General features: G+C 37.5%; 8 protein-coding genes, 1 long non-coding RNA gene and 3 pseudogenes across 11 annotated transcripts; 5 read left to right on the forward strand and 7 right to left on the reverse strand.

Annotated features, from left to right (window-relative positions):
* The first annotated feature begins 16619 nt into the window (after positions 1 to 16619).
* LOC143553745 (cytokinin hydroxylase-like) lies at positions 16620 to 19363 on the forward strand. Its single transcript, XM_077043664.1, has 4 exons — positions 16620 to 16896; positions 17135 to 17364; positions 17599 to 18219; positions 18840 to 19363. The coding sequence occupies exons 1-4, from the start codon at positions 16620 to 16622 to the stop codon at positions 19266 to 19268; spliced, it is 1557 nt and encodes a 518-aa protein (XP_076899779.1). The 3' UTR covers positions 19269 to 19363.
* Positions 19364 to 22710: 3347 nt separating this feature from the next.
* LOC143553772 (uncharacterized) lies at positions 22711 to 23430 on the reverse strand. The gene has a single exon (XM_077043682.1). The coding sequence runs from the start codon at positions 23428 to 23430 to the stop codon at positions 22711 to 22713; it is 720 nt and encodes a 239-aa protein (XP_076899797.1).
* Positions 23431 to 27181: 3751 nt separating this feature from the next.
* Positions 27182 to 29884, reverse strand: LOC143553774 (U-box domain-containing protein 32-like; annotated as a pseudogene). Its single transcript, XR_013138896.1, has 3 exons — positions 29414 to 29884; positions 28023 to 28680; positions 27182 to 27391 (listed from the first exon to the last, which is right to left on the reverse strand). The product of XR_013138896.1 is annotated as a U-box domain-containing protein 32-like (transcript).
* Positions 29885 to 37260: 7376 nt separating this feature from the next.
* Positions 37261 to 38626, forward strand: LOC143553746 (gibberellin 20-oxidase-like protein). Its single transcript, XM_077043665.1, has 2 exons — positions 37261 to 37700; positions 37961 to 38626. The coding sequence occupies exons 1-2, from the start codon at positions 37345 to 37347 to the stop codon at positions 38574 to 38576; spliced, it is 972 nt and encodes a 323-aa protein (XP_076899780.1). The 5' UTR covers positions 37261 to 37344; the 3' UTR covers positions 38577 to 38626.
* Positions 38627 to 40373: 1747 nt separating this feature from the next.
* LOC143553747 (uncharacterized) lies at positions 40374 to 42591 on the reverse strand (annotated as a pseudogene). The gene is made up of 5 exons (XR_013138892.1): positions 41836 to 42591; positions 41688 to 41746; positions 41489 to 41617; positions 40783 to 40918; positions 40374 to 40701 (listed from the first exon to the last, which is right to left on the reverse strand). The product of XR_013138892.1 is annotated as an uncharacterized LOC143553747 (transcript).
* An 8610-nt stretch (positions 42592 to 51201) lies between these two features.
* On the forward strand, positions 51202 to 52850 carry LOC143553750 (uncharacterized). Its single transcript, XR_013138893.1, has 4 exons — positions 51202 to 51271; positions 52256 to 52360; positions 52446 to 52645; positions 52754 to 52850. It is a non-coding gene; the product is annotated as an uncharacterized LOC143553750 (long non-coding RNA).
* Positions 52851 to 56131: 3281 nt separating this feature from the next.
* LOC143553762 (uncharacterized) lies at positions 56132 to 62486 on the reverse strand. The gene is made up of 10 exons (XM_077043675.1): positions 62175 to 62486; positions 61357 to 61440; positions 60369 to 61180; positions 59641 to 59729; positions 59471 to 59574; positions 59306 to 59402; positions 59130 to 59205; positions 58931 to 59045; positions 57756 to 58287; positions 56132 to 56718 (listed from the first exon to the last, which is right to left on the reverse strand). Exons 1-10 carry the CDS (start codon positions 62455 to 62457, stop codon positions 56226 to 56228), a joined length of 2685 nt encoding a protein of 894 aa, XP_076899790.1. The 5' UTR covers positions 62458 to 62486; the 3' UTR covers positions 56132 to 56225.
* Positions 62487 to 67284: 4798 nt separating this feature from the next.
* Positions 67285 to 70042, reverse strand: LOC143553751 (signal peptide peptidase-like 1). Its single transcript, XM_077043667.1, has 3 exons — positions 69143 to 70042; positions 68859 to 69059; positions 67285 to 67493 (listed from the first exon to the last, which is right to left on the reverse strand). The coding sequence occupies exons 1-3, from the start codon at positions 69938 to 69940 to the stop codon at positions 67377 to 67379; spliced, it is 1116 nt and encodes a 371-aa protein (XP_076899782.1). The 5' UTR covers positions 69941 to 70042; the 3' UTR covers positions 67285 to 67376.
* A 3537-nt stretch (positions 70043 to 73579) lies between these two features.
* Positions 73580 to 78384, reverse strand: LOC143553752 (uncharacterized). Its single transcript, XM_077043668.1, has 2 exons — positions 78216 to 78384; positions 73580 to 75109 (listed from the first exon to the last, which is right to left on the reverse strand). Exons 1-2 carry the CDS (start codon positions 78309 to 78311, stop codon positions 73940 to 73942), a joined length of 1266 nt encoding a protein of 421 aa, XP_076899783.1. The 5' UTR covers positions 78312 to 78384; the 3' UTR covers positions 73580 to 73939.
* A 42218-nt stretch (positions 78385 to 120602) lies between these two features.
* On the forward strand, positions 120603 to 124368 carry LOC143553753 (uncharacterized). Its single transcript, XM_077043669.1, has 5 exons — positions 120603 to 120819; positions 122976 to 123097; positions 123242 to 123301; positions 123396 to 123801; positions 124226 to 124368. Exons 1-5 carry the CDS (start codon positions 120603 to 120605, stop codon positions 124348 to 124350), a joined length of 930 nt encoding a protein of 309 aa, XP_076899784.1. The 3' UTR covers positions 124351 to 124368.
* Positions 124369 to 129928: 5560 nt separating this feature from the next.
* Positions 129929 to 131994, forward strand: LOC143553754 (uncharacterized). The gene is made up of 5 exons (XM_077043671.1): positions 129929 to 130001; positions 130426 to 130514; positions 131101 to 131517; positions 131601 to 131653; positions 131766 to 131994. The coding sequence occupies exons 2-5, from the start codon at positions 130457 to 130459 to the stop codon at positions 131946 to 131948; spliced, it is 711 nt and encodes a 236-aa protein (XP_076899786.1). The 5' UTR covers positions 129929 to 130001; positions 130426 to 130456; the 3' UTR covers positions 131949 to 131994.
* A 7585-nt stretch (positions 131995 to 139579) lies between these two features.
* On the reverse strand, positions 139580 to 140988 carry LOC143553755 (UDP-glycosyltransferase 88B1 pseudogene; annotated as a pseudogene).
* Between the last annotated feature and the right edge of the window lie 3191 nt (positions 140989 to 144179).

The following is a 144179-nucleotide window of genomic DNA, read 5'->3' on the forward strand; positions in this document are numbered from 1 at the left end:
TATGTATATATAAGAAATAAACAAACCAGATGGTTCAATAAGCTTCTATGGAGCACAAGGCGGCTTAATTGTTTTCATTCCAAGGGGTGTAGGGTTCGATTCTATTCTTTTTTTTTTCTTTTATATATATATTTCTTCACAGTATGCATCCAATTACTTGAAAATTAGGCACATACACACAATAAACAAGTTATTTATTTGTGGTTTGTTTACATTATAAAATATTAAACATACTTTCTAGTATTTAAGTAGGTGAACATGATTAATTTGTATTTTGAATATTATAATTTATTTTGAGCAACGGATTTTTATTTTTGATATTATTATTAATAGTCCTATCTACAATTCATATTTTTTAAGAATGAATATTTTGTATATCATGTATTATAATATTTTATTTGATATTTAATTTTATTCAATAACTTGTACTCGTTAGCTTTAGAAAAAGCGAAACACAAACTGTTTTTTCTTCTGAACATTTCAACGTAGACTTTAGCGAAAAACCAAGTAGTTTTTTTTTCAAAGTTAAATAATCTTTTGGTCTCGTGAACGTTTTTTTACAATATTATTATTTATTACTGAAGATTTGATCAATAACATTGTTTTCAAAATGTTAGGAGAACTTCTCAACAGAAAAAATTATTTCAAAAATAAAGTTGTTGAAGTCTTTACTGACGATGCACGGGGTCATGAGAAAAACTTAACGGATTGACAATTGTAGTTATTAAGAGCGATGTATTAGAAAAATATGGATTATAAAAAGTTGATCAAGAACTTTGCTTTCAAAAATGCTAGGAGAGCCTAACAATTCGTTAAGTGTTTAAACTATATCATTTTGCTACAAACACCTTTTGTTTTGTTTATTGTTATTGAGCTTGTGTTTAAGGGCCTATTTTTTTTCTCGCACAAGACCCCAAAATTATTAAGGTTTCTCGAGGACGGCCATGCCCATAATAAAGATGAGTGATTTATTAGGGTTGGGTCGGTGATAATTGCAACATGCTTGAAATTCAAGACACAAAAGGGCGCTCCTGTTGGTTACATTAAAAGTAATAACAATATTATTTACGAAATTTAATTAAATTAAATTTCTGATATGACATTAATCAACCTCAGTCAGGGGTGCCGGCCCTGGGACCCTGCTGCCAGGGGCGCTGCCCCCGAACCCTCGCGAAGTTAACTTATTTAGATTTATATTACAATTAAGTTAATCAACAATCCTCAATTACACTAAAATCACTAGCACTGATATCACATTAGTTTTGCTATCCAAAAAAGTCTAGCGATAGTGCAGCTTAATGTTGCTCATTTACTTTCTATTTTGATGTATACACTAATTTTTAATGAATGAAAAACAATATTATTAGTTACCAAGTGTGGTATATTTATTGTGATTTGCATGTTTTTCTTATTAAGTTTTTCTTATTTACGATCACTTTATAAAAGATTTAGGAACGAACATTCAACGGGAAAATTCGTCGCTGATTACTGATGTATCAAACAAATTTTAAAAAGAAAAGAGAAAATATAATTTTAACCTTTGCCCTTGATTATTGAAAACTCAAAGAAAATCATAAAAGTAAAAGAAAAGAATATTTACAATGTCAAACATGAAGAATAAGTCAAAAGGTAAATTAAACAATTACTAGGGGCATACTTTTTAAGTTTGATACTAAAAACTAAGGTCGTGTTCGTTTCAAGGATTTGAAAGGAATTCTAAGAAATGAGATTTTAAATCCCACGAATTGATATGTTTGTTTCATTAAATGAAAGAATGTGAATGGAAACTAAATCCCATCAAATCCCACATTTCATGGGATTTTAAAATCCCACCTATTTTATAAGGATTGTTATGGAAAATAAAAACCCCTAGAAAAAAAATTCAAAAAAATTAATAAAAAATCATAACTCAAAATATAAATAAAAAACGAAAAATGTAAAAAAATTAAAACGTTTCCGTCGTTTCCCTCGTTCTTCAAAAAAAAAAAAACCCCGAGAATGAAGAAGATTCCAATTCCAATACATATTAATCAACCAAACACATGATAGAGATTTTCAAACATTCTATTCCATTGCAATTCTAAATCCTCTAAAAAATTTTGTGAAACGAGCGCGTCCTAACTATACACTTTTTTGTTTCACATTATTGTGTGAAACATGGAATGCTAACATCCAAATTAAGTAAGCCGACATTTATGATAAAATTAAACTCAAACTTTTTGTTTCATGGAAGCGAAAATTTTTAAAAAGTTGTTGTCTATCACTATATACTTCAAAAAGGTTCTGCATGATTCGAGTTTGGTCTGGTAAAAAGTAATCAAATAATAATAGGATAAAAGTTAGGAATTTTTTTTCTTCTTAAATACATGTATGACTGAATTAAGGATTTAAAGGAGTTTAACAGGGCTGGTTCTGAGAAAATAAAATTTTTTTTGGGTCTTAAATAAAAAAAATATTTTATTAGGTTTAAACAGTTTGACTTTTATATGAGCTTATTTGGTTATAATTTGGGTTGTGTAAAAAACCTTTGTATAAAAAAGAATTAAATATGCCTTAAGTGAGGCTAGAATCTTTTGGTTGTGAGTAAAATACCCATTTGCCACCAGACCAAGCTAGTGGTTATGCAACTATGTTTAAACATTAAATATATATATTGTTTTTAACAGAAATACATATATTTTTTTCAAAAAAAAAATCGAGTCTAGCGGAGTATCGGGCCTGTGGCCATCGACCACCCTGCCACCCCCAAAGACCGGCCCTGATGTTAATAATATATCTGTGAGAATGGAGAGGTGGCAGTTGGGTCCAAATTAACTTTTTAATTGGACTGAAATTATACAAATTAATTGTTTGAAATGAAAAATTTTGCCATTCCAAAAAATTGTTTATAATTTTTTTGAATGACCAAGTGCAACTAGTTGTCAGGAGACTCCGAAAGGTTTACCGCTTGCGTACAACCCACTTTACTCAAATTCGAATGCCTTTTACAGTAGCGTTGCCCATATTTCAAAGCGTGCACATGACTACATGAGCCACGATTAGAACTTGAACACCACCCAAAAGGAAACCTTAATAACTCGAATTGTCTACATTAATTGTTTAATGTGGCGGCATATAAATTTTATGGATGCGGTCGTGATAAAAATAGTATTATATACGATTAAAACTGAAATAAAATCTAGCTACCTAGTGTGCTGCATGCATGCCATCTCTCCGATGTAGGTCCGTCGTGTGAAACACGAATTTTCAAACCGTAAACTAAACCGGTTAACTCGGTCAAACTATTTAAACACCCGTATCATTCGATGTGGTATAAAAAGAAATCGTTTGAAACAACTTTTAAAGAATTAATGTAAAGTCAATACTATACTTTAGGAAGATAGTCCTTTGATTGTTATTAATCGCTAAAAAGTTGACAAGTATGCCCGACAACATTGAAGTATTGTCGTGAAAAGTTGATGAAAAAGTAATATAAAATATTATAGCAATGTAAATAAATAATTAATTGATAGAATTAAAATGTAATATTTAAATTGATAAAACTAAACCAACTCGTAAATTTTTATCGTTAATTAAAAAAGATTAATTTCAAGATAGTTAACATTAGTTAATCATACTTTATTGATTAGTTTTGTGTTAGTGAGTTTTATCTAAATTTTCTGGGTGATAAGCCGTTAGAAACACCCATTTTTACGTAGTATTTTGTTTTATTCAAGTAGCCATAAGAATACCATTAACTTTTTTATTAGGAGTGTGCATTTGTCAGATTTACGCTTAAACAAAAAATTTCGTTATTGGGTTTTTGAAACCCATTCGATTTTTGTTTTTAGTTTTAGTATTTTCAATTTTACCATTTAAACTTAAAAATTTTGAGCTAAAAATATAGTTGCAAAAGTTATGAAGTTGAACTTTATTTGAGTCTAAGATTTTTTTATTAAATTAATAACTAGTTAATTATTGCGTATTTAAATTAAAAAATTTTTGAGCTACACAATTTAATAATTTTTATAAATTATTTAAAGTTGGTTTTTGGCTGACTGCAAAAACTAGAACCGAAACAAAATTTTTCGTTTATTGAAAAAACATATAACCAAATTTGTTGGGTTTTTTTTTATTTTTTATTGTGTTTGGTTTTGGTTCGCTTATGTTTATTGCTCTAGTTACGGTTCGATTATTTTGGTTACTACGTTATTGACCCGTGTACGACACGGGTGGAAATATAGAAATCGTTTAACAAACACATATAATTTTATATGACAAGATAATTTGTAGTATATATTTTTTTGGATGACAACATAATATTTATCACGTACATAATTTAAATACACAAATAAATATAATGTAAAATCATATAAACATGAAAAAATCTATAAAAACATATATATTTCACAAATAAATGTTGTAATAAATACTATAAATACATAATATAGAACTTAAGGACTTAACAAAAGAAATTATATTGTCAAAAAGATAACTAAAACTTATCATATTGGTCGTCCTTACGAAGGATCATGCCAAAAAATACGTACACACTACATAAAAATTATAATGTAATTGTATTTAGGCGAATTAGCTAAGTATTTAAAATGAACCCAAAAAATATTATCAATTGTACTGAGGAAAGTAAAATAATGTGTTAATATCTGTAGAAATTAATATATTTTTAAAAATTCATAATTTCAATAGGACTATCTAAACAATATACTTTAAAATTTTAATAGTTAGTAAACTAATGCGGTATTTTATTTTTTATTAAATTTTAATATAATTAACACTTTTTTATATTTTTTAAATTTAAATACATATATTGTGAATTCCGACCCCCATATCTTATCCTTCATTTCTTTCTTGACGCACAAAAAAACCGGTGAGACTCGATTTGAAGATTTGGTGACCCAATTTAAGGGAAAATTACAAAAGTGACTTAATTGGAACACTTTTGAAACTTGGTTACTATTCTATAAGATATCCCTTTATTATTTATTACACGCTAACAAAAACAACCAAAGTTGAATTTTGACATTAAGTGTTAAAATGCATTTAAAATATGTTGTCAATCAGCATTGAAAAGGTTGGTTACAACATATCTTATTATGTTAGTTTACTTATTTTTGACAAATTATGTTTGTTACATTTTGTATAATTGATAGTACATAAAAATCAATTGTTATTTGACAATACATACATATATATATATATATTAAAAACCATTATTTTCTACACTCACATGTTTACTATTTATATAATTTTCAAATCTTCCTACATAATGTACAACTAATAATTGCACGAGTATTATACATGCACGAGTATTATATATGCATTTAAAACGTGATAGCCTTCGAACATGTTGTGACATCTGCCCCGATCCGACCCGACCCAGGTACCCGTTTCCCTTATCCGATCTCTTTCTTTTATGATTTAATAATTATTTATACTTATATTTTACTTTTAATAATAATAATATATTTTCCTTCCCGCCTCTTTCTCTCTCTTTCTTTCCGCCGTCCCGTCCCTCTTCTCTCTTTCCGCCTTGTTTCCCTCTTTTTCTTCTAACTCTATGCTTGTCCTTTGTTCCTTCCCGCCTAAGGTTGTCTGCGCAGCTCCACGCGCCAGACCCCTTACAAGGAATCCTGCGTGAAGACCACCTGTTTCAGCGATACGCGAGACGAACTCTTCTCGCAGCGCGCTAAGAATTGTAATTCTTCTCGCAGCGCGCTAAGAACGGTAGTTCTTCCCGCGACGCGCTAAGGATTGTAGTTCTTCTCGCAGCGCGCTAAGAATCGTAGTTCATCCCTCGACGTGCGAAGAATTATAGTTCTTCCCGCGGCGCGCTAGGAATTTTAGTTCCTCCCGCAGCGCGCTAAGAAATGTAGTTCTTCCCGCGACGCGTTAAGGTTGGTTCCGTCTGCCTTCGCGCTCGCGCTCTCTTGACCTTCTGTGTCTGCCTTCGCGCTCGAGCCTTCTCGCGCTGAACCCTTTGAGTTTTTTTTCTGTTTAATCTAGCCGTTTGCTTTTGTGTTGTCTTATCTTTTGAGCTGTTAACCTAATCTGCTTTATGTCTGAAAAGTTACTTTCGGCGCAGCATGCGCACCAACCCCATTGGTTGGCAGATAAAGTGACTGACATAATCTTTTGAGATCTGCTTTTGCCATGCTTGACCAGTACCTTTTTCTGAACCGCCCATGCCTTTTTACTGTTAACCTGTCAGCTTTTTTTCTCTTTTTCCCTGCTGCCATATCTTTTGATATCTTTTGCTTTTGGAATCTTTTGCTTTTTGAGATCTTTTTCCCCTTTTCTAGGGATTGTGTCTCCTAGGGTTTCTCTATAAATAATAATAATATTTTCATAACACTACACACACAAACACTTAATCTCTCCTGTTCTCTTGCTCCTTGCTCTCTCTGCCGCCTCCTCTCTGCCTCCGTCTTCCTCCCTGTTCTGCCCTGCTTTTCCGGTAATATATATATTATATATAATAATTTACTCATTAATTATGCTAACTTATAATCAAGACTTAAAACAGATCATTAAAACAATAATCTTTAATTATAGGTTAACTTGTGCTAGTTTAAAGTTGGTTCTTGCTTTATCTTACACCGCATCGTTTATCAAGTGAGTAATCTCGTACCTAATCCCTTTTTGCTTTTAATGTTTTGGGATGATCATGTGTTCATACAAACTTAGAGTCTTAAACTTGTTTATGAACTTTAGTCGCGCAGTATCCCATGTGTTGAGGACGTTTACTTGGCTGTTTATTTGTATGTGTGTATCATTAACCGCTTTGTTCGGCCTATTCCGAAGTTTTCATGGATCCATTAGATGAACACGGGAGACCTATCGTTTACGGTTTTCTTTGTTTACACTTGCACAGATGTTTTCTCGTTTTTGTGCTCAATTGGGAGCACGGATTGAACTATGAACTATGAGCTATGATCTATTTAGGCTTGATCACAATCTGATTGCACCCTTGTTAAACACCAGACATACACGTGTTGCGCGCAGATTTATTGTTACCTATGTATTGTATTAAACTTGATTTCTCACCAACACGCAAGTGTTTGACGTTTATTTTAACACATGTTCAGGTTTGCAGTAGCTGTTTTGGAGCTTGTGGACACATAGGAAGTTTTCTTTATTTTGGACCTAGATTAAAATGTATCAAGACAAGTTTTTGCTGTTCGAATATTATGATTTATAATATATTGATTTATGATGATTTATGTTATCTTATGTATACCTTGCGCGTGCGCGAATGAATGTATTTATTAAATATTGACACCCAATAGTGTCACGAGTAATGAAACAATATGTGGCGCCCCGATGTATAATCCGCCTTTGGTCGGGGTGTTACAGATTGGTATCAGAGCTCGTTGACTTTAGGATAAGTGGTTAGACGTAACGGCCTAGAATACCTAAGAGTCCCTTCTCGCGCATGAGAGAAATCTCATGTTTGCGCGCTTATTGTTAATTACTCGTTATTTATGAATATGCTCGCGCTTGCGCAGTATATGATTTTATGATTTATTTCGCGATATTTCGACTTTTGCTGAATTTCGATTTTTATTGATTTTTCTTACATATTCGTTTGTTGGGTTTGAAAATCCGAAAAGTCATGGTGATACATGAATAGTTGATTTTCAATTTCCATTTACGATTATGTTCTGAGGTTGGAGACTTGAAAAGTCATGGTGATACATGAATTGTCAACCTCCAATACTCATTTTCTTGTATATTTTATATTGAAGATTGAAAAGTCATGGTGATACATGAATCGTCAATCTCCAATACTCGTTTGCTCGTATATTTTAAATTGGGAATTCGGAAAGTCATGGTGATACATGAATTGTCGATTCTTGATTCGAATTTGTTACCTTTATTAAGTCTGCATTTAGGGTCATTTATTTTACTTTAACTTTTGACAGTAACTGACTCCGTGAAACCAAGCTTTTCGAGGTTATACTTTGCGATAAAACTAAGATATTAACTAAAATTAAAATTTTTATAGAATGCCTCCGCTATCTCGCCGCCATCTCAAGAAGAAAGAAGCCGCGCGCAGACGCTCGCAGCAACGTTCCCAGGAAATGGCCGCCGCGATAGCCCAAGCCTTGAGCCAAAACAATACCTCCAGTTATAACATTAAGTCCTTTAACGCGGGTAACCCTCCAAAGTTCACAGGTCTTGAAGGAGCCACCGTGATGCTCCAGTGGCTTGAGAAAATAGAAAACACTTTCCTCCACACCCAATGCCCCTCAGACAGACGAACCCTATATGCTTCCAGTGTCCTGGAATCTAGAGCGCTTACATGGTGGAATGGAGTAGCTCATGCGCGTGGCGCAGAAGCTGCTTCCAGCATGCTCTGGGAGGAATTTAAGGAAATTCTGACGCGAGAATTCTGCCCTCCCAACGAAGTTAAGCGCCTGGAGGAGGAATTTTGGAATCTTAAGCAGTACAGTGGCGAAGCGCGCGAGTACGCGACGCGCTTCCATGAACTAAGCCTGCTTGTCCCTCACCTTGTTACCCCTTCCCGCCGAGCCATAGAGAAATTCCTTGGGGGTCTCCCCATGGAAATTCAAGATTCTGTATGGGCCAGAAACCCAGTAACCCTCTCTGACGCCATCGAGTTGGCCGCTGTGCTCAGCGACAACCATGTCAGAGCAGGAACCCTGTTCCTGCGGGGAACAGAAAAGACCAAACTCACCAAGACTGCCCCTGAACCAACAGAAACCAAACCTGAGCCCTCAAACCGTAACAACCTCAAGCGCAGGCGCAAGGCCTATGCGCTTACCAACCCACCCATAGTCCAGCAACCCGCATACCAACCTCCAGTTTACGCGCCTAACCCACTGTCAACCTACCCAACACCTCCTGTAATCCACAACTATGCCTTAACCAATCCCGCACTCCCTGCCCCGCCACCTAAGAAACCTTATACAGGAAATCAACCCTTCTGCCCAACCTGTAGACTTCACCACCCACCTCAAGTCCCGTGTCGACAATGTAACCGATGTGGCCGTGTTGGTCACTCTGCTGAGTTCTGTAGAGTCCTTCCCGCCAATCCAATTGCGCCAATACCACCAGTCTACCCGCAGAACCCACAACCAACCTACCAAAACCCACGACCCAGATCGTGCTTTAACTGCGGTGATCCCAGTCATTTCCGGAACGCGTGCCCGAGACTACAAGTGCAAATCACACAAGCGAATCCGGTGAACCAGATTTCAAACCAAGTGACGCGTGAACGAGCTTTTAACATAACCGCGCACCAAGCGCAAGCGAATAATGACGTAGTTAATGGTACATTTTTGCTTAACGGATTTTATGCTTCTGTACTTTTTGATACTGGCGCCGATCGAAGTTTTATCTCTCGCGCCTTCGAGCAGAAGCTTGCGCGACCGCGCAACGATTTAAAAGAAGATTTTTCAGTTGAATTGGCTAACGGTGAAACTGTTTTAATTAACTCTGTGATTAAAGATTGCACGCTTAACCTTAACGAAAACGATTTCCTGATTGACCTCATCCCCATGCCTCTTGGAAGCTTTGATGTTATTATTGGTATGGACTGGCTTTCGAAGAATCGCGCCGAAGTTATTTGCGCCAAGAAGATGATTCGCATACCTCGAGAAAATGGTGATCTTCATATTTACGGCGAGAAACCCTCCAGCGGTCTTAAGCTTATGTCTTGCGCCGAAGCCCGAAGACTCATGCGGAAAAGGTGTATTGCATTCTTAGCCCATGTGGTCAAACCTGCTGAAGAAAAGAAGAAGCTTCGCGATATCCCTGTTGTGCGTGATTTCCCTGAAGTTTTTCCTGATGATCTTCCTGGTATCCCTCCCGCTCGTGAAGTCGAGTTCCGTATTGATCTTGTCCCTGGTGCTTCCCCCGTAGCTAAATCTCCTTACCGTCTTGCACCCGCTGAGATGCAAGAATTGGCAAGCCAACTTCAAGAGTTGACTGCTAAAGGATTCATTCGCCCTAGCTCTTCGCCCTGGGGTGCTCCGGTGTTGTTCGTTAAAAAGAAAGATGGATCGTTTCGCATGTGTATTGATTACCGCGAGTTGAACAAACTCACTATTAAGAACCGGTATCCCTTACCACGTATTGACGACCTCTTTGATCAACTCCAAGGTGCCTCTTGTTTCTCGAAGATTGATCTCCGCTTTGGTTATCACCAGTTGCGCATCCGCGATGAAGATGTTCCGAAGACTGCTTTTCGAACTCGCTATGGCCATTTTGAATTCTTGGTCATGTCCTTCGGTCTAACCAACGCACCCGCCGTTTTCATGGATCTAATGAATCGGGTGTGTAGGCCTTTCTTGGATAAATTCGTGATTGTGTTTATCGATGATGTTCTGGTGTATTCTAAGACCAAGGCCGAGCATGAGCAACATCTCCGATTGGTATTGCAAAAGCTTAGAGCTGAGCAACTCTATGCTAAGCTTTCCAAGTGTGAATTCTGGTCTGATGAAGTACAGTTTCTTGGTCATGTTGTCAACAAGATGGGTATTCATGTCGACCCATCCAAAATTGAAGCAATCAAGAACTGGATTACGCCATCCTCTCCTTCTGAGATCCGTTCCTTTCTGGGCTTAGCTGGTTATTACCGGCGTTTCATTTCGAACTTCTCAAAGATCGCTTTGCCTTTAACAGCTCTAACGCACAAAGGTAAACCGTATATTTGGGGCTCGAAGCAAGAAGAAGCCTTTCTAACGCTCAAGCGTCTGTTGTGTGAAGCTCCTGTTCTTGCGCTACCTGAGGGTAATGATGATTTTGTCGTGTACTGCGATGCCTCCAACCAAGGTCTCGGTTGTGTTCTTATGCAACGAGGCAAGGTTATCGCTTACGCATCAAGGCAACTTAAGGTTCATGAAAAGAATTATACAACTCACGACCTCGAACTTGGTGCAGTTGTTTTTGCCTTGAAGATCTGGAGACACTACCTTTATGGTACTAAGTGTATCCTTTACACTGACCATAAAAGCCTTCAGCATATCTTTGATCAAAAGGAACTCAACATGAGGCAACGCCGATGGAACGAACTCATCAGCGATTACGATTGTGAGATCCGGTATCATCCTGGTAAGGCTAATGTGGTAGCCGATGCGCTCAGCCGAAAACCCTGCCAGCTTAACTGTATTTTGCCGCGCACGCAGCTTCACTTCGCGCCGATCCAAAGCAACCTTGAATCGCGCATTCGTGACGCGCAGCGCGCATCCATCAGTAATGGTAGCCTTCGCGCCGAGTTAGCGTGTGGCGCGGAAGCGCACTTTGTTCCTAATCTGAGTGGAATTCTCTGCTATCTTAATCGCATCTGGATTCCCTGTGGTGAGAATCTTCGCTCTGTCATCCTGTGTGAAGCACACAAATCTCGGTATTCTGTTCATCCCGGCGCTGATAAGATGTACAAGGATTTGCGCCTTTCTTATTGGTGGCCTGGTATGAAAAAGGATATTGCTGTGTTCGTAGCTAAATGCCTGACTTGTTCTAAAGTAAAAGCTGAACACCAACTCCCATCTGGTTTGCTCGAACAACCAGAAATTCCTACGTGGAAATGGGAATGTGTAGCGATGGACTTTATTACCAAGTTACCTTTGACAGCAAGCAAACATGATAGCATTTGGGTAATAGTGGACCGTTTGACTAAGTCTGCTCACTTTCTGCCCATTCGTGAAAACTACCGTGTCGAGCAACTCGCGCAGCTTTATGTCAAGGAAATTGTCTGCCGCCATGGTACTCCTTTGAGCATCATATCCGATCGCGATGGCCGTTTTATATCTCGCTTTTGGAAATCTCTCCAATCTGCGATAGGAACTCGCTTGGACATGAGTACGGCATATCATCCTCAGACTGACGGTCAGTCTGAGCGAACTATTCAAACTCTTGAGGATATGCTCCGATCTAGTGTTCTTGATTTTGGAGGTAATTGGGATTCGCACCTGCCTTTGATCGAGTTCTCTTATAATAACAGCTATCATTCCAGTATCGGTATGGCCCCATTTGAAGCACTTTACGGTCGTAAGTGCCGCTCCCCGATTTGTTGGAGCGAAGTGGGTGAAACTCAAATCACAGGACCCGAACTTGTTCAAGAGACAACCGATAAAATCGCCAAGATCCGTGATCATCTGCTGACTGCCAGAAGCCGACAGAAGAGTTACGCAGATCGTAGGCGGAAGCCTCTCGAATTTCAAGTTGGTGATCTTGTTCTCCTCAAAGTGTCGCCCTGGAAGGGTGTTGTCCGCTTTGGGAAGAAGGGTAAGCTTGCTCCTCGTTATGTTGGTCCATTTAAGATTCTCGCGCGTGTAGGAAAAAGTTGCCTACAGACTTGACCTGCCGCCCGCGCTCAGCAATGTGCATCCAACGTTCCATGTATCCAATCTTAAGAAGTGTTTAGCTGACGAGAACCTTCACATTCCACTTGATGAAGTTCAAGTTGATGAAACTATGCATTTCGTTGAGAAGCCTGTTGAGATTATGGATCGCGAGGTAAAGCAAACCAAGCGCAGTCGTATCCCTATCGTGAAAGTTCGCTGGGAGTCCAAGCGCGGAGCCGAGTTTACATGGGAAATGGAAGATCAAATGAAGATCAAGTACCCGCACCTGTTCTCTGCGCAACCTACTTCGAGATAAATTTCGGGACGAAATTTCTTAAAGTAGGGGAGACTGTGACATCTGCCCCGATCCGACCCGACCCAGGTACCCGTTTCCCTTATCCGATCTCTTTCTTTTATGATTTAATAATTATTTATACTTATATTTTACTTTTAATAATAATAATATATTTTCCTTCCCGCCTCTTTCTCTCTCTTTCTTTCCGCCGTCCCGTCCCTCTTCTCTCTTTCCGCCTTGTTTCCCTCTTTTTCTTCTAACTCTCTGCTTGTCCTTTGTTCCTTCCCGCCTAAGGTTGTCTGCGCAGCTCCACGCGCCAGACCCCTTACAAGGAATCCTGCGTGAAGACCACCTGTTTCAGCGATACGCGAGACGAACTCTTCTCGCAGCGCGCTAAGAATTGTAATTCTTCTCGCAGCGCGCTAAGAACGGTAGTTCTTCCCGCGACGCGCTAAGGATTGTAGTTCTTCTCGCAGCGCGCTAAGAATCGTAGTTCATCCCTCGACGTGCGAAGAATTATAGTTCTTCCCGCGGCGCGCTAGGAATTTTAGTTCCTCCCGCAGCGCGCTAAGAAATGTAGTTCTTCCCGCGACGCGTTAAGGTTGGTTCCGTCTGCCTTCGCGCTCGCGCTCTCTTGACCTTCTGTGTCTGCCTTCGCGCTCGAGCCTTCTCGCGCTGAACCCTTTGAGTTTTTTTTCTGTTTAATCTAGCCGTTTGCTTTTGTGTTGTCTTATCTTTTGAGCTGTTAACCTAATCTGCTTTATGTCTGAAAAGTTACTTTCGGCGCAGCATGCGCACCAACCCCATTGGTTGGCAGATAAAGTGACTGACATAATCTTTTGAGATCTGCTTTTGCCATGCTTGACCAGTACCTTTTTCTGAACCGCCCATGCCTTTTTACTGTTAACCTGTCAGCTTTTTTCTCTTTTTCCCTGCTGCCATATCTTTTGATATCTTTTGCTTTTGGAATCTTTTGCTTTTTGAGATCTTTTTCCCCTTTTCTAGGGATTGTGTCTCCTAGGGTTTCTCTATAAATAATAATAATATTTTCATAACACTACACACACAAACACTTAATCTCTCCTGTTCTCTTGCTCCTTGCTCTCTCTGCCGCCTCCTCTCTGCCTCCGTCTTCCTCCCTGTTCTGCCCTGCTTTTCCGGTAATATATATATTATATATAATAATTTACTCATTAATTATGCTAACTTATAATCAAGACTTAAAACAGATCATTAAAACAATAATCTTTAATTATAGGTTAACTTGTGCTAGTTTAAAGTTGGTTCTTGCTTTATCTTACACCGCATCGTTTATCAAGTGAGTAATCTCGTACCTAATCCCTTTTTGCTTTTAATGTTTTGGGATGATCATGTGTTCATACAAACTTAGAGTCTTAAACTTGTTTATGAACTTTAGTCGCGCAGTATCCCATGTGTTGAGGACGTTTACTTGGCTGTTTATTTGTATGTGTGTATCATTAACCGCTTTGTTCGGCCTATTCCGAAGTTTTCATGGATCCATTAGATGAACACGGGAGACCTATCGTTTACGGTTTTCTTTGTTTACACTTGCACAGATGTTTTCTCGTTTTTGTGCTCAATTGGGAGCACGGATTGAACTATGAACTATGAGCTATGATCTATTTAGGCTTGATCACAATCTGATTGCACCCTTGTTAAACACCAGACATACACGTGTTGCGCGCAGATTTATTGTTACCTATGTATTGTATTAAACTTGATTTCTCACCAACACGCAAGTGTTTGACGTTTATTTTAACACATGTTCAGGTTTGCAGTAGCTGTTTTGGAGCTTGTGGACACATAGGAAGTTTTCTTTATTTTGGACCTAGATTAAAATGTATCAAGACAAGTTTTTGCTGTTCGAATATTATGATTTATAATATATTGATTTATGATGATTTATGTTATCTTATGTATACCTTGCGCGTGCGCGAATGAATGTATTTATTAAATATTGACACCCAATAGTGTCACGAGTAATGAAACAATATGTGGCGCCCCGATGTATAATCCGCCTTTGGTCGGGGTGTTACACATGTAATGCATTTAACCTGCATCGTCGCAGCGCGCGGTGTAGAAATACTTATTCATGTTTATATTATATTGTATCCTTTGATGTAAGCTTTAACTTGAAGCTAATAACTTAAAAAAATGAATTTAAATATATGCTATTGTATTAAAGCGTTATAAATAATTTGTTGCCGTTCAATGCTACTCGGTGGTTCTCTTGGTGTCGACACTGCACTTTTATATAAAAAAAGCATTATTATATAACATTTGAAGGGTAAATAAAGAATATTAAAAATGACTAACCGTTTGAATTACTCCTTTATTGGAAGAGGTTGATTGAACAAAATTGCGCTTCTTTGATTTTAAAGACATTTGTAATATAATATAACTAAGTTATTATATAAAAATGAGGAACACCATAAATGTTGACAGAAAAAAACGTATATAGCGTGCTATTTAGTTTTGCTGTTTAAAAGATTGGGTTTTGCAATTTGAAAAGGGGTAGCGGCGCAGTTTGTTGCCCGCTTGCCTTCTGCTTCAATGTAATTAAAAAAACTTTTAATTATGAAGGATTTTAATACACAAAACGTAACAATTAGAAAAACGGGATAACAGAGAGTATTAAATTAAGTCACAATTGTGGTTTTTTTATTGTATGTTCGTAATATAATTGTAAAAACATAGAAGTTATAAACATTAATCGAAAAACGGAAATAACATTCCTTAGTCTACTTGACATGAAGAATAACGGTTAACTTCAAACGGCATAAAGTATTATAAAATCATTAATGTAAAAGTGTCTAACCCACCAACATTATGTGTTGAATATATATGACCAAAATGTGTAAAGTTAAATAGTATTTAACTTTACATATGTAAATTAGGAGTTACTATTTTATTTAATATCATAATCATTAGCATTAATATATGAATTGAATTGTTACTTTTGAATAATATTATTTATTTTTGAATTATTTAATTACCAATAAAACTTGAGAAACCTTAGTACGTATGAAAACTATAGTAATAAACCAATAGGAATTAGCCCAAATGAATTTTTTTAATAGAATATATAGATGTGTACACCCATAAATTTATTATATACCTTTTATTTTATATTATCACATGGGTTTTTAATGTAAATTAAATTACTTATAAATTTTCTAAAAAAAAATTCCTCAAACTTTTCAATTTACCAAGTTACCAATCAAATCAAAAGATTGTACATTTGATCAAACCGTTATGAAAATGTCGATCTCAAGTTTTTATTGTTGGAAGCCGTATTTTTTTCAGATTATATCACGTCACGTGTCACATAAATCGTTGACAACTATATTTGTTGTCAGACGCCATAATTATCTTTTGAGGTCCAACAACGTTAATTGTGTATCGACAATAATACTTGTGAAATCTGACGGTATTATCTATAAAATCCAAAGGTATTACATGCTATATCCGATGAAATTTCCAACAATGTTTAGTGAGATATGGCAGAATTTTAGATTTTAATGAAAACTGACTGTATTTGATTAGATACGATGTCACGATGAAAATAACTGGTTTAAAAAACCATCGTTTATCATATTTAAACCGTTAGATCCGACGGATTTAGAATAGAAACTTCAAAAACTTCATAGTTTGGCAATGCCTTTTGAGTGTAATGGCATTTAGGGTATGTCTTTTTGCCCTTTTTAAATTTAAACCGTGTAAAGAAAACTTATTGGACGGAAGGAAAAAGTGCAAAAGAATTTTATATTTAGTGTGACCACCGTCTATATTTTCGCATATTCAAATTCTTCATTCAATATTCCATATATTTCAGGTGGCCATTTGAGATTTTCAGTCAAACTTTATACGTTCCATTCATATTTGCCTATAAATATCCAACACCATTCGCCATCTTTCGACATTATCAAACAACATATTCATTCCCATACTAAATATTAATCTACCTAGCTATCTTACTAGCTTACAACAGATCAATGGAGAATATTATTCAAGCTCTTATCTTTGCAATGGCTGCATGTTTTTCGTTTATGTTATGGAGGGTCTTGTATTCTTGTTGGGTTTTGCCCATTAGAGCTTACAGAAAGCTCGCCAGTAATGGCTTTTCGGGTCCACCTCCCAGCTTCCCGCTAGGTAACATCGTCGAGATGAAGAAGACGATGAAGATCAGATCGTGTTCATCGTCTTCCACTGTGTCGAATGATATTCATTCCAGTGTTTTCCCATTTTTCTCTCAATGGCAAAAATCATATGGTAATTAATCTTTGATTATTATTATAAGTTTAAAATTCTTTTGTCGAAATTTTGATTAAATTTATTATACACAATGTAATTAGTTGAAGTTAAAGGTGGCGTTTTGTATGTAATCACTACCTTGTCAATTTTAATTAACAACAATTTCAAATTATAATTTTATCAATACAATTTACACGTTAAGCGCGCACACTCAAGAGTTTAACTGAATTAGGGTTTATCGTTCTTGATTTTGCAGGGAAGGTGTTTATGTACTGGTTAGGAACCAAGCCTTTTTTGTACATTGCTGATCCGGAGTTCTTGAAGACGATTTCGTCTGGGGTTATGGGGAAAAGCTGGGGAAAACCAAACGTATTCAAGAACGATAGGAAACCCATGTTTGGTGATGGTTTAGTAATGGTTGAAGGTGATGATTGGGTTCGCCATCGTCATGTTATCACTCCTGCATTCTCCCCTTCTAACCTAAAGGTGCAGTATGATATCTTGCTTTCACTGGTTTCCTGCGTAATCTTTTGAATGTTTGTGATTTAACTGATCTTGTTAGTTAGCAGATATTGGTAAATTACGTCCAATGAGTTTTTTAGATAATGGGTTTTCATGTTTACCAGAAAAAAATAATTAATAGGGTTACATAGATTTTAGTACTTGTTATTACTATCTCTAATAATCATACTAATATTATTGCACATGTTTAATTAGCAGGCAATGTCAAGCATGATGGTGGAGACAACAAGAAGCATGCTTGACCGATGGGCGGATTTAATCAACAACGGGAAACCAGAGATCGAAATAGAACGAGAAATCATAAGCACGGCAGGCGAAATTATCGCGAAAACAAGCTTTGGAATGAATTACGAAAACGGTAGAACTGTTTTCAAGAAACTAAGAGCAATGCAAGAGACACTATTCAAGTCCAGCCGTTATGTAGGCGTACCTTTCGGCAAGTACATGTGTTTGGGGCAAAATCTCGAAGCCGAAAGACTTGGGAAAGAGATAGATGCCCTACTTATGTCGATCATCGTTGATCGAAAGAGATCGATGGCTGAAAATGGTGGTGTACAAGAACAGCAAAATCTTTTAGGGGTTTTGTTGGCAGAAAACCATGTGGATGGAAAGAAAGGGAGGAAATTGAGTACAAGGGAGCTTGTGGATGAATGTAAAACATTCTTTTTTGGTGGGCATGAGACCACAGCTTTGGCAATCACTTGGAGCTTATTACTATTAGCAGAACACCCCATGTGGCAAGATGAGCTTAGAGAAGAAATCATCCAAGTGATTGGAGATGGTGACATTGATGCAACCACAGTTGCTCGTCTAAAGAAGGTAACATGTTTTATTCACTTATTAGTTGGTACATAGTAACATGCTAGGGCTTCTTGTTTGTTTTTGTTATGTTTTTTTTAACCATCGTTTGGATCACTGACAGACCACTGACCCACCCGATTATTTTTGTTATCTATAAATATATTTTAAGCTATCTATACTGCAATCATAAATACTAAGAATATTTCTAAATAATAATAAATCTCTCTTTGTTGATTAACAAGAATCTTAAGACACTTAAGAAACATCCTCGTTGATAATCATTATTAGAAATTAGTTTGTTCCATTTGTTTTCTTTATTGTATTATTGTTAGGCTAGATGTTAGGTTTGATAAAATCACCTGTGGATAGTGATAAGTACAACATGAATATTAAATATTTTGCTATATATGGTATAATTACGATAAAATCTTGCCAAACAAAGGAATTCAATTGAATAATATCAAGTGTCCATTTAAAACAAGTCGCGTTAATAGATATATCATGTTAGTTAAGTTATAGATCACGTTAAGTAAGCAAACAGAATCTTATCATAACATTTTAATTCTTTTTTCTTTTCATGTTACAACTATCAAATGAAGATATTGATTTGTTTTTATCATTATATTTTATGACAACAGATGGGATGGGTGATGAATGAAGTTTTGAGATTATATCCGACGGCGCCAAACGTACAAAGACAAGTACGAGGTGGCATTAGAGTAGACCAAGATTCTGTAATCCCTGATGGCACCAACATATGGATTGATGTGGTCGCAATGCACCATGATCGTGAGTTTTGGGGTGAAGATGTCAATGAATTTAATCCCGGGCGGTTCAAGGATGACTTGTATGGTGGGTGCCAAAACAAAATGGGGTATTTGCCTTTTGGGTTTGGAGGTCGAATGTGTGTGGGTCGAAATTTAAGCGCAATGGAGTACAAAATTGTTTTGAGCTTAATCCTAACTAGGTTTTCGTTTTCCTTATCACCAAATTACACCCATTTACCCGCGGTTATGCTTTCCCTTCGGCCTATGCAAGGTTTACCCCTGATTATGAAACCGTTGTAGGTTTATACATGTACTTACTGATAACCAGAGAGGTTTTTTATTATTATAGTTCTTACTATGGATATGAGTACATGTAACTTTATCATCCGCCCATATGTTGTTAGGTCAATAAAACAGGTCATATGGTAGTGTTTGTACAAGGAAGCAACTGAATTCCATGTATAATGTTTGTTTCTTATTTCTTTAACTTATACTATTTGAATACAAAAGCATTCACAATAAGTCCTTATTAAGATTGGCTTTTCTTATTTTTACCGAACACTTTTTACTTACTGTATGGCTTCTGGTTTTGACAATTTTTTTGGTGGCCGGTTTTGGACAACAACGCCTAAATTTGGATAACGGTGAGGCCATTTAAATATTTATGTGTGTCTGTAGAGAGAGAGATGAGTGGTTAAAATGAAAACAAGAGGTGGTTAATATTGACATTCGAGGAATGAAGAAATTTTTGGAAGAGTAAGCCTCAACATTCTTTATTGGATTATGTTAAGTTTGCTTCGTTTTTTGGGTCTTTTTAGTCATAATACTTAATGCAATTAAGTTTGACGGGATTGAGCGGGTAAAAAGATCCCTCATTGTCCGTAATTCTTAATGGTTTAGCCACGAGTTAGCTATTTGTTAGTTGGGAGTGTGACATTTTTATACGTGTGACATATGTTACATTTCTGGGTATATTTTTTTGTTTTCTTATTGTGAATGGTCTTAACACATACACTGTTGAATATCAAGATGGTAATCTGCACCAATCGGACACTTGTACACAAGGGTTTGAACAAATTGCTCGAATCTCTGTTTTTATTAAACTGGAAACCAACTACTACTACTTGAAACAAAGAACTAATGTGTTTATATATAAGCACTCTTACATTTATTCTCCTACTCAAACTCAAACTAGAAATTAGAATATAACTCAAATTTAAAAACAAGATACTGGATAAACAAAACAATTAAAAAAAAATAATCTGATACTGATAATAATTAATTTAATTATTATCTTGATCTCCACCAAGCCGCCCCACGAGATCGTAGCCGAGCCACCCTATATTATCGAGTGTTGTTTACGTTTCACATACACTATATCTAAAAGTGGTAAAGAAGCAAAAATGTCAAGTTTAATGTAAGGAATGCTTTAAGATTTTATTGTCATGTTGCTGGGCTATGAGGTTAAATAGAAAAAGGATTAGCTAGCCCACAAAGTTTAAAACCTTAAGGAAAGCCTAATGTTAGAAACTAATTGCTAAGAAGGGTCCATTTAAAGAAACAAAAAATCACAAAGCTCAAATATGATTTGATAGCTAATACACCACACCATTGCCGTCACGAAACACCATCTCATGTGCCAGAGTCTCAGTGACCACTATCACAATCAAAATAGAAAAATGGAGACGTTGGGCAATGGCCTTAATTTTAACCTTTGAAAAGAAATATTTTTTTACTCTATATAAAAAATCAAACTCAGCAATATATTTTTTAAACACATTTATTCTCCTACTCTTCAACATTCTTTCATAAAAAATTAATAAATAAATAAAAATAGAATATTGTTCAAGCAAATAAAGTTTGGGTCCAAAGAAAGCCATTTAGGCTGAAGGTTCATGTTAGCTAAGGCAACACGAATAAATTTATTTGTAACTTTTAGTGTTTTTTTTTATTTTTATTTTAGTTCTTTTTAACTGATGAAAAGTTGTTTTTTTTTTGTTTAATTTGGTTTTATATTTAATTTAAAAAATATAGATTTGGTTCAACTGGTAAGGTGATCACGCACCTCATATGAAATTTAGATCTAGTGTTCAAGTGATGAAATGACTTATTGGCTAACTATGATTAGTGGGCCTCAAGTGATCACCACATCTTCCACTTTCTTTAGGTAAAAAATAAATTGAATAAGATTTACTCTGCCGACGGATGGTAAAAGTTTTAGAGCATCTCCACCCATAAACCAATTCAAGCATCCACCTTATCGTCATATCATACTTTAAACTTTTCACCTAAAAACTTTACTTTTCCTTCACCCATAAACCAATCTAAACCTCATTAAAATATAATAAATATGTATATATATGTATGTATTATATATATGATTTGTGTGTAATGGTTGTGGTGGTGCCACTACAAACCCACCTCCCAAACGTTTGAGAATGCAAACGAAACCTAATACAAACGTTTGTCTTCACCTGCCTCCTTTCGTTTGCCCCATGCCTTGTCACCAAAAACCAATTATTTCCCTACCGGTGGAGATGCTCTTAGCTCTACGAGCTAAGCTGCTAGCAAACTGCATTAATTTAATCATAAAATGGTTATTATTTATAAAAAAGTTCTTATTTTCATGACATTTTACCTAAACAGAGTAAACACCATTAAATATAGTTTTGACTCTTTCCTGTTTATAAAGTTTTTTTTTTTAATTAAAGCAAATTATAAAAGTCACATGTAACACACTTTAAATCCTACATAGCACTATATCATTGTGACACATTATTAGTAGCCCCATACTCTTTTTAGGGAAATGATTGCCTCTCCTATCATGTTATGTTTATAGACTGCACTTGATCCTTTATAGTGGAAATAATGCCAACTCTTTTATGCTTATATTTTCTCATATTATAAATAGTGCAAAGGTCTAGTAGGAAATATGAAAAATGTGTAAAGCGTATGAAATGATCATGCGTCATTGGTACGTCGCTATCTATATACAAATACAAAGAATGCATACAAGAAAACTAAACGAGATAACATAAAACATGTTAGGGCGTAAACAGACTACACATTTCATAAAATTATGTTGGGTGTGTGATTATAAAAGTAACTTGAGGGCAGTCGAAGAAGTGAAAATTTTGGAATATGATGCGACAACTCTGATTTAATGGTTTGTAAATGTCCAAGTGAATCTCTAATTAAGTTCTCTATCAAAATTTAATCTAGCAAGTGTGAAGTGGTTTCATTGGTATCACAACTTATGTCTCTAAGCAACTCTTAGATACCAATGGGTTTTGCAAAAGACAGTGATACGTCATCCGAACGTGCAACTATCAGCTCAGGACTCTCGGAAGTCGCTGGTGGCTTGTTGCAACAACCGTATGCCAAGGGTAAAGCTGAGACACATACATATAGGATTCCGTTATATTAGTTATATATGCCTGTCACTTTATTGTAATTAGATTTTTTTAACTTTCAATGAAAAATCTTTAAGAAAAAAAAAGTATTCACTCTATACAAATCATAAAACTTATATTAATCAACGTTTCATTTTAATTGCATCATCTTTGATAAATCATCTTACCAAATGGCAATATCAACTTGACTAGCGGGGAAACATGGCCGAGGCTGACAGCACCACACCAGAGCAGCCTCGGCCATATTTCCTCTCGCCCCTAATTATATACACATTCTAAATTATCCAAACCAAAAAAACTCTCAATTTGACAATATTTTCATCATTATATCAATCTTTCTTTTCATCTGAATAATATCTCTTAAAAGCTAAAGGAACATAAAACGGCAACAAAACACCAAACAAATTAACACTCCAATAAACCATATTAATCACCGCTAATATCCTCCCCATAACCAATCTTCTACTACTCCCATGACACTCTTGTTCCACCTTCAATATCTCACTCCTCACCCACTCCATCAGCGTAAACACCCGCGTCGAATTATACACAACCGGCACCAACACCCTCATTGGCAAGGAAAACCGATCCGAATACGCCACACCCTCCAAAAACAACTGACTAGCTAACAAAAACACATGTGGAGTGGCCGCTTTAATCCCCTCTTTATCCCCTTCAATAATACCTTCAAAGATATACGCTACGGGAAGAAACAACCCGAAAACCGCACCTGCAAAGGAGTAGAGGTTGAGGAGGCGATTAATATTATTACTAATGTTACCAAAGACTAAGTGGTTATGGGATGGTGAGAGTGTGAGGGTGGGAAATGAGACTTTTGAGAGGAAGTACATGTAGAAGAAGGAGAATGTGACAAAAGCAAACGCTTCGATGGAGACCATGCCCGAGGCCGAGAGGACGAGGTCGATGGCGAGGGCGTTGAGTTGTTGGAATGAGAGGATGCCGCGGTGGAGTTGGGATTTTGGTTGGTGGGCATGTTTGGATTCTTTTTCGAGGGCGATTTCGTCTTTCGGGACCGCCCTACCGGACATTTTTACAACGATTTTGTTCTTAAATTTATTGTTGAAATGGTGGATATGTTGGTTTTAGAGAGAGGAAATTAGGGTTTGTGAGGATGAGAGAGAAAGAAGGAGTGTTACATGCACGTGCATGGAGAAAGTGAAAAGTATGACACGTGGGTTTGACCGGGTCAACGACCGAGTACGATGAAATCAGTCTACGGTTCTACGTAGTACGCGGTCGCCCACCTGGTTGTACTTGCATGAAATAAAGAATTAAAATTAATATTGTATGTATTATATATTTTATATATGTCACAAATAATACGTTAGGCGCAATGTCACTTTAATGGGATTACTAATTTTGACCTCAAAATAACGGATATAGGGACTAGCTAGCATACAAGCTGTGAAGTCAAACTGCAAATTATTATTACTTATTAATTATTATATTTTTTATACGTTAAATATATTATAATATCGTTTTTCAATCTACTTCACAAGTTTTAAAACGCCTACCAATTATGATATGAAGCCACACATATGTCGTTTAAAAAAAGAGAAAATTCTCAAAAATAGATATGTTTAAAAGCAAGTTTTAGTTTAGGTATTATTTGTAAATAATTCCAAAAATATGTATTTTAAACCAGTCATGACGACTAAATTTTTAGTATCAACGAGTGGTTTATAAAATTAGTCGCGACGACTATTTTTTAAGATAAGAAATTTCATAGACGAGTATATTGATGCCCTAAATAGGTAAAAAAAAATAGTCTTGACGAATTTTTATCAATTTTTTATACTTTTCTTAATATTACTCGTGTTCAACGGGTCATGCATAGTAATATTATGACTCCAAGATCAGCAAATGTAGTTTTTAAAAAATTGGGGATTCAAAAAGGAGTAGCGGCGTAACTTGTTGTCCACTTGCCTTCTGTTTCGATGTAATTTAATTTTTAAAACTTGAAAGTAAAGTATTACATTATATTATTATATTTAATTTTACTCATAATTAGTTTTTTTTATAACTTTTAAAATATAAAGTTTTACTAAAATCCAAATACACCATTGAGACGTGCTTTTTTATCTACGCGCGAACATAAATTTTATTCAAAACTGAGCAGATCAAATTTATATCGAGGTTTTTTTTACCCGCTCGGTTTTGAATAAATCTTATGTCGGCACATAGATAAAAAAAAACGCGTCTCAATGGTGTATTTAGATTTTAGTAAAACTTTATATTGTAAAAGTTGTAAAAGAAAAACTAATTATGAGTAAATTAAATATAATAATATAATATTAAGAAAAGTACAAAAATATTCATAAAAACTCGTCTAGACTATTTTTTTACCCAAACTAGTCGTCCCAACAAGTTTAGGGCGCCAAAATACACGTCCCTGAAATTTTCTTAGCCTAAAATAGTCATCGCGACTAGTTTTGTAAACTACTCGTTGACACCAAGAATCTAGACATCACGACTAGACTTGTTTTTGAAATTCTTTTACAAATAATACTTAAAACTTGAAACTTGTTTTTAAATATACCTATTTAAAGAATTTTCCTCTTAAAAAAATTCTTTCGCTCATTGAAACACTGTACAATTTTGTTACTGTTTAACGATGGTTAGTGATAACGATGATATTTGATGATTGCCTTCTTTTTTTTTTTCTCATAGTTACTAGTAAGGCAAATATGTTTTCTTCCCTTAAGAGTATTAGTATAAGTATAAAATAACCTTTATAGTTTTAAACCCTAACTTTTATAAATTTATTTACCTACTACTGCTATTATTTATTATTATTACTATTATAATTATTATATACTATAGTAAAGCAAACTCAATTGAATTTCGAGTTGTCACGCTACAACGTGTGTGGTTCAAAGTTTACATCTAAATTTTTATTCAACTAACAGTCTCATCGCAATGTGCTTTACTTTTTACATAAGTTTTCAGGTATCATTAACGTTTTTGCTTTAACGCTTGAGCTTACATAAAAGATATTATTTTTTTATATAAACTTTTGAAGTCATTTAACTTTTCTGTGTTTTAAGCATGAAATTTGTATTTATTTTTTAACGGTGCTGCAACACGTAGGTCATAGATACTAGATTTTAAGAAAATAAAAGGTCAAATTTTGTTTTATCAACTTAACTCTATTTATACATATAATACACTATTAATGGGTAAATCAAGACACTTACTTTTTAAATAGTTTACAACTTGTAATGCATAAGATACACCTTATATAGCATGTATTATATGAGCAAAATTGTCCATTAGAAAATATACCTACAAATAGTTACAATATTGTCTCCACAACTTTACTCAAATTTTGTAAATTTAAAAAATAGTTACAAATTTAGACCTTCATCTTTACCCATATATTCATGTTAATTTTAATTGGAAACCAACTCCCACCAACGATTTTCCAACGACCGTAGCTTTTTCATAAGCTAAAAAAATTAATTGCACCACAAAAGTGAGCTTTATATAGTCTTTAATGGGGTATAGTATTTCTATAACTTTTTCTAAGTTAAAAAAAATAGCATGTTACATATGGGTATTCACAATTCGGTTTTAACGGGTTTATAAGTTAAACCGTGAGCCAAACCATTGGTTCGATTTTTTTTCATTGAAAACTAAAACTGAATAATATGTTTACCGTCCGGTCCGGTTTGATATGGCCGATTTTCAGTATAAACCGTAAATCAAACCGTTTGCTGTGGTTTGAACATTCAAAAACCGGTTGACCAACAGTGATGATTGGTTTAAATGTATTCAAGGTTTCAAACGAATCTTGAACATCCATAATTGTTACATGATTACTAGGATTTTTGTTCCCCACCGTATCGCACAGGCACCCGTCTCATATTTATTAAATATAGCAAGCCCAGAAATCTTTCATACAATTAAAGGCCCAGTTTACCAATTTTCCATTCACATTTATTCAAAAAGTCTAAGCAGTTTAACCCGGCCCAAGGTAATTCACATTCACATTTATTTTTATAAATTAAAAGTTGAAACTTTGAAAGTTGGGTGTTTATATGTATTCATATTTGATATGCTTATTTATTTGACTAAGTTAAGTCTTGGATTGAAATTTAAATTGTTAGAAGTTTGAACTTGAATATTCAGTTTAAGGTGATTTGAAGTTGTTTAAAACTTGTTAGGTAAAATAGAGAGACCTCAAAAGAAAGTATCAAACTTTGAATCTTCATCTTCAAAGAACGCTACCGAAAAAAACTAAATGAAATAATTTTCCATGAGATTTTTCCGAACGAAAACCAATTGATTCTTGACGCTATAGTCAAAAATATGAAACCAAGCAAGCAAATTTAATTAGAGGTCCATACGTCATGAAATAATGAATGGAAACATACTCCCGACCCAACCAAAATTTGAACGTCAAGTTGAGAGAAATCCAAGACCAAGAAACATTGACGCTAGGAAAAAATTAAGAAATCCAAGACCAAGAAACATTGACGCTAGAAAAAAATTCACGAGCATGCCACTGGCAGCCTCTGATTAACTACTGACTAATTCTTGCCCAATCAGAATGTTGTAAATTGCTTTGAAAGAGAGTTAGGGGTATACGAAATTACTTTTCCGCTAGAATGAGATTGCACATGGTAAAGAAAGCAAAAGTTAGTCATGTCATCCGTTACATTACCGGTATGGATTTATTTTCGGCTAACTATTCATAGTTTGAAGTACCAATATCCAATTTGCACAAATGCTTCAAGAACATAATGAGTACTATACTTGAGTGTATGTTTATGATATACAGTCAAAGTCAAACTTAGGGGTATTTTAGGAATGTTGTTGCCATTTTTGAATTGCATCAAAAAGAGCATGATTAGGTAACAAGTCACAGTGATCAAGCTCAAGGTTTGTCATAGGTGAAGTCTTGTGGCCTATGTTCAACCAACCTTTTATGGCATCTTCTTCATATGTATAACCATCTGATGCTATGTATGGATCTTTCATCACTTCCTGCAAATGCTCATATACATTCATTTCTATGCACCATAAAAATAATGTCAAAAAAGTGAAAAAAAAAACTATATTACAATTAATTATCAAACAATTTCAAGAGTGAAGATGCATTATTAAATCATTTCATACATCCTTTATCTTGTTTTTGTTATCTTTGCATTCATTAGGTGCCAATTTCCGCTCGTTGTGTCAATTTATTAATTTATTTTTCTCCAACGGGTCAAACAGGTAAAATAAACAAAAGAGTAAACTGCGGTTTTAGTCCCTGTGGTTTAGACGAAATAACCATTTTAGTCCAATAGTTATAATTTGACTTTTTTCGGTCACTGTGGTTTCAGTTTCTGCTCAACTAACTCCAATAAATTTTCTACTAAATAGAAGGGCATTTTAGTCTTTTTACACATGCAGACTATATATAAGAAAAAGTTTATGCAAATGCATAATAATTAATACCTCTTGAATCATTTAGTAGTTGCATTAATATTGAAATTATATCTTTTGTAATCATATTTGACAACCATAAATTAGAAACAAAAAATGTTTAATTAACCCTTTTGGCACGATCCCGTCAGCCGCCCAATTTTGCATCTTTACATCAAATATTATTGTTTATTACTGAAAAATGTACCTGAAAAATGGGGCAGACGAAATAAGGCGGAATCTTGCGACGATTCTCAGACTCAACCGAAGCTACCTTTACAAGATTCCTCATTGTCTCCAACTTTGTCAATACATCATCCACAAAATCGGGGGCGGTTCATCGGTTTCTCTTCACAACATCTTAAACCCAAATACGCCAGCTCCTTCGCATGCTCAACGGGCCAATCGCCAGCTGTCAAATCCAAAATATTACCAAAATACCCTTCTTTTAACGCGTGTTTTGTATCATCTACAACACTTGAACCCGGTCTCCCTGTTAATATTCTTAACAATACAACTCCAAATGAATACACGTCTGAAGAAACTGAAACCTCGAGTTCATTGTTTATATTAGGGACCAAATGGTTGATTCCTAAGTTGCTTAATTTGGATGTTCGGTTTGAGTCAAGTAGAATGTTGGAAAGTTTTAAGTTTCCGTGGATGATTTGAGGCTTGCTGCGGTGGAGGAAGATTAGTGCAGAACATATTTCTGATCAGATTATTATTCGGTTATGCCATTGAAGAGAAGCAAGTTGATCTTCAACGTTGCCATTTTCAAGATATTCGTATATTAAACATCTTGTTTCGGGACAAACACCGATTAGTGTCACGAGATTTGGATGCCTTATTCTGTTCAAAATCTCCACCTGCGTGAAATTAATATAATGACTAGAGTCAGTAAACAAAACTGCCCTGGAAAAATGTGCGGGTCGAGTAACGGGTTGGGTGAATAACTCTTTTTACAGGTCACATGATTTAAAGTATTTTATGTGGGCGACTTTCGATCAGTAAACGAACCAACGAACACGGAAGGAGCAAGTTCATGTTCGTTGTTTAACTAACGAACAAACGATCGAACACGAACAATAATACAAACAGGGTTTTCTTGTTCATGTTTACTCGTTAAGAAAATGATTGTGTATGTGTCCGTTTATGTTCGTTCGTTAATAACAAAATGTAGAACATAACTGAGCTAACAACAATTAAAAGCAAATGTGTTAGGCCTAAAAGGTCAAGAAAAACTAAAACTAGAATAAATTCTCATTGGTAATATTTTAATTTCTAAAACTAGACTAAAGTGTAATGGGCCTAAAAACTTAAATGAATATATTGATGCACGTAAACGAATAAACTTAGACCGATGTAACCAAACCATAATTGAATATAATCGAGTGAACATAAATGAACACAAACGAATTTAAATGAAACCGGTTAAATGAGGCAAAGCTTCAAATGTGTTACAGGGTTCTAAATTCTAATTCCTAAGCGTTCGTAGAAATAAAATTATACTATAATTAAGAAAATGCAAACGTGAACATATAATGAGTTGACGAAGAGGCCGGGCCCATTAGCCACCTTTAATATTTAGCAACAATTTACCTCATGTTCAAATTCTGCATCACTCTGAGAACCAACAGAAGGAAGCATCTTTATCACAACCTTAAAATGGCGAAGAATCCCTTTATAAACGCTACCTTGTTTTCCATCACCAATCTTCAAAGATTGATTAAAATCTTGAGTCGCCTCCATAATTTCCATAAAAGACGGTTTATAAAATTCTGCATGCGACAAATTCGCGCTCTCGTCATATACATTTCTTGCAAGCCTATTAATTTGTCTCCTTGCATTATCAACTTTGTCTTGCAAGTTATCTCGACTTTCTCTAAAAGTAATCAACAGATTCACCGCTTGAACAATCCTCTTCTCCAATTCTTCTTTTGTGCGTTGGTTTTCTGAAATCTGGTCAGCAAGTCCCAGGTTTCGGACTTTGACCATCTGAAGCTCGTTTATGACCTGATCTCGTTGACTTTTCATTATTTTCATTTCTTCAGTTTTTAATATTATAGACATAGTAATAATTTAATTCGCGTCTTCCAAGATATCTCCGTGAAAAACCGTGAAAACACGTAAAAGAAAACATTGAAATCGGTGAAAAGCAGCGAAAATCCGGCTTGACCGAGTTTGACCGGTCGAGTAATGTTGGCCGAGTTAAAGATACTTCCCTCGGCACCCTCCTGAGTAGAAGCGAGCATAAACCAGCTAAAACCCGCAAGACCCGAACCGATCATGCATACCTGGTTGTATTACAATTGGGTCGGTTCCCGGATCCTGAGAATATCACTAACCGGGTTCGGGTCGGGTAAGACCAATTTGCTCCTATAGAGGTGAGCATAAACCCGAACTAATCAGACCCGGTTATTTACAATCCAGAGAACACCTGTTTACACCGATTTTGACAACACAGACCGACTGACTGACTGACGATTGATGGACTTACAGAGTGAGATAAAGTGATTAAGAGGTTGTTGATGATGAAGATGAATATGAAGCAAACAAATGTTCATGTTGGGAAAGTGATTTAAAGTCCATAATATCATCGATTTACTTTCCGTAACGTTCTTCCCGACCGCAACAAACACCGTGTTCTTGACGTCGTCAAAGTCAATCCCCTGCTCACTCCCCATCGATGATCTGTTTGATTTCCACAAACCCTAGAATTATTGAAATTGAAGATATATGGGTTTATCGTTATTATTATTATACGGAGGATTGTGAATAAGTGAGTGTGAACAGATTAAAAGAATGTATGTATGCATGTATGTAATTAGGTTCAGTAAAACTAAAACTAAAAGCCCTTTTGTTGGTCGAGGTCAAGAGTATCGGTCGGGTAGGTGTCCAAAAGACTTTGATTGTTTGGAAGCTTCCGAATCATCAAATGGATTTAACGGATTTTTAATCATATTTTAATAAGGCTACTTGTATTTTTCATGTTTTTTACTTTTTTTTTTTTTGAACTAAAAACAAAATTTTTATTTATCAAACTAGCAAGACGTGAGAAACACCATTACAACCAGAACACTATTAGAAAAATAAGCACGCCACCAAAAGAACAAGAAAATCACGAGTATTGAATGTTTTCAAATATGGGTTAGACCGGTTCAGTCAGATTTTTTATTTACAAAAACAAAAAAGAAAAAGAAATAATAATATAAAAGTATCGTCTTCTTACCTCTACTAAAATTTATAAGGGGAATGGTATAGGTTGAACGGGGAACATGGTGTTTGTTCTCTTTTTTGAGTTTGTATTGTAATTAGATGTATTTATATTGCAGTGATGAAGCTTGAATAAGTTTGTCGGGGGAATCAATATATATTAAAAAATTCATAAATGCGGGGGCGGGCTCAAATTTTAAGTCGAAAACAGATAAATTTACACTATGTAAAAAAGATTTCGGACGAAAACATGTAAATTTACACAACTGCGCAAAAAAACTGGGCGACCAGGCCACCCCGGGCCCTCACTAACCTTCGCCCATGTATATTCGGGTGTATATGTACTTTGGTGTGTTTGTCAATTGTTATAGTCTAGCATCTTGCTTGTCAGGTTCTTTGTTGATTTCTAATGAAATCGGCCGTTTAAGAAAAAAACTACTAAGATTTAAATCAAATAATTTATTTTGAAGTCTAAAAATAGTTTCTTTACTAGTTTATTATTGTTAATTTTTTATTTTAAGAAAAAGAATGTGTTTCTCTTGTACGACTAATATTGCAAAATACTTATATTGAGCTTCTTAATATATGTATTAATATATGTAGACTTTATGTTTTATGTAATAAAGGAATGTTTTTTTTTTAATTAATTATCCCGAGATCTAGTTCTTGTATCTGGTCCGGTTAGTGAGTAGGTAAGAATCAGGAAGAGTGGTACGCTATCTAGTTTGGTCCTAAAAAAAGTTCATTAAAATCATGAAAAGTTTCATACTAAATAATAGCAACCATTCATAGTTTTATTCGGTGGCGGAGCTACACCTAAGGCGTAGGTGTCGGTCGACCCCTATAAAAAAATAATTTTAAAGGTATATTTATGTTAAAATCCCGGTCGACCATATGAAATTTGGACACTGCGCCTCTTCCAGCCCCTGTGAATTTTTTTCCTGGATCCGCCACTAGTTTTATTATTGTACCATTGTTATGAACTGTTTTTCTTTATTTTTTTTCCGGATGTTAAATATCACAATAGTAGCCTTGAAAGTTAAAATCTTATCATGTGCTTCTAAAGCCACGGCGCCACCACCATCCACGTCTAACCATAGGTCCCCTCCCGCATCAACAACCCCCCCCCCCCACTACAAATAGTCAATAAATTTGTGATGTCTTTGGCTTAAAAACCTGCAAAGGTGGTGATGAGTTGGATGGGGACACCACCCCACTAGTAATAGTCAATAAAAGGGTGGTGTTGAAACCTCAAAACTTTTGTTAACAGCTAGCACATAACATTGTATTACATAGTTAAATGACAATCACCTATGTTATATTTTCACACAAAAAATTACGTATTATATCCTTATATGCGAAGTGTACATATATAGCAGGCGTTCCTGCAGTATAGGTTAGTTTGTTAAAGGGACGTAAGACTTGAAACAAAAAAACATACATAGCAGACATCATAGTCATGCCTGGTCTGTCTCGTAGCATTGACATATGCGTTGAATACTACAAAAATGTTAAAGTCGAATTACCAATTACCAATCCAAGACAATATAGTATTGCAGTTGTAATCAATTAAGTGCCCAATTTTCTTTATGTTGACTCTATTGGAGGTATGTGTGTTAAAAACTTAAATATTCAAAAGCTAACTTCATGGAAATTGATCCTCCAACTTTACTTCATCGTTTCTTTCGATATGGCCAATTCTTTCCTTTCACTTTTCATTTCTAGTTTATATATTTTAGTCATTTTTGGATTAGTATAATTATAATAATAACAGCAATAATAATAATAATAATAATAATAATAGTGATAATATCAAATGCTATATAGAAAAATGATAAACTTGCTTTAGATCGACCCTTAAGAATTTAAAGTTATGTTTTTTCAACGTAATGTTTGGTTAACGTATTATTTATGATTATAGTGTTATCTTAAAGTTATTTACCTGAATAACTATCATCTGATGCCATTTAACTCGCCTTTCCTTTACCGTTGCTACTAAAAAGAGTCGAGCACTTCTGAAACACATGCTAAATTGGTCATCTTACATTTGTGAGTAATAATGTTTTTCATTTCAAACACATCTCTTTGCAAATAGCAAGGCATTAAAATATTAAAATCTACTTATATATTAAAGCAACACGACTTTTCACATGTCATTCAATTAATAATAAAATAAAAAATATGTTGTTGGTGGAAATCAAACTCATTACCTTGCATTTAAAATGTTTTTGGCTTACCAACTGAACTAGGATAAATTGATGTTAGCATTCTCTTTTTCTTAATTGATATAGTTTCACAACCTTGCATTTTGTTTTATCACCCGTTTATCACACGGGCTCTATCCTAGTACCATATTAAAGTAGTAACGCAATTGAAGAGACGTGGATCGACTCACTGGTAGACGATCTACTTTCCTCGGGTATGATTATGCTATTTCACCGATGGTTTCTCTTGGATCTGGGTTCTTCCACCTACAAAATGAACAGCACCGTCAACTTACCCCTCAGAAAGGGACAGAGGGGTCCTCTTTGGGGTAAACCTCCGGTGTGAGAATAAGTATTTGTGGAGAAGATAATAATATGAGAGTAAGGAAATCTGGAGAGTATTGCTTGATAGCTGAATACTCTGTGATTGAATATGATTGTGTATGTTACTGGCTGTAACTGTCTGTGATTGAATGTAATTGAATATGATTGAATGTCAATGAATGTGTCCTCCTCCTTGTGGAGTTGATGCTGTATTTATAGTGCTAGGGTTTCTACTGATTGGGCTCAGCCTTGTTGGCCTCCTCCAATTGCTCTGCGCCCCGTGTCCTCTGGGACACCTGGCGCTTTCTCATTGGTTGTAATCACGTGGTAGCACATGTGTCATGCTGAGTTGTCGACCTTTCATTTGGCAGCTGTCAACATCAGCATATTCTTATTCCTTAAAAAGATACCTTCTGGAAGGTTGTCTGACGTGCACAATCAGGGTTGCCCTAATCCTGATTTGGATAAGGATGAGGTTGATTATGTGCATGTGTGATACGCGCCAATCCTGAGGATGCGCGAGGTCTTCTCTTTATTCTCACGCGCAGATGTGATATGCGCCGCGCGCTGATGCGCCGCGCGCATATGTGACGCCTGGGCATATGATGCCTGAGCATATGTGGTGCCTGGGCATATGATGCCTGAGCATGTGTGGTGCCTAGGCATATGATGCCTGAGCATGTGTGGTATGCGCCATGCGCATAGGTTTTGGCTTAGTGCCTTCATAATGTCTTGATTTCAAGCTTCTTGTCTTTATCTTGTGGGTTGACCCGCCTCGTTCGTTGTTGAGGCGGGTACATACCTCTTCAGCAATGACTTACTAGAACGCTTGAGGTTGCATGAGGTCCAATATCACATTTAAGGTTGCACGAAGGTTCTAATTGCCAAATATGATTTCCTGGAGATTGGTGTCCCTTGTCTTGTTAGTGTCGATCTAAGGATGATATGATGTACTTATATTTACTTGTATCTCATTTCATTTCATAACTCACCTAAACTTGGACAAAAGCTTGTCATCGCTACAAACACTATGAAGATTGGTACTCCACGTCTTGTTACTATCTCTTTTGCAAATCTACATGCTAACATAATAACAGAGTAGTCCATGGTCACTTTATTTTATTTTTACGTACACTAGTATTTCCGTCAGTTGTAGATTAAGGTTTGACTGGTATAGAATTTAGACATTAATTGCACTTCAACTATTGTCGGTGAAGTTTCACCAGTGGCAGTCGTTCAAGAAACAAACAACTCAAGTACTAAATGTTAGGATACAAAGAGAGTCACAAGTCACAACACCTTAGACAGAGAAACAAGATTTATTCTATTTACAACAATTAATTAGTGTCTCGTATACATCATAATATCGGTTCTCAAGCCCCTAGATTACACATTATCAGCTCAGGGTCTCAAACTATTACAAGCATGCAACAATACATGCTCGAATCTCCAAAATTATTCAAGCTTTCAGCGATTCGATCATCAAAACTTCTTTTAAGCACCACCCGTCAATTTTTATTCCGAACCCGAGTAAACAACAAATGATCAACTCCAACCCTCCAAATATAACCCTAACAGCAAACAAACCTAACATTTTCATATCAAAATGGACCAAGACACCAGCGATCGAACCGGCGTGAAGAAGATAGCTTCAGCATGCGATGTTGAAGCTCTGAAGAAGTGTTTAGAACAACACAAAGGCGATTACATCAAGTGCCAATCTCAAATCGAAGCTTTTAAGTCTTCGTGTTCTATTAAGAAACCTTCTGATTCGTCACAGTAATCAATTGATTGTTTGATTCACATGTTGCAGACTGGATTACGTATTGTTAATTTCAATTTGGTTGAGTTTTGCCCTAATTTTGATGAATTTTGTAATTGTTATTGAGATTACAGTGCTTAATTTCTAGGGTTTTGTGTTAGGGGTTGCACGCGCACCAAACCCCTAGAATTGTTCGTGAATTGTTTGACGGGAAGTTCGTTTATTTGACATAAACTTAAATTTGTGTTCATTAATTAAACAAACAAACAAAAACGCGTGTTTCGGTCGTTCATCGTTCACTTATTTATGCTCGTTTACATAGTGATAAAAATAATTAAATGTTATTTGTATTTTATAAATTATATCATCCTAATATCTAATTAAATATTGTTTGTTTGTGTCCGTTTACGTTTATTTGTGTTTGTTTACGTTTGTTCACATACGTTCTTTTGTGTTTGTTCAAATATTTCCATTTATGTTTGTCAACAGTTTGTTAAGATTTTAAACGAACAAACAAAAACGTGTGTTTCGGTCGTTCACTGAATCACTTATTTATGCTTGTTTACATATTTATAAAAATAATTAAATGTTATTTGTATTTTACAAATTATATCACCCTAATGCCTAATGTCTAATTAAATATTGTTTGTTTGTTTGTGTCTGTTTACGTTTATTTATATATGTTCCTTTGTGTTTGTTCAAATATTTTCATTTATGTCAACAGTTCGTTAAGATTTTAAACGAACAAATATAAACGAACGCGAACATGTTCATTTTTTTAAACGAACGAGCATGAACACGTATATTTGTCCGGTTAACTGTTCGTGTTGGTGTTTGCTTAAAGTTAAATGAACAGACACAAACAAATGAACATGCCCTTGTATGCGTTCGTTCGGTTCGTTTACAGGCCTACGCATGAAGGCTAATAAATGAACACTAGCATTGTAGTTCCGTCTGGTCACAGGTTGTAGCTAGGATATTCTTATTATGAGGTGTTAGAACATTACAAGTGCATATGATCATTATATAGACAAATATTAGGTGCATGGTTGTAAAAATCGATTCTAGAAGGCACCAATTTATCGCTAACCGATGGGCTTCCGTTGCGATTTCAACTAATCAGCCCTTAATATCAGGTATTTTAACCTGTCAGAATATGATAGTATCAGGTCAGTTTCACTGAAATATATGTGACTACTGTCTTCTATCTTTAATATTCATTATACTGTATGTGTAATGTGTATCATGATTCATGTGTCAGCTTTCCATGTTTTCTTATATCATTCCAGCTATTTTAGTTCTCAAAACTGCACATGGGAATTATTGTTCTTGTTTGACTAGCTGCACAACTTGTATTACAAGCCACTGAAATTGACAACTAATATTGGTACACTAGTTTAGAAGGCACCATCATATTAATAACTATATGATGAATTTTTAAAGTTTTATGTTCTTTAGTCTCTGCATTGACCATAATTACTAATTAGGGGAGTTCATGTCTCACATGCCTGTTTTTTAATCAAAGTTGATAGTTTTTCGCTTATTCTAAGTAACTTATGCCTTGTTAAAGGCGGTTTGCTTGATACTTAAGTTTCATCTTGTTTCTTTGCTCGTAAAGCAGACATATTTGCACTTGTTTCTTTTACGATAAAACACCATTTTTTACGATAAAAATATGTTACATTCGGTTACCTGATTATAGTTATTAAGAATCATATAATCATTTCCGAACAAACATAAAAGCATCCCTTAGTTCCAACGGGCCTGTTCGTTGTCTGCATAAGATCCAATGGAAAAAGAATCTACTTCCAACCTGTGAGTCAACTCTTTTAACATAGATTGCGGCTTTCTAATGTTTGCGCTTACAACTAGACTCTTATCTCGACAAATATAGCAACTTTCCAATATTAAATTCGCATACGTTTATTAATATAATATATACTTTGTCTTCTGCAAACTGGTTTATAAGCTTTCTGCAGTGTCACACTTTTTAAGCAGCTTCCATTAATCATTATTCATCCTTCACCATGCCTGCATCCCAAATTTCAACGCAGCTTCCGGTTTTCGATTTATCAAAACCGATAAGCCTGTCTTCTCTCTCTACTCTCTCTCTAGCCTGCAAAGAATGGGGCTTTTTCCACATTATTAACCATGGAATCTCCAAAGATCTTTACAGCAAGCTTCGGTTTATGTCGTGTCAGCTTTTTAGTCTCCCGTGTGAGCTCAAACTCAAAGCGGGTCCCACCTCGAATACGAAAACTTACACGCCTCATTTCATTGCTTCCCCGTTTTTTGAATCACTTCGTGTTTCTGGACCTGACTTCGGTGCCTCTGCTCAGAGCTCTGTTGAAGCAGTTTTGAGCGACCCGGATTCAGAATTCTGGTAAAGTGATGATACATTGTTTGATTATTTGGTTGACTAGTCAAAACGGGTTCGGGTCGAAATAGACAGTTTTTAAAAATATTATCTTGTCTTTTCGTGCTTTTTTTATAAAATGTCTAACACGTCGAATATGATTACAAAAACTTACCCGTTTCACGTTTTGAAATTTTTTAATAGTTTGACCCGTTAGATAAGTAAACGGGCCAAAACTGCCACCTCATTCTGTTACTTACCATAACTTTTTTTTTATATCTTGACAGTGAGGTAGTAAGAGAATATGGAGATAAAATGAGGATATTATCCAAGAAAATCACCCAAATAATATTAATGTGTTTGGGTAAAGATTTCGATACGAAATTCAAATCCGAATTTTCCACTTGTGAAGGGTATTTAAGGATAAATAACTACTCATTACCTGAAAAGCGGGTCCCAGGAAAAGACGTTGAAGGGCTCGGTATGCACACGGATATGAGTTGTTTAACCATAATTTACCAGGACGATATTGGCGGGCTGCAAGTAAGATCCAAAGATGGAAAGTGGTTAAATATCGACCCGTTTGAAGGGTCATTAGTTGTGAATATCGGTGACTTGTTGCACGCGTGGAGTAATGGAAAGTTAAGGTCATCCAAGCATCGGGTTGTGTTAAAAGAATGCATAAACCAAAACCAAAACCGAAGCCGAAGCCGGGTTTCACTTGCATTTTTTTGGTGTTTTGAGGACAAAAAGGTAATTTCAGCACCTGATGAAGTTGTGGGTGATGAGTTAAGATGTTATAAGGCTTTTAAATGTGGTGAGTATTTGAAGTTTAGAGAGAATAGTGAAAGAGGTAAGTTTGAGAAAGTTGGGTTCACTGTGAAAGATTTTGCTGGCATTTGATTATTTGAAGATGATTTTGATTTTTTATTATTTGGACAGTCTGATCATTTATTGTTCCATGTGCATATTCTTGAGATTTAGTGCCTCATTTGGCTTTGAATTCGTTATGGTAACATGTGTAGTTTGACATAATGATATATAATAAAAGTTCTATTTTTGTTTTGTTTTGCCTCGAAATAATAAAATATTTATGAAGGTTCGGTCGAAACCACCTATGTTTTGAAAACCTTGAGGCGCCCCAGTATTCGTGACGCAATGAGGAAAATGGTAGCCGGAGTTAAGGTGATGCGTGCGTATGTATCGCGTATGCAAGGCATACTTGTTTTGTAAGAAAAAGTTATAAATTATTTATCAAAACATCCCGCACAATATACATTAGCATTCATTTAACAATTATAACTGAATATTATATACAGGGATGAGTTCATGTACAAATGGAATTTTTTTTTTCTGAAAGGCCAGGTTTAATAAAATAAAAAACAAAAGAAACCTTACATGAAGCAAGCCCCGAACATACAACGAAAGGAATATACGTCCAAACCAATAACATGAAATGAAAACTATAATAGAAAATTGAACATACACCACTTTTCTCAATGTACAAAGGGGAATTAACATTCGAAAGATACAAAGCCACTAGAATGCAACACATGATGTGTGGACGAGATTATATGCATATGCGCAACCGATGTTTATAGTTACGCATATACATACGCATCTTGTATATTAGGCACAACACATTAATTCTTTTTAGGCCGATATAAAAAAGGGGTATACAAGACTATACTCAAATTAAAAAGAATAAATTGTTTGATTTTGTAGCTTAATAAAAGAAAAAAGTAGTGTCGTATAAAATGGTAATCAATGTTTAAAAGAATAGGAAAACTTAGAAAAATTATACCAAATTTGCCCTTCCAACCTTTCTTTACTTGAGAAAGTAATGACGTGAACCATTTGGTAGCAATTTTGATAAATTTATGAATACACATTTCTGTTTTTGTTTTGTTTGATCTCAAAATGAATAAATATTTATAAAGATTCAACCAACACCATCTGTGTTTTGAAAACCATGAGGCGCCTCATAATTTATAGGGCGCACTGATGTGGGAAGATTCTTCGGAGTTAAGGTGATGTATACGTATGTATCATTAATTCATTATATATATACGTCGACGTTCTCTTTTAAAAGTCGATATTTAAAAAATAAAATTTAACAAAACTATATTAAAGAGATTAAAAATATTCTATTTTATGGCGTATTTTTTTTAATAAATAATGTCGTATAAAACGTCACAAGGCTTAAAAAAAGTTAGATAAAACTTGAGAAAGAACAACAATTAAGGCAGTTCCAATTTTACCCCCCCAGACCCAATCCATTCTGTCAAAATTAAAACTTTTATGCTTAAAAATTGCTTTCTTTAATCTCTGTATTTATTCATTCATTTTCCTATATGCATGTATAAAAGTCAATAACAAAATACAAATAAAAATACATTATACATAAATTGATAAATTTAATTACAAATATTATTAAATGCACACACTTCATAATCAAATTAAATTTGAAAAAAAAATACTAAAATAAATGTACGAATACAACAAATATAGCCGCTGCTACTATCGTCTCCACCATCCATCAACGCAAAAAAAATATACCATGTGAATCCATATTAACACTTTCTCTACTAAAATGACCTTTTTTGACCCGAACCAAATATGACCAGAACCGAATCTTCACCTCAAAACGATTCACACGGTACCTTTATATCTTCATGTTTATCTCTTCTTTGCACCAAAATACTTGTAACAAAATCTTGTAGAATCAACCAGCAGAATTTGATTTTTTTAACACCATATAACCAGATTCATCTTTATCAAACAAACTCTCGATTAACTCGTCCCAATGGGTATGCTTCCTGGACGACTCCCTACTGGATCCCTCCCCGTCTTCGGAATCTTGAAATGTACCATACTGAGATGGTAAAACCGCATGTGGGACCACTAATGTCACGGCCCGTTGCAGTGCAGCAGCATACTCCTCACCGTGTTCTTTGGCTAATGTTTGCTGTCGTTCCATTTTTTGTTTTGCAGGAATTTCCATTATTGGATCTTTCTCCAACATCAACTGTCACACACGAATATTAAATCATGATTATCTAGATTCAACTGAGAGTCGAATGATAAAAGATCAGAAAGGGATACTTACATCCAAAGCCCGTTTGGCTTCCCGTTCAATCCAAATGATAGCATGGTCGGAAGTAGCATTGCAAGAAAGAACTATGTGCTCAAATCTCCCGTCTACAGGGACAGCTGTTTTTACAACCGGTGGAAACCTACCACATCTGCATACATAATGTTTTACAACGAGCTTGGTTAAAATGTAGTCAGCTACTTTTACAGTTTTAAAAAGCGTGTGATGCTCTGATGCGTTTTGATCCAAAAACTGATGAGCGAAGTGTGCGCATCGCGTATGCAAGGCGTTTGTTATTTGAATAATACTAAAAGAAATATTTATAGATAATAGTTTAGATTGTTAACTTTTAAACACTAACATAAGAAATTTTCTCATGCTCTGGTGAGATTTGTTCAATCGATAAACTAATTTGTTCAAATACTCAAGCCCATTGGTCAATCAATGGCTAGATTTGTTCAATCAGATTTGAAAAACTTAACCATTGCAAGACAGTCTATTTTTTTCAATTACCGGTTAACTGCATAAGGCATCACATGATCGTCATGTGATGCGCGCATCAACTGCAGCGATGCGGTCTCGACACTGCAACACTGCATTGTACTAGACAAATAAATCCTAATAATAAACTAGTGATAATAAGCCTAAATTATAATTAATAGCTCACAAAATCATCTAAAATTTGAAGCTGAAAAGTGGTATAAGCAGCAAGCAATATTACCTGAAAGGTTTTCTCTCTACAATGTGATAAAGGCGACCGGGCGCATAAAGCCTCCTTGGATCTTTAATCTTTCTCTCATCAGATGTGAATGTGTCTGTTATGCATTTAAAGCACAACAAGCATGGCAAACTGTTTAAACAATATATCACAATCACTATTAAAAACCGATAACAAATACTTAAATACCATGAAATATTACCAGAAAACCGATTTGAATATGTCTTCCAAAGGTGTAGCTGTCCGAGGCAAGAAATCATCCTGCTTTAATAAACATAATAATTAAATTATTAAAACCTAATCAACCAAAATCATATCTTTCTTAAGCCATCGAAAACAAGACAACTTGCCTGAAGAACAACAGAGTTAATAACATCCGCATACTTCACAGCCAAATTCAACGACATGCACCGTGCAGGTGCAATAGCATAACACCGAACCCGTTTTCTATCAATATTCCCCAACTTACGCCGGTTCTGCACCACCACAATTGCCATCAAAGCCGCCACACCGGACCCGAGTGAGTGACCAGTAAACGTCAAAGTATAATTAGAATAATCTTCCAACAACTTCTTCAACGTGTCGGATTCCGCAATTAACACGATTTCAGCTGCTTTTAACAACCCGTTATGCACATACCCGCCTTCAAATTTCCTTTGACCCAACTTATTATCCAACAAAACCGCATAATCTTTCTGGTTCGCTAAATTAAGACCCCTAATAGCGAAAACTATATCAGCATGATCATGATCAAGGTACAACAAATACGGCGGGGCCCGACGGTGAGTATCATCATAAGTACTTTTACATATTAACCAATCCGGATTAATCCCATATCCCCCGGAGGCTCCCAAAGAGGACATCTGAGATCATCTTCATACACTGCAAGTATATACCTGCAAAGCCTCGGGACCGGCTCGAATTCTTCAGCTGTTGCAACACCCCACGTCTCGCTGTCGTGGCCTGCAGAATAAAGGCATCGTTTCCACGCCCACCGAGCACATCCGATGCAGTACACACATTCAAGCAAAGGGATGCCACATAAGATTGACATTACAAGTTTATAGATGCAAGATTGTTAATATATGATCAATAACTATTGACAAACATCAATTGGTACAAAGGTACAAATCATTCATGTAAAACAGTAAATCAATGAAATTTGTCGACCGAAATTAGTCAGCCATGAGTTTTCGAGTCTCTTAGGCATTTCGTCGAACGGGTGGTGTGCAAAATCAAAATATTATAAACCCAATTTATCAAGTCGCAGAGGCATTTCGTCGAACAAGTGGAGTGCAGAATACCATAAACATGAGTTATAGAGTTATTATATAGTTGTAATAGAATTATAAAGCCTCTGAGGCATTTGATCGAACAGGTGGTGTGCAGAATACTACAAACATGGGTTTTTGAGTCTCTGAGGCATTTGATCGAACAGGTGGAGTGCAGGTCAACTGGGTACCCCCAAAAGTTCAAAACTTGGGGTTTAGTTGGTGGAATTGAATGATATACAGATGACAGATGCAAATCTTGAAGCAGAATAAAGAACCTAAGACATGTGATTCAACTGAAAGTAAATTGTAAAAAGGGTGTTTGGAATAACTTTACGAATCAAATCAGTAGGTTCCAGCAGCTGCTGCTGGTTGAAAGAATAAGAACGACTGGTGGTGTATGAAGGTTTGTTTGCTAACAGGCTACCGGGCATCGGCCATTGATTGATTATTATGGTGGATTTCTCTTTCAGTCTTTGTCGATTCCATGACAATGTCATTTTCGTTTCATTTTTATAAGACCATATATAATGGGTTAGTTACCGGGTATTGTTAATTCGGTACTTATATCCATATCGGGTTGTAAAATTAAGTCATATATCTGGTTATTTGTCGGGTATCGGATACACTCATTAGTTTGGTTGTAAAATTAAGTCATATATCTGGTTATTTGTCATATATCTGGTTGTAAAATTAAGTCATATATCTGGTTATTTGTCGGGTATCGGATACACTCGTTAGTTTGTTAAAAAATTATAACATTTTACAAAACTCTGAAAAGCTGAGTGGACGTCACGTGACGCAAAACGACACTATGTACAGAGTTTTGACTACGCGTGGTCTGAACAGGTTTGTTTTCAGAAAATTAGATTGATTAATTTGTTTCAAATATAAGGAGGTGGGGTGGGTTCAGGTACATCGTAGCGGGTATTCCAGGAGCACTGCCGCCACCCCCTCTTTCTTCCGTTTCCGGGTTCGTTTAGAGCACATGTAATGGAGTGCCGGTGGTTGCATGTTCTGGCTGGTTCAAGGAAAAGTGGTGTGTTGTAGCTGGTGATTGGTTTTTCGACGGGTGGCTACGGGTTGCGCCCCGACCTTCTTAAGTAGTTGACTGAGTTATAACAAGAAGACAACATATACTAATAATAAAAATGATCATGTTCTTTAAGAGGGTCAAGTGCATATCATATTGTCACACCCCAACCTAAGGCGGAAATGCCGAGGCGTGATCCGATTGCTCACAGCTCGAAGATACTATCATAAATAAAATGTTACAATGTCTAATTAATTATTTTAATTCAAATGTACACACAATAATCAAATACAACAAAACAATTCAATTAAATAAATACAATCAATTAAATTTAAGTTTGTCTTCAATATAACCTATGGTCTTGACTACATATCCATACTTCAATCTAAGCAACCTGCATATGCGTAGAAAAAAAATTTGTCAACAACACATGTTGAGTGAGATGATCACCAATTTTGAAACATTAAATAATAGCATATATATATATAGTTGATAAATAATGAATGCGTAAACCAACCATGTGATAATAATCAATTGAATTGTAACAAACATGCATATAACCAAATCGTGTGTGCCAATGAAATCGTTGTCAGGCGAATCGGGCATTGATTACAATGACTAAGGTTGTCGTTTTACCTTTGCCAAGCAAATCGGGCTCCGGTTACTAAGACGGTCGTATGATCATACTAATGAGAACCCTCTACAAGGGGATATGTTGGACCTCTCCGAAACGTTATCAAGTAAACAATTAAACATGTAGCAACTAGCAAATAGCATTCAACTGATATTCACACAATGATTATATTTGCGATTTTGCGTGTATATATAGATAGAAAATATGAATAAGTACGCATATGTCCCCAAAACGTTTGAAAACAGTAGATAAAAAGGGGAATGATCAAACTCACCTTAGACGGAAGGCAAGTGATTAATAAATTCGACAAACGAACTAATGATTTAAGCGAGTCGTCCAATACACGTCCAACGAGATTAATGATCAGAATCTGAAACTTTGTGATATGAAACTATAAAGAAAAACGAACTTAATGCCGCTGGAATTAATCCAAAACTCTAGTTATGTTGATTTTAATGTTTAAACGAGTCGAGTCTGACCAGAATCCGAACTTCGAATCGGGAGTCGGGTTTTGGTCAGAACCCTTAAAATTTAATTACGAGAAGAAAAGTCTTCTGGATCGAACATTAAATCCGACCAGAAGTATGAGAAAACGAGAAGTCAAAGTTGTTGACTATTTTACCCTTTATCAGGTTTTAAAGCAATTGACCAGTCAATACCCTTCAATCTCATAAATTGATTGAAGGTTATTGACTAGGGAATATGTATGAACAATTTTGCAGTTTACAACTTACCCGGAAAGTGAAAGGATCAAGAGATATAACGAGTCAAAGATCAACGTATAAGCAAAGTCAAACGTCAAGGCTTGTGTCTTTAACGAATATGCAAAAACCGAAGGGTTTGAGAATGAGCAGAGGTAGGTGACGGCTGGAGGAGATGTAGTAGGGTTAGGTTAAGGTTTACATCAGGGAATTATAATGTGTTTATATAAGAATAGCTAAAACGAACCAAATATGGGCTTTTTGGCCCGTTTAAGCAGGTATATGCGATTTAAGGAAAGAATCTTCGGTTTATTCACAAAGATCTGATCTTAGACAAGGGAAAACGAATTAGGAATGGTATTTTAGTTGTTTGATGTTTACTTGGACCTTAATTCACTCTAACATGCCTAAAATAAATGATTTTATACCTTAAACGAACTAGAAAACGAACTAAGGTTTAAACGATCTGTTCAGGCACCCCGTCGCGCCGTGCGGCCACCTAGGGTGGTCCCGTCGCGCAGCGCCCCAGGCCACAATGGGAAAAGTTTCATTTTTTTGCATTTTTAGTCCCTATAGTTTGATATTTGGTCAATTATTGAACTTTTTATGTTTTAAATAAGGATTTAAACCTTATTTAGTATGAGGGGGTATAAATTGAACATTAGAAACTTAAATATATTATTTTTGTTTAATAATGAAAATCTAAATTATTCCCGGTCGGTTTAAACTTAAACGAAAAATCCAAGATGTTACACATATCATGCTTGATCTGCTCATCTTTTTTCAACTTGTGTCTACCTTTGCCGTTCCTCCACTCCAATAAACCCATTGTAGAGACCGGGGTTACGTATGTCTTATCTTCACATGTCAAATCATCTCAATCGACTATCCATTATTTTATCTGGAAAGATGGTTATGGGGCCACCGATTTAATATATATAATTTTTAGTATTGATTTTAAAAGTGTGTACTTTATAATTTTAAATTTTAACGTGTATGTGTGGTTTGATCATTTCACGCACATTTAACATAAAATATTAACGCCTATCCATTTAAGATTCAAACTTATAACGTTTAAACAAACTATTTGTCTGAATGTGTAATTGTTGAAATTTAATGACTGAAACGTAATATGACCATGTCATGATACAATATGAACCATCAATTTGATGTTTAACTTTTTTAAGACCATAATGTTATTCTTCAAATAAACTAAATAAAAGCTATTATATACTCTTTTTGTTAGTACCAAAAGTTCTATAATAGTCAAGATTCAAATGTAATTTCAAAACATGAAGAAAAATTTTTTGAATGTAATTAATTTGACTACTCCCATATCTAACTTTCAATAGCACTCCTTGCGTTTCTTTTGATCGGCTGTCGTGGCCTGCAGAATAAAGGCATTGTTTCCACGCCCACCGAGCACATCCGATGCAGTACACACATTCAAGCAAAGGGATGCCACATAAGATTGACATTACAAGTTTATAGATGCAAGAATGTTAATATATGATCAATAACTATTGACAAACATCAATCGGTACAAAGGTACAAATCATTCATGTAAAACAGTAAATCAATGAAATTTGTCGACCGAAATTAGTCAGCCATGAGTTTTCGAGTCTCTTAGGCATTTCGTCGAACGGGTGGTGTGCAAAATAAAAATATTATAAACCCAGAGTTATCGAGTCGCATAGGCATTTCGTCGAACAAGTGGAGTGCAGAATACCATAAACAAGAGTTACAGAGTTGTAATAGAATTATAAAGCCTCTGAGGCATTTGATCGAACAGGTGGTGTGCGGAATACTACAAACATGGGTTTTTGAGTCTCTGAGGCATTTGATCGAACAGGTGGAGTGCAGGTCAACTGGGTACCCCCAAAAGTTCAAAACTTGGGGTTTAGTTGGTGGAATTGAATGATATACGGACGACAGATGCAAATCTTGAACCAGAATAAAGAGCCTAAGATATGTGATTCAACAAAAGGGTATTTGGAATAACTTTATGAAACAAATCAGTAGGTTCGAGCAGCTGCTGCTGGATGGAGTGAAAAAAATTGATGATTTGGTTGAAAGAACAAGAATGACTGGTGGTGTATGATGGTTTGTTTGTTCAAGATTATATAATTTATTTAGTTTCGGCAACGTGGCACCTAACAGGCTACCGGCCATTAATTGATTATTATGGGGTTTCTCTTTTAATTCTTTGTCCATTCCAAGACAATGTCATTTTCGTTTCATTTTTATAAGACCATATGCGGTGGGTAAGGTATCGGGTATTGTTAATTCTGTATTCATATCCATGCTCGGTTGTAAAATTAAGTTATATGTCTGGTTATTTGTCGGGTATCAAGTATACCCGATAGTTTGTTAAAAAGAACATTCTATAATATTCTGAAAAGCTGACTGGACGCCACGTGGCGCAAAACGACACTATGTGCAAAGTTTTGACTGCGCATGGTGTAAACAGGTTTGTTTTCAGAAAATTAGATCGATTAAATTATAACAAACATAAGGGAGGTTGGGTGGGTTCGGGTACATCGCAATGGGTATTCTGAGAGCATCGCTGCCACACCTCCACCACCTCTTCCTTCCGTTTCCGGGTTCGTTTAGAGCACATGTAATGGAGCGTCGGTGGTAGCAGGTTCAAGGAAAACTGGTGTGTTGTCGAAGCTGCTTGGTTTTCTGACGGGTGGCTACGGCCTACTGGTTGCACCCGACCCTTCCTAAGTAGCTTTAACTGGATAAAGGAGATTATATTAAGTGTAGTTAAGTGAGTTATAACAACAAGACTCCATATACTAATAATAAAAATGATACCATATCAGTAACTGATGCTAAAAATGTGAACTCCATAGCATTTATTCACTGTTTTCATAAATTTTTATGTGCGATTATGTCTTTTAGGAGGTGCAAGTCTATCATGTCATGCTTGATCCGCTCATCTCTTTTCAACTCGTGTATGCCTTTGCCTTTCCTCCGCTCCAATGTACCCATTGTAGAGACCGGAGTTACATCTGTTTTATCCTTCACATGTTAAATCATCTCAATCTACTATCCATTATCTTATATGATAAGATGGTTGTGGGGCCACCAATTTAAAATATATAATTTTTAGTCTCGATTGTGAATTTGTATTTTATAATTTTAAAATTTAACGTGTATGTGTTGTTTTATCATTTCACTCACGTTTAAGATAAAATATTAACGCATGTCTATTTAAGATTCAAACTTGAAAAGTTCAAACAAACTATTTGTCTGAATGTATAATTGTTGAAATTTAATGGCTAAAACTTTAATATGACCATGTCATGATACCACATGAATCATCAATTTGATGTTTAACTATTTTTTAAGAACATAATATGACTATACATGACTCCCTTTCATGCTCTTGCAACCATCAAAAAAGAAGAAAAAGAAAAAAAACCTTTCTTAATATTTCTTACCAAATGTTCGTTTATAAAAGTGTTGTAAACCAACCACCAAGGTTTTCATTTACATGCTTTAACCACATGCTTAGGTAGGAACATTTTCGAAATATTTAATTTTATAAATGGCATAAATTTAAAAGTTTGATGGCCCATTTTAACAGTTAGCAGTCTTTTCACACTTTTGTGATACAGTAGAAACTCTATAAAATAATACACTTGGGATCATCAAAATTTATTAATTAAAAGAGTTATTAATTAATCGATAAATTAATAATTATTAATTTATATATTAATTAATATTTTATTAATTTATAGTAGAATACTTAGTTTACAAACACCTTTCAAGCTTCCACTAAATTATTGTATACAATGCATGTATATCAAATGAACGGCTCAATTTGAAAGAAACCTTCAATCTCCCACCTTATTATGCTTCTTGTGTTCAATGTATCACTTTATGGACATTAAAAATATTTTCTATATAAATACAAGATCAAAATAGGTTAACACAAACAAAACGTTATTGGAATTAATAAAGATGATATCGATGAAGAAGATGATGAAAGTTCTACAATGGAGCCCCCTTCGCGAAACGAAGCTATTAAAGCGACAATCACATTGAACAATTTCTTGTTGAGCTATGAGAAAACAACACCAGAAGTTCTTACCATGCTAAGGGAAATTAGAGACGAGATTCAAGGGGAAATTGATTTCAACAAAAAAAGAAGACAATTGAGTCATTTTTCAAGAAACCTTCATAAATCATTCATGTAATATGCTATATATAAGGAATTATTAATTTATATTTTATATGGGGTCTAAAGAAATTATCAAAAATGTATTATCTTATAATTTTAGCGAATTATTAATTTAGCACCCTATCCTCGAGTCGGGACCCACAAAAAATATTATCTTAGAGAGTTTATTAAATAATCGAGTATTAATTTATCGAGTTTCTACTGTACTTATTTGTGTCCTACATATATAATTATTTATGATCTGTTTCCTAAAGATTTTTTATTTAAACGTTTGGAATTTTTTGTATGTTCCATAAAACACATGTGAGTCGAGTCAAGTTGTGTAAAAACGAGAAAAATAACAAATTCTAGCAAAAGGTTTGGTCATAGCGGATTAATCATTTTTTATTTTGCTTTCAATAAATACCAAGATACATAAACGGGTTAATCGTTTTGAAAAGGTAATGTTAGGGTGAGATGACATCAACTTTAAGTTTGGTTTTATTTATTTTATTATAACAATTTAAATTATATATAATAAATAAGAAATTTGGTGCTGCTAGACCACGATTGGTCCACTTGGCAGGCTCTGATTGGACCATATAATTTATATTTTTTGTTTTAAAATAAAATAAAAAGAAGAAAAAGAAAAAAAAAACCTTTCTTAATGTTTCTTACCAATTGCTCATTTATAGAAGTGTTATAAAAGACTAACCACCAAGGTTTATCTATATGCTTTAACCACATGTTTAGGTAGGAACATTTTCATTAATGTTAACATTTAGTTTTATAAATGGCATAAATTTAAAAGTTTGATGGCCCGTTTTAATAGTGAACCGTCTTTTTAAACTTTTGTGATATATATATATATATATATATATATATAATTATTTATGATGTGTTTTCTAAAAGTTTTTTATTTAAACGTTTGAAATTTTTTTATGAGCCACAAAACAAATGTGAGTCGGGTCAAGTTGTGTAAAAACGAGAAAAATAACAAATTTCAGCAAAACGGTTTGGTCATAGCGGATTAATCGTTTTTTATTTTGCTTTCAATAAATACCAAACGGGTTAATCGTTTTGAAAAGGTGATGTTGGGGTGAGGTGAAAACAATTTTAAGTTTGGTTTTATTTCTTTTATTATAACTATTTAAATTATTATTATTATATATAATAAATAAGAAGTTTGGTGTCGCTGGACCACAATTGGTCCACCGTCCACTTGACATGCTCTGATTGGACCATATAATTTATATTGTTTTGTTTTTAATTTGATAATTAAATTGTTATTTGCATTGTCTCACTATCCGGGGCGACCTTAGCGACTGGGGCGACAAAGCTCCGGTTTTACCATCAACCATATTTTACTGGCATTTTTGCTTTAGCTCCGGTAACGTAATGAACTTAACTAAAACCAACCGAATTCTTGTCGACTCATCGCCGCAACGCCCACCACCGACAACACTCGGTTTTATCAACATCTATGCTTCACCGATTCACCGCCCCAACATCCGACACCGACAACGCTCGGATTTTACCAACGTCCGGGTTTTACCGACCGAATAAACGTCGTTTTAAATATTTTATTTATTTATAAGTTAATTCGATGAACTTATTTCCTAGGATTTAACGCTTGAGTTTTACCAACATTGCTTATACCGTAACTGACATAATTGATATCAATTTGGCCGAATTCGCATCGACTCACTGTCGTAACGCAACTAGTACATAAACAGATGTTACAGATCCGACTTGGCCCGGCGCAACCGTGCGTGGGGTACTAGTTACTTAATAATAGTAACTATTTGAAACCAGGTTTTAACCGGATAATATAATGGGCCGAGTTGCGTAGCCCATAATATTGAAAACCCAATTATGAATAACTAACTGATCCTCAGTATAAAAGAAAGAGAGCCCAAACCTAAACCCTAATTGTCTTGTCTTCTTCACGTCCGCCGATCCAGATTTGCACCAAGGTAATTTTGATTCGCAAATTTTAGCTTGTGTATTTTGGTTTCAGATGCTTTGTACATTTAATGCCTTTTGTATATTCATATGCATATGCATATGCATATTATATATAAAATGCTCTAATTTAGAGTTTTTATAAGTCAAAACGAGTTGATTCTGGGCCTTAAGTGGAAGGGTTTTTTTTGTTGGGTTTAAACGATTCATTTTTTACTTGGTTATGATTTTGGTTGTGTAAATTTATTCATTTTTTTTAATGGAAATGAGCTTAAAAGAGTTAAGTAATTGGGTATAAACATTAAAATTACTCTCTTTTGCATAAAATTTATGTAAACACTGATACTTGCTATAGTGTAATTGTCTGAACTGTTATTGAAACCATAGTTATTAAATGCGATAGGCGCACTGAAAAGGGCCTGAGGAAAAAAAGGGCACCTAAATAAAAAGATTTAAAATATATTATGTTAATGAAAATAATATTATTCTTTAAATAAAAGCTGTTATATACCGTTTTATCATTTTTTTTAGTACCAAAAGTTCTAAAATAGTCAAGATTCAAATGTAATTTCAAAACTTGAAGAATGAAATGTTGAATGTAATTCCTTTGACTATTCCTAGATCTAGGTTTCAATAGCACTCCTTGCGTTTCATTTGCTCGGCTTTTCTTCTCATGTTTCTAGCCTAGACAATGCCGAAGCGCTTACCTAGGAACTAGAAGCGCATTTATTGAGCATCGCCTGAAAAATGGGACTAGGCGTAAGAAGCGAGGGCTTTTGATAACTATGATTGAAACTACTCGTTTTCAACTATAAGGTTTTTTTTTACCGAAAGCATTTGTGTATCTTAGATGTGTAGTATGTGAGTGACTCATTCTTCTTTTGTGCAAGTTCTAGACCAAGCGGATAAATCAAATTGCTTAAACTTTGTATATATATATGTATAACTAATGTATGGTTTAGAAACTCACAAACATAATGCTGTATGTGTTGCAGGTGATGGCACCCAAGCAGCCTAACACAGGCCTTTTTGTTTGATTAAACAAGGGCCATGTCGTGACCAAGAAGGAGTTGGCACCTCGTCCATCAGAAAGAAAGGGCGTAAGTTCTATATTATTGGTGCTTTCTATTAATTTAATGATTTAAGTGACATGAATGAAGACATAAAGATTGTTGCTTTTGATAGAAAACAAGCAAAAGGGTTCATTTCGTGCGGAATTTGATCCGGGAAGTAGCTGGATTCGCACCATACGAGAAGAGGATTACCGAGCTGTTGAAAGTTGGAAAGGACAAACATGCGTTGAAGGTTGCTAAGCGAAAGTTGGGTACACACAAGAGGGCAAAGAAGAAGAGAGAGGAGATGTCGAGTGTTCTTCGCAAGATGAGGTGCGTTTTCTTTATATTGTGTACATTGTTTTGAACATAGTTTTTCTTTAGTTGGATATATATTATTAAACTATAATTTGTTTTTAACTTTTGTGAAATGATTTATAGGTCTGGTGGAGGTGCAGAAAAGAAGTGAGGCCTGTGTTTTTTTAAATTTTGGTGACATTTGTAGAACTCCTTTTATCATGGATTGAAGTTAAGCTAGTTGTATTTGGGATTCATGTATTTCTTTTGAAACAAGTTATCTTTTTTATATGAATTTTGCGTTGTTGATTATCGGTTCATGCAACGTGCGTTTGATCTATTTTGCGTTGTTTATACTTTATTCGTGTTTGCAAATTGTAATAACAATATGGAATATGGCTTGTAGATGTCAGGTATTTGCTTGCTAGTTTTGATTTTCAGAAGTGTTAACAAAATGGTTTAACATATGTTTAACTATTTAAATATAACGAAACGAATCAAGAAATAGTAAAGACTATTTATAGAAATAGTAAGACTATTTATTATTGTTCCAAGTCTTACGTCCTCTTAACCAACTGAGCTACCATTTCATATTAGAAACACAGATTTATACACTAAAAACTCTCTAAATTGATTTTCGTATAAGGTTTGACGGTTTGAGTCTCATTGTACTAAAGAGGTACCTGAAGAATCATGTTAAATAAATCAACTCGAACATGACCTATTTACTTGAAGGATGATGCTAGCATCCAAAACCCGAGGAGCAACTTGTAAGGCCCCGAACCCGGTAGCCCTACTTTAGCGTCGGATTTACTCATAAACACAGTTCTTCAAATCAGAGTTTATTAAAACTTTTCGCGGAATATAAAACATCAATCATTTGTTACAAAACGTTAAACCTTTTCTTTGATACCATAACACAAAACTTTATATTTAAAACATCTTTACTTCTTTCTTCAGATGCCAGCCGTTCAATCCATGCCGTGTGTCATCCTCATGCTAACTCTGTAATCAGCTCACCTGCGTGCATACTAAAAGTCAGCTACGCTGAGTGAGTTCTAGTTAATCGAACGCCATACAATACATACACATACATACATATCCGTAGATACATATCCATACTTCACTAGTTACCCTTCTGTTCTACTTACATACTTGCTACCATACATACATACATATCTACAATCACTAACCTCAGTCTACCGAGAGTACGTTCATAGTTCACCGTCTATACCTGTACTCAAGGTCGTGAACACGTACAAAGGTCCGCAGTCCTTACCTATGTTCACCCTTTATGGTACGTGCAAGGTCCGCAGTCCTTCCCTATACCATCCTACATCCACAACACGTACAAGGTCCACAGTCCTTCCCTATGTTGCAACCTAAACCATAGCACGTACGAGGTCCGCGGTCCTCCCCTATGCTACCACAATACAACTACAGCACGTATAAGGTCCACAGTCCTTTCCTATGCTGATGCCTATCTATAATACGTATAAGGTCCGCAGTCCTTAACTACGTTGTCGTCTATTATCTGTAACACGTATAAGGCCCACCGTCCCTATCTACGTTTACATCTATCATCTACTTTACGTATAAGGCCCGCAGTCCTTAACTACGTTTACATCTATCATCTACTTTACGTATAAGGCCCGCAGTCCTTAACTACGCCATCACCAGCCGAGTCTATGTCCGACAAAAGCTAGAGGGATTTGCCATCCTAACTTACTATGTCGAACGTAGAACTCACATACCATTCGTGTACCTGTATACACCTACTTCACATATACAATAATTACATCATAGCATAAGAACACCCTAGGCGTTCTTTACATCATTCATTTAACAACCATACCTCTTGTCGGTACGTGCAATATCCGAAGATCGTTCACGCCCCGACAAGCATTCATTTGTAATGTTCATACATCTTCGATGTATAATATTCGTACCTTTATTTTTTGACCTGACAGTACGCGCAATATCCGAAGATCGTTCGCGTACCGACAAGCAACCATTCATATCCATCACATATATCACATATGGCATACACTTATCACTTAGGATAAATGTATTAACAACACATCGAGTATGCACACAGCCCCGAAAACATAACACATAAATGGGGCTAGAAACTCACCTGAATACTGTTACGCTCTCCGTTAATAGTTATTCCCCTCTTGAGCTGTGCACGGCTAACTGTATAATATTTACACGCATCAATTAGCTACTACTACTTATGTTGCGTTTCTATCTTTATATGACCCACAACGAACGGGGGTCCGGGGGCAGCGCCCCTGGTAGCGGGGTTCTAGGGGCGGCAGCCCCTAGCGGGGTCCAAGGGGCAGAGCCCCTGGCTGGGGTTAAGCTGCCAGGTCAGATTGGAAAAATTTTATTTTCGATAACTGCCTTAACACATTCTCCATTAGGTTTTTAATTTATTTTCTAAACGAACCTCACCTCAGGCGAAGTTAAACCTTAGGCGAACTTGGCTTCAGGCGAAGTTAAACCTTAGGCGAACTTGGCTTCAGGCGAAGTTAAACCTTAGGCGAACTTGGCTTCAGGCGAAGTTAAACCTTAGGCGAACTTGGCTTCAGGCGAAGTTAAACCTTAGGCGAACTTGGCTTCAGGCGAAGTTATCCTTAGGCGAACTTGACCGTAGGCGAAGTTATCCTTAGGCGAAGTTACGCTTGAAGGCGAAGTTACGCTTGAAGGCGAAGTTCATCAGGCGAACTTAATCTTGCAGGCGAAGTTGTCGCGCTGCAGATCTGTTTGCCCATAACTCCTTCGTTTCTTAGCCAAATAACTCGATTTTGGTACCCACGGAACCGTATGATCGGCGCCTACAAACCCCAACCATCAAATCGGCCTAAAATCGACGTTTTAGGGGTCCGATTTGGGCAGTTGGGTTTCGGGTCCGGTTAACCCATCCAATCCTAACCATTTTCAGTAATAATAGCTTTGTTAGATTAGTTCTTACCTTACCAACTCAGATCTATCAACAAATCTCGGGTCTCGGCTTCGAATCTAGATCGGTTAGAATGTGTGTGTTTTGAGGGTGTAAGGAGTGTGTGTTAGGGAGTTTGGTGAGAAATGAGATATTTTGGGATTTTGGGGGTATTTATATCCCTGAAATCCCATTCTCATTTAACCTATCTCAATTAACCCAAGTCCATAACCCACTTCCATTACCCGACACTAGCCCGACCCATACCAACTCCTATTCTTTTATTTATTTCCTGATAACCCGAGTAAACTTCCCATCTATTTCAAAGGTAATATACTTTCATGTCATGTTTTGGAGTCTCTCATGAAAAAGTAGAAGTTCCTGATACTAAGATTTGACCATTTAAATAAAAATATAAACTCATCCATTCAAAGTTTCAAACAAAACATTTTTCTCAACATGACACAGGAATAAGATTCTTCACTATAAATGAAGTGTTAGCTTCAACTCTTAATGCTGTAGTTTATTTCAACAATTTTGTACCAACAGCTAGTACTCAATAATACAATTTTCAACCATCTCCAAACCCATTATTAGTATTATTCAAGCTCAAAAACGGGCGAGTCTAAAGCAGAGTATACAAAATTACAAAGAAAAAAAAAACAACCCCCCTCATGTCTTAAACTTCTGAGACAGTTTCTCAACGCCTTCCCTACAATCACCGACAACTCGCTTCACACCATCTTTAACTGCCAAACTCAAGCTGCCGGTACTCTGCTGCAAATCTTGCATTGACCCGTTGACTTTCACCACAACGCCATCTTTGACCGAACCCGCATGGTTCACAGTCTTTGAAACCAGTTCTTTCAATTGAGATATAAAAAATAATACCTTTTCTATCACCATATTTATAATCTCTTTGGATTTTCCGGTGACATTGGCTGCCATTGACTTTAGTTGGTCAACAAGGGTTTCGGCTCGGGTCTCGGTTTCTTCAACTGAAAAGTTCTTCTGAGCATTGACCCATGTAGATTCTGTCATTGACTCATCTTGAAGATCTTTGTCGACTATTACCTTAATGCCCTTACTCTCCCACTGGCTTCTAGCATCTTCTAGAACTTTTGCTTGTTCTCTTGCTCTTTTCACCTCATCTTCGGCCCATGATCTTTATAAAATGTCAAGAAACATTATGTCATTTATCAAATAACAGATCAATCAGGTCAATCGAATTTTGAGTCAAAATTTTTCTAGGGAAATCGTGCATTTTTTGTTGAAAAATTCTAATACGTACCTAAACGTGTAAATTTTCTACAAATAATTTTTTTTATTAAAAACAATTCAAGAGGTTTTATCATAAAAAAATACACTTTGAGTGACTTTCAACCTGTTTCCTTTTTAACCTATTTCTCCATGCACATTAATTTAGGTTTAATAGCAAATACCATTATACTTTCTTACTTTCACAAAAATCCCTCAAACTAATTTTGTTACATTAAAGTTCCTAAACTTGTCTACATTGCATTTGAATATATATATATATATAATATAGGATTAGTATAATTTGAGAACTCTTAAATTATTTAAGAACTTGAAGGAACTCTTAATAACTAACGTTTTTTATAAAAAATTTTGTATGTTAATGTTATTTAAGTGTAGTTTTATCACTTTTGACATCTATATTTACGATTACAATTATGAAAATTAGTTTTTTTACGCATATCTATGTTTTTTTTACACATATGTAAATTTTTATCACTTAAATTTTACACATGTGTAACTTGTGATTTATATATATAATCAAATTTTTTTTTATAAATATGATAAAGCAAGTCTCAAATAATGTTAATATATAAAAAAAAGTTAAAAAAATATTTGGTTTTTAAGAGTTCCTAAAAGTTCTTAACTTTTTTTGAGTTCTCAAATGAAACTAACCCATATATATATATATATATATATATATATATATATATTAATAATGACTTGTTAACTCTTAACTTGTAAAATTTTGTTAAATTGACACTCACAAATACAAAAAAAATTATACGCTCATACAATCTATGGGTAACAAGTCATTATTTATTTTTTGTTTTGCAGGTGCCACCATGTACATTTTTGCCTAAAAATTCTGATATTTTTATTTGACTAGTGTGACAAATATGATTGAAAAAATTTTATTTTTGTGGATAATCGAATGGAGCATACCTGGCCATTGCTAGAGCTTTCCTCTCAACTTCTAACTCATATTGTAACCGAACAATCTCCTGATTTTCAAATTCTGCATCTGCCCTAAGTTTATTTATTCTTTCTTTTTCATATTGTATTTCAACTTTATTACTCAAAATTCCCTGCAATTCTTCTTCGGTTTCTCGCCTCAACTTTGAAAGCATTTCCATTTGTGAATCAACTGCCGCTCGCTCTTTCATTATTTTAACGTTTTGTTCCTCTTGTTCGGCTTTTAACCGCTCCAGCTCTTGTCTTGTTTCTTCCGTTAACTTTTCTAAAGCGGTTATTTTTTCGCGTTCTAGTAAAAGGTCGTTTTCGTAATATGCGTTGATGTCCTTTTGGACTTGGTCAACAAGAGCAGTATGTGCAGCAACAGCCTTTTCAGCCATTGATTCGGCTTCAATGCGTGCAAGTTCTTCACTGACTATATCAGAGGACTCGCCTGTTGCAAGAGCAATTGCAGCTTGGGCCTTTGTCACGGGCTTATCGGGCTGGAATAGCCTCGTGTAACCTATGGAATTACAAGATGAGTCAGGCGGGTTGGGTCACAGGTACTGTTGATTATGGTCATTCAGTAAATCCAAACGGGCAAAGTTGGATTGACACGCAAAGAATTTTTGTTCATTTCTAACTTTTATAAGAGTTAATTACGATACTAGTCACTGTGATTTGGCCCAAATAACCTGTTTACTCTATTAGTTTCAGGGCTACATTTTCTTCTTAATTAAGACTATTTGTTAATTTTTTATTATTTTGAGTAAATTGCACAAATAGTCCTCCGACTATTATATTATTTAGTAAGTTATATAACTAGTCCCTATGTGTAAATAGACTAAAGTGTCCTTCAATTTAACAGAGCTAGACATGTAGAGTTGAGAAGAAAATGAAACCATGGCAACTGAAAATGCCAAAGTGATATTAATGGGCTAAAAAGGTTGTTTTGGTCAAACCACAGGAACTAAAACCATAACTTTCTTTAATAAATAATTGACTTGTTGACAAAACAATACTACTAGTTTACTACAATAGTAATCCAAATCATTAAATGTAGAAGATTGGAAGTAGTGCGCACAAAATGTAGTTGAGATAAAACACAACCAGTTGGACCTTGTCATAGGTAACTTATAAGTAAAGAGGCCGAAACGAAAACTCACCAAAAGCAAGGCTTACTATTCCATTTTCTCCTGCTGATAAATCTGCAATGACTGCGGGCCAAGCGTCTGGATTGATCTTGTCAATGTCTATGAAACCAGAAAGTTGCTGAAGAATCTGTGTGTTGCTATATATTTTTAGCCTAAAAAGTTTATAATATAAAGGAAAGGCAAACTTAATTCATTTTCAAAGTCATATCACCGTTCTGTCAGCTACAGGAAGCAGTCTTTTTTCCAAGGACATTTTCCAGCTCACAAGATCCTGACGAGACAAAGGGCTGCAGAAGAAATTTGTTAAAAAATAAACATTTAAGTTTAAGAAAAGGGCCCAAGAAATGAAACATGGTAATATAATTGTGAAATTATGAAAGTATGTACCTTTCAGGACAAAAATGCAGAGAGCTATCATCTTGATTTGAAATATTCATGTCCCGTTGAGAGAGCTTACTGGCAATGAGTCCTGCTTCCGCCAAGCCTAAATATCCAAATATTTCATTAATTTAATATCATACAATGATACAACTCTATAACTATTGTATTTACCTTGAATGGAAGAGAAATCAGGATCCTCAGGTGTAATATCATCAAATGCAAGTTCAGTAACATTCTCAATATACATTGCAGGGTACACTTTAGACAGACTATTTCTATACATATTAAAAATATTAGCTTTAATGCATATTTATACAATCAAATAATGAAATAAAATTTACCTAGAAAGAGCACTGCTGGCAGAAACCAACCATCGAGCATATTCACGGAGAGTACATAAATCACCGGGTTGAACATCACCTTCAATAACCTAACATCAACCATACTTGATTATATTATTATTAAATACTTCCATACTTGAATATTTTTATTAAAATAAGAGTCAATTACATAGATAGTCCCTGTGATGGTTTGAGCAAAGTAACCAGTTGGGTACTAACATTGAAAAGTTGCATGTTCGGGATTCGTGGTTTTAATTCTGTAACAAGTTTGGGGGGGTATTAACACCTTTTCTGTTAAAGTCTAAATAAGACAGCCAAGATACCCATGAACATTAAAGAACAAAAAATACCCGTTCGGGGCACCGGAAGCAGCCTCTCTATTCCTACGGAGTAGAGGTAAGGTGGTCTACATCTTACCCTCCTCAGACCCTACCATAGCTTTGCTATTGGTGGGATATACTGAGTACGATAATGATGATGATGTATATTATTCTTTTATGGATTTTACATAATCAGTCCCTTTTGTTATTTAGTTATTGGTTTTTTTTAAGCCAAGGGGTCTTTTGGTCAATTTACCCAAATTTAACAGAAAAACTAACAGAAGTTAGTCTGAATTCTGAAACCCCAAGTTGGTTACAAAATCAGAACCACAAAACTCAAATTTGCAATTTTTAGAGCTTAGTACCAAAATGTGTGACTTTCACCAAAATATAATATGCCAAACAAACCTTTAATACTTGCAAAGCTGCCAATGCCTGCCCCTGAACTTGATCAACAACTGCAGGAACCAACACTTTCCCGGGGCCCACTTGCAGAGCTGGCGAAAGTACAGATGGAGCTGGAATGCTTGCAGAAGAAGATATCTTTCCAAGATCCACCGACTCAAAAATTGTTCCTTTAATATTATTATCAAAACTAATATCATTTTTTTCACTTTCAAATGTGTAAGGTAACGACTCCCCTGTAAACACTTGTGTTTCTTTATTGTCAAAGTCTTCAACTTTTGAGCTAATTGGCTCCAGGATCACAGTTACCTCCTCACTTTGTGTGCCAAGAACGGAAATCACGGGTGCTGCTGAGCTGGACTGATCTGAACCGTTTATCACAGTATCTGCCTTGTCAGAATCCGTATCAGGTTTTATCAAGTTTTCATCTGTGACCGAGGAATCTGTAACCTTCACATCTGTCGTCTCATCTTCTAGATTATTATTGCTTTGTTCAATATTCTCAGTAACAAGATTGTTATCTACATTCTCAACCAATTCATCATCAACATTGGGTTTGTGTAACTCAGGTAACTCTTCCTGTAACTCTTCTTGGACGGAAACATTGTTAATCACGTCCCCGTCGTCTATGTTGGTACTTTGGTCTTCATCTTTAACATTATCATTATCAGCTGCAGTTTCATTTTCCTTTTCATCAGGAATATAGTTATCAGTTTTTGTCTCGGCTCCTTTGTCTTCAACATTATCGGTCTGGTCAACAGAAGTCAATGACTCTTCTTGTTGTGTTGTCAAAGTTTCCATGTTTTTTTTCGGCCCTAAAAATCATTTTAATTTAGACTGTTATAAAACTTGACTTGTGAATATAAAAAAGCTTAAATCCTTAATTACAGAAAATATATATTACAAAAAAGCTTAAACTTTGTGACGCGTGAAAATATAAAATCTTAACTTCTTTTGTTTTTTAAGTTAAGGGGTCTTCAAATGTTTTTACCAGATGAACGTCTATTTATAGATATAGTTGCAAATGTGAGTCCACCAACAAGAACAACTCCTGCTACTGCAGCTCCCACAATGCCTGAAAGTAAGCTACAAAAGCATTATTAATGAACAAGAATACCATCTTCAGCAGCAAATGATCATACAAAAAGGTTGCATTTGATCACTAAAATCAAAATTTAGTAGCTTTCCCTGTTGGATGTCGTTACAAATTCAATTTGGGTGAGAAACTTTAAACTAAAAACGTAATTTGTGTCACAAAATAAGATACAATTTCAAGCTTTGAACTTAATTAATCCTCATATAAACAACACTAAAACAAAAGTGCATACTGGAATATAGAGGTGCAAATACCATATTGGTCAAGCGCTAAAACTGGTTACGTTTCCTAACAGGTTTTCGAGTGGAAAATCCCGAACCTAAGTATCCGTTTCCGTTTGGTTATTAACCAGTTAACCAATAATAATCTATGACAATCAACCTTTTTAACACTAACTAAATAAACCTATGTTCGGTTAACCGGTTTCGATGCAAAAATCCCTAACTGGTTCCTCGGTTAGTAGCCGGCTTCGGTTACGACTACAGTTCGGTTTGGTTAGCTGGTTATGATTTGCACCTCTACACGAAATCACGAATATAGAATAATTTAGCTTTCTAATCATCATAATTATAACTTCATTGCAGCCTCAACATACAAAGCATTCAAATTCTACAAAATATGAAGTATTATGCTTAATATAATCAAATCAATAAAAGAATTCAACACAAATAATAATAATAGTAATAATAATAATAATAGACATCATCTCTAACCTCCAGACCATCCATTCTTCTTCGGCGACTCATCCGAACCCTCGGAAACATTATCACCTTCACCGGACCATCCCGAAAACGCCTTAACGGAACAACCATTACTCCTGAACCGTCTACTCACACTCACATTATCTACAGAACCTGAAACACAACGAATTTGATACTCCAGCTTGTGCACATGCATCCGTAAATAGACCGAAGGCGAGGGGTATTTTCGGCAAATGAAGGCGGATAATCGGAGCTGGTATGAGGTTGGAGACCTGGTAGTAATCAAAGCACTCATGGTGTGTGTATTTAATTGAATTGGAATTGAAATTGGGGATTTAGGGTTTTGTGTGTGTGTGTTGTGGTTTAGTTACAGTCACGGAGAAGAAGATAGACCCACAAGGTCACTACTATTATTATTATTATTATTATTATTATTATTATTATTATTCCACCTACTACTCAACTTAGCAATTTTTTCCGATAAATATCCCTTGTTTATTGTGTCTTTAAACATATTTTTTCGTGTTTACTTGTTTTTAACCAAGCTCATGTTTGAAAAAAAAATGACATAATTAGTTAGTGTGTCGTATTCATGTCTAACACCAAAGATAATCATATTTTATCTAGTTTGTATAATTAGCCTAATTGTCATAACTATTTTAGGTAATCGGGATTTTGAGCATTCTCAGCAGCTCCTCTAAAATGACGTAAGAGAGTTTTGTAAATTATAGGTGAGTTTATGAGTGATTGTGAGAGCATTCCTAATAGATTCCCTAAATTATGTGAGGGAATTCTCTATTTTTTAGAGATGGTTAAAAATGGTTGTGAGAGGAGGAGAGATAAAATGTTACTGTTCATGGTTAAATTTGGAGAAGTGTACTGTTCATCTCTATAATTTTTTAATGTGTTTGAAAGTAGCTGTAAGTGAATGAGAGAAAAAAGATAATGATAAAAGTATAAAAAAGTATTATTTAATTGAAAATGAGATATAGTGTTTTTAGTGTAATTATAGAGATAGATATGAAGAATTGAATGGGAATGCTCTGAGTACAGATTATAGGGTGGGAATGCTCATAACCACACCCTATAATTTGCGCTCATAAAACCACTCATAACGACACCCTGTAATTTGCAAAATCTTCTCACGTCATTTTAGGAGAACTGCTGGGAATGCTCTAAGTCCCGGTTACCTAAAATAGCTATGACGAGTAGGCTAATTATAGAGACTAGATAAAGCTAATTATCTTTGGTGTTAGATACAAATACGACACGATAACTAATTGTGTCATTTTTCTTTCAAACACGAACTTGTTTAGAAACAAGTTAACACGAAAAGATATGTTTATTTAAAGACATGATAAATAATGCATGCGTGTTGAAACAAAAGTTGCTAAATTTAAAAAAAAATACATAAATATAACCACAATATAATAATCTATACTCTCTAATAAAAACATACAATGTTTTGCCACTTGTCACTCCCACATTAATCCTCACAATTTAAAACCAATTAAATCTATAAAATCCTTCATTGCCATTTATTTGTTAATTAATAACTATTAACTACTAATTTGAAGGATACAAATATCGAATTAATTAATATCTTGACTGTTTTAAACACTAAGGTACAATGGTTGTCTCTTAACATGCATGATAATGTGTTGTTTTTTTGTATTTTACTTCATAATTAAATATTATTTATTCATCAATTACCTGTGTAGTACACGGGTTTCAAGCTAGTACTTAACATATTTGAAACAAAAACCCATATAGCTCTATCATTTATATATAACTTGCTTTTTATAAAATATAAAAGTTATAAATTAAAAATATTAACATGTTTTTAAACAGGTAGACTTGTTTAAGACATGAAACATGTTCTGCTCAAACCCAAACATATTAACATCGGTGTCGTGTTAGCAGGCCCGTGTTAGAAATTGTTAGTCCTAGGCATCGTGACTTGACAACCCTGAAAGTGGATTAGTTAAACCCACAAAGAGGGGGGGGGGGGGTTGTAATTTCACATGCATGAAGGTGACTTTTGTGACTAGGTTAACGTTGGAGGTTGTTTATGAAACTTTCTACGAAGAATATGTATATTAATTTGACATTTTGTGCAGTGGTGGATATAGACATAAATCTCAGGGGTAAAGTCCAATTTTTTTTTACCGTATTTCATACAATGTAAACGAAACAAAAGTAGAAACGTGATAATAAATAAAATAAACACATAGGTGCAAATTTCCCCTATTCGGTTTTTAAAAGTTTGAAATCGAGCCATTACATATTTTTCTTTTACTTTATCAAATATTTATCTTTAGCACAAATTAAAGTATTGTTCAAATATTCATCACGTATTCGCTTGCACAAACCCGTATTGATAAGTTTCAATTTAGAAAAATATATTTCAACTATTGTGGTTGCAATCGGTAAAACCAACGCTAACTTCAATATTCGATAAACCAAAGGAAAAGTGGTGTCCGGTTTCTGCCATTACACACCCAATTTTATAATTTATCATCTTCATTTAAAGTGTGATAAATGTTGATACGGGCATGAAATACACCATCTTTTTTCATTACTAAATTCATTCGAATACATCTCCGAAAATGCCGCTATCTTAGATATTTCAAACTTGAAAAACGAATCTCATAGATTTAAACCAGACATATTTTCTAACAAACTAGTTGATGCTTTACTGAATTTTTTCCAAGTTCTTGAATTCGCATATCCAAAACCGTATTAGAAACTTCAACATCAAAATGATGATTCTATTGAACATATCTCTTTTTGATGTTTCTTGTTCAACACAAAAGAAAAAAAAAGGTTAATGGTTTTAATTTGCTTTGGGCTATAAACTTTGTTTGGGTTTTATTTGATTTGAACTTTTAAAAAATGATGATTCTATTAAGCCTATTTCTGTTTGAGTCTGTTTAGTTTGATGTTTCTCGTTCAAACAAAAGAAAGAAAAAGTTAATGGTTCTTATCTGCTTTGCGCTATAAACTTAGTTTAGGCTTTATTTGATTTGAACTATTAAATTGGTTGTGCTTAAAACAAATAGGGGCAACGTAATATTTTTTCATGGGTAACGAAATACGAAAACCGACCCAAAAAATAAAAATTTACACTACCGACGAAAAGTTGAGGGGTAGTGAATGCTACCCCTAGTTCTAAGCTACATCCGCCACTAATTTTGTGATAAAACACATACACCAAGTTTATGATTATATACTTGATTTTTCTTGTGCCTTTAATGAAAGAAACATTGGCATTGATCATCCAAGTCTATCATTGCCAGAGCTATTAGTATGCTATTGGCAATCCTCAAAAATCGAACCATCAAAATGAAACATGTAATATGCCTATCTAAGCTCACAGAACAAATTTACGTAATTGCATATCAACTAAACCGTCAATCTGTCATGTGCCACAATTGTTTCTACGATCCATCTCGTACAAGTGCTTAAAATTTTATACCATCTTCTTGTTTTTGTAGGCAATTGCTCTATTATACTACTACAAGACATGTTTGATCATATGTAATTTATTGTTTTGTCATAACAATTTCTATTTTTTCACTTCAACCTTGAGGGATTTATTGCAAGTGAATTGGATCTTTCTTTTCATCCATATGACACAAAATATCAAGGGTGGTACCTATAAGAATAATAGAACAATGTTTGTGGTGCTAGAAAGGCATTCATTTTGGGATCTTTACGATAAAAAGAATAAAATTCTAGTCATTAAGGTTGTTCATGAGTTGAGTCCGAGTCGAGCCAGGGTTGTTTCGAGCTCGGGCTCGAAATTAAACGAGGCAACTTAGCTAGGCTCTAGCTCGATTTTGAAGTTAAACGAGCTTAAGATCGAGCCAACGAGCCAAGCCATGACTCGAGCCGAGCCTAGGTCGATTTTGGCTCGGTTACAAAAGTGATCCAAATCAACTCAGAATATTTCAAATCAATTGTTTATAGCTAGTTTTATTCGAGCTTTTATTAAACAAGCCACGAGCACGAACTTCGAGCTTTTTAATAGCCATATCATGATTTATAACTTGTATCTTGATAGTTGCTAAAGTCATAAAACCAGATTTTTTAATTAAATAGAATCAAATAATATTTCTGACACGTGTCTTATTTCCTTTCTCTCATCTTTCTCTTTAATGTTGCAATTTGTCTCGATGTCAATCAAAAAAAACATATTTCTACACAACTTTTTTAAATCCACGAATAAGTTTTAACGATTTTTCGTGTTAAAAAAGTATTTCAAAATGATTTTATGTCCTTCAATAATTTACAGCTATTTTAAACCTTGTAGATTATAAGTGCCATTGTGTTTGTAAATTAGGGGTGTTCATCGACTGGAAAACAGATTATTTGGTTTATTCACCGGATAACAGATTATTCGGTTTATTCAGTTCGAATTGTTCGGATTTGAAATTTTTAGAACCCTATTCGAAATTCGGTCCAATACGAATTAGGGGTGTTCCTATCCGATCCGAATTCATTTCGAATGGATTCGGATAATCCAAATAACCCAAAATAAACCGTATAACAAACAATCAAACAAACTTCTAATTAAATAAAAATTCAAAATCAGAAAATTAAAATAAAACGTACATAAACAAAAGTCTAATTAAATCCATAATCCATCATAATTCTAACATTTAAACAGTACACGAATAAAGCCAAACTTCAAATTAAAAGCATGTTATTTATTGGGATTCTTCGGATATCCGAATAATCCGAACCATCCGTATATTTTGAAATCACAATCCAAATCCGATCCAAATATCCGAGTAAGAATTCGGATCAGATTATTCGGGTTTCGGTTGCTGTTCGGATTTCGAATTTCCTAAACACCCCTATTGTAAATAGTCAAGAAACCATGGTTATATTGCTCATTTTTTTCTTTAGAAACATCACCAACAGGATGTGAAATCAGAGCAAGAAAGAAGTCGTGCAAACACCGTTTTCTCTTATTTACTCTTATTTATTGGTTAGCGGAACAATGGTGGGTCCCTTAAATTCACGGGTAACAAATTTTTAAGGCCAAAGGAATACAAAAAGAAAAAAGAAGTCGTTTCCAACTATTTTCGGTTCCTTTTAACTCATAAGTTAATATAGAAGTCATGTAATAATATTAAACCAATTGTCATATCCAAAGCAACAACATCATTCTTAACTTACTGAAAGTCCATTTACATGTTTTATGGCTCAAACTTCAGTTGAATGTGTTTTCTCTGTAAGAACCGGTGTCGATCCTTCCCATAACTCCTTTAGCTCCTTTCGTGCCCATGAGATCACAACTATCGGTCCAAGTGTCGATGGCACCTACACCCATCAAATGTTGACCAGATAGTCAAAGTCAAACCACTCGAACACCAATATAACTAGAACCAATTTAACCAGATTGATGCAAATTGCATTTTTATATATGTGACTGTAGTTGGCAATTTCAAATTTCAGCCCATTATGTTTAATCGTTAAAGGGTCAAAAATATGTATAAAGAATAGCTTCAGGTCAAACTGGTCGAAAGTCTTTTAAAGCGTCTTTCATCACTAAAACCTTGTAAAGTAGAATCTCTACAATTTAATACTCGATAAAGTAATATACTCAAGAAAATTAATAATTTGTCCAGTCCCAACTTGGAACCGGCACAAAATGGAACCCCAATCGAGAAAATAATAAAATAATAATTTTTTTAAAATCTCAATGTAAATATATTGGTCCTAGTGAAACTATAAATTAATAATTACTAAAATATTCCAAAATTCTAGGATTGTCTAGTAAAAAATGAATCTATAGTCAGTTGTTATTTTATGAACTTCAAATCTATATTGAGTTCATCTTTAAATCTCCCCATTGCACTTAGGAGTTGAGGCAATGTATTCTCGTATTGCAACAAAAAGTTGTATCATCAGACATTTTATAGCGATCAATCTAGATCTATGTGCATTGAACCTGACAAGTTCATTAATGTGTGAATGTACATGGGAATTTTGAAGGTCCTTGTTTCTGTTTTATTCAAATAGGTAAAGTGAACGGACATGGAAATTTTGAAGGTCGATGCATTAATTTAAGAGTTGCTCACGAATATAAGCCAACTTTTTAAATTAATAATTTATTAATTTATCGATATAATAATAACTCGCTAAATTAATAAAATATCTTGGTCCCAACATTATTAATTTATAGTGGTTTTACTGTATATCAATTTATACAAAGTTTTATATTAGTACTGAAATTACTAACTTCTTGACACTAAATAACATTAGAAAACCAAAACTTTTGGGAAAAATAAGTGTTTCAGTTCAATATAACTCGACATGGCCCATTTTGTCCCATACCAAAAATCACCAGATTTGACTTGTTATTGAAATAATATAACTTCTTGACACTCATTAACATTAGTTAACAAAACTTTTGGACAAAAGTTGTTTCGTGTCAATCCAACCCGGCCCGACCTGTTCGACCCATACAAAAAAATCATCAGATTTGCATTGTTACTGAAAATGAAATAATATAACCTCTTGACACTAATTAACATTGAAAATTCAAAACTTTTGGACAAAAAGTGTTTCAAGACAACCCGGCCTGACCCGTTTGACCCATACCAAAAATCACCAGATTTTTTAAATTATTCAACTTTATCTGGCTCTGGCAAAACAACTACAAGGGTGTTAACAGAAACTTACCAGATATAGAAGTGCTGGTTGTGGAGAATGAGTAAGAATTCCAGCTGCTAATGCAGATATTAACCCAATAGCATATCCACACGTAGCATACCATATGTATTTATACCCCTTTTGAGTTGATACATCCAAAGGATTTGCAACCTCTTTGACTTTTCTATGTTCAAAGCAGAGAACCAATGCCAAAAGCATAGAAGGAATAGCCTACAAAAACAAGCAACTTAATAATAACATATTAACCATAATTAGACGCATGCAAAGTTAAGAGCTAAGAAAAAAACGTTTACCATATCACCAAGACCGAGCATCATGAAATCACTAGCAGCATTTCCGGGTACAATACCACCTAACAAGTTTCTTGGAAACACAATCTTCACAGGCAACTCAAGTTTTTTAGTAATTAATTGCAAACCGGGAAGACTTAAAGAGTTAGCCACTGTATGGACAGGGTTAGAAGCTTGTTGTGTTGCTACCGCAACCATAACATTTGCACCAAAGAACCATTCAGAATAAAACACCCAAAATATATCATACACAAACAAGCAGATCAACAGCATTGCACAAACTTTGATGTTTGGCAAACGAACATGACTCACAAACGCAAAACAAAGCGAAATTCCCAACAAATTGTTCAATATCCAGTGCCCAGAAACAAGCCATGCTGCAACTGTACTCAAGCACATAAACAGTAAACCTGCTTGCATTCGAGTAAACGATTTGGAGCAACAACGAGACACAAACGGGTCAGAAAGCCCAAATTGTGACTTGATATGGGCTATATAAGGTGAGAAGCAAAAGTATAGAGATGAAACTGACGCAATTGCAGTGAAAGCAGTGAGTAATTGTGAAACTGAAGAGAATAAGTAGAACATTGTGAGCAGACTTAATGAGCTCATAACTGGTATCATGAGTGCTTGTGATCTATCCAATGTGATCGATGCTTCTGATAGATCACGGTTTTTTTCCATTTCTTTTCCATAATTTAATGCTCGGAAAGCTGACCCGGATGCCACGGCAACAGCGGTTATAATAAGAATAACTGGAGCTGGCTCCATGAGAAACATAAGCTTCCATAAAGGCTCCATTGTTAACACACTAAACCGCAACTATCAGAAGTGAAACCTAATTCGGTCAGCTGAGCATGTACAGAGTATAATTAGCTGCTACAAGGTATAAATCATTGACAGATCTCCCTGAAATTAAACAAAAAAAATTATAAGAAATCTATGGTTTACCTAGGGGTGTTCATGAAACCGTAAAAACCAACAGTTTGGTTTTATATTTTCGTTTTTTTGTGTGTAACTAAAACCGGAAAAACTGAACCAAACCCATAGATTTTTATTTTAAATTTTAAGTAACTTATAACCGTTTAATGTATAGTTTAACCCAAACATTTTAGCCTAAATATATAACAAGCAATTAAATTATTAACCAACAAATACATTTACTCCCAAGTTCATTACCTTTAGCCTTCTTTTCCGGCTCAAAATTTTCAAGCCTGAATGGCAATTGGCAAAACTGAAAAAACCAAAACCGAACCTATCCACAACCAAAAACCTAAGCAACCGAAATATTCAAAACCGACGGTTTTCTCGAGAACCGAACCCAAACCAAACACCATACAAACCGAAACTGAAAGATAGATTCAAAAGCGAACGGTTTTCAAACAGTCGAAAAGCGTAAAAACCGAAACTGAAAAATTCAAAACCTAACTATTTTCAAAATCTCAAAAACCAGCATTTCAGTTGTTGGTTCGGTTTTAGCCCAAAACCGAACCAACATCCCTACGTTTAGCAGATCAATCAAGGAATGCATAAATCAACTTATTTCAACTCCCTGCTAAAATCAAAACACCTAGGGCACAAAATAACACACAAAAGTCAACACAAATCCGATCTACATCACAAAATAAACACCTAGGGCACACAATTCAACACCTATCTTCATCATCATCATCATAATAATAAGAACACTAGCCGAGCTACAATCAATCGGAATCAATATCGAATTAACATCACGAGCTCGTTCAATTTGAAGTAAAAGTTACGTACACAGCAAGGAACCGATAACGATCTAGTGAAATTGTAAAGTGGCGAGTGAAAATTAGGTCAATTTATTGTGAATCTGAAGGAATTGGTGTCAAATGTGAGGAGACGTTTAAACAGGAAGAAGTTGAGATTGACTCGCACGAGTTGTGGAAGCAAGCTGTGTGTGCACCGAAAGCAAGCAAGCAAACAAGCAAGCAATACCCGTCTTTAGTTTTGTTTTGTGCTTTTTTACAAGGTTTTGCTTTTTGTTTTTTTTAAGTTATTTATCTTTGATATATAATGTTACTTATAAATTATAATATAATTTTTACAAACATATAAGAATGCTTAGGTATTTCTTACGGGGTGATCCAATGGCTAAAGATCACTGTCAGCTGGTCCAACCCAGCCGTACGAAGCCCTTAAGCGACTCCATGTTATCTCCAGTTTCAGGAAAACCCACCCACCTCAAGGCCCACTGGTGGTAAAACTCGGATGCCCTCAGTATCGAACTGGAGATCACAAAGATCCCAGTCTTCTATCATTGAGCCACCAATGTCCCCTTAAAGTGTTGTGAGAATTGAACTTGGGTCTCCATTGAGAAACCCAAATTCTCTACCACTACACCACATTAGAAAGGACAGAAATGTTAATTACAACACGACCCTATATTCAATGAGCTGATTTTAGTGCGGTAAGAGAAAGACTTGATGTTTCATGTGACACGGATTCGATTCCCGCCCCAGCTTTAGTTTCAGAGACACGAGGGTGGTAATAGGAAATTAGACGCATAGGTGGCTTTCACTGGTTGGACGGGGTTTATCTCACTGCACTGTCATGCATTCGATCGAGTGTTCATGAGCGTTGGCTTTAGGTGAAGGTTTTTCCTGGATCAAAAGACGAATGTATTCTGATGTGGTTAACTTAGCAGTAGACCATTTGAAGGATTCATTTGCGGTTAATAATAATAATAATAATAATAATAATAATAATAATAATAGTATAGTGTGTTTGAACTTTAAAGTACTATTTAAAGATTGTTTTAATGGATAATAATAATTGATTTAAGAAACTTGATTTTACACTTAAAACTCATGTTGACTTTTAACGACTTTACAAAAACACAGCTAAACTTCATAGTGGATTAAACCCTAATCCTTTGTTATCATTCATTATCACAAAATTACAACGGAAGTTGATTGTGATCGATTTTGTTTGATTGAAGAACATAAGAACAAAGATGAACATGAAGAATTCAATAAAAAAATGTTTTTCATGTTCGATTAAAGAACAAATTTGGTTATATACTAATTATAAAGATTCTGTTCTAACAACTATATTATCGTATTATAAAACTAGAGCTGATGCGAATACAAATATGTTAATATGGTATGCTAACATTGGTGGTGGCAATTTGTTCATTAGTTGGAAAAAGTCAAAACTTGAGCAGTTACAAGTCTTCTTCAACATCATTTGTAACTTACAATAGTCGCAAAGTCTTATGTTTAGCAGTTATAATTTATCTTCTCACATCAGCTGTGACTTTCGAGACGTAATAAATTCACAAGTCTCTTGCTAAAACAAGGCTTCACAAAACTTGAGTGGAAGCATTAAGTAATTGAAACATAATGTGTACTATTTGGATAATCAGTCAAAGAGCACAATCATCAAATCAAACCCATCATCCTCATCAAACTATATCAACTATTTTGATAAAAATTCTTAGGATTTTTTTAATCCCAACAGATACCTTTTATACACGCCTTTCCTTAAGCGACCGACAAAGATCAAACGGATAAACATGACTAAAATAAACTCGCTTTTTCTACATTTGTTCTCTTCTCTTTGTATAAATCTCTTAAATGGGTTAGTGGCACAAAAAAGTGTTTGTACAAATTCGAATTTGGGTTTTGTTTGAAATAACTTGTTTTACTATTTTGTCTACTAATTTGGTTGGAGTATTGTTAGATACTATTAAATAGTTTATTTGTTAACAGCGAATGCTCTATACAATGTTTGGTTCATTTAGTGTTGATGTCGAAGGTGGGTAGACGATACGGTAGGATTTACAAGTGACTACAATTGTGGTTCGACATGAGGATGAGGATGAGGATGAGGATGTGGATGAGGTTCAAGAGGGGTGGAGAATTGGTGTCGAAGGTGTATGGTTGTGATGGAAGTGATATAAGATTGTTATAGTAAAGCTTTGAGTGGATGTACGAGTGCTGATAAAAAATAATAATAATCTAAAACTTGAGGCCTCTATATGTAAGGGCTTCAACTTTTAAAGTTTAGCGTCATTTAATTTTCAAGTTTGACAAGTAGAGCAAATAATTGATACACTCGGAACTTTGGAAAGGGGGAAGGGGGGGGGGGGTGTTCACTAAAACACACTCCAACTCTAACGTGTGTAATTGTCTGACTCGATAAATCGCATATAAAAATTAAAAATTGTTCATCATATTTGGGCGTGTTAACATCCCAAGATGCATTTATTTATTTATTATTACAAGAGTGCCAATTTAATATTTGATTAGACCTTGAGTGACGCGATCACTTATATTTTAAAACCAATCAAATAAAAAGAAAACTTTAATGGACAATGGTAAGTTAAAGCACACTTACAAAGAGAGCAAAACTTCAAAAAGGACAATGCAAGTTGTCTCGTTTTCTTATAAGAATCTGAATTGGATAGCAAAGCTTAACAGCAGCTATAGGTTTGTTACATTTGTAACATTTTTTTATGCATAATCTATGTGGAGAGATTTTATGCAAACATATATCAGGCCCAAGACCAAGGCCCATATAGGGTCGGTAGGTCGGCCCAACCCAATCACCTGACCAACCAGTCCACAATCTAAACTGGGCTTATCTTTCTATAACCATTATTCCATTAACATATACAAATCTTTCTACTTTAAATCCGAAATGCATGTAAAAACAATGAGCTAACATCACAAATGTACATCCGTAAATCACATGATCTTTAGTCCTGGGTTCAAACCACCAGACCCAGTTACCCTTAGCGGCTAACCGACTCAACCAACCATATACCAACTAACCTCCGCTCGGTTTAACCGACGGCTGCAATGTAGGAAAGAAAGTCCAGTTATTGTGTGACCCCAATTCCACACCATTCGTGCTGTCAAAATTAAAATCCCTGCTAGCCGATGCTCGTTTACATCGACACTCTTTTTCCTTATTTTCTCTATCCGATGACTTCTCGCTTATTTCACTCGTGTTTTTCTTTCCAACACAATATTCACAAACACTCTCGGTTTGGTTTAAACCCGTTTTATGTACTGAAGCTTCTAAATTATTTGCTACATGTGTCAACTCAAACGAGACCCTATGATCAATTAACACTTCTCGCTTTGGCGAACTCGTTGCTGAGTTGGCAAGTGACGCCACCTCAGATATCTGACTCTCCATCATATACACTTCAGCGACAACATTTGGAGTCAATGATCCAGACCCGACCCGAGAACCCAGCCCATGCCCGTATGGAGTTGCTGAACCCGAAACGCCATTTGGTGTACCAGATTCAGAACCCAATCTCGAACCCCACTTATGGGTCGAGAAGTACTCGTATCCAATGAATTTCGGACCATCCCCGACCCGTAACTTTAGAACACGGTTCTGTTTATCAGGAAAAGGAGAGGAAGTACCCGAATTTGGAATCGTTGAGCCCATACTGCCACCTGGACTGTACGGCTGGAATTCGTGTGAATATGGGTACTTTTGATATGACCCGATACTATGTCGTCGGGCCCGTGCAAGCGATGATGTCAGAAGTTGAGCAAACGGGACTTCAGGTGATGACGGTGTGGTAATTTGTACTGATTCGGTTGGTGGAGTAAAGGAAGCAGTAGATGGTTCAGTAGTGTAAGTGGAAAACACAGGTGGTGAAACTAGCTGTGTCTCGTAAGTATAGGGACCGACAGTGAATATTGAAGTGGGAACATCTTGAGAAAGGGATTTAAAAGAAAGTAATCCTACAGGTGAATATGTTGCAGAGGGCGGGTCTGATTGGAGAAATGATGCAGGCGATGAAGGCGGAGCAATAAAGGGAAATATTATTGTGTTAGAGGTGTTTACATTTTGGGTCACGGGTTGTGACGGTCCAGGTGGCGCTGACTCGGGCGCCAACAAGGCGTGGCTAATTTTTTTGCTTTGTTTGTATGACCCAAAACACGCGTATAGACTCCAGCAGCTGCCCCATCTTCTCTTCTGAATACATATATTCAATATGCAATGTAAATAATTTAAAAAACTCATCAAGAAATCATAGAACCAATGAATCACAATTAAAAGACACCAGTGTACAGCAGAAGCATAAGATTGATTGCTTTCAACTACCATTTCCTAATTAAATTTTAGTAATGTAACAAAGACTGGGAAGAAAATATAAACTGAATAACTGTAATTGCAATATAACGGGCCCATGCATAACTGAATATATAGGAAACAAACCAGAAACTCTGAAGAAACCTATAACGGGCACATGGACTAAAGTACTAAACACAAAAAAAATCATAATAATAAACTAGTGATAATAAACCATAATCATAATTAACAAGTAAGAATATCATAATGTTGGTATCAATATTCAAAGTGATGATTCATTTCAATTGCCATTTACAAATGTATATCCTGCACTTATAGCTACTCTGACCAGTGACCAATGAATGATTCACTTTGGTTTGCACTTGAGGAACTCAAATTTATATGCATCATTTTCATTTATTTACTAAAAAACCTATGTCAAATAACTTCCATCTGCCTATTTTAGAATCAAGAAACCTAAAACTGATTTCCTTGATTGTATTGCAAGTAAAAGGATGCTTATGGGAGGCCATTGTTCCTGCCTGGCATCCCTCATGCTTTCTAATTTAAAGATCAATACTCAGTTCACTCTCTATTATTGATCCTCTTTAAGTAAAAGTGGTGGGACATCATTCATCATGATAGCTACAATATCTTATTCATTATGGCAATCTACTGTTTCAGAGTTGATGCCAGATGTGCAAAACCTGATTTGTTTAATTAGGTCTCCACCTGTTCATACATGCATCTCTTAACAAACTTCATACATTGCAAACCATATACACATGCTGATCTATAAGTATGAACTGAACATAAACATTAAGTGAAAGGTAGAACTGAACATAAAGTGACAGGGCCATGAAAGATCCATTTCATCTAACAATAATAGAAAGGATAATTACATAAATGAGTGGTCCATCACTAATAAATTCGTTCACGGACCTAAACGAGTCTATTACTTATATTACTTTTATTTAATACATATATATTTTATAATTATTATGATAAATATAACTAAATAATATATATTGTTATATATAAATTTATATTTTAAATATATATACATATACATATATATAGTTATAAATATATATAAAATCAATAAATAGGAAACAAGCAGAGTCTGAGCCGAGCCGAGCCGAGCTCGAGCTTGAAAAATTACTCACGGGCCAAGTTCAAGCTTTATAAATACAACTCGAAACAAGTTGAGCCCAAGCTCTCTATAAGTTAAGCGAGTTGAGCTCAAGCCTAGTCCAGCTCGGGCTCGGCTCGTTGACTGGTTCATGAAAGATATACCTTCTAAAAGTCACACCTATTATGACTAATAATAGAAAGGATAATAACTCAAATGAGTGGTCCATGACTAATAAATTCATTCACAGGCCATTCAAAAAAAAAATAAATTCATTCACAGACCTAAAAAATAATCCAAAAACCACTGAATTTAACTTCAGCAGCCACATCTTCTTCAACTTCACACAATCAAATAATCAATCAAACACAAATATTATAACACAGCCAAACTAACCTAACCTAACCTAAATTTCAAATCCAATCCTCAATTCCTCATTATCAATTTCAAAACAGATCAAACTCATCACATAACAAGTAAAACATCTCACAAATATCACAAATTCATTGTCGCATGAATCAACAACTGAATTGACTTCAGCAGCCACATAGCCTTCAATTTCACACAATTAATCAATCACAAACATAATAACACAGCTAAACTAAACTAACCTAACCTAAATCTCACATCCAATCCTCATATCAATTGCAAAACAGATCAAAATCATCAGTTCATCACTTAATAAGTAAAACAGTTAACAAATATCATGAATCCATTGCCGCGTTAATCAACAACTAAACTTCACTTCAGCCGCCACAGTTTCTTCAATTTCACACAATCAATCACAAATATTATAACACGGCTAAACTAACCTAATCTAACTTTTAAATCCAGTCCTCATATCAATTCCAAAACAGATCAAAATCATCAGATAACAAGTAAACCAGTTCATGAATAACAAATCCATTGTCACGTGAATCAGCAGCCACAGTTTCTTTAATTTCACACAATCAATCAATCAAGCACTAATATTATAACACAACTAAACTAAACTAATCTAACATAAATTTCAAATCAAATCCTCATATCAATTCCAAAACAAATCAAAATCATCACCTAACAAGTAACACAGTTCACGAATAACAACGTGAATCAGCAGCCTTCAATTTAACACAATCAAACACTAATATTATAACACAGCTACAGCTAAACTAAATCACTTCCAAAACAGATCAAAATCATCACATAGCAAGTAAAACAGTTCACAAATTCATTGCCACAGTTTCTTCAATTTCACACAATCAATCAAACACTAATATTATAACACAACTAAACTAATCTAACATAAATTTCAAATCCAATCCTCATATCAATTCCAAAACAAATCAAACTCATCACATAACAAGTAAAACAGTTCACGAATAACAACGTGAATCAGAAGCCTTCAATTTCACACAATCAAACACTAATATTATAACACAGCTAACCTATATCACTTCCAAAACAGATCAAAATCATCACATAACAAGTAAAACAGTTCAGGAATAACAACGTGAATCAACATCCTTCAATTTCACACAATCAAAACAGCTAAACTATATCACTTCCAAAACAGATCAAAATCATCACCTCACTGGTAAAACAGTTCACGAATCACAACGTGAATCAGCAGCCTTCAATTTCACACAATCAAACACTAATATTATAACACAGCTCAACTATATCACTTCCAAAACAAAATAGATCAAAATCATCACATAACAAGTAAAACAGTTCACGAATAACAACGTGAATCAGCAGCCTTCGATTTCACACAATCAAACACTAATATTATAACACAGCTCAACTATATCACTTCCAAAATAGATCAAAATCATCACATAGCAAGTAAAACAGTTCACAAATTCAAAATCAATAAATGGAATAACAAACAACCTGAACAACAGAAGTCGGTTGCACGCGGCTTTCAGCTGAAACTATGGCGGTTGCAGCAGCGTTAACCGTCTCCACGCTGTAATTAATCGAACTCATACACACTCCGTTAAACTCACCGTCAACGGTTGCTGTGATTTAACGGTTTGTTGAGAATCCGTTGACGGAAATAAATGTAAATGAATCTATAGGTGCGTTATCGGAAATGTAACAACAGATAATAATATTATACAAAAATTGGAGAATGTCACATCACGTAGATAAAGTAACGAGTTAAAAATGGTGATGGATTTGAATAAAAAAATAAAGTAGTGTGACAAAAAGGATGATGCACGCGACTCCTCTATGTGGATATGTCGCTTAGGATTAAATATTATAATAATTGATAGGGACGCGTTTGGTATTCAAGATGCTTTTAGTTTAAAATCGACTTTAGAGTGGAGCGAAATGGGCTGTCGTACTGACTCACACTCATGGCACGATGCGCCTTGTGTGAGCGAGTGTAACGCAGCAACCTTTCTATAAGTCTGGCAACAGACGTATAATGTTCAACCAATAAAATAGTGAGAAGAAGAAAAACTTTTTTTATTTTATGTTATGATGTTTTATTTAAAAAAACATGTGATCACATTCACGTAGGTGCACACTCCTTCTCAACGAGTGTGAGGTGAGATACATCTCTTGCACAAGGGAGTAGTGACGCTTATGTAGCCCGGCACACAATAACACTCACCCAAGTACGCTCCATAGTTTAACAGGAATTCCTAATTGATATCTTTTTATTTAAAAAAAATTTTGTTTAGGAAGCAATTCTTCTCGCTCGGTTTTTGGGACATGCAGCAGCAATAGGTAAAAAGTTATGGTTTTTTTAAATCTGAAAAGAATAAAGGATATATTTAAGTTATAATATAAATCAAAGAGAAAAATAAAATTGAGAGGCCAAAAAGTAGTGATGATAGTATAAGTAAAGAGAAAAAGTTGTTTGGTAGTTAGTGCTATTTGCATTAGTTTTAAGTGAACTATGTGTGTATGTGATAGAAATAGGTGTGTAAACACAACTATAGAACAATATAAAAGAGAAAATACTTTAGATCATACGGTGTGGGCTTTAAAGGAGCGGTAAATGGGCATGTAAGGGAGTGGAACATCGCGCCAAGGTAGTATAGGGGGCTGTAAGGGGTAAGGGTTGTATCCAGACGAAGGACGTTATAGGAGAGGTGTGATGAGGCTATGAAATGCTTTTCACTTACCTGTCTCTCTCTCTCTCTCTCATACACACATACATATATGTGTGTGTAGTGGGCGGTAAGAGGGTTTTAAATCACAACGGAGCTTTATGGATGAGGGATTTAAAGCCCCGTTTCCTACATGGAGGGGCAGTAAAGCCCCACCACAACACAATAGTCTAAGAGGGAATAAGGGATGAGTACAGGTGCACAAATAAAAGAGGATGAGTATGAGTACACCATGATAGTTGGTACACCAACATGCATTTTGTTGTTAAATTGATACTTTACCATACATGTTACTTTTCACTAGTCGCCTCACCAATGTGTATCGATACCAAGATGCGAAGGACTAGGTGAACCATGACCACTAGGCTAGTTCTCTCGTCCTATTGTACAAATGGTCAAGATGCAAAATGATGGCAATGTATAGAAAGAAACAAGGACGAGAATGACTTGGTCATTCAAAGAGTGAGAAAGATGAAACAATAAACGGGACCAAGTGATCAAATATAAGAAACGAGTTGACGTCACAAGCCCTAGTACGTAAAAGATGCCATTTTTCATGATGATGGGATGAAAATAATACCAATAACGTAAAGGAGAAACAAGACATAAGTTTTCATGAGGTAGTACACATTTTTTAAGATGGCATTCTTCACACACATAATGATACGAAAGAGGTAGCGTGGACACTTATGTAAGGTGTTTTACCGACAACATTTAGCTCGTTACGTGGACTAAAAGAGGATGTATCATAAATGCTGACATTCCCCCAATAATGCTGCTTGTACGTTAAAATGAAACCCTCTCATGGTTATTGCATGTTGTCTAGATGTTGAATTCACACAATGTTCTCGAAGTTGACCGAGTCTTGTTTTTTTATTCAAGGTTAGCATTTTGCGTGGACTCCTGTTCGACATGGTGCGTTAAAAGTACAGAGTGATGACATATTAGGTGAAGCACATACTGATACTACCTTACAAGACATGTTTAATCGTGAGTCTAAAGTTTTAAAAGCTAATTTGTCATTATTTTCATGATTGCTCTCATGCATTTCTTGCAAGGCCGGCTCCGAGAATTGAAAAAAAAACTGGGTCGAAGACGAAAAATATTTTGGGCCTTAAGTAAAAATAGTATTTTGTTATATTTAAATAAGTTATTTTTTAAATTGATTTCTTTGGTTGTGTAAAAAACTAATGTATAAAAATAAGCTTAAAAATACATCAAATGAAATTAGAACCCACAACCTTTGGGTTGGAAGTCATACCCTTTACCACTAGACCAAGTTAGTTATTACTTAATTAAAATTAAACATTAAGTATACATATAGTTTTTTATAAAAATACATATAATTTAAAAAAAAAATTTCGGGCCTATGACCGTCGACCCCTCTGCCATAGGCCATGGCCGGCCCTGATTTCTTGTTAACTAGTGATATATATAGTAACCAAATAAATCTATTAGATGATGCAATTAATCGCATTAGTATTTTAATGTTATAAATATTTATGGCAAAAAAAACTTATGTTTATGAACTTTATCATTGTCAACAAATTATCTTCATGAATGTTGTAATTATCATACATAAAAAGTTGTATTATTGTTTTCTTTAATGTATCCATTTAACACACCAAATAAATCAACGTTTAGTATCCTTGTATTTCACTGCTAATTAATGAAAACATAATATTTAATAAATTTAATAAATAACTAATATACAATAAACAATAAATATATTAAGCACTGTTAATAAACTTAATACACGTTGTTGTGCTATAATATTTACAACGATTTTAAAATAACATATTTTTATTTTCTGAAGGATTTTTATTTTTTAACATATTAAAGAATTTTTAAAGCTTAAATTTTAGAAATGTAAATGCTATTACAAATTTAAAAAAAATGGTAAATTGGGCTTAATGGGAGAGTCACCAGTGACAATTTTTTTTTATTAAAGGGTATCTATGTAGATGCATGAATACACTTTTTATATTTATCGAAAGAAAGTATGAAATCATTATTTACTGACGCATTGGTCACTGAAGAAACACTAACCGGACCCCGGGCAGGTTACTGGTAACCTGGGGGTTGGAGAGATGTTTCCCACGAGGGGTTAGACCCTTGGAAGATGGTTCTTCTGATAACCTGCAAAACAGACACCGTGAGCTCGTCACTGAGAAGGGGGGGGTTCCTCCTTGTGACCACCCTCCGGCGTGAGAATCAGACTAGATTGCTCTTTAAATATAAAAGTATATTAAGAGATTGCTAGAGCAGATATCAGGTATATATGATGATAATATGATAAGATATGATAAGATATGATGATCATACCATTTGTGGTATTTATAGCCGAAGGTAGGTTTCCAAGGGGTTTAGCCGGCCCAACACGCTACCAACTGTAACCTATGCACGTGCCCTGCCTGTGAGTGGTGGATAGGTAGCGGCTGACACAGAGCAGGCGTGTCGTGCACTCTTCCTCTTCTGCCAACTACAGGCTAGGCACGTGGTATGGCAGGAGTTGGTGGGTAGGCGGCGGCTATTGGTCACAGTGCTGTGGCGTGCTGTCTGCCATGCTGCTGTCAGTGAGCTGTCGCATCTCTGATCAGATCTTTTGCCCATACCTCGTCAGGTACAGTAAAAGATCCTTTAGTATACGGACTGGCTTATTTGGGCGGGAGTATTCCCCCTCCCGCCTCTGTGCGGGATTGCTCCCGGCTTGGCTCATTCCTTCAGGTGACACTGAACGATTGAGAGCTAAGTGCCTTGTGCGTGTAGCCATGCTGCGCGGGTGGCCTTCCCTAATGGCTTGTATCCGAGGCTGCGGGGACAGGCGGAGTCCTTCACCATTGGGAGGCATTTCCTGCGGGACCAGCTTGCGTACTGCGCGTAAGGACGTCACGTCTCTGAGCATGGTTGGTCCTGCGGATCCAGTTGGTCTCTGCGCAGACGTCCCTGTTTAAGGTGAGTCTTGCGGGTCCAACTGGGCTCTGCTGGGACCTACCTCTTCAAGTCCCCCCAGTCCAATGTTCTTCTCATGAGTGTTTAATGAAGTGAGGTGAACTTTTGGACTTGAGCAAAGGGTTTTGAAAAGGGTTTTGTAAGGTTTTCCATGGGGATTCTTTCCGCGGAAGTCCTTGTCACTTGCAGAAATGCCCGAGTTTCCTGCTTGGTCTTTGGGTATGATGCGGGTAGGTCTGTAACCTCCTCGCAAGTCAGGAGCATTGAGTCCCAGTTGTATGTATTTTCCATGAGGTTTTGGCAGTTTTGAACATAGTGATCAATTATGTTAAGACCACCAATTCCATCCTGGAGCTTCAAACAACGTAGTTCTCGATGTTCCCGCTATGCGGGGATGCTATTTCCGTTTCCGCAAGCATTGCCCAGAAGATCCTTCTTGGTTTCAATTCCCAGCGGAGCGCTAGGTATGTGAAGGGTTTTGCCTTAACACTGTACCTGCGCTCGTCTTACGGTTACTTTACTCTCAAGGTATTCCTGGCGTCAATTCCCTGCGGGTGCTAGGTATGTGAAGGGTTTTGCCTTAACACTGTACCCGCATCCGTCTTACGGTTACTTGTTCACCAAGGTTCTTGGCTTCAATTCCCTGCAGGTGCTAGGTATGTGAAGGGTTTTGCCTTAACACTGTACCCGCAGCCGGCTTACGGTTACTTGTTTGCCAAGGTTTATTTGGCTTCAATTCCCTGCGGGTGCTAGGTATGTGAAGGGTTTTGCCTTTACACTGTACCCGCATCCGTCTTACGGTTACTTGCTTGCCAAGGGGTAAGGGGTATTTTCCCGCTTACTTTTTAATACTTTCGAATTTTGAATTTTGAAATTCGAAGAGTTGGTGAAAAGATAAACCTCTGAAACGTCGTGCGACGGTTTCTTCTGACTGTGTCAGGACGTGCAGGAAGTTATGGTGACGTGACAGAACATGGTCATTCCAGTCGCTTTTTCAGGCGCGTGGGAGCGATTTTTCGGGCGCGTGGCCGCGAAATTACTGGCACACGTCCTTTCAACAGCTGTTGCCAGCTTGCTTTTTGCCACGTGTCATAGTTTCATTGCACATTTGATTTCTCTCTCCTCCGCATTAAATTCACCGCATTAATTGCGATTACTATATAAAGGGGGAGAGGGTTATTTGCAATTCACACTTTCCACTTTCATCTCTTCTTCTCAAGTAATTTCCGGCGAATTTTTCTGTTCAGTAAAGCATTACCCTGAAATCTCTTTTCGTCTTTCTTCCACCATGTCTTCTCATGATGCTGATGACCAGAAGACTGCTGGCGAATGCCAGTGCTCTCTTCCTGTCGATCTGTACCAGTATATCATCAGGAAGTTCATGCTCGAGTCTCTCGAGCCTGAGTTTCCTGAACCCCACCATACTGTGTACGATGCCCCTAGTGGCAAGATCGGGGTTTATGCTGCATTCTTTGTCTACGGGAACCTTAGGTTTCCGTTGACAAAGTTTGTGTACCGTGTCCTAGAGAGGCACGGTGTGCACCTGACAGAGGTGCACCCCATGGCCATTGCCAAGGTCCGGCACTTTGAGTGGGTGTGCCGGATACTGGGCCTTGAGCCCCTCGTTGATCGCCTGATGACCTTCTATACATGGAGGTGCATCCAAGGGTGGTACACTCTTACAACCCGTATCAAGGGTTTAAAGATTTGTACCACCGAGCGGAGTCTTCGCTCATGGAGAAGAGAGTTCTTCTTCATATCCGCTCGCGCCATCCCCATCGCCATGAAGTTCAAGAATGGCCAGGCGCTTCCGAACCTTCCCGCCCTCAACTACGAGGAGGCGGAATGGTTCTCGAAGATTTCCCGGGTCCAGTCCCCGGTTTTCCGTTTTCCGGAGTCGGCGATGGTGATGTTGGGGATGAGCCGGGTGTGGAAGGCGGCGAATGCGGATAAGGTTCCGATCGTCCTTGAATATGGTTCGAACTCTGTCCCTTATGGTACGTCTTGTTTCATTTTGCTGACTTCGATTTTTACTAACTTTCTTGTTGATTTCAGAGGGGAACGATCTTCAGTCGCTCCTGAACCCGCGGGAGGAAGATGGTCCCGCGCGGATGGGTACTCGTGCTCTGGACGAGAACGAGTTGCCCATCTTAGAGCAGACCGCGGGTCGGTTCGTGGAGGTTTACCCGCCAGGCCAAGAGATCCTGAGCCACCGACGGCCAGGTAAGCCTATCTTCTACCCTGAACCTCTCAATGCTGTGCCTGCTGCTGGAGTTCATGACATTTCTTCTTCTGAGGAATCCGCAGAAGGTCCTCCACTGGTGCGGAAGAAAAAGGCTGCCGTCGGGAAGGGCAAGGAGAAGGTGGCCTCTACGGCCGACCCGGTAGTCCTATCTGACTCGGAGTCAGATAATGCAGAGGTGGCGGGGAAGCCCGGTGGTGAGGAGACCACCGCTCCGGAGGCTGCAGGTGTTACCTCCGGGGAGGCAGCGACGACGACGGTTACCGGTGTCAAGAGGCCGGCTCCATCGGGTTCGCCCCCGCTCGTCCGTGCGTTCAAGCTCAAGAAACCCCGTGAGTACCCCCATAATTCTTGTCTAGATTTGTTGTTTCAAATAAATTTTTCTAACACTTTTGCTTGTGCAGGTGTGGATGTTGACGCATTCCAGGGTGGAGTTGGAGCAAGTATTCCCCCGCCAATGACGGTAGGCTCGGTCAGCCTTCCCGAGGCGTCGACCCAGGCGTCTACGCCTGCTTCCGCTGGTTCCAGCCTTCCTGAGGCTGTTCCAGCTGAGAAGGTGTCTCCGCCGGCCGTGAGTGCAATTTTTACAGCATCTTTCACGGAGCCGGCGGTTACTGTTGCTGAGGAGGTGGCGCCAAACATGGCTACCACAGCGGCTGCCACTATACCTGCGCCACCGGCACCGACGGCCGGACCATCAGGTATGCGCCAGGCTTCCCGCCGATCTATGCCACCTTCCCGTCTGCCTGACCTGTTGGATGGATTTCCTTTAGGTTCAGGTGATGGGTTTGGCGGCTATCGGCCTGTTATTGACCCTACAGGTACGTAGGGTTCTTTTTCCCTTATATATTTTTATCATCTTTTCCTAACTGCCTTTGTTTCTTTTGCAGTGTCGGATTCCAATGAAGTGTATGTTCCAAGATGGAACATACGCCGAGGAACAACCCTTCGTACCCCTGTGGAGTGCGTGGACTGGGCTCGCCACGCTGCTCCTCATGGTGCGTTGGGGGAAGCCATGGCTAGCTACCAAGAGGGTAGGCTAACCAATGAGCTTCGGGTTCTCCAGGCCCGGACGCAGCCCCGCGTCGAGCTGCTTTGTCGTGAAAACGACAAGTTAAAAGCAGCTCGCGCCAAAGATGTATCTGAAGCGCGGGCTCTTCGGGAGGAGAACCGGCAGTTGGCCGCTGCCGCAGCCGAGAAGGAGAAGGCATTCAAGGCCCTCGAGGTTGAAGTCCAGGCGCGACTCGAGGCCCGCTCCAAGGCTGCCCAAGCTGTGAATGAACAGCTTCGGCTGGCCAAGGAGACTGCGCGAAACTCAACTGAGAGGGCTGCCAAGGCTGAAGCTGTTGTTGAGCCGCTTCGCGAAGAGAATGAGCAGCTTAAATGCAAATTAAAGGCTCTTCAGCATGCTCATGACGCCTTGGCAATGGAAGATGCCAAGAAGCTGCAGGAGATCCTTGACCAGAGGGGGGTGCTTGACCGCACTGAAAGGAAACTCAAAAGCGTCGAAGAGGCTGCCGCCAAGGAAGTTCAACTTGCCAACCTTGATAAAAACGGAGCCGAACGTGCTTACAAAGAAAGTCAAGCTACCCTCCAATGGCTGCTTCGAGAAGCGTTGCCTCAGGTATCTTTATCTTTTTCTTTACGCTTTCCGCTCGTAATTAGAAAATGTTCTAACTTGTATTCTTTTGTAGGTTGCGCGTCGGGTCCTTTCAGAGACCTCTTATGACGATGCGATGAGCGCAGCCCTCAACGCTTCTCATGAGGATGGGGAGAAGACTGGCTTCCTGCTTGGTCTAGGGTTTGCTGAGAGAGGCTTTCCGCCCTCCAACTTCCCTTTATTCAATGTTAATACTGAAGCTGCTTATGACCAAGCTGTGAACCAGTACGCTGCCTTCCCGCATCCAGTGGTGGAGAAGGTGAATGAGGCTGCTGCTGCTGATGATGGGCTAAACATCCTTAAGGCTTTCCTTGGGCAGCCACGCTCAGACGGTGCTGGTCCAAGCGGAGGTGGCCCTGAAGCCTGATCCTGAAGATCTCTTCCCACCGCTAGGATAGACTTAGCTTTGTATAGATTTCTTTTAGGCGGATAGTTACCCGGCCACTGTTGTAATACATCATTGAAATATTAATCTTTTTGCGTATAAGACTGTTATTTCCTTCTTTGGGTTCCTTGCTTTATAAACTTATGACTTGCATGTTTAAATTAGCAATTTTCCAAGTGTTCAGAATAAGAACCTTTGAACGTGGTTGATAGTGGGTTAAAGTTTCGCTTCCTCCTTCGTGATTGTGCGGGTAGAACCGTCACTTGCACTTGGTAGGATGGCTAAACTTTAACTTTTATCTAACCTGCGTGCTGGTTTTTCTTACTTTTTTAGGATAAGTTAACCTTTGAACGTGGTTGATAATAGGTGTGAAGTTTTGCTTCCTCTTTCGTGATTGTGCGGGTAGAACCGTCACTTGCACTTAGTAGGATGGCAGAACTTTACCCTTATCTGACCTGCGTGTAGGTTTTTCTCATCTTTTGAGGATAAGTTAACCTTTGAACGTGGTTGATAATAGGTGTGAAGTTTTGCTTCCTCTTTCGTGATTGTGCGGGTAGAACCGTCACTTGCACTTAGTAGGATGGCAGAACTTTACCCTTATCTGACCTGCGTGTAGGTTTTTCTCATCTTTTTAAGAATTTTGTTTTGAACCGTTCGACGCGCGGTTGTCGATAGGTTAGTGTTCATTTTCCTTTCATGATTCATGCGGATAGACCGGCACTTTCATTTAATGGGATGAACTCTTTCAACTGACCTGCGTGAAGGTTTGCCACGTTATTGGGTTCGTGCGGGTAAGACCGCCTTCCCACGCAACGACTTCACGTAATGTGAATGTCGTCACCAGTGTTGGATAGTTTTAACCGTTCGACGCGCGGTTGTTGACAGGTTATTATTCAGTTTCCTTAATGATTCATGCGGATAGACCGGCACTTTCATTTTTGGGTGCTGAACTTTTTCCCCTTCAACTGACCTGCGTGAAGGTTTGTCACGTTATTGGGTTCGTGCGGGTAGGACCGCCTTCCCATGCAATGACTTCACGTAATTATGCGGTGAAAACCGGCATATTAGTGTCCAGAAAAGTATAAATGTAAAATCATCAGCTTCGATATTCTTAAAGAGAATCATTTCCATTAGAAGTGGCTCTTGGCCTTCTCTTTACAAATTGGAATTGATTACATGCAAACTGTGTAATTGAACTCCCTTCCATGTTGGGATGGGAGTGCCATCGAGCCGATACGCACCTGGTTCGGGATCTCGTTCTTTACGCAGCATGTAGTCTCGTTTTTGAAGCTGGAATTGGTTCGTGTTTTCCCCAGCTGGGGTTCTATACGCACTCGCCTGCCTAGCTTTTATTTCGCCACGAGGTGCGCGAGCGTCCCATCTCTGACGAATGTTTCGACCATGTCTTTTACGTCTATGCATTCTTCAGTGTTGTGGCCTTTTGTTCTGTGATAGTCACAGTACTTGCTCCGATCAGCATCGTGACGATGCCGGATTACTGGAGGCTTTGGCCATGGGAGCTCCTCAGTAGTAAATATGTCAGTGACGCTTTTGGTAAGTGGCGTCCATCTGGAGTTCCGGTGCGGCTTTACATTATCCCTTTCACCCAATCGGTGCTGTAAGCCGGATGAGGTGTCAAAGTTTACCCTTGACTGCCAAATGCCTTGCTTCCGTTTTTTGTTCAATCGGGCGGTGAGGACGTTGTCCTCTCTCGTCCTCTGGGTGTAAAGGTTTGTGTTCTGCGGAAGGTCTCTACCCAGTTGCTTCTCCGTTTCCGCATAGCGTTTGGCTGCTGTCATGATGCCATCCCATGTGGATGGCATTCCATCTTTACCCGTTAGGGTGCGGATAAGCTCTGGGTCTTGCGCGCCCTGGATGAAGGCTGCGCGAACAAGATCCTCGCTGATATTGCCCAAACTTAACTTCTTTGAGTTGAAGCGAGTGATGAAGTTTGGCAGAGATTCATCTTCTTCCCGTGTGCATTTGAGGATTGTCCATTGCTCCTCGGTATACTTTCGCTGCTGGCTGAAGTGTTGGCTAAACTTCTGCTGGAAGTCTGCCCAGTCGTAAATGTGGTTAACCGGTAAACGATCAAACCAAGCCCTAGCAGCCCCCACCAGCGTCATTTGGAACATGTAACACCACGTGGGTTCCGTCCAATTGCTAACGGTTGCCCCCGCTATGAACCTGTTCAAATGATCGTCTGGATCAGATAGGCCGTCATATGTGCCTATGTTAGGCATTTGTTTAGCACTTTTCGGGGCAATTGCTTCAGCAATGTCCCTTGCAAATTTGGACGTTCCTGCATTTGTAACGTTTGGTCTGAACGTTTTAGAGAAGTCTCGTGGACTTCCATCTATGCTTTTTGGTTTGAAGGCTTGTCCAAAATGCCTTTTCGGTTGGGTTTCCGTTTCTTTACGCTTCCCTTTTGCTTTATGACGAGGGTTCGCGTCGGAGTCGGATTCCTCCGAGTCATCCTCCCAGTATTCGAATTCGTCGGCCTGTTGCACGGAACGCAAGCGTTCATTTAACTCAGCCTGGAATTCCTTTTGTCGTGCCTCCGCCCATGCCTTGACTTCGTCGAGAGTCTGGCGGGGGAGTCTTCGTTTTTCAAACTGGGTATCGGTGGATCCCAGTAGGCGGTCATTTACTGCACTTGCCCCTGCTTTAGTAAGTGGGGTAGTGTTCGTAAAATTTACTTCACTTGCTCCGGCTTCGGTAGCCGGAGTAGTGTTTGTAAAAACTGTGTTGCCGGTATTCCCCCCAATAGCTGGGGTTGTGGTTACCGGAATTTCTCTAACCATCTTTTGTATAAAGTTTTGAAAAAACTGGAGAAAATTGTAGTTCTAGCTTTATGCACGGATGGCGCCAATGAAGAAACACTAACCGGACCCCGGGCAGGTTACTGGTAACCTGGGGGTTGGAGAGATGTTTCCCACGAGGGGTTAGACCCTTGGAAGATGGTTCTTCTGATAACCTGCAAAACAGACACCGTGAGCTCGTCACTGAGAAGGGGGGGGTTCCTCCTTGTGACCACCCTCCGGCGTGAGAATCAGACTAGATTGCTCTTTAAATATAAAAGTATATTAAGAGATTGCTAGAGCAGATATCAGGTATATATGATGATAATATGATAAGATATGATAAGATATGATGATCATACCATTTGTGGTATTTATAGCCGAAGGTAGGTTTCCAAGGGGTTTAGCCGGCCCAACACGCTACCAACTGTAACCTATGCACGTGCCCTGCCTGTGAGTGGTGGATAGGTAGCGGCTGACACAGAGCAGGCGTGTCGTGCACTCTTCCTCTTCTGCCAACTACAGGCTAGGCACGTGGTATGGCAGGAGTTGGTGGGTAGGCGGCGGCTATTGGTCACAGTGCTGTGGCGTGCTGTCTGCCATGCTGCTGTCAGTGAGCTGTCGCATCTCTGATCAGATCTTTTGCCCATACCTCGTCAGGTACAGTAAAAGATCCTTCAGTATACGGACTGGCTTATTTGGGCGGGAGTATTCCCCCTCCCGCCTCTGTGCGGGATTGCTCCCGGCTTGGCTCATTCCTTCAGGTGACACTGAACGATTGAGAGCTAAGTGCCTTGTGCGTGTAGCCATGCTGCGCGGGTGGCCTTCCCTAATGGCTTGTATCCGAGGCTGCGGGGACAGGCGGAGTCCTTCACCATTGGGAGGCATTTCCTGCGGGACCAGCTTGCGTACTGCGCGTAAGGACGTCACGTCTCTGAGCATGGTTGGTCCTGCGGATCCAGTTGGTCTCTGCGCAGACGTCCCTGTTTAAGGTGAGTCTTGCGGGTCCAACTGGGCTCTGCTGGGACCTACCTCTTCAGTCACGTTCATTATTTTATGTTCATTTTGAAATTTTAGTGGTCCCATTTTGTTCAAACTAAAAGATTATTTTACCATTGACATTATTAACTTTCGGGACTTCAAACTTTATCCACACTTTCAAAAGAGCCTTTATAAGTTTATGAAATTTTGTAGTAATTATGTCTTATTATATTTCAAACATGTTTATCATATTAAATTTTTTAAATCTGATAAAGCTACTCAACATAAGTGATTTAAGACCATTCACAATGGGGTGCCTTCCACACCTATAACCCTCAAAACGCTGAAAACACCCTCTTATGGTGACGTTGTGCGCTCTTATAGGGGTTTATTCACTACATATGGTCTAATAATTATTGTGATGATTAAGGTCCTCCCATCACCAAATTCTCCTTAGAATTAGGGATTTATGTTAAAGCTGGTTATGGCAATAAAGGTAAAAATTAGGCCTTGTTTGGAAGGTTGTCAGTTTGAATCTGAGTCACACGGGGTTTTATCATGTTTGCGTTACAGGCTACAGTCGAGGGTTTCGGCACTTGTGGCGGCGTAACTTATGTCAAGTGGCATCAGGAGAGAAGGATCCTCCAATGACGCAGGGAGGACCCAGAACCAGAGGTTATTCACTTCGGGAGAAACTCACTAGAGGTTCCAAACACGGATCAACCACAATCTATCAGCGACCACCTAGTCATAATGTAGATTGTCATCGTTCAAAAAAGACGGAATGTGTACGGGATCGGCCTCAGATTTAGTGCTTTGCCAGAGGAATGGGCGAAGATTATGAAGTTATACTTTTTTAATCAAAGTTAGTAAAAACCCTCGTGGACGCTACACATAATAATTACATATGCCAAATATATAACTTCTTAGGGTGCTACTTTTAACCAACCACACCATGTGGATTATTTATACAACAAACAAAAAAAATAATTTTTATTTCTCTTATATCTATATAAACTGTCTTCTTTTCTTATTTATTTAATCATGCATATTATCGATGCAAAATTATTATGCTCGCTCTTTCTTTAAAAAGGAATGGATTTTTTTTATATAATATAAGCAAAATTTATTTACAAAACTTGAAAATGTTTATGGTTAGATGCAATGTTTCTGATGATTATGACTTGTTTGTTGTTAAAGCTTTAAATGCATTTGGTGTTTATTATGTCTTTACTCCAAGATACAATGTTTTTATATGATTGTGATTTATATGTTGGTCTAGTTCCCATAATAATATGTAGACTAACTATTTTGTTGTATGCAAAAGCATGAACTATGTCTATGTATGCACACATTTCTCGTGGCTCAAAAGATAACTAACTTTTATGTTTAAAACCGCATAAATATTATATAACTTGATAGTACGACACATTTCTCTCTCTTATTGTATTTGATTAGCAGCACGTACAATTATTCTTATGGTATTACGATTCTGTGTCAAAACTGATGTGTATTGAACGCACCTCTATATATATTACAAACATGTGCAATATCAGTTCCAAAATCCACATATATCTTTCCCTAGGATGCAGTTGTATCCGCAAGTGCATCAAACGAACCATTTGTTAAGCTTGATAATTGTAAGAACATGAACATCTTTAAAAACACCCATGTACAATGGGTTGGTGTCAACCCCTTCTCATCTATATTTTTAATATATCTCAAAATAAACATGATTTTATTTGCTTAAAGTTTTATCTCTCGTATTAAGTACAGTAGTGGTTTTAATATACTAAATGTGAATCATGGGCCAAAGGAATGTTGATATTTAACGAACTGTTTTTGGAGCAACTCTCAATACCCGAATGAATATTTCTAAGTCAGGATGTTAACTTTACTGATTTTGAGACTCCAACTCCATCAAAATTAAAACCAATCACTATAAGAAGAAAAAAAACACATTTATTCATGTTTCACATTATCATAAGGCCAATTACTAATTACTATAAAAGAGAACTTTGGTGCTGTCAAGCCTTCATTGGGTTACTTGGCGACACCTTATTAGTATGCGGCATATTTTTTTGTTTTAATTTCGGTACCGTAATGAACATAACGAAAACGACCGAATACCAATTACTTTTAGTTTCGGTACCGTAACAAATGTGACATAAACTGACGGAATTCTCATAGACTCATTGCGTTTTGTTTAAATTCCGGTACCATATCAAATGTAACAGAAAGCAACTGAATGCCAATTTTGTTTGTTTTTTTAGTTATGGTAACGTAACGAACATGACGGAACCAACAAAATTTGCTTAGACTCATCACCTCAACGCCCGGGTTTTACAAAACCCAAGTCTACCGACCGACGCTACACCCGTAACGCACGTAACCGAAATCGACTGAATTCGCGCTGACTTACCGACTCAATGCCCAAAACTAGTAACACTTGGGTTTTACCACCGTTCGAGTTTGCCCGATGCAACACGCGGGTAAAACAGTGGTTGATATTTTATGAAATGGACGTGGAGCAGGGGTTGAGATTAGATGGGCATGGGGTGTGGGCCACTAGGCCTACATCACAAAAGCCTACACCGGCATACCACATGTCTAAAGTCGTTGCTGCTTTCATTTTGCAATTACGATAATGTGAATTTCATTATTATTCAAACTATTAAAATATATTAATGCATTTTGTTTGTTTTTTTATGGTTCGATTATAGTTTTATAAAATTATGAATATATTACAATAAATGTAAGCAAGCATCATGGATGCATATATGTAATAAATATATATCTGGTAAATAAGTGGAGACCCGAGCTTAATCCCCACTTGTGTCATTTTTGATTGATTATTGCAATGTAGGATTTGAGATAGGTCTTTCGAGACTGTCAGCTTTTGTGGAGGCACAACGACTGTCAAGTGGCAGCCGACAGTATGGTTTCTCGAGGAAACACCTAAACCAAACTCTGAAAGTCATTGTGAGCCTAGTTAAAACAAAATAATCTGACTGGCCTAACTCACACGAAAGTTGTCGTTCCAAAAAAATAAAAAAAAAAGATTTAAGAGTTACCTTACTCATGTTTGGAACAGCAAAACTTGCAAGTGGACTAGAAAATGGCATAGCTAATAATCGATCATTGTTTTCATTCCATTTGGAGTTACGCGGGTCGCGGGCTAAAAGTAATGGAATAAAATGTCTCAATGTAACAGCCGACTGGACAAATTGTCATAGGCGTTTACCCGAATCTCGAGTGCTATCACAGCATGAAGTTCAATGACGCTCGAAAGTAGAACAACCCTTCTTACCATCGGCAACGGGTTGTCGGGTTGTAAAATCAAGCTTGTGAAGGAACTATACAACGATCGACTTTGGCAAAATCTTGATGAGGTGGTCCACAGACAGTACATGGTGATTTCCTCTAATTTTTTTAAACAAAAAATGTGATTAATGATTTACAAGTTGGGACTTAGGAATAGGATCCCACCTTCTGTGGAATAAGATTTTGGTGGTTGTTTCACATTGGACTCTACAATCTACATGCCACTTTTAGTTCAATCCAGGCCCACAATATACATTTTCATGGATTTCAGTTTAGATCTTCATTGGACTCAGCCTGGACTCTAGAGTGGTTTAGTATTTGTACTTGTGGGCCGCTTTTCAAAAATAGCACATTCCATTTTCTTGCATGAATAATCTTTTAATCTCCTGACTTTTTTCCATAAAAGGACTTGTTTCACCCTGCTCAATGATCGTACTCCAATGAAAAGTAGGAATATGAATATTCCAAGGAACATTAGGCACGGGCCCACCAGCCCTCTCACTAAGCCAATTGATACAAAGGCTCAAAACCGCATCTATCATGTTTTTAGTCCCATTATAAATCTTGAGAAAACTTATAACCACAACATTAGTTCCATTACAGTAGCTTCCTTTGACCCGACTTTCTGAAAGTTGGATTAGTAGCAAAATTATTTCTCTTTTCAATACACCAGTATCAGCACTTTTCCATACACCCGTACCATCACTTTTCCAATCCATTTTGAACTCAATAGTCTCACCATCTTTAAATGTCCAGTTACAACCCCACCTGGTATTGGTCCAATTTAATTGTTTCTTCTTTTTCATTATCTCATAAAGATTATTAGACTTACTTGCATCAAACGATGCTGCTATTTGCTCAAAATCCATAACCACTATATGATATTTTGATGGCTTAAAATCATCCCAAATATCTAGCATCTTTCGGTACAAATGACCCCCTATATCAAAAATTAATCCAACTTTCCACACTCTGTTTTTGTCTACTAGTTGTTTAACATATTTGAACTTCATAACCTCTCCGCCTTTACATTCCATATTTAAAACCCAACCGGTATCTATCCACTCAAACTGTTTTCTATAATGAAGAAATCCAACACCAATTCCCGTAGGAACACCAACTTGTGATGATTCTGAGTTTCTTGACCGCTTTAATTGTTTCTCGTAATTAAAAGTTGCAACACCTTTAAACAACATAAACTCATATACAAGATTGTTTTGACAAAAGTAAAGTGGTTTAAAACCCACACCATACTTTGTCTCACTGCTAAACCCTTCAAGCAAATTGTCTTCTGTTACTTTACCCTTAATTGTTTCTACTACATTACCCTCAATTGTTTCTACTACATTACCCTCAATTTTGACATTTTCATTCGTATTCATATTCGTTTCACTTCCAAAAATTACGCTTATCTCATCATCCTTTTCATTTTCTTTGGAAACACCACCGTTAAACGATTAAGTCTGATCCTCATTTTCATATTCAAAGGTTTCTTGAACATCATCTCTAAACATACTAGGCATTTCATCAAACACTTGGTGGGTAGATTCCACTTTTGTGAATTTAGAAGAATAGGTTGATTCAAGAACTCTTTCATTATCCTTTCCATTCTCCAATGAATTAGCATCAATGGATTCTTGAATCTCAACCCCATTTTCAGATTCATCAAAGGTTTGAATCTTGCTTTCACCAAATTCCTCATCATGTTTCACACAAGAAGTTCCACTTCCTACCTTCTTAAATTCTTTATTGCCAAAGCAAGTGGTGAGCAAATTATCTTGTTTCATTGCCGCTTCATAAGCCTCCTTAAGTGTTTTTGGTCTCAAAAACACAACCCACCACTTAATTTCAGATTTGAGACCCCCCAAAAATAAACTTGTAGCATAATCCTCACTTAGAATTACTTTATTAAGGAGAAAATCAAATGTATTACAATATTCTTGAAACGAACCTGTTTGCTGTAAGTTCTTTGTCACACCCCGGTCGTAATTGGCGGAAAAACCGAGGTGTGGCGACGGGGTCGTGATTGATTGAGCACAATAGATTAAAAAGTCTAAATGCATAAACTTAAAACATGTCAACATTACAACAATACAACAGGTAGCAAATTCGTTCCATTACAACAGATAAAGCTAATCATCAATCCTAAATGTCTTCCATCTAAGGCCTCTATCAGCTATTTGCTACTTCCTGCTTCATTTCCTGAAAACATGTAACGAAAATGTCAACTACATAAAGTAGAAGAGTGAATTCATAGGTTTAAGGAAAAAGGGATTACACACAAGCATACTAGACTAAGTTGTAGGGGTTTATGTATAGGGTGTACCATCGGCTAACCCACCACTCCTACAACTTATCCTACCATGCTTGGGTATAAAGCCCGGTTTTGAAAAGGTTTGTAAGACAAGACAAGCGTACCAGACTAGGTTGTAGGGGTTTGTACATAGGGTGTACCATCGGCTAACCCTCCATTCCTACAACCTACTCTGCTAAGCTTGTTTACATTTGTAAATCCAAGGTATAAAGATAGGTCAACTAATAATGTAGTGATAAGCCTTACACAAGACTGCAAGAGTTATGTATAATGATCCCATGTATTGTTCCCATGCATACAGGTGTAATGATATCAAGGTTATATGTATAAAGATACCAAAGAATCATATGTAACCATGTCTTGATGATAATGATGATAATGCATAATGATCACACGAGACCTGACAACAACCCACACAAGACCACACGATGCTACTTGATTTCCATGATGGTAACCCAAATCGATCACTTTGGATACCATAAGAGAATTCGAAAGCGTCCACTTTAGTATCTCTTGGATTCCTAATCGATCACTTAGGAAATTCTTCGGATTCTTAATCAAACACTTTAAGAACCCCCTAGGTCACGTGTATTCTAAATCGAACACTTTAGAATCCCACATCTAGTACGGTCTGTCTACCAATCGACCACTTGGAGACCAAACACATGCTCTAGTGTGACCTAAACTGCCTATGTTCACACGACCACTAGACTGTCCAATGAATGATGTGTTTTCATGATAATGTATAACGAGCATATGACATTGATTTCCAAGGTCCAATGTTCCCTAAGCGATCAATGATTCCCATGTTTACTCCTGAATAATTGATTAGACATACACAACTTCCGAGAAAGTTAAGGTATGAGTAACCTGCCATGATTACTTGTTTTCCCCAATATTCATAGTTTGCAAAAGATTTGCCAAGAATGTTTATGATAAAGAATGTTTGAATAAATGAGTTTTGTCAAAACGTGTACAGTTACCATGTTTCCATCCCAATGATTTGAAAAGCTTAAAAGAAAAAGGGGGGCTATGAACTCACCTTGTTGGCTAAGTATGGTTGCTAGGGTGGTCGAGTGCTGCCAAACGTCGATCCTCTAAGTCTAGACAAGGACATAATAGGTTAACAACACGCTTTAAGTCTAAGAGTATAAGCTTACGCGACCTCGAGCAAAAACCAAGTTTTAAAGTTGAAAACAAGCTGATTCTGGCACATTCGGTCGAATAAGGGCAGGTTCGATCGAATCTGCTACCTGTTCGATCGAATATGGTACTGGTTCGGTCAAAGGGGCTGGGAAGAACACGTTCAGTCGATTGAGGACTCGTTCGGTCGAGTAGGATGTACATTCGGTTGAATACAATCATATTCGATCGAATGTATATTCTGATCCGGTTAGTCTGTTCGTTTGCCCACTGGTTCGACCGAATGGTCTCTTGTTCGACCGAATAGAAGATGGTTCGACCGAATGGTCAGGTTCGATTGGTCTATTCGACCGAATAGAAGATGGTTCGACCGAATGGTCAGGTTTGATTGGTCTATTCGACCGAATAGACCTATTCGACTCCTTCAAGCCGGATGATGGAGAAACCTACGGGATTTTGACGATTTTCATGATTTTTCGCCCAAAATCAATGTTTTATACATGGAAATGCTCGGAATCCATAGGGCTATTGATTCCTAACGTTTATAACAACAAAAGTATGCTTTTTGACACCAAAAATGACGATTTTTGACCAAGAACACACTTGAAACAAAAGTTGGGGTTTTTGCTCGATTCGGGGCCGGATTTGATGATAAAAACGTATGATTTTCAAGAAGATCTTACCAAAAACAACAATAAACAGATTGGTGGACTCGGATTTTGGATTGAATAACTTTCTCTCACTACTCTCTCTCTAGAATTGGGGTGCTTGGGTGTGGGTGTGGAAGAGATGAAAGGAAAATGGTGGAGTTTGTTCTTGCACTACGCTTATATACTTGGTTCTATCGGGTTCGGGTTTCGGTTACCTACGGGTCAAGGCTAGCTGAGTTCATAAGTTTTAACGAGCTAGAACTTTCCAGTAAAAATTTTATAAAAATAATTTTTCAAGTAATCGCTTGCAATCTTTTTAAATAAAAACCTTTTATTTTTCGAAAACACAAAATTAATATTTTCCAAACGTAAAAGTTCTTTTTATGAAATAACATTTTTAGCTGAAATAAACAGATTTTCCAATGATATGGATTCCGAACTTATCGTCCAGAACCCAAAGTGTATAGTTTCCGATGATTTCTTGATTTTAGTTTACCAGTCAAATTCCAGGGCGTTACATCCTCCCCAACTTAGAAGAATTTCGTCCCGAAATTTAGATTTTTAGTATACTTGATGCAACGATGATTTAGATTTCATGATCCCATGATGACCACTATGCGCCACTACTTCTAATATTCGTCTCAGATACCACCCAAATCAAGCTGAAGGGGCTTATATATAGGGTGTACCAGCGGCTAACCCACCACTCCTTCAACCTTACTTGAGTGTTTCCTTCGACTCCTATTAGGTCAATGACACACAGGACGACACACTATTTTCCACTACAAGGCATCACCCTCAAGCTTTACATCAGACATATTCATTTCGGATTGAAGGGGTTTATATATAGGGTGTACCAGCGGCTAACCCACCACTCCTTCAATCTTCTGTGAATAATTCCCTCAATAATTCTTGAATTTAATGTCTCACAGCTGCCACGCTAACTATAAGTCCCTAATTCCAAGTTTCGCTTCAGACATATTCAACTCGTGCTGAAGGGGCTTATATATAGGGTGTACCAGCGGCTAACCCACCACTCCTTCAACCTTTGTCGAATACCTCCCTACACGAACCTTGAGTTCACGACTCCTAGTTGCACAATAGCATATTGCTTATACACGTATACACCTGTGACCTTGATGCAATTATATTCCGGACTATAATTGCAAGCTCACCTTGTATCAATGTATAAACTCTATTGCGTGCGGCTAGAAAATTTGACACGACACCACACACATACACACAACCATGCTCCATGAATGCTAGAATGATAACAAATTTTTAGCTTAAATGATGTATAAATTCCCCAAGGTTTATATGATTGAGTAGATATGACTTGTGCTTTCCAGCATGAGCCCTGAGTAGCCAAAGTTTGTGGATGCAAATAAAAGAATACTTATAAGCATAACAAGGCAACATGATATTCATTGAATAACACAGTTATTTGATACATGCTGCAAATTTATATTGACTTCTAGACAATTAGATTACAAGAATATAGATTAAGAGAACAGATGAGGGTATTTCTCCTTCATCTGATCCTCGCGTTCCCAAGTAAACTCGGGTCCGCGTTTGTTATTCCATCGAACTTTCACAAGCGGTATGCGGCTACGCTTGGTCTTCTTGACCTCGCGATCCATGATCTCGACGGGTTCTTCAACGAAAAGCAGATTGTCGCTAAATCGAACCTCGTCGACGGGAATGTGAAGGGCCTCGTCAACAAGACACTTCTTTAATTGCGAAACATGAAAAACGTTGTGAACTCTACTGAGTTCCGGTGGCAGCTCAAGACGATAGGCAACTGGTCCGATCCTTTCAAGGATTTTGAATGGTCCAACATACCTAGGAGCGAACTTTCCCTTCTTCCTGAAGCGGACTACGCCCTTCCAGGGGGAAACTTTCAGCATGACACGGTCACCAACTTGAAACTCGAGTGGCTTGCGTCGTTTGTCGGCGTAGTACTTATGTCGGCATCTAGCGTCTTTGAGTCGCTGCTGAATGGAAGCAATTTGATCGGTTGTCTCCTGTATTAGTTCGGGGCCGATGATCTGTGAATCCCCGGTCTCGGACCAACACAAAGGAGAGCGACACTTGCGGCCGTAAAGAGCTTCAAACGGCGCGCATTTAATGGTAGCGTGGTAACTATTGTTGTAAGAAAATTCTGCCAGTGGCAGATGAGCTTCCCAGCTACTGCCGAAATCGAGGATACAAGCTCTCAACAAGTCTTCTAGGGTTTGTATGGTCTTCTCGCTCTGCCCATCCGTTTCTGGATGATAGGAAGAGCTAAGCTTCACACTTGTCCCAAAGGCCTTTTGCAAAGATTTCCAGAACCTGGAAGAAAAACTGCTGTCACGATCAGACGTGATGCCCTTAGGCACACCGTGACGGGAAACGATCTCACGAATGTATACCCGCGCCAACTTCTCCGTAGTGTAGTCTTCACGAACCGGGATAAAGTGGGCGGATTTTGTTAGAATGTCCACAATAACCCAAATTGAGTCATGACCGCTAGGCGTCCGTGGTAGCTTGGTGATGAAATCCATAGCTAACTCTTCCCACTTCCACTGAGGGATAATAGGTTGTTGAAGTAGCCCAGACGGCCTTTGATGCTCTGTCTTGACTCGCGAACAAGTCAAACATCTCATCACATACGAAGCGATATCTTTCTTCATCCCGGGCCACCAATAATGGGGTTTAAGATCTTGATACATCTTGTTGCTGCCTGGATGAATCGAGTATCTGGACTTGTGGGCTTCATTTAGAATAAGCGTCCGAAGAGGCTCGGAGTTCGGGATCCACGCTCGGTCAAGAAAATAGAGGATGCCGTCTGACTTGGTTTCGAATTTCTGCTCGGCTCCACAAGACAAAACGCCCTTAAGATCACCATTCACAAGCGCTTGATTCTGAGCTTCACGAATTAAGGAAGGAATGTTGGATTGAATCCGAATAGAGTGCAGCTGGGTCCTTTCTTTACGACTCAATGCGTCAGCCACCACATTAGCCTTTCCCGGGTGGTAGCGAATTTCACAATCGTAATCGCTGAGAAGTTCGACCCAGCGTCGCTGCCTCATGTTCAACTCTTTCTGATTGAGGATGTGTTGTAAGCTCTTGTGATCGGTAAAAATGACACACTTCGTACCGTACAGGTAATGTCTCCAGATTTTTAGGGCAAACACCACTGCACCCAACTCCAGGTCATGTGTGGCGTAGTTCTTCTCGTGCACCTTGAGTTGTCGAGAAGCGTAAGCGATGACCTTCCCTTGTTGCATTAAAACGCAACCGAGGCCCTGATTCGAAGCATCGCAATAAACGGTAAAGTCATCGTCACCTTCCGGAAGTGATAGGATCGGTGCTTGGCAAAGCTTATTCTTCAGAGTTTGGAAAGCTTCCTCTTGATCTTGTCCCCACACAAAAGGTTCCCCTTTCTGGGTCAAAGTGGTTAAAGGCAAGGCAATCCTGGAGAAGTTTGAGATAAATCGGCGGTAGTAACCGGCCAGACCAAGAAATGAACGGATTTCGGTAGGTGTTTTAAGCGCTACCCAATTTCTGATGGCTTCTATCTTGGAAGGGTCGACGTGAATGCCGTCGACATTGATGACATGTCCCAAGAATTGAACTTCCCTTAGCCAAAATTCACACTTGGAGAACTTGGCATATAGTTGCTCTTTTCTGAGAAGCTCCAAAATAAGCCTGAGATGAAGCTCATGATCGGTCCTCGAACGAGAATAAATGAGAATATCGTCTATGAAAACAATGACAAACTGATCAAGATATGGACGGCAGACGCGATTCATCAGATCCATGAAGATGGCGGGAGCATTGGTCATTCCAAAAGGCATAACCATGAACTCGTAATGACCATAACGAGTTCGGAACGCAGTTTTCAGGATATCCTCTTCCAGAACACGCAACTGATGGTAACCAGAACGCAGATCGATCTTAGAGAAAAACGTAGCACCCTGGAGCTGATCAAATAGATCATCAATTCTCGGTAATGGGTACCGATTTTTGATAGTGAGCTTATTAAGCTCCCGGTAGTCAATGCACATACGGAAAGTCCCGTCCTTCTTTTTGACGAAGAGTACTGGGGCTCCCCATGGAGACGAGCTAGGGCGAATGAATCCCTTGCTAAGAAGTTCTTGAAGCTGATTTGATAATTCTAGAAGTTCCGACGGAGCTAGACGATACGGTGCCTTAGCAATAGGGAGAGCACCAGGAATAAGATCGATACGAAATTCCACCTGCCTGTTAGGAGGAAGTCCAGGCAGATCTTCGGGAAAAACATCAGAAAATTCACGCACAACAGGAAAGTCCTGCAGTCTCTTGTCTTCGGATTCCCTGAGAGTAACATGAGCTAGAAATGCGGGATACTTCTTTCGAAGGTACCGACTGGCCTTTAAGCAAGAGACGACCCTTAGGCATCCACCCGATTTTTCGCCTTGAATAGTTAGAATTTCGCCAGAAGGTAAAGGGATACGAATAAGTTTCTCGGCGCAGATTACCTCCGCGAGATTGCTGGACAGCCAGTCCATTCCCACAACTAGATCGAAGCTTCCAAGACGAAAAGGTATAAGGTCAATACTGAACGATGTGGTGACAAGAGTAAGAGTGCAATTTCGGATGACAGACTTCACTTGTTTGGACTCCCCACTAGCAAGTTCAACAGAAAAGGCAGGGTCCAACTCGGAAATTTTTAATTTCAGCAAAGGAACCAATTTGCAAGAAACAAAGCTCCTATCAGCTCCTGTATCAAAAAGGACAGACACCCAGTTGTTGTTAAGAATAAACGTACCAGTAATAACATCGGGGTTTTGGCGTGCATCGGCGCTCCAATGGTAAAAGCCCTCCCGCGAGCCGGAGGGATGCTGGTGACGCGGGGGCATCTATTTCTGTAATGGTCCATAGCGCCACACTCGAAGCAGCCTCGAGCAGGGTTAGGCTGAGGGTTAGCATTCCCCACAGCCAGTTGGTTGCCAGGACTCCTGCATCGCTCCACCAGGTGACCGAATCGTCCACAATTCGTGCACTTGCGGCACGACTCTCTAGTTGGGTGATGATAAGAACATAAGTTGCACTTGGGATGAAGCCCAGTATATTCCTTTCTTGGTCTTCCCTGAGTTGTTGTGGCTGGAGCGGGGGCTATGGAGTTGATAGGCGTAGCATCAGTGATTGCAGCTAAGTTGGTCGCCTTCCGCTTTCTATTGCTCCCCTTATTCGCCCTCCAGTCGGAGGATTTGCCCTTATCCTGATGCAGGACACCAGACTTGAGCTGTTCCCTGGTCAGACGGGCAGTGAGGTCGATCGCTGCCTTAAGTGTAGTGGGGTCAACTCCAACCGCAATGCCCCTCATGGAGTCCGGAAGACCGCTGATGTATTGCTCGACAGCGCGAGAAGCTGGGGTAACCATATGGGGCACCAATAAGGAGAGTTCATGAAATCTCTCCGTGTACTTCATGTGATCCGCGCCCTTCATCGTGTGCGCCCTAAACTCAGCCTCCAGTTTCTGGATCTCGGTTCTCGGAACGAACTCTTGCGTGACTAGCTCAACAAACTCAGCCCAGGGCAGGGCTAGAGCCGCGTCTCGTCCCCCGGTTCTTATCTCGTTATTCCACCACGTGAGAGCCCGTTTGTGGAACATACTCGCCGCGAATTTTACCCTGAGTTCATCCGGGCAGGAGCACATGTTGAATGAAGCTTCGACTTTCTCGAACCACTGGAGAAGACCAGCGGCTCCCTCGGTTCCACTAAAACTTGTAGGCCTAGTGTTGGTAAAAGCCTTATAGAGCTTATCGGCCTGAAGCGTGGGATTCGGTTCTGGGGCTTGGGGTGCACCCGAGGTTCCTTCTTGCCTCATGTTGTTTACCAGACCCAGGAGAACTGCTGCAATTTGCTGCGCTATGAGGGCAGCGAGGTCAGCGGGGTCAACATTGACGGATGAGCGACGAGGAGGCATTCTATTAAAAGAATAAGAATGCGCATTAGTTAAAATTGAGAATAAAGAATAACTTGATAAGGAATTGCCAAAGAGTACATCGCTACTAGATTTACAGTTAATGATGCAACACATAAGCACATAGCAAGCATATAAGTGTGGGCATGTGATAGTGATGCATGAATTATCTAGAGTCAAGGGTCCTAGGTTATAGTCTAGGTCGGTTTCCTAATTCCCTATAACCATTGGCTCTGATACCAATCTGTCACACCCCGGTCGTAATTGGCGGAAAAACAGAGGTGTGGCGACGGGGTCGTGATTGATTGAGCACAATAGATTAAAAAGTCTAAATGCATAAACTTAAAACATGTCAACATTACAACAATACAACAGGTAGCAAATTCGTTCCATTACAACAGATAAAGCTAATCATCAATCCTAAATGTCTTCCATCTAAGGCCTCTATCAGCTATTTGCTACTTCCTGCTTCATTTCCTGAAAACATGTAACGAAAATGTCAACTACATAAAGTAGAAGAGTGAATTCATAGGTTTAAGGAAAAAGGGATTACACACAAGCATACTAGACTAAGTTGTAGGGGTTTATGTATAGGGTGTACCATCGGCTAACCCACCACTCCTACAACTTATCCTACCATGCTTGGGTATAAAGCCCGGTTTTGAAAAGGTTTGTAAGACAAGACAAGCGTACCAGACTTGTTGGTACATGTGTGTCAGTAGTTCATAGTCTAGCATTTGTAATCGAGTCTGTAATGCAATTATGTTTTGATTATGTTTATTTATGTAATACGCGAAGTTGTCAACAAGTTCGCTATGGCGAACTTGTTGAATCAGCGAAGTTATTGACAACTTCGCCTATGGCGAAGTTGTCGTGTTTATATACTGTTCAGCAGAACAGTTTACGTAGTTGGTCGTTTTAGGGTTTTGTTTCAGTTTTCAGTAACCGAGTTACGTGTCATAGTCTGTAACAGTGACCTCGGGTCACGTGTTTGTTATCAATATAACGTGGTTGGTTTATTGCTTGTGTGTTCGATCTCTACATACTCTACACTCGTATCTACCTACGCAGGGATTCCGCACCTGCGTTGTTAGAGACATCCCGTGTACGATCCGTCCAGGAACCTACAATTGGTATCAGAGCCTAGTGGAATCCAATCGACTACAAGCAGCCCTCCTGGTTGAACACGGAAAAGTGATAGATGCCTTCAAGGCATTCTTGGCATCTCAGGGGGAGAAGACGTGTAGGGGTGATGAGTTGAGGACGAAACGGAGAGAAGATCACGTAAATTGAGAAAGCTACTGAAGAAGACGTGTAGGCATTCTTGGCATCTCAGGGGGAGAAGACGTGTAGGGGTGGTTCTGGTGAGCAAGCGAACATGGCTGAGGCTGAAGTTAAAGAATGTGAGAAGGTTGATGGAATTGAGAAAGCTACTGAAGAAGAAACAGCTTTCATGGCAGATGACAAGGATAATCGCTCCGAGGTAAGTACTAAGGATATTTGTACTAGTTGTGAGAATTTGTCTGAGCAACTTAAAACGATAACTGATCAGTATGTCCATTTAGATGTTGACTTTAAAACTATTAAAGAAGATCACCATTTTACGAAAGCAAGAGAAACGAGTTATAAAATTAAAATAAAAGCATGTGAAAAAGACGTTCAAAGCTTAAAAATTATACTTGCTTAGAAAATTGAAATAATTGATCTTAGTTATGAAGTTTTAGAGGAAAAAACAAAATTGATTGCTGATCGAGATAAACAGATTGCTGACCACCAGGTGAAGGTGGTGGAACTGAACCGCAAACTTGAGCAGTTCAGGAATTCCTCGGCCATCCTTGATCACCTCGTGAGTGATCCAGGTACCTCTGCAAAGAGGGGAGGAATCGGATATAATGAAGTTCCACCACCCTTTAACCACAACTATACTTATAATCCGAGTGTTCAGAAATCTGTTGATTTCGAAGTTCCTCAGACAACGCCAATCAAGATTACAAGTGTACAACCAAGTGTTAGCTGTGGAGAAACAAGTTCGAAAATTTCTAATGTGAATATTTCTGTTTCAAGTCCAGTCTCATCGGATTCGGATAAGTTGTCCGAATCTGATCAGACAAAAGAGAAGGTAGGGTTACCCACCGATGGAGATAAAAATAAAGTTTCTAAAAAGAGTTCTCCACTCAATCCGTACGTCCCACCTTATGTGAGACGAACGGCTGGTAACACTGCCTCTACATCCAAACCAACATTTGACAAGAAAATGGAGCGTCGGTGTTGCTTTAGATGTAACAAATTAGGGCATTTAGTTGCAGATTGCCCTCTGGAGCCGAGATTCAGAGGTGTGAAGCCAAATAAAACTGAGTATAAGCGTCATTTTGTTACTGCTAAAAATGAAAACTTTAAAAAATGCCAAAATGTAACGAATTCAAGTTTTCATAAAAACCAACCTCAGTTTTACAACCAAACCTCAAGATATAACACTTTCATTTCTCAAAGGTTTGGAAGGCATTACACTCAATCTGCAGGGAGATTCCCTAACAGGACTTACAGAAATTATCCTGATGCTAACTTGAGAAAGCCAGGGTACGGGACGTATCGATCCAAGACCAATTGGTCTTGGGTCCCAAGATTCTAACTCTTTGTTTTATTGTGCAGGAACAGTTGAACAGGGCTGCCAACAATCTTTGGATTGTAGATAGCGGCTGTTCCCGGCACATGACGGGCAACAAACACTTGTTGCAAGATTTAAAACCTGTTCAGGGAGCAAGAGTTAGTTTTGCTGGTGAGAGCGGTGGTAGGATTACCGGTAGAGGAACTGTGTCGAATGGGAGAATGACACTTGAAAATGTAAATTTTGTGGAGGAATTAAAACACAATCTGCTGAGTGTGTCGCAGATTTGTGATAAAGATTACACTGTCCATTTCACGAAGAATGAAGCGATAGTATTGAAGCCTGGTTTTCAGATACCAGACGAATGGATAGTAATGAAAGCTCCACGTGAAACGAATACATATGTGATGGACATGAGGTCTACTGAAATGGCCACCGGAGAATCTTGTTTAATGACAAAAGCAAGCGAATCAGAATCAGAATTGTGGCACAGGAGAATGGGACATATTCATCTTCGGAAGATGAACTTCATTGTCAAGAATGGGCTTGTGATGGGTGTTCCCTTAAAAAGTTTTAACTTTGAAGACAAATGTATAGCATGCAAGAAGGGAAAGCAACACAAGAAATCCCATCTCACCAAGAAGATTAACTCAATTGCCGGTACTCTAGAACTACTTCATATGGATCTCTTCGGTCCCGTGAATGTACAAAGTCTAGGAGGTACCTCTTACTGCTTGGTGATCACTGATGACTACTCGCGATACTCGTGGGTATATTTTCTGAAAACGAAAGACGAGACGGCTCAAATGGTGAAGAATCTAATTACAAAAGTTGAGAACGTCATGAGTAAATCAGTTAAATTCATCAGAAGTGACAATGGGACAGAGTTCAAGAACTTTGAAATGGAAATTTTCTGTCTTCAGAAGGGAATTGAACATCAATACAGCGCTCCGTATACTCCGCAACAGAATGGAGTGGCTGAAAGGAAGAACCGAACGTTAATTGAAGGAGCCAGAACTATGCTGGCAGACTCGAAGCTTCCTGTGATGTTCTGGGCTGAAGCAGTTGCTACAGCCTGCTATGTTCTAAATAGGGTGTTAACAGTTAAGAAACTTGGAAAAACTTGTTACGAGCTTATGCACGGAAGGAAGCCCAACTTGTGCGGTCTTGAACCATTTGGGTCTCCTTGTTCGATTTTGAAGACTAATTCGAAATTTGGTGAAGTAGCTGATGAGGGAATCCTTGTCGGTTATGTTGTTGGGACTCCCAACAGACGGGTCTTCAATACGTCGACTTGCAAGGTGGAGGTGGTTTGTAACACCGACATTACTAGTTACCAACCGCCAAAACCAAGCAATGGACCTGCTGAGCTTTTCGACTATGTTAAACTTTTTAAGTCGTTTAACGTACCTGATTTGGAAATTTCTGAAGAAGACGAAAGAGCTGTGACGAAGATGATACTTGATGAGGAAGAGAATATATTGCAACATCAGATTTTTGAGAAATCTCAACCTTCCACATCAAACACGATCGATACCCCTGCGGCCTCAACTGAAGATGAATTTATTAATCCTTTTCACTCTCAGCCAGAAACAACCATAGATGAGATCTCTTCAAACTTGGAAGACAATTTACATGTCGGTGCTGTTCCGACCACGAGAATTCACAAAGATCACCCATTGGAGAACGTTATAGGTGATGTGTCCTCCAGTGTACAAACCAGAAGTAGCTTGAATGAGCACACCTGTGTTTATACAAGCATAAAAGAAACGGGTATAATGAATGAATGTTTGTACTCCTGCTTTATAAGCCAAATTGAACCAAAGAATTATCAAATGGCTTTAAAGGACAGCTCGTGGGTCGAGGCCATGCAAGAAGAGTTGGCTCAGTTCGAGAAAATGGAAGTTTGGACCTTGGTTGAAAAACCTAGAAATGTGCATGCTATAGGCACAAAATGGGTGTTCAAGTGTAAGAGAGATGATAAGGGAATTATCGTAAGAAATAAGGCGAGGCTGGTTGTTAAAGGTTTTAATCAGCAAGAGGGTATTGATTACAATGAGGTGTTTGCTCCTGTTGCCCGATTAGAAGCGATTCGATTGTTTTTGGCGTTTGCTGCATTTAAAAAGATGAAGGTATTTCAGTTGGATGTGAAGAGCGCGTTTCTAAACGGGAAAGTTGATGAGGTTGTGTATGTTGAGCAACCTCCGGGTTTTCCGGACCCAGACTTTCCTGATCACGTATACAGGTTGAGCAAGGCGTTATATGGGTTACATCAGGCACCTCGTGCCTGGTATTCAACGTTATCGGACTACTTGCTGGAAAATGGTTTTGAAAGGGGATTGATTGACAGTACGTTGTTTGTGAAGAGAGAAGGATGTGACTTCCTACTGGTTCAAGTCTACGTGGATGATATCATTTTTGCTGCATCAAGAGTATCCATGTGTCAGGATTTTGAAGCTGTCATGAAGAAACGATTCGAGATGAGTGCTATGGGTGAACTAACTTTCTTTCTAGGATTGCAGGTTGATCAGAAGAAGGACGGGATGTTCATTCATCAAACGAAGTACGTTCATGATGTGCTGAAAAGATTCAAGATGGAGGACAGTTCTCCATATGATACTCCAATCTGCGTCAATCACAAATTGGGTGCTGAATCAGATGGTGACGCAGATGTGGACCCAACTCTGTATCGGGCGATAATAGGTTCATTAATGTATTTAACTGCTTCTAGGCCTGATATAATGTTTGCTGTTTGTCTTTGTGCACGTTTTCAGGCAAATCCGAAAGAATCTCATTTGAAAGGTGCAAAGAGGATACTACGGTATCTCAAGGGCAAGCCGAAGCTGGGGTTGTGGTACCCGAAGGGAGGAGACGTTGAACTGGTGGCATATACAGATTCTGATTATGGGGGATGCAATCAGAGTCGGAAGTCAACCACAGGAGGCTGTCAGTTTCTTGGAGGAAGATTAGTTTCCTGGCAGTGCAAGAAACAGACATCAGTTGCAATTTCAACATGCGAAGCTGAATACATGGCAGCATCCAACTGCTGCTCTCAGGTTTTGTGGATTCAGCAACAATTACGCGACTATGGTCTGAATTTCTTACTCACTCCTATTTTAATTGATAACACTGCCGCCATCTCAGTAATTAACAATCCCGTGAAGCACAGTAAAACTAAGCATATTGACATTCGTCATCACTTCATACGTGATTGTGCTGAGAAGAAACTGATCAAGATCGAAAAGGTTGATACACTGGAAAATTTTGCTGATCTGTTTACAAAAGCGTTTGATAAATCTAGATTTCAAAACCTAATTGAGCTGAACGGGATGATCAATCCCGAGTAACCATGCCTTTGTGTTTATTTAAAAAAAAAAAAAAAAAAAAAAATGATGTGTCATTATTGCTTAAAATTAGTCGGTTACCTCAGTTTGATGGACATATCCTCGGATATGTTTTGGTCCTCGTTTCGACTTAGAGAATGAGGATAGCCATTAACCGGAAGACTGAAAGTGACCGGGGCAGTTATGACGTGTGTTCTTTCAGTTGCTGAAAATTAGTCGGTCATTCTTAGTAAGAAGGACACATACTTGTATGTGGTCGGTCCAGTTGATCCATTGGATCTTCAGGATTGCCGTTTACCTGAAGACTTTGATGTGATCGGGGCGATTGAAATCAAAAATTTTATTGGGAAATGAAATTATTTTTCCAGTCTAATACTTCGTAAGAAGTTCTTTGCTGTGTTTAACAGAAAATTGATCCAACCTTGGAAAATGATATATATACTGATTGTGTGTGCTTAACTAGTGAAGTTATTAGGCTTAAAAGGCTTTAGAACAGTTATTGTATGTCATGGTAAATTTTTATGGTGCGTAATAGTGTATGTGATACTAACTTAAACTACTCGAATTTACGTGGAAACTCCTTAAGAGTTTTGAATGTCTTCACACATTTCTTTCCGAATGATAGGCAGAAAAGCGACTACCCAGTCATACACGAGCCCGTGAGTGTTCTGATTCCCGTGAAGGAAGCATTTCAAGACACTGCAGTGATCCAGATTCGGGACTTGCAGTAGTTTAGTACTCCGAAGTTAATAAGAATGTTAGGTTTAAAAAAAAAAAAAAAAAAAAAAAAAAAAAAAAAAAAAAACAACAACAACTTCTACATGTATATTTTTAGTACTTATGAGATATAGAAACAATCAAGACTCTCTCAAGTCTGGAGTAAGAAGAGAACGGGAAGCAGACAACGAGCATCTACAAGTAACTCAGACACTATGGGTCGAAGTCAATTCGGGGTGACTTGGGTATAGCCAAATACGCTTTGAGAATAGATAGAAGACATCATTATCTCTGACTTGTTGCCAACTTAAATTTTTGAGCTTAACTGAACCTTAATCCGTATCACAGAAACGATGAAAACCATTTAAGTTATTTACATGCTTGCAACCTGTTTCTCTATGTCATAATACAGCTAAACACGGATCCGAGTGACAGTCACATAGTTAGTATGATTCCTGTTGGGATCTTTTCTAAAACATAGTGGTCCCTGACTAGACTGAAATTTGATCCCTTAATTCGTTAAAATTTTTATAAGTTTTTCTATTTTTGTAGTTGTGTTATTGTAAAACTGGTTACTTGGACATGATCTTTTTTTGTTTAACTCTTTTTGGAAACTTCAAATGTTAAGTGCAAGATTTTTCAAACTTAAAGGGCTGATTTTGAAATTACGGGCGAAGTTGTTGAATTAGGCGAAGTTGTGCTTAACTTCGCCTAGGCGAAGTTAAACGTAACTTCGCCTGAACCAAGTCAGCCCTACATAAGGACTTTGAAACAGTAACAGTAACATATATTTCTTATTTCCGGCGAACATATAATCTATACCAGATTATCGGCGATCTTGTTTTACCATTCGTTTTCGATCTTGTGTTTCTAGCTTCTACTATACTCGTGGTATGTGTTGTCAATATCATCCAAACATACTCGTTCGTTATAGTTTTACCCGGTTCGAGACCTCGGGTCGTCGAACCTTCAAAACCATGATTTTCACCTTTTTGTTACGTGTTCATGGACGTCCTTTACGTCTCAATATCATTAATCTATGTTGTTCTTCACTGATGGATCATCAAATCGGTCCGAAAACATCGGATCTAAACCCTTGAATCTGAACAGTCGTCGTTTCAGATTCAGGCGAAGTTAAGGTTTAGGCGAAGTTATCCACAACTTCGCCAGGAGATTAATTTCGCCTGTGGCGAAGTTATCCGTAACTTCGCCTTGAACTCAAGTTCGCCTGTGGCGATGTTGTGATAAGGCGAAGTTATCATCAACTTCGCCTATACCATTTTACTTAACAGTTTTAGACGAAATTACAGTTGAAGCGAAGTTGTTCCTAACTTCGCCTCACCTATAAGTTCGCCTGTACTGGTTTAATCACAACTTCGCACGTGGTACATAGCGAACTTGTGAGTTGCTTAACTGTTCTCTAACTTGTTTTGTTTTGTGCAGATATGGCTGCTGTTGGAGGTGCTGGTGGTGACGACGGTGATGATCAAAGACAATTCTTCCCAGCACATAACCAGTACATCACTTTGGATCCAGACGCACGAGGCGTAGAAGACTACAGGGAGATTATCACGTTTCTCCTGCGATCAAGGGTCTTTCACGCGCTCACAAATACACTGCCTATTTCTTTGCCTAACATTGAAGACTTTTGGCAGACAGTGTACTACGATTGCAGGCCTGAGCCTCCGGTGATGCGAGCAACCGTAAATGGTCATAACATACAGTTTTCCTCGGAAGACATACGGTTGGCTCTGCAGTTCGGTGAAGAAACAAGAGATGACCCAACGGAGTTCGTAGCTCCTTTCCGTGATGGAGCTTATTTGAGAATGGGTTATTCGGGTCCGCTGGGGGACTCGCAGAGGAGGAAAGGGTTTCTACTGGATCAGTGGCGCTTCCTGATGCATGTGTTGATTGTATGCATGTCCGGCAGGAAGGCAGGAACAGATGGGATGGGCGCGACGATGCAGTCGGCCATGATAGCGCTGACTTACAACCGCAGATATTCTTTTAGTCAGCTAATATTCTACGAGATCGATCGTCAACGAAGGGCTGTGGCGCGCGAGCGATTCACTATGTATCCTCGTTTCTTACAGATGATTTTAAATCATGTCGCTCCGTCGCTACCGCAGAGACGCCCAATAAGATACGTCGAATGCGTGACGAAACGTATCTTTGCTCAGTGCCGCACCTCGAGCACTCGTAGCAAGCCTGAGCTGCGTCCCAGGCATACTCCCTTATTCGGATATCTCATCAATCCGGGGTATGTTCCTGCAGGAGGGGACGAGTTCAGAGACCCGCAACCACATCAGGCGGCAGCACCACATGCTGTATCAGCTGCGCCTGTTGTATCTACTGTTGCCTCTGCTGCTGTGCCAGCTACTGTATCTACTGCTGTGTCTACTGCTGAAGATGTTGATCTTAATGCTGCCTTTGGCGTACATGGTGTGTTTGATATGGATGTCTCGGGTCCTCAGTTTGTGGATGTTACTAGAGCAGTTACTTCGGTAGCTGACTCTGATCTAGACGAAACGTTTGCCGAAGCGAGACGACTTATGGTGTCTCGGGAGAGAATTACAGGAAAGAGGCCGAGAACGGTAGACGAGGATGAGGACGAAGTTGATGAAGAGGAGGCAGTGCAGATAGTGCTCAGACGTTCAAGAAGAGAACAGAGAGGTAGGGGTTCGGGAGCTGGAGAATCTTCAAGGCTGGTACGTTTTGCTCCACCTGCCTTGTCTGGTATGTCTCTTATTCCTACTACAGCACAGGTTACTGCTGTCGAGACGTCGGCCCCAGCAGTTGTGTCTCTACCACCCCAACCGCTTACTACACCGGTGGTGGTTGCACGATTTGTGGAGTCGACCGTCACTGCTACTGCAGGGTTACCAAGTGTACCACCTGCGGTCACTTCTGCTGCTGATGTCCCGCCAACTCCAACGCCTACTTCAGATTCCGAGAGGATTACGTCACTAGAACAAATTGTTGCTGATCAGACAAAGACTATTCAGAGCCTAGTGGAATCCAATCGACTACAAGCAGCCCTCCTGGTTGAACACGGAAAAGTGATAGATGCCTTCAAGGCATTCTTGGCATCTCAGGGGGAGAAGACGTGTAGGGGTGATGAGTTGAGGACGAAACGGAGAGAAGATCATGACGATGATCCCAATGCACCGGAAGGTGCAGGTGGTGAGCTGCCAAGAACCTCTCAGGCTCTTGGGGCTTCCACAGCTGAGGGGGAGTCTACAAATGCAGCTGGTGACGATGTTGTAGCTGGTGATGATGATGCTGATGTTGAAGATGTGATCGACGCATTGAAAGAGTTGGATGAGGAGGATGATGAGTTTATGATTGAAGATGATGTGTTGCCAGTTGATGAGATCGAGAGGATTGGAGAGCAGATTACGGTTGAAAACGTGATAGAAGAAGGTGAGATTGTTGATGACTCCGTGGAACACGAGATTCCGGAGGTTGAGAGACCAGAGATGGGTGATGAGAATGTAGAGGAAGATGCTGAGTGGGAGGAACAACCGAAGTGGAAGGAGGGTTGTGCCCACTGGTTCGTTAAGACGAAGAAGCCGGCGGTCCCTAAGATGTTCAGAAAAAGTTACAATATTAAGGGATACGCGGAAGCCAAGAAAGGTATTATCTGCTGGTTATACGACGAGCAGCTGCGGCTCTTCGTGATCAAGAGATACGATGGCATTCAGTATTTCCAGAGAAAGTTGAGATCTCTAAACACACTGCCAGAATGTGAAGTAAAAGATTTAGCCAGATTGGGATTGGTAAACAGAAGTGAAGACAACATGGCTAGAATCATTGCGAAGATCGTGTGGAAAGAGTGCGTTAAAGAGAAAAAGTTTGAGCTACTGAAACCACAAAAAGGGAAACTTGTCGAAGACAAGGATAGAGGTCTGAGAGTTGATGGAAAACCTTGGATGGTTATGAAATACAAACCGATCCGGTGCCTTAAAGAAGTACCGATGAAGTTCATGCCCAAGGACGTGCTCAAAGATCTAAAATGGTGGTACGTAGATTGCGAGACAGCTGAGGCGGTAATGGAAGATGAGGATGAACAAGAAGTACTTCGGGTTTACGACCCGATGCATCTTGTTAATCTATCGAAGGCTGATCTGAAAGTGCTCAACGAGAAGAAGATCTTCTACATTCCTGCTTGGAAGGATCAAGCTAGGAAATATCAACGGGTGGTGTCGGTATGTGTTAGAGAAGGAGCGCACGCGTAGAGATGCAAGATTACAAGACTCAAGATTTGAAGATAAAGATATGAAGCTACTGCCAAGGGGGAGTCTGTTGGTACATGTGTGTCAGTAGTTCATAGTCTAGCATTTGTAATCGAGTCTGTAATGCAATTATGTTTTGATTATGTTTATTTATGTAATACGCGAAGTTGTCAACAAGTTCGCTATGGCGAACTTGTTGAATCAGCGAAGTTATTGACAACTTCGCCTAGTTGTCGTGTTTATATACTGTTCAGCAGAACAGTTTACGTAGTTGGTCGTTTTAGGGTTTTGTTTCAGTTTTCAGTAACCGAGTTACGTGTCATAGTCTGTAACAGTGACCTCGGGTCACGTGTTTGTTATCAATATAACGTGGTTGGTTTATTGCTTGTGTGTTCGATCTCTACATACTCTACACTCGTATCTACCTACGCAGGGATTCCGCACCTGCGTTGTTAGAGACATCCCGTGTACGATCCGTCCAGGAACCTACAAGACTAGGTTGTAGGGGTTTGTACATAGGGTGTACCATCGGCTAACCCTCCATTCCTACAACCTACTCTGCTAAGCTTGTTTACATTTGTAAATCCAAGGTATAAAGATAGGTCAACTAATAATGTAGTGATAAGCCTTACACAAGACTGCAAGAGTTATGTATAATGATCCCATGTATTGTTCCCATGCATACAGGTGTAATGATATCAAGGTTATATGTATAAAGATACCAAAGAATCATATGTAACCATGTCTTGATGATAATGATGATAATGCATAATGATCACACGAGACCTGACAACAACCCACACAAGACCACACGATGCTACTTGATTTCCATGATGGTAACCCAAATCGATCACTTTGGATACCATAAGAGAATTCGAAAGCGTCCACTTTAGTATCTCTTGGATTCCTAATCGATCACTTAGGAAATTCTTCGGATTCTTAATCGAACACTTTAAGAACCCCCTAGGTCACGTGTATTCTAAATCGAACACTTTAGAATCCCACATCTAGTACGGTCTGTCTACCAATCGACCACTTGGAGACCAAACACATGCTCTAGTGTGACCTAAACTGCCTATGTTCACACGACCACTAGACTGTCCAATGAATGATGTGTTTTCATGATAATGTATAACGAGCATATGACATTGATTTCCAAGGTCCAATGTTCCCTAAGCGATCAATGATTCCCATGTTTACTCCTGAATAATTGATTAGACATACACAACTTCCGAGAAAGTTAAGGTATGAGTAACCTGCCATGATTACTTGTTTTCCCCAATATTCATAGTTTGCAAAAGATTTGCCAAGAATGTTTATGATAAAGAATGTTTGAATAAATGAGTTTTGTCAAAACGTGTACAGTTACCATGTTTCCATCCCAATGATTTGAAAAGCTTAAAAGAAAAAGGGGGGCTATGAACTCACCTTGTTGGCTAAGTATGGTTGCTAGGGTGGTCGAGTGCTGCCAAACGTCGATCCTCTAAGTCTAGACAAGGACATAATAGGTTAACAACACGCTTTAAGTCTAAGAGTATAAGCTTACGCGACCTCGAGCAAAAACCAAGTTTTAAAGTTGAAAACAAGCTGATTCTGGCACATTCGGTCGAATAAGGGCAGGTTCGATCGAATCTGCTACCTGTTCGATCGAATATGGTACTGGTTCGGTCAAAGGGGCTGGGAAGAACACGTTCAGTCGATTGAGGACTCGTTCGGTCGAGTAGGATGTACATTCGGTTGAATACAATCATATTCGATCGAATGTATATTCTGATCCGGTTAGTCTGTTCGTTTGCCCACTGGTTCGACCGAATGGTCTCTTGTTCGACCGAATAGAAGATGGTTCGACCGAATGGTCAGGTTCGATTGGTCTATTCGACCGAATAGAAGATGGTTCGACCGAATGGTCAGGTTTGATTGGTCTATTCGACCGAATAGACCTATTCGACTCCTTCAAGCCGGATGACGGAGAAACCTACGGGATTTTGACGATTTTCATGATTTTTCGCCCAAAATCAATGTTTTATACATGGAAATGCTCGGAATCCATAGGGCTATTGATTCCTAACGTTTATAACAACAAAAGTATGCTTTTTGACACCAAAAATGACGATTTTTGACCAAGAACACACTTGAAACAAAAGTTGGGGTTTTTGCTCGATTCGGGGCCGGATTTGATGATAAAAACGTATGATTTTCAAGAAGATCTTACCAAAAACAACAATAAACAGATTGGTGGACTCGGATTTTGGATTGAATAACTTTCTCTCACTACTCTCTCTCTAGAATTGGGGTGCTTGGGTGTGGGTGTGGAAGAGATGAAAGGAAAATGGTGGAGTTTGTTCTTGCACTACGCTTATATACTTGGTTCTATCGGGTTCGGGTTTCGGTTACCTACGGGTCAAGGCTAGCTGAGTTCATAAGTTTTAACGAGCTAGAACTTTCCAGTAAAAATTTTATAAAAATAATTTTTCAAGTAATCGCTTGCAATCTTTTTAAATAAAAACCTTTTATTTTTCGAAAACACAAAATTAATATTTTCCAAACGTAAAAGTTCTTTTTATGAAATAACATTTTTAGCTGAAATAAACAGATTTTCCAATGATATGGATTCCGAACTTATCGTCCAGAACCCAAAGTGTATAGTTTCCGATGATTTCTTGATTTTAGTTTACCAGTCAAATTCCAGGGCGTTACATTCTTGATGTCTTCTATGGATGATGTTGTATTTAGAATTCTTGTTTCTTCATATTTGGTTTCGAACAAGCGAGGACTTCATTTTCCCCATGTTGATGATCCCATCCATTCATCAACACATCTGTAACCACTGTAAAGCTCCCAACCAGTTGGTGGTTTTGAATAATCTGGAATGTAACCACAACAATGACCCCTCCCTTCATATTGTAACCAACCGCAAGAACACCTACGATGCCCACAAACAAGAACCCGGCCACACCAAGCCCCCACACAAACACAAGAACACCATTGTTATAGCTGTTGTAGGAATTGCTTGCTGAAATATTTGATTGTTTCTGAAACTGATTGTTGTTGGATTCTTGTTAAGCCCCTTGCTGTAAGCCTCAATTGCTTCACAAATTGCTATCACCACCATAAAATTCCAACCAGTAGTGTTCAATTGAACACCACCTAAATTGCCGTCGTAAATCACCAGAATTGATTGCCGGAAGAGCGTCCGAAAGGTTCGAACTGCTCTGATACCACTTGTTATGATACAAACTGGTCCTCGAGCTATTAGATCGATAAAGAGAACAAAAAGAACGCTTAAGAGAAGAAGAAGGGTAAAACCAAATTCAATTCATCGATACTCATCTGTCCAACAGATTCCGTATATGTATACAAACATATTACGGATATAACCCTAAACCATTAGTTATTTACACTTTAGTCCCTCTACTATTTACTACCTAACACGGTACCAGTACCGAAATATTCGGTTCGGTACCGATATCGGTTTGGTACGGGTGCGGTACTGCTATTTCGTGCAAAATTCAGGAAATACAGGTACCAAAAACTCAAAGTATGGTACCAATATCAATCGGTACAAAATCGTCCATCCCTAATTCTATGTAAGAAAACATATGATGCTTTTCATGTGGCAAATTTCAAGAGATTATTTACCATACTGGACAATAATAGCATCCATTGTATTTATAACAAAATTATTTTATCAGTCATCATTAGGGCCGTCTTAGACTTCATATGAGGCTCGACTACCGTTTAGGGCACGATCTTGATAAGGGCATGGTTTGTTTTATGAAAAAAGTTATATATGTAAATTATCTTGAGTGTTATTAGTGATTTGAGCTGAAAATGGCTGATAAAAAACACTAATAAGTGTCAACAAATCTGAACAAGTTCATTAAACAATCTAATAAAATATTGTTAGGTCTGAGCCTAGTAATGAAGTAAATCAATGACAATCAATCAATTTTGAAAAAAAAAATTATAGAAAGGCCAATTAACAGTACTCGTCTTGAACACTAGAAAATTCGGATATAGCTAGGGGTGTTCAAGAAATCCGCAATCCGAAAAAAACCGAAATCCAAACCGAAACCGAAACCCGAATAATCCGATCCGAGTATCGGATTCGGATATGGATTTCAAAAAATTCCGGATAGTTCGGATTATTCGGATATCCGAATAATCCGAATATATAACATGTTATTAGTGTATATAGCCAAGTCCATTAACATTTACAATAATTTTATAACCATAACTTCATTATTCGTTCAATCAACCTAACACACCATAGACAAAAATGTGGTCGTTATACTCTCTAACACTACTTAACTTCCTTGTTCTTGTACACTGCATTCTCGGGTTTAAAATACAAGGAAAAGAAATGATAAGATTGGATAGGGGAAGAAAGGAAAAGAAATTATATATTTAAAAGACGTTATCGAGTTAAAATAAAAGAATAGAAAAGAAAATGTTAATTACATTTTTGAGTTAGATAGGAAGGAAAAAATAGGAAAAAAATTGTAACTTTACAATCATGTCCTTATTATTGAGTTAGATAGGATGAAAAATATGGGGTAAATTAGTATATTATACGTGACTATAAACTTTTCTTCCGAATCTGGCCATATTTGCCTGGAAAGTTTTGAAGGAAAAAAACACTAACTTTTCTTTTCATTCTCTTTCTTTTCTTTTAATGAAAAAACTCAAGAACGAAAAAAGAAAATTTTTCTTATCTTTTATTTTATAAACCCTTAAATAAAAAACTCAAGAATGCAGTGGTCATGTTTTATTTTTATTTTCTAGTTTTGTATGTTTATTTAATAAAACTTAAGTTTGTACATGTGTTATACCAATTATTTGGATAATTTCGGATTATCCGAATCTGATCCGAATCCATCCGAATTCAATTCGGATCGGATAGGAATGCCCTTAATTCGGATCGGATCGGATTTCGGACAGGGTTCCAAAATTTTCAAATCCGAACCATCCAAACCGAATAAACCTAATAACCCGTTATCCTATCCGATGAACACCTCTAGATATAGCCCTGGTTACAACTACTCATCTTCCAACTTTTTCCATTTACTTCTTCTGATTTCGTACTAAACATAAAAACCTAAGTTTGTTAGTCGATAATGAGAAATAAACACCCATAAACATTTAAAAGGACAATAATATAAGTTTTGTTTTAGCTAGGAACTGGCTATGGATATGGTCAACAAAAGTCAAAATTGGGTTAGGTAGGAATCAGTTCCGGGAATACTTGGGTATTTGACCGGGGTTTTTTCAGGTAGGTCAGGTCCGGGTAGAGATGGAACCGGTTATAACGGGCCTGGTTCCGGGTACGCCTCCAGGGATAAACCCAAAACCAGATCATACCCGCAAGTCGGGTACAGAGAGGAACCGGTTGCGAACCTGATACACCGGGTATTTTTTTCACCTCTAGTTTGAGTTAAAATAACTAACTATTTAAACTCTTACTAAGTAAGAGTAAGTGTTACCCATACTATAAAATGATAAAACAGGCCAACCTAAAACACGACATGATTTTAGATAACCCGACAGGACACGAATAAGTCAATAAACATATAAATCAGATTAAGCTTCAAACAATCAACCTGTAAACCCAAAACCCAACCCGCTTAACTTACTAAAATCGGTGGTTGGAACTTTTGAAACTGAACCTACCACAAAAATATTAATTTAAAATATTATCACAGGAAACCAGGATGATGTTGGACCCAACATCCAAAGCAAACTCCAATCATCTTCCTATAAGCATATTTAACTTCACCTAATTTTATTTTTATTTCAATTTCAACCCCAAATCGACTCGCCTTAATCCACGGATCACCACCTAACCAACACCCATGGCTGCTGCCATCTTCAATCCACCATACCCATCAACTTCATCATTAACAATTAATAAAAAACCCCCAATTTACGCCTCCCACATTTCATGCTCCAAAACCCTAATTGTTCATTCGCTAACGTGCGCACCTCAGTTGGGTTTTATTACACCATTTGCTAATTGGAACGGGCTCAGGACAAGTGGGTTTTCAATTTCATTGCAGTCGGTGAAATTAGGTATGCGTTATTAGCCAATTGGATTTCGCCTATTGAACCTAGCATGTTGATGTACTTAGTTTTTGTTGTGAACTTGTAATAATGGCCAATTTTGTGTGGATATTTTGGCTGTTTTTATTGATGTTGAAGCTCAGCTGAATTGGGGTTATTAGCCTCAACCGAAATGGAAGTAATTGGTTAATCTGCTTTATTAACCAATTGGTTTTCGGTTGATCGGTTCGGTTTATTTCGGCTACTGCGTAAACTTACTGAGGATTTGTGAGAAAGAATTGGGGTTATTAGCCTCGGTTCGGTTTGAACTGATTTCATTAACTAATAAACTGTACAAAAACTCTATATATACAACTGGTATTCTCAACTAACTAACTAACTAACTTTTTTTTTAATATAATCTACCTATTCTAATAAAGTAAAATAACTGAAACACATGTCACTTGCACATTCATTCTTAACGTAATTTCTCGCTCAAAATATTTTCTATTTTTAATGAAAACTTATTTATGTCAATGTAATCAAAACATATCAATCAGTCATAATTAAATAACTAATTACCTAAATTATAGAAATTAAAAATATGCAGGGTTATGTCAGTATAATATAAATATATTTATATTTTTAAGCAAATCATATCTATATTTTTTTATTAAATCAATTTATAAACACTTTTCAGTGTAGAAGATGAATGTGATAAAAATTAATTAACGATATTTATAGATCTAAGAAGATAAAAACAAAAAAAAATTATGAATGAATAACAATTTTATCCTCATGTGTTCATTCGGCCTTCATGGATCCATGGAGTTCTCATCCGTCTCTTTCAAATCAGTAATACAAAAGTGTGTTTTAGTCATGCTAATTTTATATATGTTCTTTTTTTACGTCATTTAGAATTAAACATCTTATCATCTTTTGTTATAATTCGCTATTACATTAAAAAATATAATTACAAATTATAAAATCAATAGATGTATCTTTTTCGTGATTCTGAATTGAATAAATTGCTTGACAATGCACCACGTATTCATATGAATATTCAATTACAAAATATAATTTGAACTTATTAAACTATTTTATTTGATATAATATATGTTTTTTTTTAATATAATCATTTACTATTTATAGTTTAACTGTATTTCTTTTGAAATTCCCGTGCATCACACGGGTTTGAAAGCTAGTGTTTTTATATTATAATAAAAGGATCCAATTACAATAGAGTGGCAGGTAAGCGGGCAACAAGCTGGCCGCCAACACCTTTGAATGGCCAAACCGATCTACTGAAAACAAAGTTATTGTTCTTCGGCGTCGTTGAGTTACTGTGCACGACCCGCTGAACTCTTTTCAGAAACGTAGCTGTATCTGGGGCAAGAGACCCAAATGTGTCGAAAGCAAAAGGAATGAAGGCGTGTTGATTCTCAAAACACGCCTTCTCGTGCTTATCAATTTTTCTTGATTCTGCCTTTAACACGGCTTGCCTAGCAACAAGCCCAAGTCCGACAAGAGGGGACACCCCAGTAAGGTCCACACAAGCATGCTTACCCCCCCCCCCCCCCCGACAAGAGGGACACCCCACTAAAAAACTAACCAACTATTTTGATAAATACATTAAACCGTTAAGTCTTCACCATGAACCGATAAAAACTTTTTTTCGAACACGTAAGTTTTCATTGACTATCAGTAGTTATTCACTTAGTCATCCAGAGCATTCACTTAACTACTCGAGACTAATAAGTATAGACAACAAGTACTCGTGTACTTAGCCAAATATGTAACTGTTTGAACTACTGGTGATTACATGAATCGGAGGTATAAATATTAATATGTGAAGCAGACTCAGTGTAAAATACATGAAACGGAGGTATAAAAGCTAGAAATATATGAAAATACGAATGGCTCGGTTTGGTTTGGTTAATTTTGGTTAATGGTTAATGGAGTGTCACACCTCGTTTAGGTGGAACACGACAGTGACCAATTGATACCAGACAAACACGGCGGATGTTTAAACTTTGAATAAAACTGTAGTTTGTACGGTACGAAGAAAAAGCCAATAAACGTGTTCGGTTAATTTCGGTTCAGCTATTGCTCACTCCTAGCTGAAGTGTGAGATGCTTGACTTTTAAAGTCTAAAGTTTATGTTTTTGAGGGTTTGTTGGTTGCAGAAAAGAGGAAGAAATGTAAAGGGAAAGGTGTATATGCATCTTTATTTGGAGTTGGGGTTCCCGAAGCTTTAGTGATTGGAGTGGTGGCTCTGTTGGTTTTTGGCCCTAAAGGTCTTGCTGAGGTGAGTTGACTATTGATTTATAATGAGTTAAATGTGCGTTTTTAAAGTCATTATTATTGACAAACAACTTTTAATGCTAATTAACATTTGTGCATTTTTTGTTTGATGCATTTTTGTGCTGATGTTAAACATATTTATTTACAGGTTGCAAAAAATTTAGGAAAAACGCTGCGTGCATTTCAACCAACAATTAGGGAACTTCAGGTAATGCATACAAACACACGGTTTTTATATCATGATTGCAATGAATGTAAGAAACTCTATACAAACTAAAAGTTCATAATTTATATAATGATAGGAAGTGTCACGGGAATTTAAGAGTACACTTGAAAAGGAAATTGGTCTCGATGAGCTTCAGAATCAAGGAAGTTACACTTCCAACACAGTCAGACCGCCTCCCGACACCCTTCAGAATTCTCAGTTAACAGTACCACCGCCTGATGCCACCACCACCACCACCACCACTGAAGATTCTCAGGCCACCACAACAACTCCTGCTGGCGGTTCGGAGGATTCCCAGGAAAGTTTAACAGCCACTGATGTCAGCGCGGAGGATTCCAAGGAAACGGTAACCACTGCTGATGTTGGTGCGGAGGGTTCCCAGGAAACTGTAACCATCGCTGATGTCAGCCTAGAGGATTCCGGGGAAACAACAGCGGTTCCGGCTGTCACAGCGGAGGATTCTCAATCTACAGTTGACACTAGTAAGCCCTCTTAAGTAACTTAAAATTTCTAATTATTGGTATGAAAACCAGAAATTATATAAGTTTGCAATTTCGGCTCGTTTATGGATAAACAGGTAAATTTAGGTTATATATGTCTCTTGTGTCAAATGACTCAAATCATTGTCTTTAAAGGATATAATGGTCATTTAATAAAAATAACTTTTACAGATTTTCTAAATATGAGGTTTTCATATGTAGTTTTTGAAAAGAAAGGACCAAACTTGCAATATTGTTTTACCACATGATCCACTTGTGTAATTTACGCCGTATTTAACATATTAATGTTCATCAAACTCAGCTGATTGGACTCGCCTACTTTGACTTGTACTAAAATAATAGTAATATAGGACTCGTGTTTGATTTCTAGCTATAATGTCGTTGACTGACATCGTTGGTTATCCAGCAAATGGGGCGTCAAGCAAAGCATATTCAAGTGAAGATCTTTTAAAGATCACAGAAGAACAGCTGAAGGCAGTTGCTTCCCAACAGCAGAAAGATCAGCCTCCATCTCCGGACAGTGAGATCTGAAATGAATCGACAGTTTTGATCAGACGACACGAAGACCTCCATTGCATTTTAGTTGAGTTTGTAGAACCGAGTCAACTCAGGAATTTTTTAGTTACGAGTTTATTTGATATTTAAAGAAACGGGCTAGGAACTTGTTAGGTTGTAAGATTCCGTTTCGTGTAATGGAACTACATGTTGTACACTTATAGTCAATTCTTATTAGGGCTGTAAACGAACCGAACGAACACGAACAAGGTTTTGTTCATGTTCGTTTGTTAAGGAAATAACGTGTTCACGAACGGTTCACGAACACTTACCGAACAAGATTTTATGTTCATGTTCGTTCATTAAGGAAATGAATGTGTTCACGGAACACAAGCGAACACAAATAAAAATCAACAGAGCCTATAAATTGAGACCGACATATTCATCAATGTGTTCGCTCATTTAACTTTAAACGTATACGAACACTTAATCAAACAAATATTTATGTTCATTTTCTTTTATTTAAAAAGAATGAGCATTTGTGTTCATTTGTTTATAATCTAAACGAACATAACTGAACAACGATAAACAAGCATAAATGAACATAGATGAAAAAATGTAAATGATCACAAACAAACATAAATGAAAACACTTAAATGAACTCAAATTAAAAAATATAAAACTTTTAATCAGATGACTCATCCAGATAATAATTAATTATTTTCTATTATTACTAAACGAACATAAATAAACAGACACAAACGAACGTTCGTGAACACAAATGAACGAACGAACCATGTGTTCATATTCGTTCGTTTAATTAAACGAACACAAATATCTTGTTCGTGTTCGTTCGTTTATTAAATAAACGAACATAAACGAACTTCCCGCCGAACGGTTCACGAATAGTTCATCGAACGTTCGGTTCATTTACAGGCCTAATTCTTATTGTTCACCAACATGCATTTTAGTCTAGTGGAACCATTGTTTAAAAACCAGACTAGTCGAACTGGGTAAGTGATGAAGCACCAGTCTGGTATGGGTTAAACTGATAGGCTATGTCAAACCGACATAAAACTAGTGAATAGAGTTGATGGTTTCTTGCCAAACAAGTTATTTGTTTTAACAAGATTTAGTGTAAGAAGAATTTGAGAATAGTCTATAATCGGGTTTTTATCGGTGAACTAAAGAGGTTAACTGTTTATTTTGTAAACATTGGTTTTATCAATACCGATGACCGATGTTATGATCAAAATGGTAATCGAGCTAAAGATTGTAGATGAAGAAATCACATAGATGAAGATAAAACTCTCAAAATCATTAGCCCCTCTCTACTATCTAATACTAACCAACAACAACTAGTACTTTACCCGTCCGGTGGATAGGAACGAATACGTAGGAATATAACGACTACGTTGCTTCAATAACATGACTGAGCAAAATGCAGGTCTTTATGAGATATTGAAGTAGTAGGGAACAATAAGTGTATGCATGTTTGTACTTTTTACATGTTAACTGGAATCTTTTGGGTTTGTTTCTTGCTTCACTATATAATTTGTGGTATGTGAATGAATTGTATGATTAAGTCTTGCCCAATTGTATACATCAAAAAATATGTATTATATGTCAATGTTTGTCTGATTAAAAATTATTTATAAACTTCGGTTTATATTTTAATGGTTTGTCTTATCATCACATGACCAGACACCAATTATCAGCTATTGACGCAAAAATTGGCTACTCGGGCTATGAATCGTTAGAAAGGGACTGGATTGCTGCAAATGAGCATGCTTGGAACGTATACTCAAATAACACAGGGTCAAATCAGTTCACTTTTTAAAAAACTCGTATTAAAACATCATTAGATTATTAATGATTTAATCATTTAGATCGTGGCCTACAATGTAAATGCCAACTCAACCAACTTTCCATTAATACAACCCTGTTTGTTACCTTTATACATAAGAGTTTTATTCATCTACTTTTGAAATTGGAGATACATGAGCCGAAAGATGGACATTTTTTTGAAATTGGAGATACATGAGTCATAGTCACAAACTCACAATCAAAATATGTAAAAAAGAAACATTTTGAAGTTTGAAAATGTGATACAAATAGTAACATGAATAATAACAATTTAAAAATCTTAAGGCCATCTTACTTGTTGCCACAATAGCTTTGATATAGTTCCGATTGGCACATTCACCTGCAAATAATACAACATTATTTTCAAGATTATAGTTTATACACATCAAATATGACAAAAATATAGAAAAATATTATAGATATAATCTAAGTCATGCTAACTTTGACCTACACTGAAACAAAAATAGAAACAAAATATCAGATTTTCATTAAAGTGCTTACTATTATATGAATGTGATTAGCAGATGCTACCACACTGCATCTAGCATATTTTAGAAATAATAATGATGTATGAATGCCAGTTTCTGCAATGGTTGAGTCTGTTGCACGATCTTGATTGTTCATTTTGTCTAATTTATCAAACAATTGCACCAGTTTCCAGCATTCGTTCTCTTATAAAGTAGATCACAAAAAAGTTCAAAAAATGAGGTTTATTCAAATTTCTCATATTTATCACTATGTTTTACTCGTTTCTTGATCGGACGTAACAACTGTCAATCTAGAAGAACCACGACAGGTGGTTGAAATTGGCAAAGGAGAAATAACCTGTAATAGCCCTAATCATCTGTGACTTAGCAACAGAAGGATCTCCCAACCATCATCATGTTAATGTCACTGCAAATATTATGGCAAAATCAACTTTATTATTTCTAAAATATATTACTGAATTAAGCCTAAAGTCTAAAGATATTGTAAACAAATACAAGTATCTTGACAACAAAAGAAATGGCATCATACCATCTTAAGTGGGTTCCATTTTTAAGAATTTTTTTATTCCAGCAAGCATAAGAAAAATAATTTCTTTCTTATTCCATGAATGCCCACAGTTTGAAGGTGCATGTGATCTAGAAAGCAAGTCAAATATACCTTCTCTCTCGGCTATCCATTTAATATGTTTCAAGTCCTCAGAACTATAAAATAACTGGAGCATTTGCCTCTTTGTCCGGCAAATAAACATGTTTTCTATAACCACAGTCCTGCATATCATAGAAATTTTGGTTAAAATATCCAATTTGCCCACACTGTAAGTGAAAGACAATACAAAATGTAGGTATTATATACTTAACTTGAATAATCCATTGACACTGCCTTGACTTTTTTCTAGGAATTACATTGTAAAATCCAACAATGGCACACGGGCTACAGGTTTGCATAAGCCATAAATCTATATTTTAGGTGAGCTATCAGCCCTTTCACTTTGGAGCCAAAGTTTCATATTTGACATGTTTAAGCTAAAACACTTTTGATTTTCTTTTTTTTTTTTCATTATGAAAATAATGATGTGATAAAAACAAATAATCTCTAAGCAAGCAACATATAAACTGTATTAAGGTATAGATAAAAAAATTTTACACTCGGGAATTTAAAACATAAACATCAGCTGCAGAATAAAATGAAGAAACACGAGTCGTCCCGGGAGCCCATATCACTGACTTTATCAAACCTGCATGATTTTATACAAAACCAAGAAGCGATCTGACATAAATGACCTTCTCATATAAAATATAGTACCGCATCTAGTGGCTAATTTGTGACTTATTTGTGTTATTTGTGACTTATTTGTGATTAAATAGGATACATTTAAGCTGTTGAGTTATTTGTGACTTATTTGTGATAACATTTGTATGCTGTTAAATTGTATGATGTTATTTGTGCCTATCGCGTTCCAAAGAAACAGAAAGCTGGACAATAAGTCCTGCTTTTATTGATTTCTTGTCACCTTAGGATCTATGGGTATTTTGGTTTTGTTTTGTTTTGTTTGTGCCAGTGTAATAGAATAGAGATGTAATAGCAGACCTGTTTATGGCTTATTTAATTATTTGCATTTGCATATCTATTTGCATTTGCAGACCTGTTTATGCCAATCATGTTCACGCTATTTGCGATTTTGAAAAACTAAGTATTAACCTATTCAGCCTGTTTGCCAAATCGCCCTGTTTTCCCATTTTGGCTACATTGTTACTGTTTGATGTTCTGAAAAGGTTTTTATCCAAAATTGTTTGTATAAACTTATGAAAGATAAAGATGGTTCATGATTATACTACACATGCGCAACTACAAGTTGGACTAAATTGTTGGCATCTCAATTGTTAAAAGAGTTGCTATGACTCGGAGCGACTGGATAGTTGCACTAAATAAGTGTCATCTTAGACGATAAGACTTACTATGACTCGGACTTGTGAATCAAGTCAACTCAGGTTTTGGGGATTTTTTGACGAGAGTATTAACAGTCTTAGTTCATTGTGTGACTCTCCGCGTATTCTATAATGGCAAGGGTGCCTCCACCATGGTAGTGTTCTTTGTTAACAGAGTAAGTACATTAGCTTAACAATGAATGTAAACCAAAATTCTGCCTACGATGTAACCAGTAAATCCGTCAATGTGTTAGGTTGGTGGGTTGACGGGTTGATAAGTTTCGGGTTGGCGAGTTAGCGTATTGAGATTCTTCAGCCCTAACCCATCCCATATATTTATCCATGTCGTGTTGACCCATTTAAATTTGTGTTGTCTTTGGGTTAACCCATTTGTCGTTCATATACGAATATGAGTAATTCATATTGACTTGGTAATAAATTCTTATTCATATAAAACTTGTTAATAATTTATGATAAATCTAATTGTTTTTTCTATATTTATCTCTCATTCTCAATTAACAAACTTAGGTTCGTATATTTAACTCAAGATAAAAACAAACGAATGAATAACCAGAGAATAGGCACTTGGAACTAATAAAATGAAAATGTTGGAGGTAAAAAATAGACACAAGTAGTGTAAAACGAAATTAGTTTTACTTTTAAAAGTTAATAGATGCATGAAAAAATAAAAATCTAAGTATTTAACTTTAAAATTTAAATTTTCTTATCTCTAAAATCGAAATAGTAACTTCTCTAAAATTGTTAAATGGGTAAACAGGTCAACCTACTTTTTTACAGGTCGGATTCGGGTTGACCTGTCTAAAATCGAAATATTAACTTCTCTAAAATTGTTAAATGGGATGACAGGTCAACCCACTTTTTAACTGGTCAGGTTCGGTTTCACCTGCTTAAGAAAACAGATCGTGTCAGCCGACCCAAAACCTAGATTTTTTTTTGTGTCGAGTTCGTGTCAGCTTTTAGGCGCGTTGGGAATTGGCACCCCTAGTTGGGATGCTTCAGCGTGTTTGGTCTGAACAGTTAATATAACGGTGTCTTATAGAGAAAGAATGCAAAATATAAAATGACGCTTATATGTATTATAATGCAATATAGATAAGTGTGTTTTCGATTTATTAAGAATATAATTTTCATTTTTAAGTATCTCCATGGATTAAATTAATCACTTAATCATATCAAAAAGAAAATATTATTAACGTAAACAACTACAAAAGAAAGGGCAAAACGGTAAAAGTGTAACCCCAATATGACCGTTGGAGTTGAGTCTTTATATACCAAAGCAACTCAAACAACACATTTTATATTATATTTTTACAAATCAAGAACAAAGAAGAAACTTATACAGTTGAAATCACAAAGCCATTAATCAATCCACACAATTGTTTGTATGTATTCTTCTTCCTTTAACCTCTAATTTCATTGCTCTGTTTGATTTTGTTTCCCCTTTGTTTCAGTTTCTAGGGTTTTTCATATTGTTCTTCGATTAAATCTGGGTTATGGTGTATGATATTGGTTTCAACGTGTATATATCGTTGTAGTTGTACTTCGATTTAACGGAATTTGTAAAATTAAGATGCGTGATTGTTGATTTTGAAACCCTAGGTTTGTTATTCGTTAGGGTTTTGAAATTGTGAAAATAGTTTCCTAAAAAGACGCTAGATTTGTTAGGGTTTTGATGTAGTTTGTAACGACAAGTTGTGATATGAACAAATTCAATTTGTGTTGCACTGATTGGTTTATGATTTTGCTGGTGATGTGAAACCCTAGTTCTTGAAAAATGGTTTTTTTAATTTTTTTTTGTGTGTTTTGTCAGACTGCAGTGAATCAATACTAGTTGCAGAAAAATGGCAATGCATGCTAGCCGTTTGTCTCAAGACCAGAATCTCAATGTGCACTTTGATGGTATGTTGCATCCTTTTGCTTTAAACATCTTAGTGTTGTAGAACCATTAGGCTCTAGTCAGACCGTGTGGTACGAACTAGCGATTAGGGATTAATCGGGCTATTTGAAAATTAAACTATATGTAAATATAATTTTTATATATAATTTTTCAGAATTTTATATATAATTTTTTGTAATAAGTAGAATATTTAAATACTTCAAAGATTTTGACTAATTTTGATTGGTACTGATTTTTTTTCTATAGTTTTTCAGAATTTTATATATAATTTTTTAAAATTAAGTATAGCAGTTCAAATAGTTCAATGTTTTAACCGATTTTGACTACTACTGATTTTATTATATAATGTTTCAGAACTTTGTATATAATTGTTTAAAATAAGTACAATAGTTCAAATACTTAAAAAGATTTTGACCGATTTTGACCAAAATTTGACAATTTTTACATATTTTGACTGGTACTGATTTTAAGGGCCAATTAGGTAAAATCGAATCGGTTGCCCTCTGATTTCTGATTAGTTGTAATAACAGTAGTTTACCTTGTGTTTGTTATGATTGTATGTATGAAATTAACCATTGTTTGTTACAGGTGTCAAGATCAATGGATCTATTGCTCAAAAGAACAAAGGTCTTGGAGGAAGAAAAGCTTTAAATGACATATCGAACTCTGGGAAACCATCTGCACTGCAGCCATCAAGAAAACACAACACCAAAAATGTGATTCCAATTGGGGAAGATCTTATTGTTTCCAAGAAGGCTGCTAATCCTGTTAGTGGCAGAAAAGCACTTGTTGACGTTACTAACTCGGTCAAACCGTCTGCGCAGAAGCAGCAGGGTTTGAAGAAAACGAGCCAGCGAAAGCCTACGGTAACTTTTGCTGATGATGAAAAGTTTCCTTACTCAATTGCTGAAGAGGGGTTTCTGCATAATCATGATGAGTGTATCAAAGCACAGAAGAAGTCAATGGATTTGAGTGAGTTCTTGAAGACCATTGGGTTAGATGAAGGTATACATAATTATATATTCTCTCTTTGTTAATATTTTGACTCGTTTAATCTCTAGTAAGTTATTGTTATTATTCGATTGTAGATACCTGTTTTCAGTCTGTGTCTGCATGCAACAAACCACCAAGAAAGCCAAAGGTGAGCTTGCTATGCGATATCATTAAAAGCTCTCGATATCATTAAAAGCTCTCGATTTTCTTTAATTTGCGTTTGTTTCAGAATGAAATTCATTTTTGTTGTGAAAATGCAGGATGAAAATTTCATGATGAGCTATGAGATGGAGGAGATACCTGAGACAATAATGGAAGATTGGCCGCGTGCTGGGCTAGCTTCCCCGATTTGTGGAAGCCCGGTTTCTCCAAAGCTGTCCATGAGAGATTATGATGATTTCCCTGCCTTTGTGTTGATCGAGTCACCAAATCGGTCAAAGTAGTGTGTGATTCTGTGGTTCTTAATATCTGCAAAAACTATATTCTAGTAGTTGTGTTTGATAGTCAAACTTTTGACTATTGTAGTCAAAAGATAAAAACCTTGTTTTTGGATGATGTTGGGTGGAGACTAATTCAGTCAAGTCTTTGTTTTTGCAAACTTCTAGTGCAATGGCTGCTGTTTAGTTAGTTTGTTTTTTTTATTTAACTGTAAATTTTATTCACTCAAAACAACAGCAGCAGCCCCAACAAGACAATCAAAAATTACACCGTTTAGACCAATCGATAGACTTAAAGCTCAATCCATAGTTTCTCATTTATAGATATCTTTGCCCCAAAAATAGTTTCTCATTTCTAGTTTGTGTCTTTAAAAGAGGCGTGTAGCCGAGAAAGGTAACCAAGTAGTGTGCAAAACTTGAGGCTAAAAAGTGGGACTTGGAACCTGTCTAGTTAGTACTCGCTGAATTGTATCAATGCCGTTTTGTGTCAAGATTGTTCGGCTTAAATTTCCCACCAACTTTTATGATTTCTTATTTCCCAACTATGAAAACAATTCTTTTACCATGATGTAGATTGTCTTGTTGCGTTTGTTGGCATTTGTGGGTGAACACAAATTATTTGGTATGGGGTCAAATTGTCAATTCTTAAATACTTGATTGCACTATTAATACTGGGCATGTATAGATGTGCACAAATCGGGTTTTTCAAATACCCGGTTCAGGTATGGAACCGGGTTCGGGTCCGGGTATTGTCTTTAAAAACCATACCCTATGCATTCGGTTCGGGTCGTGTATGGAACCGGGTATTTGAATACCCTTTTTTTGGGTTTTTTCCCGGGATTTTTTGGGGTATAGATTGTATTTTTTTAAGGGGTTACAATTTTTAGGAGTATTTTAGGGTATTTTCAGGTATTTTTCTGGTAATTTCGGTATTTGAAAAACCTGCATCCGGATATGTAACCAGTTCCGGGTTTCAGGTATTACCGGGTATAAGGGTACAGATTTTGGTACTAAAATGCATACCCTATCCATAACCTACGGGTAGGTCGGATACGGGTTCGGGTATTAAAAACCCGGGTATAAAAAACCGGTTCTGAGTATTTTTTCGGATCCGGTTCTGGGTTCTGGTTTTTTTTCACCTCTAGGCATGTATAATTAAAAAGGTGGTTAAAAAGGCACTCTTAATACTGGGCCTGTATAGTTAATACAAGCCACTGACCTTGAGCCAAAGCCCAAAAATGCTACAAGCCCTTGAGCCAAAGCCCAAAAATGCTACAAGCCCTTGAGCCGAAGCCCAAAAATGCTACAGTTTCTACTTCTTTCAGCCCAAGTCAATTGAAATTCAAGTCTATTATTAAATTAATTACTTCTTTCTAGGGGTTTTAAACGAGAGCTCGGCTCGTTTCGAGCTATTTTTTAAAGCTCGAGTTATGTTCGTGTTTTTATTAATTTATTATTTGCGTTTGTTTTTTTATTTTTATTTTGGAACATTAAGTAATACATTTTTTATTTTTATTTTGGAACATTAAGTAATACGTTATTTGCATTTCTGAACGTTGGTTAAACTTATTAGCCCTGAATTTTATACGGTATGAAGATTAAACTCTTAACCTCCTATTTCACGCATATATTTTGAACGCGTATTCTTGCTTGCATAAATATAAGGTATGGGAAGTGGTACGGTAGAAGTGTAGAAAGGTAGAAGGTGGTTTTAATGCGCATGACTTTGGCAGGTAGGAGCCAGCTGGAATCATGATACGAAAGAGATTAGAAGAAGATAACGTAGAAAATGGAACCAAAGGCATCTTTGACTTTGCCATTCACATAAACGCGTTTTTGACTTTTCCTTTTTTTTTTTAATATATTAAATGGATAATAATTGCAAAAAAATATTACTATTCTTTTTAAACGGCTTTAATACAACTCGTTGTTATAGATCTATGGAAAAACTTAGCAGGAACATACAACTTATTTATACGAGTTTGAATTTTAGAATAGTGGATTTCTCTCTTAGAGGTGTTCTCTTATATCAGTCAAATACACTTACTGAAATCAAGCCAGGATCCAAAAGACTCCCACGAAATTCTTGTCACATGTATAGATATAGAGCGTCTACTTCTTGCGTTATTCTCCTTTTATGTCTAGAATTATTGTGCTGGGTTGGGTTTATATGGGTTTGAATTAGACATGTATAATTCGGTTTTAAACTCAAACCAGATATAGTTAAAAGCTGGTCCGGGTTGGTTAGATGTTGGTCAATATCAGTTTGGGATAAGTTGATATGGGTTGGAAACTGGCCTTGGACCCAAAAAAAAGGCATTTTCAAATCGGGTCGGGTCCAAACTAGTCTGTGAGAGCGAGACTACGAACCGGTATACGAAGTGGATGGTTAGTTCACGTCCTAAATAGTTTGAGCCAAACCGCTTTTTTTTTGTGTAGTGAGTCGTGTTATGAACCAGATTGACAGACCCAGACTGTTACTTTGCACAAGTCACAAGGAACATCTGCGTACTTTATCGGCGAAATGATATATCTTTTTGTGATATAAACATACCAAATCGTTTGTTATTTTAAATATTTTGAAACTTAGTTGCAAATCGTTACGTGTCAATGTGTTTACTAACTTGATCGCAACCTGACAAAATGTTTAACTCATTTAATTTAATTTTATAGTTTGTGTTTTGAGTTGTTATATATTTATTTGGAACCATTGTTTTTTATAAGTTAGTAAAACTTTTGAATAGATTATATATAAACACCATTTCTTTAAATAAATAATTACATTTATATAAAACACTGGTGTAAATACATGTAAGTTACGATTTAGTCTCGTTCTTCTGTTAATTTAAATAGTCACCAACGCTCCAAACTCTAAACTTACTTTGTGTTATATGAATCGTTCTTTATCCTATTCTAAGTGGTAACTTCTCACATAAGAACATACAATAAAAGTATGCATTAGCAATAAAACCAGGTATTAATTATGTCCTTAAAAAGTTAAAACACAACTCAATAGAATGCCATGCTTGTTCATATAACTAAATGCTTAAAATAGTCATTTGCTAGCTAGGGTGATATTTGCTATTTCATGTTGTTATGGATCCAAGCTAGAAAGTTCGGTCAAAATCATATGTAGGATACAATGATTATTATAAACATCATATATATATCAATGAATTTAGCTAGAGACGTTTCAATTGATTTGAATTAGTCAAGGCTTCTTAATGAGCTTGAATAACATTCAAAGCTTTAAAATTTGTCATAAAAGTTGAGTTGTAACATGAGCAATATATTCAAACTATTTTATTATCATAAAAATGAGTTATAAATTAGATATGGCTTAATAGTAGAGTACTCATTTTACTAGTGAGAGGTAAATGGTTCAAACCTCACTATCACCAATTTATATGGGAGATATGAGGGATGACCCTGTCTTGCGAGGGTTCGAGTCCTGATCTCACCCGGTTTTACCGGCTCCTCGCGGTCGTGCTGTTTGGCGGGCGTGGGGGTCGGGTTTTATCCGGGGAATCCCTCAATAGGTGGACCGCTAGGGGCTCCGTTCATCCGGACTCGTGGCCAGCTCGGGCTACCTTTAGCCATTGGGGCCCGCGTACGAAGTACCCGACATTACTTAGTTGGTCGTTCTAAAAAAATCATAAAAATGAGTTGAAACACCCTTGAAATCCTTTGAATTGATGTTTAAACGAGTTAATGGGAGATTAAACAAGAAAAGTTGTAACATCAGCCTATGTCGCGCTACGCGAACGGCCATCGGCCTTATGGTCACTCGTTCTCGTCTAGAGCACGAGTGCCCACCCGCACGGGACCGTCAGCTTCCCGCGGGTGCAGGAGCGACTCCAAATCGTTCCCCTCTGAAAGAAAAGAAACGGTTAGAAGACAAACTCATATCAGCAAGAAAGACAAGACATACCATAAGGAATAGAGTTCAAACCGTATTCGAGAAGGATGGGAAACCGGGACGCATCCTTCCATACCCGACTCATCCCCAGCATCACCATCCCGGACTCCGCAAACCGGTAAACCGGAGATTGGACCCGGGATATCTTCGCGAACCATTCCGCCTCCTGGTAGCTGGAAGCGTGAAGGCTCGGAAGCGCTTGTCCCTTCTTAAACTTCATGGCAATAGGGATGGCGCGGGCAGAAATGTAGAAGAACTCCCGCTTCCACGATCGGAGACTGCGCTCGGTCACGCAGATCTTCAAACCCTTAATACGGGTTGTCAGGGTGTACCACCCCTGGATGCACCTCCAAGTATAGAAGGTCATCAGGCGGTCCACATAGGGCTCAATACCCAGAATCCGGCACACCCACTCGAAGTGCCGGATCTTGGCAATCGCCATCGGATGCACCTCGGTCAGGTGCACACCGTGCCTCTCCAAGACACGGTACATAAACTTTGTCAATGGGAACCTAAGGTTCCCATAAACAAAGAATGCAGCATATACCCCGATCTTGCCACTGGGGGCATCGTACACAGTCTGGTGGGGTTCAGGAAACTCAGGCTCAAGAGACTCAAGCATGAAATTCCTGACGACATACTGGTACTGATCGACAGGTAGAGCACACTGGCACTCGCCAGCAGTACTCCTATCGTCGGCTACAGTTTCAGCATCATGGGAAGACATATTGCAGAGGAAGAAGAAAACGATTTCGGGAAAATGCTTGCCTGAAAAGGGGAGTATTTGCCGGAAATCGCTAAGAAGAAGAAGAGAAGGGTGAAAGTGTGGATTACAAAGAACCCTCTCCCCCTTTATATAGTAATCGCAATTAATGCGGTGAATTTAATGCGGAGGAGAGAGAAATCGAATGTGCAATGAAACTATGACACGTGGCAAAAAGCAAGCTGGAAACAGCTGTTGAAAGGACGTGTGCCAGTAATTTCGCGGCCACGCGCCCGAAAAATCGCGCCCACGCGCCTGAAAAAGCGTCTGGAATGACCATATAACGTCACGTCACCATAACTTCCTGCACGTCCTGACACAGTCAGAAGAAACCGTCGCACGACGTTTCAGAGGTTTGGACTGTTCCTATCTTTCCACCAACCTTTCGAATTTCAAAAATTCAAAATTTAAAAATATTAAAAAGTAAGCGGGAAAATACCCCTTACCTTGGCAAACAAGTAACCGTAAGACGGATGCGGGTACAGTGTAAAGGCAAAACCCTTCACGCACCTAGCACCCGCAGGGAATTGAAGCCAAGTAAAACCTTGGCAAACAAGTAACCGTAAGACGGATGCGGGTACAGTGTAAAGGCAAAACCCTTCACGCACCTAGCACCCGCAGGGAATTGAAGCCAAGTAAAACCTTGGCAAACAAGTAACCGTAAGACGGATGCGGGTACAGTGTAAAGGCAAAACCCTTCACGCACCTAGCACCCGCAGGGAATTGAAGCCAAGTAAAACCTTGGCAAACAAGTAACCGTAAGACGGATGCGGGTACAGTGTAAAGGCAAAACCCTTCACATACCTAGCACCCGCAGGGAATTGAAGCCAACTTTGGCGAACAAGTAACCGTAAGACGGATGCGGGTACAGTGTAAAGGCAAAACCCTTCACATACCTAGCACCCGCAGGGAATTGAAGCCAAATATTCCTCGGCAACCAACTATAAGACGGGTGCGGGTACAGTGTAAAGGCAAAACCCTTCACATACCTAGCACCCGCAGGGAATTGACGCCAGGAATACCTTGGAAGTAAAGTAACCGTAAGACGAGCGCTGGTACAGTGTTAAGGCAAAACCCTTCACATACCTAGCGCTGCGCTGGGAATTGAAACCAAGAAGGATCTTCTGGGCAATGCTTGCGGAAACGGAAATAACATCCCCGCATAGCGGGAACGTCGAGAACTACGTTGTTTGAAGCTCCAGGATGGAATTGGTGGTTTTAACATAATTGATCACTATGTTCAAAACTACCAAAACCTCATGGAGAGTCCACACAAGTGGGACTCAACGCTCCTGACTTGCGAGGAGGTTACAGACCTACCCGCATCATACCCAAAGACCAAGCAGGAAACTCGGGAATTTCTGCAAGTGACAAGGACTTCTGCGGGAAGAATCCCCATGGAAAACCTTAAAAAACCCTTTTCAAAACCCTCTGCTTAAGTCCAAAAGTTCACCTCACTTTATTAAACACGCATGAGAAGAACATTGGACTGGGGGGACTTGAAGAGGTAGGTCCTAGCAGAGCCCAGTTGGACCCGCAAGACTCACCTTAAACAGGGACGTCTGCGCAGAAACCAACTGGATCCGCAGGACCAACCATGCTCAGAGACGTGACGTCCTTACGCGCAGTACGCAAGCTGGTCCCGCAGGAAATGCCTCCCAATGGTGAAGGACTCCGCCTGTCCCCGCAGCCTCGGATACAAGCCATTAGGGAAGGCCACCCGCGCAGCAAGGCTACACGCACAAGGCACTTAGCTCTCATTCAGTGTCACCTGAAGGAATGACCGAAGCCGGGAACAATCCCGCATAAGGGCGGGAGGGGGAATACTCCCGCCCAAATAAGCCGGTCCGTACGATACGGGAAGATCTTCTGTACTGTACCTGACGAGGTATGGGAAAAAGATCTGACTAAAGATACGACAGCTTATGGACAACAGTATGGCGAGCAGCATGCTCCTACACTGTATGTCACTATTAGCCGCTGCCTACTCACCAACTATTGTCATACCACGTGCGTAGCCGGCAGTTGGTAGAAAAGGAATAGTATACAGCAGGCCTGGTCGCTATCAGCCGCTACCTACCCACCAACTACCAGCAGGGCACGTGCGTAGGCTACTGTTGGTGGAACAGGAACACTGTTGCAGCCGGCCATACCTCCTTGGAAACCTACCTTCGGCTATAAATACCACAAATGGTATGATCATCTCATCCTATCATATCTTATCTTGTATCATCATATTATACCTGATATATGCCCTAGCAATCTCTTAATATACATTTATATTTAAAGAGCAATCTAGTCTGATTCTCACGCCGGAGGGTGGTCACAAGGAGGAACCCCCCCTTCTCAGTGACAAGCTCACGGTGTCTGTTTTGCAGGTTATCAGAAGAACCATCTTCTCAGGGTCTCACCCCTCGTGGGAAACAGCTATCCAACCCCCAGGTTACCAGTAATCTGCCCGGGGTCCGGTTAGTGTTTCTTCAGGCCTTGTGGTCACATAGCGCGACCACTTATTGGTTATCGAAGGTTTAGAGCTCGTCGCGTGGCGCGACAAGTTGAATGTAAGCCCATCGTGTAGCGCGATGGGTGGATTTTTAGCAAAATTTAGAATTTGACACTTTACACCCCCACACTTGATTTTTTAAATGTAGGACATGCATAAAATACATAAATGAAACTTGAGATTTATTAATAACATTATAAAAAAAATATGGAAACAAATAAGAAAAATTAAAATAGGTTGGGTTTTCGGGTTTAAAAATTAACGAATATTACAGACCGATACACTTGCTGAGGCTTAGTTAGGTTATTCCGATTTTAAAGCTTAGTTGTGAGTTGCGACATTTTAATATTTTTTTTATATATAGCTTCCATGACATCAATGATGGATTAATAGGGTGGGGGAACACTTGGTAAAAACAATAGGAAGAGTATGTTTACCATTACTTAATTCAACATTAGTGACTACCACAATACAACTAACTTCGACAGAGCCACCCGGGAAGAGCCACCCTCACTCAACGCCTTAGCCGCCTCCTCTCTTTTTGCCACTACCACCTCTCTAACTACTTTACCTTCATCCGCCTCCACCAACTGTCTAACCAGCTTCTCCACCTCTATCGCCGTCACCATCCCACCCTCTGATTCGTGGATTGGTAACGCCAACTTCATGTCATCGCTGGTCAACACCACCTTATTAAACCTTTGTTCTGCATAAAGCGGCCATGCAACCATTGGGACCCCAGCACACACAGTTTCCAAGACTGAGTTCCATCCACAATGTGTCACAAAGCCACCCACAGACTTGTGGTTGAGAACAGCCACTTGCGGCACCCATTTCTTCACCACCAGCCCTTTATCTTTTGTACGATCCAAGAAACCTTTTGGTAGGAGTACATCCAAGTCCGGTTCTGGTGGCGACAGGAAACGGTCTTCTCTTTTGTTTGATGGTGGGCTTCTAACCACCCAAAGAAACCGAAGTCCACTATTCTCTAGCCCCTTAGCAATCTCCTTCAACTGATCACTTGAAAACACACCCAAACTCCCAAAACACAAAAACACAACACTTCGAGTCGGTTGCAAATCTAGCCAATTCAAGCACTCATGTGAACCGTCAGCACCAACCGCCACCAACGGTCCCACACAGTAGATTGGGGGTGTAGGTCCATCTGGGACACAAACTCCGTCAGTTATTGCTTTAATCGCTCTTGGCTCCAGCGAATCAAACGTGTTGATGATGATTCCAGCTGATTTGGGCAATTGCTCGCATTTCTCAAGAAAATTGGAATAATCAATAGATGTTTTATCAAGAAGTGGGCTTATCATATCCAATGACGGAATTGGTGGCAAACCCGGTGAATGAATGAGTGTATTCATATCCTTAAAACTTTTACTAGTGGTTTTGTGAAGTGTAGGAATGTAAAGGTATTGTGCAAGGCAGCATGCACCCGAAGTAAAGAAGTAGTAAACAGGTAGGTTAAACTTCTTAGCCACAGGCATAGCCGGCGTACAAAAAGTGTCCATAACGAACGCGGTGATGTTAGAAGATGAGGAAATAGATTGCAAAGCTTGATGGACGTTGGGGTTACTTTGTCGAATAAGTTCAATGATGATGGCTTCCATTGAAGGGAAAAGTAGGGGATCAAGAGGGATATCAGGGAGGTGGTGGAAGGCGATTGCTGGGAAGGTGGCGGAGATGTGATGGACATAAGAGGCGGTTGTGCCGGTGTTGAAGGAGGGGATAAGAGTGAGGACGGTGATGGCGAAAGAAGGGTGGTGTTTGATGATAAGTTTTCCGAGCTCCACCATTGAAATGAGGTGGCCCATACCCGGAGATGGATACAAAACTATAGTAGCCATTTTTGTGATTGCTTAAGAGATATATAATGAATGGAGTATCAACTTATATAAAATTATATGAAAAGGACATACACTATACAACACTAGAAACGTTTTTAATGGCAAGTAAACAAACAAACGAGTGTTGTCTTCAATTTTCTGTGTCCGAAAATGGTTGCATGACCCGCGGTTACCTTAAGTTTGTATTTTCGTTTTTATTATCGCATGGGTAGTTAAACTATACAACGTGGTAAGTTTTCGGTCGAAGTTACAATGGGAATGGAATAGTCGCTCAACTATAATATAATCGAGCCTAAGCTAGGAGTGTTCATAATAGTTGAAACCGACTGAACCACCCAAAATGAATCAAGTCTGCCGATTGAGAACCAAATGGTTCGGCTCACGATTCTAAAGTTAACTTGTTCCATCCGGTTTGGAACTTAGAATTTGCCGTAATTAACCGGCTGTTAACCTTTATTATTTATATGTTCAATTTTAGGAACATGTTAACATGTATATGTATTACAGTCATAAACTATATGTCATTTTAAAACCTTTTGTTTATAGCCAATGCCTTTGAAAAAGAAAATAAAAAAGGAATGGTTTAATTTAAATCACTATAGTCGAATCATTGAAATGAGACAGGCCATACCTCGATATGATACGTACAAAACTACAATTTTCATTTTTGTGGTTGATTATAGAGAACGAATTAATGATGTGATTAAGAGACGGTGGAGGTTAGGTAAGGTATTGAACACAACATCAATGGTGTACAACAATACGCCACGTTTCTTCTTAACAACTGTTTTCATGAATTGAAAATGCCGGAACGAGGGGATTTTCAATAACAGAAGAAAGATTTCGAGACATAAAAATTATGGAGATGATCAAGAAGAAAGCTTTGTTATGGTTAAAGTTATCTAAATTTTCTTCCTTTTTTTTAACTAATTTTATTGAGGTTGTTGCTTGCTTGCTTTCTTTAAGTATATGTGTTACTTGGGGTGGTAGTTTATTTCCTGTGACTATTTTGCTGTCTGTATTTATTAGGGCCAAGGGTTTTGCGGTCCTAGGTCTAAGTCGGATGTGACTATTTTGCTGTCTTTGTATTTATTTGGGTCAAGGGTTTTGCAGTCCTAGTTCTAAGTCGGATGCTTCGGGTGGTTGTAAATGCATATGCCGTTCAAAATAAAAATAATAAAAAAAAGATATTGGAAATAAATAATCTCATCTTCTATGTATTGATCAATAATAATCTCACATTTAAAAATCACTATCAACGGTTTAACATTTCAACTATTTTTGTCTCAATGGTCCTTCGTTATAGAACGCTTAATGTCGTTACGTTTTTTCCGAGTTTCAAATCGATGTTTTAAGGATTTTGATCGGAAGAAAGATACAAGCAACTAATGTAAAACTTATCTCGAAACGGCGATCCAAACGACGAAAGAATGTTTCAATTCGGATGTTTGAATTTCTAGTTAACAAAAATCAATCCTTTTGAATCATCGTTTCGAGATATTTTTTACATCAGTTGGTTCGTATCCTTCTTCCGATCAAAAGTCCTAAAATATCGGTTTGAAATTCGGAAAAAAAACGTAACGACGTTAAGTGTTTTTTAATGGAGGACCATTGAGACAAAAATAGTTGGACCGTTGGTAGTGATTTTTAAAGATAGAACTATTATCAGCCAATACACAAAAGATGAAATTATTTATTTCTGATTTGCCTAAAAATAACAATACGCGGTATTATCCAAGAATCTTTTCAAGACGTTTATTGGTTTGCATATGCATGTTTTTACATGACAAATGTTCGATTTATTGTATAGTGGAAAATTTTATTTAAATAAGCAGTTTGACTAAAAAAAATTGCATAGACATGACTTTTACACTTTTTAAAATAGGCGTATTGAAAATTAACCGATCACGAGAATGACAAATAAACATGGAAAGGTCAAAAGTATAACCCGGGTGTTGGGATTTTATATATTATTTAAGAAAATATTAAGCAATGTAAAATATTAAGCCATGGAAGACTTATGATATACAACATTTTGTGAACATTTTATAAAATTCTTGCCATGGATCCTTTTGAAAAAAGCTTAATAGCTACAGAAGATTTAGATAGCTACAGCATTTGAAGAGAAATGGTTGTCCTTTATGAAGATGCTAATGATCCACCAAAAGTATCCACATCAAACAATTAGCTCCAATAAGGTGTTACCCAAGACACGATTGTCAAGATGAAAACTCATAAAGAACAATCTTCATCAAGACGTGTGATTTATAGTTTGTGCAAATAGCACACGAAATGCTTATGGACTTCACCAAACATCCCCATCAAGTTATGGTTTTCACCAAGCCTTTGATTTTGTGTATTCATGTCCTCTCACTCTCAAAACCTTGACCAGGCATATATACATGTATGTTTCTTTTCGATTAATTTCCACATGATTTAGGCAATGATGTGTAATGCCAAGTCATTAGGAAATCCAAAAATAACCAATGACAAAGTCACATTTTATACCACTTTTGACCAAGTCTTCTGAAAATCTTCAAATGGAGTTTGCAACTCCAAGAACTACCATATAAGATATATAAGATAGTACGGATTGTGTGTAGGCAAGAAAGGAGGTTGCCTATATATCTTCCCTAAATTACGAAAGTGTTGTAGCTTATACATCATTTATTAGGAGATTTTACCATAAGGCTTTCCTCTTAGGGATCAGTCAGTAGTTTAGATTCAACAAGTGTATGTTATTAAAAGGGGAAGAATAACATTGTTCTATGATTGAAATTGGAAAAAGTTAAATTTGTAAGCTGGTGTTACCTTTTGACGGAGATACCGTTACAATCAAGCTCACACCATTAAAAAAAACTACTAATTAACAAACTAGTTTAATGCATGAATAGTCCAATTGAAAACCTTACTCGGTTAATAAACCATTATTCATTAATCGTCATATAATAGTAACAATTATAGTAACCGTTACTAATAACATAAATCATTATATTTGTTATTCCATCAAATTTGTTATTCCATCAAATATGTGTAACACAAGGACAATTAAATTTGAAGTAATACAACTATATAAGTTTATTATACAACACTTAATGCATGTGGTTAGTAGTTTATGGGACAAAATTTTCTTTTAGAAACAATCATCCATGAACTTTGTTATTTAAAAAATAGTTTATCCATACCTAAGTTTTGG

Source organism: Bidens hawaiensis, unplaced genomic scaffold (assembly GCF_021521415.1).
Source record: "Bidens hawaiensis isolate Kalapana, Puna unplaced genomic scaffold, B.hawaiensis_p1.1 tig00017357_1, whole genome shotgun sequence".
Lineage (NCBI taxonomy): Eukaryota > Viridiplantae > Streptophyta > Magnoliopsida > Asterales > Asteraceae > Bidens > Bidens hawaiensis.

Bases quoted from the DNA above. Each gene is read 5' to 3' on its own strand.
- LOC143553745 (XM_077043664.1), top strand. From the start codon at position 16,620: ATGGAGAATATTATTCAAGCTCTTATCTTTGCAATGGCTGCATGTTTT. The intron at 16,897-17,134 runs GTAATTAATCTT...TTGATTTTGCAG, and splicing joins TCAATGGCAAAAATCATATG to GGAAGGTGTTTATGTACTGG. The intron at 18,220-18,839 runs GTAACATGTTTT...TTATGACAACAG, and splicing joins CAGTTGCTCGTCTAAAGAAG to ATGGGATGGGTGATGAATGA.
- LOC143553772 (XM_077043682.1), bottom strand. From the start codon at position 23,430: ATGTCCGGTAGGGCGGTCCCGAAAGACGAAATCGCCCTCGAAAAAGAA.
- LOC143553746 (XM_077043665.1), top strand. From the start codon at position 37,345: ATGCCTGCATCCCAAATTTCAACGCAGCTTCCGGTTTTCGATTTATCA. The intron at 37,701-37,960 runs GTAAAGTGATGA...ATATCTTGACAG, and splicing joins GACCCGGATTCAGAATTCTG to TGAGGTAGTAAGAGAATATG.
- LOC143553762 (XM_077043675.1), bottom strand. From the start codon at position 62,457: ATGAGTGCTTTGATTACTACCAGGTCTCCAACCTCATACCAGCTCCGA. The intron at 59,730-60,368 runs GTTTGTTTGGCA...GGTTGATGTTAG, and splicing joins CAGCTTTGCAAGTATTAAAG to GTTATTGAAGGTGATGTTCA. The intron at 58,288-58,930 runs GTGAGTTTTCGT...GTAATTCCATAG, and splicing joins AATAGTAAGCCTTGCTTTTG to GTTACACGAGGCTATTCCAG.
- LOC143553751 (XM_077043667.1), bottom strand. From the start codon at position 69,940: ATGGAGCCTTTATGGAAGCTTATGTTTCTCATGGAGCCAGCTCCAGTT. The intron at 69,060-69,142 runs GTAAACGTTTTT...TTGTTTTTGTAG, and splicing joins TGCTCGGTCTTGGTGATATG to GCTATTCCTTCTATGCTTTT. The intron at 67,494-68,858 runs GTAAGTTTCTGT...TGATGGGTGTAG, and splicing joins AACCAGCACTTCTATATCTG to GTGCCATCGACACTTGGACC.
- LOC143553752 (XM_077043668.1), bottom strand. From the start codon at position 78,311: ATGAGTTCGATTAATTACAGCGTGGAGACGGTTAACGCTGCTGCAACC. The intron at 75,110-78,215 runs GTTGTTTGTTAT...TGTATTCAGAAG, and splicing joins AACCGACTTCTGTTGTTCAG to AGAAGATGGGGCAGCTGCTG.
- LOC143553753 (XM_077043669.1), top strand. From the start codon at position 120,603: ATGGCTGCTGCCATCTTCAATCCACCATACCCATCAACTTCATCATTA. The intron at 123,098-123,241 runs GTGAGTTGACTA...ATTTATTTACAG, and splicing joins GCCCTAAAGGTCTTGCTGAG to GTTGCAAAAAATTTAGGAAA. The intron at 123,302-123,395 runs GTAATGCATACA...ATATAATGATAG, and splicing joins CAACAATTAGGGAACTTCAG to GAAGTGTCACGGGAATTTAA.
- LOC143553754 (XM_077043671.1), top strand. From the start codon at position 130,457: ATGGCAATGCATGCTAGCCGTTTGTCTCAAGACCAGAATCTCAATGTG. The intron at 130,515-131,100 runs GTATGTTGCATC...TGTTTGTTACAG, and splicing joins TCTCAATGTGCACTTTGATG to GTGTCAAGATCAATGGATCT. The intron at 131,654-131,765 runs GTGAGCTTGCTA...GTGAAAATGCAG, and splicing joins AACCACCAAGAAAGCCAAAG to GATGAAAATTTCATGATGAG.